Source organism: Ammospiza nelsoni, chromosome 2, assembly GCF_027579445.1.
Source record: "Ammospiza nelsoni isolate bAmmNel1 chromosome 2, bAmmNel1.pri, whole genome shotgun sequence".
Classification (NCBI taxonomy): Eukaryota; Metazoa; Chordata; class Aves; order Passeriformes; family Passerellidae; genus Ammospiza; species Ammospiza nelsoni.
In genome coordinates this window covers 5,528,457-5,663,355 of record NC_080634.1, presented here as the reverse complement: position 1 = coordinate 5,663,355, position 134,899 = coordinate 5,528,457, and the positions used below count along the sequence as shown (strand labels likewise).

Genomic DNA, 134,899 nt, shown 5'->3' with positions numbered 1-134,899 from the left:
ACATGGGTGCCCCATCCCTGGAAGTGTTTAAGGCCAGGTTGGGTGAAGCTCTGAACAACCTGGTCTAGTGGGTGATGTCCCTGTCCCTGACACTGGATGATCTTTAAGGTCTCTTAAAGACCCAAACAATTCTGTGATTCTGACATTTTACCACCACTGTGACTCCTCTGCAGGGCAGCAGAGACACCACAACTGCTCCTGGCCCATCTTCCCCCCAAGGGGAGATTGATCTGGAGCCCTCTCCATCCTCCCTCTGCACTGAGAACTGGGCTGTGGATGCCTTCAGCACTTGCAATTACAATATATCAAGGAATGGGGCCAGAAGGGAAGCAAAAGTGCAGACAGGGAATTTCCTGATGGCTATCAGTGTGAAATCCAATCCTTCATGTCACAGTCGTGTTCCCACTTGACCTTCATGGCGTCTGAATCTTTTTCTTTTTTTCCTCTTAAATACACACCTTGAGGAAATGGCCTCAAGTGGCACCGTTGGGGACATTTAGATTAGACATTGGTGGGGGGAAAAAATCACAGAAAAGATTGTAAATCATTGGAACAGACTGCACAGGGAAGTGGTGGAGTCACCATCCCTGGAAATGTTTGAAAAACATGGATATGGTGCTTGAGGACATGGTTTGAGGCTGGTGCTGGATTGGCAATTGGACTTGATGATCTTGGCGGCCTTTTCTGACTTTAATTATTCTGATTCTGTGATTCTAACCATTGCCACTCATAACTCTCTGTATTCAGAATAATAAACAGGAAGAGGAGAATCAAGTTATGAGTTTAACAAAGCACAGAGCCCCTGCTGACTGAAAATCAGGAAACTTTATTCACTACAACTCATTTCACTAAGAAAACAAATCTATGTTTGGTTGTGCCGAGACACCAGATTAGTCCCACAGTCTCTGATTGTTTGGCTTTCTGTCTTGCTCTCAGACTTCTTGGTTTGAAATTTGTCTCCTTGTCTGCAGTATTGCAAAGAGAACAACACATTCAGTTTTCATGGAGAAATGAACTGAGGGAGCAGGTTATTGTATCTGATCTGAGACCTCTTGCTTTACACCTTCTGGTATCACTGCCAGTTAATGCAGAGCTGAGATCAGGCCTTGCCTGTTCTTTCTTTCTGTAACTGCTACTTAAAAACTCTTGTTTCCTAAAGTGATGATATTCCTGAGTTTGGAGGGATCTGTGTTGGTAGGTTGTGGGGCAAGGTTAGCTGTTGGTTGCCTTTTAGAGAGCAAGTTTAACAGGAAATCCTTTAAAAATAAGTTCTAGAGAGCCAAATTCTGATCTTTTTTATGCCTTGGCAACTCAACTTCCACACAGGGGTAAAAAACAAGTCAGAGTTTGGTCATAGGTCTTAAACTTTCTTCTTTGCATGTGTTTGGAAACAGGCTTGAAACTGCTTAGCTGTGAATTACTGATCCCTGGGCCTTGGGAGAAACACGCAGGGAACAAGATAATTGCTACAGGGAAAACCCAGCCCTACACCCACCTCTCAGCCCCAGGGCTTCTCCTTCAGGGAAGACAAAAAGTGTGAAAAGAAAACGGGAAATTAATTTTGTGCTGCTCCTCCTCACACAGTCACTGATGTGCATGTGTGAGGAGAAGGGTCCATGGCCCTCCACAGGTACAAAGGAATCTTCTCAGTTGTAGTTATTCTTCCACATATTATAGTGCATTAGGCTATTTTGTGTTCAGTTTGTAGAGAGAACCAAAATGAAGCCTTTTAAGTAATGCAGGAAGGTGCAGAATACTGAATTAAATCATGGGGTTTGGCCAAGAGTATATTTAGAAATCACACAGGTTTCCAGAAGGTGCTACAGGGCATATTTATGACAAATAGCCTCAGCTGGCAGCCAGCCACCCATTTTCTTTTTTCTTCTCTCCTGAGGTTTTCATAAACAAGAACTCTGAAGCTGGAAGCATTCCCACATCGTTCTGATTTCTGCATTTCCTTTGAGTTTATTTGTGATGAGTTCAGGTGATGATGCTCACTGGCAATTCATGGATTCCTTTACAGGGTTACAGGGTTATCTGTGACTCTTTTGTGAACTAACATGTATGTATTGAAAAACTTACCTGAGCATTTTTGTATATAGCTTTTCCACCTTGGAAGCCAATAAATGCCTGGTTTGCTTTCACTGTACTAAGCTGGATCTAGCAAGGCAGAGGCCAACACTCTTTGTTTTTTTCAAAATGTTCTGTCAGTAGCTCTGTAATCACCATTTCCATTCAGTGCTGCTTCATCCCAGATCAGCAAGCTTTAAAACACACAGGTTTTTGTTGACAGAATGCTAAAATGCAGTCCTCTGCACTTTCAGATGGATTTAAAGGCACACTTGATGCTGAAATTAAAATATGGACAGACCTAAGCCGCTATGTTTCCATGATTTTATCTGTTGAAAAGCATACTCTCTTTTTTCTTTTTCTTTTTTTTTTTATTTTATTTTTAATGCTTTTTCCAAACCAGTTACACAACACGATTCTGGCCTCAAGCAGCTTTTGTAGCTACCAAATATCATTTCATAGAATCACAGAATCCTAAGAATAGTTTGGGTTGGAAGGGGCCTTGAAGATCATCCAGTTCCAAACCCCTCCCATGGGCAGAGACACTTTCCATCAGACCAGGCTGCTCAGAGCCCCATCCAGCCAGGCCTTGAGCACTTCACCAGCTGATTCTGTGTGTGCATCAACCTCTGCTGGTGCCTGGGGACGTGGTGTGGCCTTTGGGACAGCCCAAACCAGCTCCACTGCAGCACCCCTACAGTGTCACTCCACCATGCAGTGGCTTCCAGCATGGGATATCCCATGGGATAGACAGTTCAGGCTGGGAGGCATCACCTGGCCCAACCTCCAGCTCAGTACAGTCAGATTTGGATGCTCAGTGCTTTCCCCAGCCAAGCTTCATTCCCCAAGGACGAGGATCCCACCATGTCCATCCCACTGGACACCTGCTTTAGTGCTGAACCACTCTTGAATGCTCAGTGCTTTTCCCAGCCAAGCTTCATTCCCCAAGGATGAAGATCCCACCATGACCACTAGACACCTGAACCACTCTCCATCTCAACAATTTTTTTCCTTGTCAGAGTTTCTTTTAGGCAAAATTTTCCTTGGCTGCTCATTGTTGCCTCTGATCTTTTGCTGTGCAAATCTATCAAGAGTCTGCCTCCATCTTCCCTGGAATTCCTCTCCCTTAGGAACCTGAAGAATGCACTTAGGGCTCCCAATGCCCTCAGCCCCTTCCTCCCCAGGCTGAACAAACCTCCTGTGTCTCTTTGTGCAGCAGGCTGCTGAGAGGAAAGCTTGAATTGCTGACAGATAAGTCCTGCCTCTTCTACTGAAATAGGCTGGTGCCGAGCTAGTGGCAAGGAAAGGATTGTGTGCCAGGCTATGTCTTGGCAAAGCTGACACATATTCACTTGCCATGGTTACTGCTCAGCTGTGTGAGCGCATTTGGCGTTGGCAAAAAGCCTTTCCTGAGCCATGTTAAAAGGTACAGCACACACAGAGCCCAAGCAATGGCAATGTCATTCTGTTGGGGCAAAAAATAATTCCAATACTTGGAAAAGTCTCCTGATTTGATACATTTATCCAGCCCTGGCCCTCAGGAAATCTGGCACCATATACTGTTTTATCACAGCTGCCTTGGGCTTACAGGAAGGCTTTAGTGTAGTACTCATGGATGTTCCTGTCTTTACTAAACAAAACTAAGCCTAGGCTAGGATTACTTTTGGTTGTCAGCCTGAAAAGCCATTTTCTATACAAAACAGCAAACTGCCACTTTTTTTTTTCAGCACTGTGTGACACAGCTGCTCTTTAAATGTAAAACTGCACAGTCAGTGAGTTACTGAGCAGCAGGAGGGATAGGGCTTCCCCCACCATTAAGTAGATTTGATGCCCACACAGACCTAGAGAGCAGAGATCGCCCAAATCTCTTCTCTCCTGCAGGAGGAGGAACCTGCACCTCACTGTGTTTCAGCACTGAGAGGCTGTGGGTGTCAGTCTCTGTTGCTCTGAGTGGTTTAAAACAGAAGCCCAGCAATATTCTGTATGATCCAACCCTCTCCCACATGCCTTGCAAGCACCTCAAAAGTGTCAGAGCTCCACCAACCTGAACCAAGTGCTCCAGGAGCTGCCTTATTTCAGCACAAATGCTGCCCCAGAGTGGATGCTGGGGATGGAGAAGAGGGGTCCACATCACCACAGCTTCACACATGGCCTTGGCTAAGGTGGGACACATGGGTGAGGGAATCAATAAAGTCTTTCTTACCCATGGCAAACCCACATCCATGTTAATGTTGTCAGTGCAGTGCAGTGTTCACATTTCCAAACTACTGCCCTTCTGGTTGAGGAGTCATATATTACCCAAGTTAGCAGTTCTGCCAAGAAATAACAAGGATACCATGCATTTCAGCAGTGCTTTTCATCAGATCATTCCTACTTACTTTACAAACAGAGTTAAGGAAGCCTCACAACATCCCTGTGAGGTAGGTGGAAATTCTTACACCCATTTTAAAGGTGGAGAAAAAGGCACTGAGAGGTCAAGTGATTATCACAGCAAGTCAGAAGCAGAGCTGGAAATAAATCTAAGATTATTATCCTAGGTCCACTGCTCTAGACACTAGAGAACACCAACCCCCACATGCTATTGTAAGCTAAGAGACTACCTTGCTCTTCTACTTTCACTTCCTTTGGTGATTTTGACACTTGCATCTTATGCTCCTTGCAGAGAGCCACGTGATCAGTTAGGAATTTATTTGCACAGGGAGCCAAGGGGGTAAACACACCTTTAAATTATTCAGGCTCTGATTGTCCAGTGATTTCCCCCTTCTCAAGGAAAAAATATTCCTCATTCATCATATATATCTTTATGTTTTGCTAAGTTATTTTTTGAGTAGAATCATACAGTGCATCCACAGCTCTGAGGCTGTTATGCAACTTCACTAGGAATTTCTTTAATAAACTATTAAGTTTGTCTCATTGAGAGGGAATAAAGCACATTTATGTGCTATCATATCCATAAATAGCAACAATCCTTTGCTCATCTGTAGGGCTTTCCATCCAGGACCTCCCTTTCCATAACTAGCACATGTCAGGCCGCACATCATGATTGTCAGGTAGGAAATTATTCCCAATTGCACAAGAAGGAAGAATGGCTTGCTGACAGTCCCACAGAGATTTCCTTGCAGAGATGAGGCTGAGTGCCAGGAGACCAGACTGTTCCTGCCCCCTTTGCTGAGCAGCACTGTCCTGATGCCATGGCCCATGCTTGGTGGCTACAGATTCACTGCTAGCCAGGTAGAATACTTGAAAACTGACTTTTAAAATAAAAACATCAAGAAGCAGTTGAGCAGATGCAGGAGGAAAATGCCAGCTTCTTCTTGTGCTGTTGGGATCCAGAGGAAGAAAGGAGCATTCCTGTGGCAGCTGGGAGAGAACTACAGTGTCCGTGGAGCACACTGCACATGGTGCATTTTACTGAGGCTCTCCAGTGGAAAAGGACATCATTAAGATGTGGTAATTAAAGACTGCCCTGCCTGACAGCCACATTATGAGCCATGTACTCCTGATGAACAAGCACTCATCTTTAAGTAGCCCTGTAGTCTAATGAATGTATAATGTCAGAGATCAGCAGTGGAGTTGTCAAGTAACTACAAGTCAGCAGGGGTGGGTGTGATTGAACCAGTCCAGTACTTTGGTATCTGGAAGGGTCAGATGCTCTGATGCAGATACCTGGCATAAACTGTAACAAGGTTGTGGTTTCTACCTGCAGGAAAGTGTTTCCAACCCCCTTCAACAAGTGGGCTGGTCGATGCTTAGAATCATTCAAACTCTTGTCTCAGATTTCTATGGAGAAAATAAAATAGATCCTATCTAGTGTAAGTGTAGTGATGGTGTTTTTCATCTAAATCTTAGCCCTTTCTTCAGTTCTAGTATCTTGAACTGGGCACAGTGGACTCTTCCTGCTGAAAAACATTCTCTTCCCTCAGTTGTGATAACAGTTCTCCTATTTCTGTATTAAGAGAGTGGATAAATGGCAGCCTCCAGGCTCTCTCTCTGCATGTATTGCTTTGTCACATTCCTTCCCAAAACTGAGGAGGGACCTTCCAGTCTTCCTTCACAAGGAAGGACACCCAGCATTCTTTGTTTAAGGAAAAAAAAGGTTTTGACCTCAGGCTGCAAACCTTGGGAAAATACACAGACCCAAGAGGAGCAAAAGGATGAATAGTGTTAAATAAAAAGAAAAAAGGAAAAAACAATACACGGCACCTTTGTGGCACTGAAGAACCCCAATGCACCCTACAAACTTTCTACATATGTACAGCTTATCGTCACTCTGCAGTGAAGTCCGGCCAGGCAGGGAACTCCACCAAAGGGACGGGATCAGGGCTGACTGTTCTGGGTCTGGGACAGGGCCCAAGCCTGCCCACGGCTCTCACAGACTCCCATTTGCCTCTCCTGGGCTTTGAGTCAGGCCTGCCACAATGGGAGGCCGCAGGGGGGCTTTTCTAGCTGATGGCGGGATGAGTTTGATGCATTGTGCCAAAGACCTTTTTTTCCCTGACCTGGATTAGAGCCTGCCCTGGGAACAATGGGATGGGCTGCAGCCCAGCAGAAAGAATTTGCTGAGATGGCAGGGTCTGAGGTTTGCAGAGCAGAGTGCATACCTGCACTTTTTTGGCATGGGGCTCAGTTTTGGGGGGACATAGCTGTTAACCTGAAGCTTTTGAATGCATTGCTGCACTGTCCCAGCCAAGAGTTGCTGCTGTAGTCCTAAAATTAAAAATCTATATTAGACATCTAAACATTTGCAAGCACATCATTTTCTGCCTTCTGTAAAAAAAGATTTTTCTGAGTCTCTGAGAGTTCTGTACAGACCTGTTGGCACAAAAGGTCTAAGTCATCTTTTGAAAGGCATTGTCTTATTTGACTGAGACTTTGGCATTTCAGGGAGAAGTAGCCCACTGAATGGCTCCTGTCTGTCAAATTAAAAACAAAGGCTGTCAAAAGACTTCTACCATATCAGTCTTTTCAAACTTGACCAACCAGTTTTGTATTTAGAAGTTTAAAAAGTCACATAGTTACCCAGACCCCTGGTTTAGGTTCACAGGTGCCTTCAGGACTCTGTACCTGAGATTTGCTGAGTGCCTGGGAGCCTGGAAGCTCCAGGAACTGAACACTTGTCAGGATCATTCCTGAAGGCTTGTATTTGGTTTCATGCTCTGGGGGCTATAGCTGTCCCCTCCTTTCTCAGAAGATTTTTTTCCCTCTTGCTTGGCTAAATCTAGTTTCAAATCTTTAAGTCACAAGGCTACAAGTAAAAAATATCACTTGAATTTATTCTTTCCAGTGTTCTGAACTAGTCTCAGGGCTGGATGACCCTATTAGGAGCAAATAATCCATCTCTGGGCATGTACTAAGTCCCAGTAAAGACCTACTGTTAACCTCGCCCACTGTCAATATCATTTGCAGGGCAGAAATATTTTTGACCAGGGAAAATATATTTACCTAACTCAGATATGCATTCACAGAGAAATTTGGAACATTTTTGCCTTTATTTTCTGAATAAAGAAAGGAAGTTGGGCTTAGTATTTTAGTGTGTTGATGCCAAGCATAGAATTCACTCTGTGAATTAAATAACTGCAATTCCATGCCAGCAGCAAAGGGGAGATCTGCTCAGTGAGCCAAAGGAGGAAACAGGAAGACTAGATAGAGTTGTTGATGAGTCTTTCCCCTCACTGGCTGAAAGACAGATCTGCCCCACATTCCTAGAGAAATGTGGAACACAAGGCTTCCAATAAATGTGATCACAGTGGCAACATTTGGGTATCACTGCCGTGTTAGGCTTTAAAATACATCAGTTATGTGTACAGTGTAGATATTACTGTAAGGAGTGAGCTGGCATGTGGAAACAGGGAAATACAGGGACATATGGGGCAAATAAGGCACTGTTACCATGGTAGTACCTTTCCAGTTGAGAATCATAAAGGAAATAATATTCAAGTGGCCATTTTAGCACTTTGCTTAAAAATATCTTTTGATTCTTTCTCTATCTCTCCTTTTCTCTTCAACCTTTTCCTTTTCATGTGCTCCCCGCATCCTGCACCTTCATACAGTCAAATCATCTGACCTGGCCCGGCTGCTGGCTTTACTTAGCCTGCTCAGGGGTCTCATATCAGCAGCAAGCTCAGCAGGTGCTGAAGGCCCTTCCACTTCATCTCTCCCCGCCTCCTCTTCTGCTTTCTTCACCCCTGGCTCCTCCTGAGGCCCTGGATGCTCCTCCTCTCGTTCCTCCTCCTCTGCTCGTACCTTCTCCTCTTCTGGTTCCTTCGCTTGCGCGTACGACGGTAACCTCTCATCGAATGCCCTGGAGAGATCTTCCAGTGGTCCCATCCCAATCTTCTCCTCAAACTCGTTGTAGGCTGATGGAAGGGGGCTGGGCTCAACCCCTACTTCCGTGAGAGGGAAATAGTGGGACACTGGCTTCTCTTCTTCCAGCAGCTTGTAGCCTTTGGCCTTTGGGATGGAGGGGACTGCGATGGCGTGGAGGGGCTTCTCGGGGACCTCTCCAAGCTGCTCCTCTGCCGGCCTCCTCAGAGCCCTCCGGATCCTTTTCAAGATCAAATGACTGATTTCCACCAGGTTGAGGAAGAGGGACACAGAAGCCACCACCAGCATGAACATAATGAAGATGGTCTTCTCCGTGGGCCTGGAGACAAAACAGTCCACAAGATTGGGACAGGGCCACCGCCCGCAGCGGTAAAGGGGGAGAATTCGGAAGCCATACAGGAAGTACTGACCTACTATGAATCCCACCTCAAAGAGGGTTTTGAAAATGATGTGGAAGATGTAGGTTCTCAGGAGAGTACCTTCCAGGCGAAACTTCTTGGTTCCATCAGGGTTGTTGCCTTTGTTTTGGTTTGGAGCCAGGGGCAGCTTCTCTTCATCCACCTCAGCTTGCTGGCGCCTCTCAGCTTCCTCCCTCTCTTTCCTCTTCTCCTCCATGCGGACGTGGTGCACGGCATGCCCGAAGTACATCAGCGAAGGGGTAGATACAAAGATGATCTGCAGGACCCAGAGGCGGATGTGGGAGATGGGGAAGGCCTCATCGTAGCAGACGTTCTCACAACCAGGTTGCTGGGTGTTGCACACAAAGTCTGACTGCTCGTCCCCCCACACGAGCTCGGCGGCCGTGCCCAGGATCAGGATGCGGAAAATGAAGAGCACTGTGAGCCAAACTCTCCCGATGACAGTGGACTGCTCGTTCACCTGCTCTAAAATGTTCCCCAAGAAACTCCAGTCACCCATTTCTTACAGTCTAAGGGAAGAAAAAACAAAGAGAAAGACCACAAATTATGCTAAATTTTAAAGATTTCAGGTTTTCCCGCTGATGTCTTTTGTTGCTTTGAGAACAGAAAGGCGGGAGGTTGCTTGCTTGCTGATTTGCCTGTTCACAATGATTTATTAGTAGAAGAAGGGCTGGGAAGCCTGAGCAAGCTGCCTGCTAAATTCCTCCTTCCATGGCTCTAAATGGGCAATTACTTTTCAGCCAGGGAGTATATTTATCTCTTTTTGCAGGTGAGAGTCTTCTGTACACTCAGTTCTGCGAGTCTGCTTAGATTTTGTACACATACAACCACTCACCAGCAATACAGTGGAACAGATTTATCAGCAGGCAGCTGCAGTGGTTAGAAGAGAGGGTGAAGCTTTCAAGCACACAAATACTTCTGCACCAGAACCCTTCTCAGGTCGAACAGATCTCAAATCTGCACCCAAATTGCACCTAAACAAACCTAAATTCTCTCTAGGTTGCAAATGCCAATTCTACTTTACCAATCACTGTAGAAGTAAGGTAAGAACAGCAATTACAACACCGTTACTGTGGTAGTAATGCTGTATAAGCTTAACAACTACTATATTGATTAATTTTGCTGTATAGAATATGTTATGTGCAATATAATTTTTTGGTGCTATTCTTTGCATCTCCTTCTGAAGTCAGCTACCACATTGACAGTGGAACCAACCTGGGGAAAACACCAAGGTCTCTAACTGGGACCTAAAATGCCATTTGCTGTCTCTAAAATATCAGTGCCACTATCTCAGGCTAACACAGAGCTGGAAGCCAGCTGCAGATATACTATTGGAAAGCTAAGGCAGTCATCCATTTTCAAGTAATGCAAGTCAAACAATACATCTGTCATTACTTTTGCATGATAAGAAATTATTCCTAGGTCAGGGCTTCATTCTGCATGTCCTGAACTTCATACTATATAATTTCAGGCAAGGGAAAATTTATGAATGAGGAAAATAGAGATGAAAGTTGTTTTGTATGGGTTGATTTAACACATCACAGTAGTCTGAAGTCTCTGAGGAATGTGGAATATTACAGTGGCCCAGAAAGACCAACTTGTAGAGCATGACAAGTGAAACAGGGAACATTATTCATAAAATAGCTGTTCACAGGAATCTAGAATTTCATCTCTTAGATACTACCTTCATCTATAGTTCCCTAAATGCAGACACATACACAAGCACTTGGAAAAGGAAGGTACAGTCAACAGCATGAAAATCTGAGTATCTAAACTTCCCTCCTCCTTCAGATACCACTGGTATAGATTTGTGATGCCATATGTTATGACACACCAACGCATACCAGCCTGTTTCAACTACTCTGTGTACGTAGTCACACATAGACAAACACGCAAAGTATTGAGAATTCTATGGCTCGGGGGAATTTCACAAATTTTCAATTAAAAAAAAAACTCCATCAAAAAAAGCCCCACAAACTTATGATGGCACTTTTCTAAAGCAAGATGGACTCATATTCCTTGCCTTCAAACCTCACAATATTTTTACCCTGGACATCCACGTTAGAAAACGAAGAACAGAACACAGTTCCTTCAGCTTGCACAAACACCTCGCATACATAAGTGGCAAACATATAATTTAATCACCAAGGAAAATTGCTACTTTCTCAGTCATTAAAGTCGTGTAAAGAAGTGTGTTAATGTCAGCGCTTACATTAACAAGTCTAGCAGAAGATTATGCTGTTTACATACATTATCTAAACTGATTTAAACATCCTCTTTCTGCACATTCACAGAGCAAAGTACACCCCACAGTTACCAATCACGTGCAACTCTGTAAAAAACATGACTATACACAGTACAAGCTTCATTGTCCCCCAGGCACCTCGGTTACCTCCATCTCCTTCACTCCCTGTGAGTCACACTGATATCTATGCTACCATTTGAGCATTTCCACTGCAGCCCTCAAGAGCGACATTCTAGGTGTGATAGACCTCATCACAATGAAAAATCACTATGCAAGAGAAGAGAAAATAGAGAAAATGCTTCCTGTCTAACTCCATCACACGTCTTGCTAGCAGTTTGCTGTGTTTGGCTAAGCCCTCCCTGAGATCCCTTCCAACTGGGCACGTTCTTCACAGCTCTGCCATGCCCATCCCCTCTGGTTTCTGCAAGTGAAGTGGTTTGAGGTTGCTCACTCAGTTCAGCTGTGAGCAACAATATTGGGTGGAGGGATGAGGAGCAGCACAACCAGTTTGAATATCTGGGGTTCCACCTGCAAGCACTCAGTCCCTCCAGCCTCAAAACCAAAAAAGGGGTAAGCGAGGCATTTAGGTAGCCACTCTCCCCTGAAATTACTGTCACGAGGAAAAGAGCAGGACTCTGCCTGAGCCCCCTCAGAGCCAGCAGATGGGAGTTCTGGGCTCTCCCAGGCTGGCTGCAGACCCCCACCCTGCTCCCAGCCATCACCACCTGCGCACAGCGCCGGCCACAGAGGCCCAACAGGGTAAGGATGTTGAGCAAGCAACTTGCCGCTGTCAGAGGCTCCACCGAAGAAACGTGTCCCCCTCCTCTCTTGGCACTCTGCAGGGAAGAGTGAACTTTTGTCTCTCTTCTTCCCTACCCTAAAAGCCCCAATCTTGTCGCACGACTGAGCAGATATGACTGAATTGGCTCTGATGGTGGGTTTTAGTTGCCCTGCAATATTTAAGCTCCGAGCCAGACGGCTTTATGAAGTGAGTGACAGTCAGTGACGTGGGGAACAATAGGGAGAAAAAAAATAGAGAGAGAGAGGCAGAGACACAGAGAGGAGAGTCCACTGAACATGAAAAAGCAGAGGGGGGGAGAGGAACAGGCAGCAGGCAGTGAAAACCTAATACATGCATAAATGGGAGTTTGCTCAGTTAAGCAGGGACCAAAGCATCTCTGCAGTTCCACTGTGGTTCAGCACAGCTCTGTGTGTGTCCACACTTGCTGGTCTTTAGGTGTTGTGGTGTGGCAGGTGAAAATCTGCCACTTTCTCTGATAGTAGCAGCATTAATTGAATTAATTTGTTACCCTACACCCAAATCCAACAGACAACTTTCATTGCTGATTTTTAGGCAGATACCGAAGTATTTGGTTTATATTTGGCATTGTCAGATACTGTGGTCTGCTGTTTACCATCTTTTACCTTTAAGTATTTTCCCATTTAGCAGAATGGGAAAACAAGATAATCAGTCAATAGTAATCAAAGCTGAGAAAGACCAATTTTACAGCCTCACCTCTCAGTGTCTCAGCTCTGCTTAGTTTTTCCTCCAAATGCATCTTGCATGTGCACATGCATAAAGAATGTCTAAACCAAACTGTTTTGTTAAGGACCATAGCTGAATTCCAGCAGCCCAGCACACAGGAATGTTACCCCAGGCACACTTGCCTGCCACAGCCACCTGCAAAAATGCTGGAGAGGCTGGAGAAGAGAGGAACCACAGGCTCAGTAATGCATCCACAAGTACAACGAAATGCCCTGAGAGTTTTAATTACAAGTCAAAGGCTATAACCTTACTCTGTGGTATGGTTCTTGTAGTCTTTCAGGAGGCATTGCTCAGGATGTGCTCTTGGTGCTCAGCTCTGAAGAAAAAGAGGATTACTGGAAGCAAGATTTGATAAGCAGTGATACAGATGCCAGGCTCATAAAGTGATGAAGCAGCAAGCACCTCTCCTCTCTCTTTATGCAAACTCAACACCGAATTTAATTTCCCAGAATGGCACTGGGAGACACTCTGTCTCCAAAAATGCTGTCATTTGAATAAGATATTAAAACACAAGGGGACACAAAATTTTGTACCTTCAAACCAACAGTTTCAGGCCACTCTTCTGTGTTTCTGGGCATTTGTGTCCATGAAAGTTCAGAGCTTCATCTCAGGAGTTGTCTTCCCAAACAGCTTTTAGGCTGATTTGCAGAGCCCCAAGGTCCAAAGCACAACTGGAGGCAGAGATGATGATTTTCAAAGTGGATTTCAAAAGAGCTAAGGCATAAGTGAGAGATGGAAGAGTGTCATATTTTGCAAGAGGAACCAGTCTGGAGACACAAAAGAAAAATCCCCCTCAATGCACATAGTTGGACTGAAAGTCATATTCTGAACACCTTAAGAAATCACTCTCCTAAACAGAGAAGCAGTATTAGAACATTTTTTAGCTCAATGCTAAAAATGCTGTTAATAAAGCACGGGAACTGCCTTCCTGGAGAGAGGACACACAGTGGAGAACTCACAAGTCCCAAGAACACAAAGTGAATAAGAAAGGGCATGGTTGGATAAATGAGAGGAGCAAGAACAGTGAGGAGGAGGAGAAAAGAACACCTTTGTTGTTTTGTTTTGCTATATACTATTGAGATAAACTACTATCAGTGCATGATGAGTGGTCATCACTGCCACTCTCAACCCCTCTCTGGGAAGCAGTAGAAAGGGAGGACTAAGCAATACCATCAGCATCCAGCACTTTTAGAGAGTGTCTGCAGCCTGGTGCATCACAGAGGACAGGTGGTTCAGATGTTAAACTGCCCATTCCTTTTCAAACCAAAACTGTCTTTTTGGAAAGCTCAGCTCTAGCTGAATGTGCACATCCCTTTCTAGGCCTTTTTCTCTCTAATATAACCAGCCAAACCCCAAATCTGGTGTGCAACTAATGGCTGTAGTTATCTCTAAATTACATCCAGCTACTATTAGAGACCTTTCCCATTAACCTTCTCTCTGCCTTTTGCTAACACTATCCAAATATCAAACATTGTCTGACAATTGCAGAACAGCTTGCAATATGCAACTGATGCAGAAATTATACTCAAGCCTCTGATTATTTGGTCTGTGTTACCTTCATCCAAATGATCAGAGCTGACTTTCTTTGGTATCACAGAGTGCAGAGCCTTTAGGATGGGGCACACACAGTTTTGCAGGACATTTCTGGTTTGTGGAAAACCACAGAGTCTCTTCATCTAGAGGCTTCTTATGAAAGCACCACTGAGCTCTGGGTCAGGTTCTCCAGCTCACCAGGGCCTCCTCCCTCTGAAGAAAAGGGTCTAAATGAAAATGAAGGTGGGCAGTGAGGAATTAATGTTGTAATGGGGCTATGCAGAGGAGTTGTTTGAGATGGGCATGAAGAGGAGAAGGCAGAACACAAGAAGAGCAAGAAGGAGACTGGATTCTCTTAGGCACCAGGGTAATGCTGGAAGTCAGAGCTACCTTTGTAGCATGGAAGCAGTGGCTGTGGAAGAAAGGAGTAGAGCCCATAAAAGCAGAGGCTGAGAAGACTGAACCTCATGCGCAGCATGCGACAATCACTGAGACTGCAAAAGAACTGCAGCACTGACAGTGCCACACTGAGAAGGGCAAACACTTCCAACCTGTGTACCTTGGTATTTATGTTCTCATTAGGCGACTTGTAGATGTGCTGAGTACTTTCATCCCCAAAAACCAGTGCTAAAAATAGTACCAGCTAGTGAAAGCAACACTGTTAACTCACAGTGGCTTTTCCTTGCCTTTGGGACTTTTCTTGCCTTCAAAGAATCATGGGCATCTCCTGCACTTTTCAAACACTATTTTCTTTTGGAAAGAAGTTTGCTTCATTGCTGACTTCTCAACCTGTATCTGCTTTGAGGCTGGTGACTGAGCTTCTGTCCCTGGCACCACTGAGTCTGTGAAGTCTCCACTGCAACTCAGCCTTTTGCTCAGAGACTACGAGGTCACTTGGGGAATGTGGGGTTTTTCATTCCAAACGGATTTCCAACACAGACATGATGTCAGGACAAGGCAGGGCCATGCTATTGAACAGCTCTGTTCATGCATGATAGCAGATTGTGCAATTATATAGAGCACAACCCTGGCTAACGATACCCCTCCCTCAAACAAAGTTATCTTCTGGGGATCTGCTTAGCTAGGAAGTGGCACACGCTTCCTGTTCTTCTGCTGAGCTCACAAACCTCTCACCCGGGGCTGAGGCTGGGCACCGGGCACATTCAGCCTCCCTACAAGAAGCTGGGACCCCCACCCAGTGCCCTTCTCTGCCAGACACCCACCCAGCTCTCCAGTAATGTGTCCTTGTCCATCCCAGAGCCAGTGATCCATCCTCTCAGCACCAGGAGCAGTCTCCCACATTTTATCATCTCTCTGCCACCTACTGGTCTCAGAAATCATGGAGAGCATAGCCAGCCCTGGACAAATCTTTAAGCAGACCTTACCATGTCCCTGCAAGCCTGGCAAATGTCATTTTTAGGGCCAGCCTCCCAGATTTTTCCAGCACCAGGTGGATGTGAATTGCTGGGGAATACATTTTGCTAGGGAGGTGCAAGCAAAACATAAAGAAAAGAGAGGGAGGAAGATATAAAGCATCAAGGAGGAAGAAAATTGGGGAAGTATGTTACAGAAGGGCAGGAACACAAGAGAGGTGAAGATAGGGCTGGGTTGTGCTGAGCCTCTGGTGGAGGATGAATACTTATGGGAAACATGTTTTTAATTTAAGGGATGGAACCAAACTAGACAATTAATAAAGATAAGCAGGGCAAAAGCGGAATGCCTTTCAGTATCTGTTAAATGCAGTTCTTCTCTGAAAATTACTGTTCTAGGAGGACCTGGGGAATTGCAGGCCAGCCAGCCTAGCTGTGATACCTAGAGAGATATGGAACCAATTATGAAACAATCAATTTATAAGCAGCTAAAGAACAATAAGCTGATAAGAAACAACCAGCAGGGAATTTTGAAGAACAAATCATGTCAAACCAAGCTAATTTCCTTCTTTGACTAACAGGCCTGGTAGATGAGGAGGAAAGGGTAGGTATAAAATACTTTGATTTCAGTGAACATTTATAAAATATCTAGATTACAGGCTCCCAGGGCAGCAAGCAGAGTCACCATGCAGAAGTTACACAGGTTGAAGTGCCATAATCAAGGGTAATTACCAGGGCTTCACTTTTCCAGCTGGGAGAACCATGTCCCTGAAGTTCTGCCTCCAGGGCTGTTCGGTATTTGCTTGAGTGTCTTGGACAACAGATGGAGGACAAAAGGAAGAGGATGACAGCTGGGCTGGGGGTCAGCAGTCCCTCCTGAAGGCAGGAGGCTGAAGTGACTGGAATTTGAGAGGAATGTGAGACACTGGGGAGAGGTGACTGCACCAAGATGCAGCTCAGGAAAGGTGCACAAACACCAGGTGTGCTGCTCCAAACTCAATTATGACCAATCCAGCAGAGAGCTGGGGTGGGACCCAATGTGTGCCTGTCAAGTGAGAGCCTCACAGAAGAGGACAAATCTCATTCTGAGGTGCTTTAGTGCAGGTTTTGTGTATAAGGCAACGGAAGCAATTATGTTGTGCATTTACTTGATACTGCTGAGCTCCCAGCAGGAACAGTGTGTCCACTCCCAGGCACTACATTTCACAGGAGATGCAGACAAGTTGGAGAAAGTCCAAAACAGAGCAGCAAAATGATAAGAGAGGTGGAAAAAAAACCCCCATGACTTATAAGGAATGGATAAAATAATTGAGTTTGTTTTCTCTAGGAAAAGAACAACGGGGAGGGGAGGCATGATAACACTCTTCCAGCACATAAACATTTGTTATAATGGGTGGAGAGACTAAACAGTTGTCCCTTACATTCACCAAAAGTAGAAGAGGAAATAATCAGCTTAATTTGCAATAAAAATGATATAGCTAAACATTAGAAAAACACTTTGCAATGGCAAGAATAGCAAAGCACAGCAGCGCACTGCTTGGGGAGGCTGTAGAATCACAGGAGGCTTTTATGAAGAGGTAAACAAACATCTGTTAAGGATGAGCTTACCTCATAAGCAGAAAAACAAGCAGGGGGAGAGGGAGGCTTTCTGCAGCTCTGTGGTTTTGGGTAGGACCTGAAGAAACCTCAGAGAAATATTTTCAGTTGAAAAACACACACAAAAAAGAAAAAAAAAATAGGATGCAGTTGTGAAAACCCAGCCTGGGGGTACCCCAGGCTGGCTGTGCCAGCAAGGAATTCCATTGGAGTTAATTATCTAGAAGTGGGGTTAATGAGCTGGGGCGGTGAGGAGCACGGTGGTGCTGTCCTGCCCAGCCCAGCTGTCCCTGCGGGCAGGGCTGTCCCCAGGGCACCTTCGGGGCAGTCACCAACTGCGACAAACGCGTTCTTTGCCTCCAGGGCCGGCTCTGAGCGTGCTGCAGATTTAGAGGCGTTTTTTCACCATAACCCCATTCCCACCAATTCGCTGATTTTGTGTCCCATCCCAGCCCTCCCCAGCGGTGCTGGTCCCGCACTGGTCCCGGTGCCGGAGCAGCGGAGCCGCTCCCGCATCCCGGGCCGCCAGCGGGCGGTGTCCGCTCACCGAGGGATGCTCGGCGGCACCGACAGCGCCGCGGGCACGCCGAGCCTGCTCCTGCCTCTCCATTCCCTTCTTGAGCACGCCCTTCTTCGTTCCCTTCTTAAACACGCCCTTCTTCATCTTCGTCTGCAGGTACAAAACTAACCACAGCAAAAGCAGGAGAGCTCTGTGATAAGAGGTTGCATCAGAGGTGATGCTGTAATGATTATACTGAATATGTTTTTTTTTTACTTTTACAATGGTTAGACAGATGGAGCTAAACTGACATGAAGATCATTTTGATGCCTCCAATTTTGCCTTTTTTCACCTCTGTTGCCAAAGCACCTTATTTACTATTTTCACCTGCACCTGCATCCTTTTTCCAGCAAATATTTCATAGGTGCACCAGCTGACCTGCATGATTTTCCCTTTAACAATAACATGGTTAATCATAGAAACTTCACTGAAAGTATCTAACTAGTAAAATTCATTACAAGTACAACGTAAGGCAAAAAAGTTTAATTCTCACGTGTCAAAGTAGGTGCTGTGCAGCAGCAGCAGGAAGAGAAGAGTAGTCCTTTAGACACATTTCATGGATCAGCATAATTTCACCTAAAGCCTGACCAGACTATTTCTGGAAGCACAGACCTTGACAAGAGTGTGTTGGTTAGAAATTCTAAGTTCTTAGAGCATCTGCAGTGGCATTTCTGAAGAGCAGCACCAGGACAGGGCCCAGAGCTCACAGGTAAGTTGTTAAACATGCATTATGCAGCCATCATAAACAAAATGCCTTTCCCTAGGTCCCCATGTAACCTCCTCTTACCTGTCCCTTTGTCTGCCTCCTGCCCAAAACTTTCTCCCTGGTCACAGAGGTGGTGCACATCACGGAGAAGACACAAAAACACAGGCATGCTGCATAGTTAAGTGGTCCATGGACCCAAATTTCTCTCAGCATATATTCGAGGTGGTGGCTCTTCCAACAGTGCTGAGACCCTGAGGAGAGGAGCAGAGGAGCTGCTATCAGGAGCTGGGAGCTATCAGGCCAGCCAGGGAACATGTTGCTTACAGCCAATCTGGGCTATGTGAAGTGGATCCAGGGAAAGCAGTGACAAGTACCTGATAATACTTCTGGTAATTAATTGCTCCAGGCCTGCCAGTAACAGAGGAGCTAATAATATCTCCCAGCCTCTTGAGGGGATCTCCATATGTTTGTTTTATCAAGACTTTTTGTGCAATCTCTTAACATTCCCAGGCAGGAGGAGCTAGAAGGGACAAAGCTTCTGAAAGATGGGAACAAGTCTGTGTGCCTGGGAGCATCCCCTGTTACCTCACTGTCCATGGGGCTCCCAGTGTTTGATGGGGGCTCATTCCCTACTCCTTTCTCACTTCTTCTGGGCTCTCCTCACCCCACCAAGGCCTGCCTTGCTGAGTGGTAGGCTCAGGGCTCTCAGGAGCGTTGTCACCACCCTCTCTCTACCTTTATCTCCCTGCCTTCATTTCCACACCACAGAACCACACAGTGGAGGTGTGCTCTGCACACAGGCTGTGGAGGTGGCCCAGCAGAGCTCAGCAGCAGCCCAGGCAGGGATGGGGATGGCAGAGCAGCCCATTATCCCTTCTTCCCATCCCAAGAGATGCGCATACCTGCTGTGCACTCTGGCTGACCTCAGCTTCCCATTTCCCAGAGCAGAGCGTGTTCCCAGCCTCTCTGGGGAGGACATCCGTGGGGATGGTTCCTGTTTCCCTGCCCTTTCAGTCTTCCTGAGCCTGATACGATTGTTTCTCTGGGCACAGGGTGAGAGATGCCAGCAAGGAACGGAAGCCTCTCATGCCTCAGCAATTCATTAAGAAGCAAAGGAGGTTATTGAACTTGGAAGCTGTTGAGCCACTCATTCTCATTTCCTGATCAAGAAGAGAACCTGCCCATAGATACATCATTCATCCAGAGGTGTTCAGCATTCACTGAGACAATTTGGCTTCAAACTAATAAACAGCCAGATGGAGGGAGTCAAGGATTATCTACAGAGCTGCCAGAAAACAGAGGTGGGAAGAGCCAAAGGGCTTCTCCAGTTTGGAGAGGCCTGGAGATGTTTTTTCTTCATTATTTCCAGCAAGCTTCAATCCCTTGTAGTCCTGTTATTGCTCAGTGAACATGATATTCTTAGGAGGAATATGGTTTAAAGCATGTTGGGATCCTTTTAAAAGAAGCATTAGGACTCTCTGGGGATCCCCTGTCCTGTGTGAAACCTGGCAGAATTTTAAGGAGCTGATTCTATGGCAAACTTCTAAATCCCATCTTGGCACAGCAACTGTAGAATGCTCTTCCATGTGCCCTGAATTATGAGGCCTCATTCTTGTCTGATTGATAAACACCATCCCAGTGAAGGCAGCTATTACAGGTGGCTCCTCAGCAAAATGTAGGCATGTTCTTTAATGGGCTGTGTCTCTCCAGTCCCCAAAGCTCTGAAACAAGGACAGGAGCTCTGATATTTCTGTTTCCCCCCTGCTTTGGCCCAGGGTGCAGCAGGTTTGGTGGGTTTCTACTCCCCTGAGCAGTGCTGGGTTTATGCAGCTGCAGCCCTGACTCTGCCCTCCTTTACAGGAACACAATGCAGAAGTCAGCTCCATTCCAGTACATCCTCTTTAGCTGCACACAATTGTGGCATTCCTTTCCAGTTTATATTCATCAAGGCTTTGCCTGCCCAGGGGACTACAGCTGTAAGACACTGCAATAAAAGCTGGCATGGTTTGTAAGGCAATATTAAAATCAATAGGTATAGCCCTAAGACAGAGTGAGTGGGGCAAGAATAAAAGTACTTGCTAGCTTGTTTGTAACTTTGAATCACAATTTCCTAGTTATGAGTGTTCAATATTTGAGTTAGTGCTCCAGTAACAGGATGGATAATCAAGAAATACTGGAATATGGCACAGGTTACTCAAGCACCCACCAAATAAAAAACTTAAGTTCTGCTTAGCTTAACACATGATGATATTGCTGACTCAATAAACAGCCGTGGGGATTTTTAAATGTTCTTAACATCTTCCTCATTTGGCAAGCTTTCAAACCAAATTGAACAAAACTTGTCTTTGCTTATCAGGATAGATAAAATGATAGCAGAAATGACAGCTGGTAGCAAGTTCACTGATCCCCAGCTCACTCCACTCTTATGTGAAAGCAGGAGGTCCAAACTGGTAATGCAATGCTTTAAAAGACATATTGCTTTAAAAAGTTCTGTTTCCCAGCCCTGAAGAGCATTCTGGGCTAAATAAACACAAAGAAAGTACTTAAATACAAAAATATAAATAATCACTAGCAAATGCTTAAAAATCATTTACGAGGCACCAAAAATATACAACTCCCCAGTAAAGAAAGAATAATGCAACTGAAAAAACACAACCTGATGTAAAGTTGAAATGGGGCAGCTTAAAGTAAGGTATAAGTCATGTAACAAACAGTATGAGAGAAGCTGAATATAAATCAGAAGATAAGAATTATAAAAAATATGATGGAAGTGAAAGGGGGGGAAAAAGATGGACAAAGGTCTTCTTTTAAAAACTAAATTAAGACTAGAATGAGTCTGACTCATAGTATTGATCTGTTATCAGATGGAAATCTTAGATTATTCAATAACAATGCAGAGAACAACAAAAGAAATCAATAAATACTCCTATGCTGCTGCTGAGAGGAAAGAAAGTAGTTGATGAAGACCTTGGTAATGACATGTCTATTCCTGTAGTACCTCAGAGGAGTTAAATACCACCTACTCAATAATCAGGTGTTTTAAATCACCAGGACTAGGTACCTGGCATTGAAAACGTCTAACTTGTAGTTTTGGGGGTTTTTCTCATAAGCGGCATACATAATTCCATTATTATGTTGATCTTCTGTACTTCTTGGTGCAATGGGTAAGTCCTGGAGGAGGAGAACAAATCCCATAGTCTGGCATTTTGTAAAGACTATGTAGAAGGGCATAAATATGTTATAATTATCTCATAATTACTCACAGGTAACTACAGACCTGTGATAGCATCTTAGACCTGAACAAAATAATGAAGTGGCTAACAAAGAACACAGGGAATAAAAAGAGGGAAACATACCTAGGGGCAACCAACATGGATTTATAGAGAATTCACCCCCACTGAACTCTGTTCCTATTTTTCTCTGAGGAAATTGCATGTACAGTTGTTAAATATGACAAAGATGGTACAAAATACTTGAGATCCTGGAAGGCAGTTTCCCTTCTATCATGTGGCACAATGATTAAAGAACTTGCTTGGCATAAAAATAAGACAGCAGTCATGAAACAGACTATAAATGACCTATCAGACTGGCTCCAAAACACAATTGAGAACTAGAAGTGATTGGGGGTTTTTTTGTACTATGTTTGTACCAAGATCCCGGAGGGTGTTTGGCATCAGGATATTTTTTGTAATCAATAACCTGGAAGAAAACTCCAAACGTTTTACAAAAGTCACCAAGCCCTGGAGAGGGATCATGAAAAAGGGGACTGCTGATCTAGAGCCCACCTGATGGCTCAGAGGGCTGGACAAACAGACTGGGTTTGCTTTAGCTCAGGGAAGGGAAGGGCAGCTCCTGCCCTTGTGCAGGGAAAGCAGCTGGAGCTCTGCTGTGCAGAACTTTGTCCCAGGAAGCAGCGACTGCCTGGAGGGCTCTGAGCTCCAGGACACACCTCAGTCCTGCCTGGTTTATCCTCCAATTTGGAAGCCTTCTGCTAAAGCTCCCATTAAGTGTTCTCTATGAGCCTTAATTCATCAAATTAGAAAAATAGTGCTTATCTTCTGGTTCAAAAGCCAGCTTATTTTAATGACTACCTGCCAGCTTGAATGAAGAAAGTGTCAAGGTACCCCCCAGAAGTGCCTTCTTACCTTGTACTGATAACATGAGATTGCAGATGTACACGTGGGCTGATGGTATATAATTTCAAATCTGCTCATCTCCAGTCCACCTCCCAGAAATAATTTATGATCTGTGAGGTAGCCCAGAAAGCAGAGTCACAAGTGGTGAAGTGCTGCATCATCCTGAGGATTCTTCCACAGCATGAGGGTGCCAGCAGTCTCCTGTTTGCTACTGCACCATTTCACCTCCATTGGAGCACAAACACCAGTCCTGGAGAGCTGCTGATGAACCTGCAAAGACCTCTGAACAACCTGGAGACGGACACCTGCATGAACAAGTGTCTTGCATCTATCTCCCTGATGCCAAAGACCAGCCAGTGATGAATCTCAGATGTCAAAGGCTGGAACCACCACATTGTTCTATAAACTAATGCAGTGCTGTTGCATTCTTTGATTGTCAAAGCATGGAAAACATGGATGTCTTCAAAACATCAGTCCTGGGAAAACCAAAGTCTGCCAAAGAATTTGAGGCGAGGTTCTTTGTTTAAGGAAAGGATGCCTGAGTTAGTCTGGGCAGAAAGGCCTCATTCATGGAACAACAGAACAAAATAAACAATATAGGGTTTCTCCTAGTGCAGGGAAGAGGGCTAGCTGAGGCTGGGACTTCCAGAGGCAGCATTTAATCTACAATGTGTTCTTTGAGAGAAGCTAGAGCTTCTGTAGACTGCCATGAAAGGAGATCTGTGAAACTGCCAAGAGATTCTGACGGTCCAGGCCCGACTCTCCCTTTTAGGCAAGGTATTTAACAGTGACAAGAGTAAAGATGGTTGGAGGCAGACCACTCATCCCTGGCCCATGGAAACCACTGCCACAGGCTGGGCCTGAGCCCTGAAGGACTGCATTTACTTATCCAAGAGGTTTCAAGAGCTGTGTTTGCCACAGAAAGGGGAATGGGCTTCTTGGGAAGGATTTCCACCCAGGCAGCAAAGTCCCCATGAGCAGGGACAGAGTGTTCTTAATGACTCATTAACTTTCAGCACAGCAATAAGCCCTGGATAAAATAGAGCCCAGAACAGCCCTGATTGCCAGAGAGGGGTGGGGTAGAGCAGAGCTCCCCGCTCCAGGTCCTGACAAAACCTTTCATCTTCACTCCTCACCACCAGATCTCCCCTCGGTGGCACCAGGAGCACAGGCAGCTCTGGCACCACTGGGAACAAAACCAGGGATATTTCTGGCAGGAGCCACCAAGGCCAGGAGCTGCAGGGCCTGGAGAAGGTCTCCTGGGGCCCTGTGTGCAAGCAGAGCCGTGCTGGCCGTGCAGTGATAACATTGTGTGCCGGGGCTGGCACGCACTCCAGGTGAAGTCACAGGAGGAAAAGGCTTCCCACCCCTCACAGCCACATCCACAGATCCTCACACGCCCCACCCAGCCAGCCCTGCTGCCCTGCCTGGCTTTCCTCTGCTCCTGGGCTGGCTCTCAAGGGCCCATTGTGTTTCCCAGGAAGTTCTGTCACTGCTACAGCCTCTGCTGGCACCTCTTGCTGCTGTCCCAGCCTCCACCTGCACCAACACCCATCCTTCTCCTGCTCTGAGACCTCAATTCTAATGGCACATTGCACCTCTGGTGGTTCCACAGGCACAGGCTTGGCCTCTGACAAAGTTTAAGTCTGAGGGGAATTGTTACAGACATATTTTCTGAAAAACCCTTTCTTTAGGACTTTTTCTCCTGAGAAGCCTCAGAGGAAAAGAAAAACAATAGTTATCTGCTGCTGTTGAATGCAACAGGTGCATCTTTGATTGGTCCATGTGAGTTGTTTCTACTTGATGACAAATCACAGGTCCAGCTGTGTTGGGACTCGGGTCAGTCACAAGATTTTCCTATCATTCCTTTCCTTTGCTAGCCTTCTGATTAAATCCTCTTTCTTTAGTATAGCTTTAATATATTTTCTTTTACTATAATATATATCATAAAATAATAAATCAGACTTCTGAAACATGGAGTCAAGCTTCTCATCTCTTCCCTCATCCTGGGACCCCTGCAAACACCACCATAGGGAATAAGGTAAAAAATAAAGCAAAACCTGGCTTCATGAGAATATAGCTTTTCCACCAAAAAAAAAAAGACGTTCATTGAGGTAGCAGAAGGAAAAACTCATTCTAGTTTGGCTAACAAATACAAGAGAGTTACAAGGTTTAAAGTTTGAAATGGATGGCAGAGCCATAGATGATGGGATGTGAAAGAAATGCTTTGATTTGGCTAGAAGAGAATTAAAGCACCATTGATAAATGACAATTAGTCATCACTCCCCACTTAAATGCACACTAATGAAGCTTCATTTACTTTGGGATATCAGTGCAACACTATCCAGTAAAAAGGTGAAGCAAACACTGGTGAGTGTTTGCACGGGGCAGGGTGAACAGGAGCAATGCCTGGGCTGACAGGGGGAATGCCTTTACATCTGCCTTGAGGTCCCAGCTCTCAACCCTAGAGCTGCTCTGAGCCAACATCTGACTGTAATGCCAGAAAGAAGTGGCACAATCATCCAGATCCACATCTTCACAAATTTGCATAAGAAAACTTGGCAGAAACCCTTCCCACCTCTATAAGGGTCCCCTTTCTGACAAGAATCCAGCCAACTTTAAAGCCTCATGGGAAGGATCCTCCAAAAGCCTCACTGAGTTTTTCTAGTGGTCAATTGCAGATGATGTTTAAAAATTGTGGCTTTTCTCACAGCATTTTTTGGGATTTTTTAAAATCCAGTTTCACATTCCTGTTTTTGGGTCTTAGTGCCCCTCAGCCTGCTAGACCACAGGAAGTTTTTTCTCCTTGTAGGTATATATCTAGACACTGAAAAAAATTAGCCTTCAGCTTTCCCTTTTTGTCCCACCTCTGCAACCTCTTTTACTGGAAGGCACACTTCCAATTCTTGAACACCCTCAGGCATTGTCCCTGAAACCTCTTCCATGCAGGAATTACCAACAAAAGCACTGAACAGAGTACATGGGAAGTGACACGTTAGTGCTAAATCACACACACACACTCAGCCCTTCCTAGAAACATTCAGCTTGAGGTTATTTACTGAAATCTGCGTGAGCTCCCCCAGCTACAGCATCCTCCTGGAATTCTGTACTCAGCCAATGAGCTGCACCAGCCTCCACTCCTTCCCAAGGCAAACTTGCCAACTGATAAATGCAGCCTGTATTCCTTATTCTTTGACATGTGACTTACAGCAGCTCATGTTATGCTTGGCCCCATCCTTCTGAGTCATCCAGCCTATTGCAGTAATGTTTTTTTTGCTTTGTGGTTCAGATTTTTTTTTTTTTTTTTTTGCAGATCACTGATTTTTGAGTCATTCCCGCTGATCAGTACTATCATGCTGTCTTGCTCAACAGCATTGAGCCACAAATGACCAACTTTCCAATGTTTACTCCTCCTTACAACTACACATCTCCACCCATTTGGAGCACTGATGGGTTTCCTGTAAGGTCCCAACATCTGCACTGCAGCAAACAGCAACAACAAAGCTCTCTAGAAGCACTGCAGCAGCAGCACCTATTCTGCCTCAGCCCACCCCGTGTAATTTGACTCTCAGAGCTCTAAGTAAAGTCAACATTTGATGAGTGTATCTGTAGAGCCTACCACAAACAGGAGCCTAAAAAAGAAAGTTTTCCCTTCTCTGGCTGGGACAAAAACAAGTTTAAGCACCCTCTCAGCTCCATCCTGTGTCAGAAAAAACAGCCTCAATGCACACTGAAATACAGGATTTCCACAGGACTGGGCACCAGGGAGATGCTTGACCTGCCACAGGGGAGATGAATCAGGAGGTTAGACAGTCACAGCTCTCTTTATAATGTTGTACACCCAAACCTCTTCTCACGTCATCTTTTCAGTTGTTAAATACACAAATATGGGATTACATTTCCATGCCTGGTTGCCTCATGGGCAGTACACAAACTACAAATAAGCAAATATATCTATTCCTTGACTTCCAAGGGATTTTTTTGAGATTAACTACTTAAACCCTAATGACACCAACACTATCTGGCTAATGAATAAGATGAGGCTGGTAAGATTCACAATGGGAAAAAAGGAATTTCATCCCATGGGGGAAAAGGGCTCATGGATCTGGCAGTCTTACTGCGCAGATTTCCCATCTGGGAAAAAGGAATATCTGAAGTTTCACATTTCCCTGTAGGATCACTGTACAAGAAACCCCATGGTTTTGCTCTGTGTAAACAAAGGGTCCAGGTGAACAGGTCCTACCTGGACAGGCACTTTTCCCCCCACTCTCATAGCTGATGAACAACCGACCTCCCAGAAGATTTTAGTGTAGCTATAAGAGACACTTCTGTTCCTGCATCACCCAAGTGGATGATTGTTTAGTATTTTAGTAACCTCCACTTCAGTCTCCTGACTAGGACCAGGCAAAACAAAGCAATGCCTTACAAATAATTCCAAAGCACCGACATCCAGCATACTCTGCACCCCAAGGAATGCCTGTGGTGGCAGACCCGTGGAGATTTTATAATGCCAAAAGCCCATATGCCAAGAAGAGCTTCAGAGACTCAAGCTGCAGCACCACTGCCTTCAAGCTAGCAAGAAGGGTAAGGATAAACACAGCATCCATGACTCCTGCATGTGGCACTCGCCCTGTGATCCACAAAGTAAAATACCAAATGCATTCCCTTGCTCATATCAACCCTCACACTACTTTGGGGAATACAGGCTTACTCAGAAATCTGATACAGAGGAGCCAGACCATGCTGGAGCCACAGCAGCTCCCCCAGATGAATTCAGGATCATTCTATAGGTGATAAATTCTACTCTCATTGAGAGAGCAGCAGGGCTTGGGGACCCATCACTTTTGTACTTGCCCCCACAGAGGCCCTTTGGCTAGCTAGCAGAAAAATTACAGTGTTTATGGGGTGTATTTAATGGCTGAGCCACTTCTCCATTGTACAAAACAATGCTAATACTCTCCCACCTTGGCATAATAATTTTCTTCCTCTTTCCTGCTTTCTTTTTGTTTTGACTCCTTCCCCTTTCTGTCTCTGTCTGCTTCAGCTTGATGGGACTTTGATTTCCTCTGTCTTCAATGCCATCTTCTTGGATGAGCTACACCAGTAGCACTGGGCACTTCTGTCCCCACAAGTGACAGGCTTCCTCCTCCCCACAAAAGCACATCTCAGCAGTATTAGACCTGTTCAGAAAAGCAGACAGCTCCTGAGTACTGTTAGTACTTATTGTTTCACACAGGAAGAGCCTGTTTATAGCCTGGAGCCTGCAAGGAATTTGAAATGCCTTCTCCTTCCACTTGGAGGGCAAGGAAGCAGCTGAAGAGAGCAGGAATCCTGCCTCCCCTCACAAATATCTGGGCATTCCAGAGATCAGCCTTACCTTTAGATCCTGCAGCCCAGCAAATATGCTATCACATATCCCAGTGTTCACCCAGCCTGTGCCATCTGATAGGCCACCTATACTGAAGGGGGTGATTAACATCTAAGAAGGGATGGGAGGTGACCTTTCACACAGCCATGATATATTTTTGGGAAGGGCAAGGCAAAGTCAGAAGGTCTCACTAAACTCTTTGATCATTTAAGTTTCTGGTTACCAAATAACCACCAGTATCCTTTCCACAAACGCATTTATTCTTAGCTGCATGAATTCCCATCCCCACTTCTGCAACATTAGTGTCTGTTCCCAAGGCACATCTTTCCTCCCAGCTCCCCCATCATCTCTAATAACCCATTCCCCAAATACTCTCCCTTTCCTGACTGGAAACATACCCTGCATCTTGCCTGCTGCACCCTCTCTCACCTTCTACAACATCCCAGTCACTTCACATGAGCAGCCAGCAGGACACACTTTGAAAACTTCCACTTCTAAGACCTCCACATGAAGAAAGTAAGAGAATCTGCTTAATTCATGGAGTTCTCATAGCTTCTCTCATTTCCCTGACAGTTGTACAGCTGTTACATCTGCTGCTGCTAACTAGACTCGTTTTCAGCAAAGCACAGCAGGAGCTAAAGAAACCTAATTCTGGCAACATTATAATACCAGAAGCACTCCCCCACTTTCATTAACTTCATTTTCTGCTTTTTATCTTCCCCAGTCCCTTTTTCTTCTCCTCCTCCTACCTTTTTTTGCTGGCACTGTGAACTTTTTCACCAGGTCAGCAGCAAGCAGGAGCAGCTCAGCTGGCAGCTCACACCCCCTCACTGCTGCACAAAGAGTGGAGGGGGCTGGCTCTGGGTGCCTCAGAGGAGCACCAGCAAATACCAGCACTCCTGGGGGATGCCACATCAGATATCCATGGAAAAACAGCTGCTGAGGGCATGGTTTCATAAGGACATGGATATCACACATCCACCTGTAGCATATGGATCCATCTGAAAATGGGAGTCGCCACCTTGCTGTCTTTCCTGGTCTATGTACAAAATGGGTGTTGTAAAGCACTCAGGAAAAAAAATTTGATAAAATTATATTAAGTCAGGCTGGTGGTGATGTGATCCCATAGGTCACTAATTAGGATGCTTCATTAGAATATGGGGAAAAAAAAGAAAAAAGTCGAGATCAACACTTTGTCCATTTGACCTCAAGTGTCTTACACAAAAGGCTCTGCCCTTCAGGCTGGAGCACATTCTAAAATGAAACTGACTCAAATCTGAAGTGGAAGCTCCTTAAAATGTCAAAGAAAAACCTGACAGAGGGATCCCAGTGGAGAGAAGCAAGAACAAGATACCATCCTCAGGCTGTTACAAAATTCAGACTTCGAGGGCATTACTGGCAGAGACCAGAGACAAGGTGGCATCAGCAGCACTGGAAACCCAAATACTGCTCTCAAAGGGATAACAGTGGGTGCCAGGTGGCACACTGGCAACAAACACCTTATATTCCCTTGCCCAACTCCTAGCTGGGCAGACAATCAGTATCCCTGTCAAGAGGAATTAGTTATTCACTGTTTTCAAGGTGTTGTTTTCTCAATCCTGCCTAGTATGAACAGAGTCCAAAAAAAAAAAAAAACAAAAACAAAAAAGACCAACAATATTGACATGCAGTATAATAAATTTTGAAGGCTTGGAAAAGGGGCATAGAGGGGCTTTTCAATCAGACAGTATAGACAAAGTCAGGTGTCAGAGGAGAAAATGATGAGATTTCATTGGGCTTGGATGCAGTAACAGGTGTGGGGATCTGAGTGTCACTGTCAGGGAGAAGAGCAGAAGGGCTGGGGTGATGAGAGTGCTGCTGTTGGGAAAAGGCCCAGGTTTCCCACACACACTTCCAGATGTTGGTGCGGGATGACAGAAGACTGGAGAAATGGTGAGGTTCCAAAATAAAGAGATGCTAGCACAAGATGTTGGGCAGAAACAAAAGAAAGCAGAAGAGGAGAACACTTCAAAAGTCCAGAAAATATCAAAGTTGATGGGAAAAAAGTGAGAGACTCCTAAAGGTGACTGGGGCAACACTAGATATTCCTGTGAGAAGAGCTTTGGGACTATGATTTTGAAAATAAACTTTGAGGTATCCCAGCAAGTATTGGAGAACAAGAACTTGGCAAAGCTCATGTCAATACAGGGAATATGGAAGGAGTTTGCTCCACTCTGCAAGTTTGCAGCATGTGGAAGTGATTACAGGGATGATTCCAAGAGCAATGCTATATAAGAGATCTGGGTTAATAACATTCAATGAAAAACATAGTACAAAGTAGAGCTGTAGCCAAAGACAAAAAAAAATGCCAAGAGCTGCATAAGTCTATTTTCTGAATAAGACATAAAAGAAGAACAGCAAGTCAAATTGAAACCTTTCGTTGATCACACTGCAAGTTTCTGTTGTTAACTATAAATCCTTTCTCTAAAGTAGTTCCTTGTTTCACCTTTAATCACTCAGAATATTTAGACCAGTAAAGATGAAGACAAAACTGTAACCATGAAAAAAAGTAAAGGACTTTGACTCCATGTTCTGTGGTAAAAACTTCAGAGCAAGGAGCTCTGACATCATAGATTTCCTCTCCAGTTCAGGAAGAAGGACACTAAGTTTAAGACTCTTTAATTCTTATTAACAAAATAAAATTAAAATTAAGGAAAAGAATAAAGGAAAAAAGCATCTAAATTCCATACTCAGAAGGAAAATTTTTCTTCCCAGCCAGTCAGAGTTCATTGTTCTCCTGTAGTGGCAAGATACTGTTCACCAGTTTGGCAGTAGTTACAGGTTCCACAAATTACATACCTGCTCAGTAGATGCTCAGGGTTTTATATTCAGGGAGCCTCAGTTCAAATCATCAAGAGGACTCTCACAAGGGTATCACTGCAAGCTGCTCACCTGTAAAAAAAATTTAATTAATTAATTAAATCTACCTTTAAACTGCTGTGGGCCCACAGGTAAGCCTAGAGGTAAGGTAGCAGTAACATACGGGAAAATTATACCCATTTTAGTGATAAATAAAAAAGTACCAGAACTACTTAGGTGCTTAATATTAGACGAGAAAGAAATGTTATTACTGGAGAAGAAAGGAGAAAAAAACCAATACCACAATAACAACTAACCCTGGGCATTCCTTCCCAGCTCTATTGTTTATAGCTCAGAACTAACACCCTGCAATCACTTCACATGGCTCACACTTCCAGCTCTGCCAGGTGTGGCAAAGTCCCAGCAAGCCCAACTTTCACAAACCCCCATTCTGCCCCAAAATTCACTTTCTGCTGCACCCATCCCGTGGTGTTCCCCTTGGAGATCATCCCACCCTTGCCCTGCCCGGGTTGGGAGCGTTCCTTGGTTACCTGGCTGTGTCCTGGAGCCCCGGCTGGTCTCTGGCAGCTCAGGCTCCCATGCTCTGAGGTTTTCTCCCATGCTCTGCAGGGTTTCTGCAGGGTTTGCTGCTCACAGATCCCCCGGCAGGCCGTGGCGTTTTATCGGCGCGGCGCGAGGTGAGCACAGACACGATAAGGAAGCGCTAAAAGTCAACGAGGTGCCGCTGACAAGGCCTGGAGCTGGGCTCACGCTTCCCCAGGCCCACGTGTGTGCTGACACTGAGCAGCCCAGGCTCCTTCTCACCAGCTGCTGCCTTGGGAGGAGGCACCTCTCACCCTCTCCTCCATCCATCCATCCCATCTCCAGTGGAAGCTGTCACAACTCCAGCCCTGCACTGAACAAATTTTTTCTTATAAAATACCCAAAGATCCCTTGGTGAGCATTTAAGAGATTTTTCCTTGCTCAAACACGCTGATGGATGTGTCTCCTCTTTGCTTCATGCCTGCCCACCATTCCCTCCCAGGGAGGAAGGATTTGCTGCCTGAAGTGACTTGTTTCCCAGGAAAGCACTCCCATATGCCTGGAGCAGAGCCCCCGGCAGCATGCCTGGCATACACCCCACAGAGATCAATCCCTGCTCAGGCAAGCCCCAAGGCCTGGCAAACCTGCTGTGACTAGCAGCTTCATTAGGACCCAAGTCTTTTTCCACCACATTTTCAGGGGAAGGTGAACAAGCTCATGAGAAATTTATTTCTGTTGTGCACCCACAGTCCCTGATCCACAGTCCTGTGATCCACAAAGCAAAATACCAAATGCATTCCCCTGCTCATACCAACATACACTTTATTTTGGGGAATACAGGCTTACTCAGAAATCTGACACAGAGGAGCCAGACCATGCTGAGCCACAGCAGCTTCCCCCAGATGAATTCAGGATCATTATATAGGTGATAAATTCTGCTCTCATTGAGAGAGCAGCAGGGCTTGGGGCTCCATCATTTGTGTACTTGTCCCCACAGAGGCCCTTGGCCTCTGTACCACAAAAGAACAGGAGGTTTAACCAGCTCACAGGGCAACATATGCTGTTGGAGATAAAACATCCTGGCTCCATCCTTGCCACAGTGACCATTAACTCCACACAGCAAGAGCAGAGACAGCCCAATGGCCACAGACTGACTGGAGTGTTTCAAAACAGCCCAAAACTCAGGAATCTGGATCCAAACACATACCCAAGATGCCCCCGCTACCTGAGCAACCACAGTGGTTCACACAACACTACTTTGGAGAGCAACCAACTCACCACAGCACGGCCACCAGGCTCTGACACACAGCAAGCCCCCACACCCTCTGCAAGAGGCTAAAGGACTCCCTTTTATTCCCAGGGAGGGTGGGTGTGGTTGGCTCAGCAGCTCCCTTTCCCAGCTGGTGCCAATGAAGCAGCCTCAGCACAGACAGCCAGGTGTGAAAAGAAATGGTGAGTTCACCTCCAGGGAGTCCCCACCTGTGCAAGGTGAGCTGCACTGAGCGTTTAACCAGCCCACCTGTGAGATCCCCTGACACCTCAATTGACATTCATAGAGAGCAGAAAGAGTCACTTTTTCTTCACATGTCCTTTTTGGAAAACACTCCTGAGATATCCATACCTTCTGTTTCCTAGTTTCCATAAAGACATCATGGGCAAAGAGTCTTTCCCTGCTCCCTGAGATCCAAAACAAAGCACATCTCACCAATGCACCTCACAGGCAGTAACAGGACAGGCAGATCCTCCTGTTGCTCCTGGGACAGCAGGCACGTAGGGTTTGGGGTGAGAGCTTGCTGTTGGGCCAGGCCAGCCCTCCCCATGCCATACCATGCTTGTGTTGGCAGGCTCCACTTCCCGTGCTGTGAAAAACACATCCCAGGCTCCCAGGAGACCTAAACATGCAGGGATATCACTGAAGGGAGATGTTTCTTTCCCAGGAGAAACAGATTTCCTATGTGGGAACTCTGTCACACACTGAGATGTGGATGCTGACTTGTTTGTATTCACACAGGGGGAAGAGGCTGTGTCTATAATGCTTATTGCTGTAGGGATATCTTTGTGCAGCACTCAGAGACTACATGCAGGAAAGGCCCAGCTCAAACATCTTGGAGATGCTATTTCAGCTTAATTTGAAATAATTTCACCATTGTCTGTAGTTTCTGTTTCTCTCTCCACTGCTGCCCCTGTCTGGTTCCTGGCAGGAGCCAGTCCTTGAGCATTCTACTTGAGAGCCCAGCAAGCTCCTCATGGACCCCGTGGATAGCAGCTGAAGGTCTGCTCCCAGCCCCAGACAGGAGCAGCAGGTTTGCCAGTCTGGCAGGCTTCCCCCCAGCATTTTCACAAGCACTTGCTTACCTTGTTTGAGCTTGAGAGAGTTCAGTTTGGGGTGAAGGGTAGGTCAGCTCTTATCTCCTATCTACACGTGCGAATGCAACCCTTGCCGGTTCCCTCTGCAGCTCCAGCAGTTCCTGCCCGGCAGCACAGCCAGGACCACGCTCTCCCCCTCTGCTGAGGCCTTCCAGTGGGAGGCAAGCAGGGCCAAAGAGCCACAAAAATGTCCTAGGGACCCCCCACCAGCCCTGAGGAAAATCCTGAAGGTCTCTGAGCCTCCTCCTCCATAGCCTTTGGTGTGGGTGAAGCAGCAGAGCCAGTTTCCCCTGCCCCACTCCAGGCTGGTGAGAGGAGCTCTGGGGTGATGCTCAGGGATGGCAGGAGCTGGGTGAAACCCCCAAAGAGGATCCTGCAAGGTCCTGTGAGATTCAGAGATTTAAAAAAGCCTCACTGGCCCCCTTCTCCTTCTGGAAACTGTTTTTAGTGCATCTGAGGTGGATTCAAGAGCTTGAGCTACTGGATCTTGCAGTTTGTTTAAGCAAATATCACTTCTGTCAATTTTCCAAATGTCTGTTCACACACAGACTGCCTTAGCATCCTGCCAGGGCTCTAAACATTCATCTGTGGAGAAATTTTCTGGAAACCTGTGCCTGCATCCCTGCCTTGCCTTCCGACCATTTAAAAACCAAACACATAAACATGAGCCCGCATGGAAATGCGAAAGAGTGCATTATCTAAAGCCTTGCAGGTGTGTGTGACTCAGGGTGCCCTGCTCAGACCACAGTCACCTTGTCCTGACCACAGCACACTCAGCTCCAAGTCCAAATGGCAAATCCTACCCATATCCCTCACTGCTGGAGGCTCCACAGGACAAAGGCAGCAAAACTGACTGGGGGTGGTGTGGGAAGGGAATGGTGGAGCAGGCAGAGACACTCGGTCCTGTGTGTTTTCTTTCCTTAAAGATAAAACCTTACCCCCAGTCAAATGAGAAATCAAGAACAATGTAGGAATTTTAAAGAGGCCCGAGCTGCCACCTGACTCAGCGTCTGGGCAGGATATTGATTAGCAAGGCCATTCTTTATTCCTCTGCTATTGTTCCAGACCAGCCTCCCCCATGACAGCAACAGGCGTGGGAACACAGCAGTTTTGGTGTTAAAAAGTGTTTTTATCACTGAGCTGAGGACAGGGGTCTCTGGGAACCAGAGATGGTTGTGTCTGATAGCCAAGGGAACGCATTCACACCAAGAACCTTATTCTGGGATTTCTGAGGTCCTGGGGCACTCCAACACTGTGCAGCACATCCCCCATCCACCATTTCCACTGAGCTGTGTTCAGGTTCTGCTGAGTTCAGAGGAAGCACGTGTGCCTGCTAAAAATTCTTGGATTTCTCCTTGAGCTGCAGTGGCTGCTGTGATGGCTGTTCCTACCAGAACTTGTTTTTAAACAAGCCAGGTTGAGTTCTGTAACTCGTGTGGCACAGCACAGACAACAGGCCCACCACCAATGTCCTTATCCCTCCTCCTCAGCAGGTTTCTTGCCAGTTTTTTTGCAGGGATTTCTTTTCAGGATGGGCTCCAGCCTGCAGTAGCCACAGATGTCAGTAGGTGAGGGCATCTCCTCCTTGTCCAACAGACCAAACAACTGTGGGTGTTACACAGCACTGCCACTTCAATTTCCCAGCTGCCTGCAGCCCACCAACAAGCCAACACAAGTCCTGACCAAGTGAGCTGACAGACACTTACACAGCTTCCTGGGAGCTCCAGGCAGGAATAAAGAAAATCTTTGGTTCCTTGGGATTTCTCAGTGCATTAAAAAGCAACACTGTTCAGTACTTGAACATTTCTGATTTGGCTGAGCAGAGGACAAGCAGTGACCAAGAGCCAGGTTTTCAGTGAGCCAAAATATTTCTGGCTGTCCAGAGAGCCATACAGTTAGCTAATGATTTTATATTCTTTGTAGGCTTGTTCTTCATTTGCAAAAAAAATTTTCATCTGTAACCACCTTATATATACACATGGTGGTCCTTATTTTCACCCTTAAAATAAAATTAAAAAATGGAAGTCCTTCAGGTGCTGCCTGGACAAACATCAATATACAAATTCACTTCAAAGACAGCCCAACTGAAAGAGCACAGTGCAGCAGGGAGTGGATCTCCAGACACAGCGTGTGCTCTCTGCACACACAAGATATTAATTCCAGCATCTAGAAATACTCTGGAACATTGTCTGTGTAAGAATGCACACTTTGGTAATAGTGTGACTGCACCAACTTTTTCTGCAGCTTTTCATGCTCCAGTTTCATTCTTTCCACAAATTTTTCACCTTCCCAAAGTTGAAAAGCAGTCAGGAATCAGCCAAGATTCTCCTCCTCCAATCTGTGACAAATGGACAACCAAGCTAAACTTAGATGTTTAATAGCTGATGGTTCCCTTCTACAAAAAGCAGAGTTAGTGCACAAATTCTGTTTTTCAAAGCTGGTGGACATGGTGTCTCAGGACTGACTGCCTCCCTGCCAGCTTGTACCCAGGGCCCAGCACAGAGCAAGCTTGGGAGTTCTGGGCCCCAGAGCTTGGCTCACTCTGCTCATGGAGACACCACAGACACAAAAAGGCTGGAGCCACTTGGCTCTGCAAAAGCCAGCCCTGCTCCAGCACGGACCTGCACATCAGTCCAGAGCTACACAAAGTAGCCACTGCATCAGCTCATCAGTTTAGCAGAGGGGTTGATTGTGTCCTTATCCACTTATGTGGGCAGCCAGGAATTGAAGAATCCATCACCTTATCCACTACCAAAAAGCAGTCCAATAAATGCAGCAGGTTACAATTTAAAGGCTTTAATTTTTCCTCCCTCCCTGAGCTCAGTGGCACGGTGACACTTTCATTGTTTACTTTGTGACCTTCCTCCTCTTCCAAACCCAGTGTGCTCTCAGACAGTGAAGGTCCAGCTAAAACTCACAAACTAAAGGGACCAAGGCACAGGTTGCAGTCTGATCCCACTGTCACCAGTAGCGTTGAAGAGTCAGTGTGTTCCCTGACCATTTATTCACAGTCCAACTATGCTCTCCCTGGATGATTCAGGAGCTTGGCTGGATGAATAACAGCCCCCACAAGACAGCCTGGACAGAAACACCCAGCATGGTGTCTGAGGAAGAGAGGCAGAGGAAAGCCAAATGGACATGAGCTGTGCCACATCAGTTGCTCTCAAGATAAGCAGAGCAGGCTCTCATCAATATTAAGACACTGTTTATTCACCTCCAGCAATAAGCCCCATGTTTGGGCAACTGTGCCTCTCTTGTCATGGAGCTGCTCACAAGAATGCTTCCTACAACATTTTCTGTGAGGAGTTAAGGTTATCCTGGAGCCTGGAGTACTTAAAGATCATTACACTTCCTCTGCCAGATCAGCAGCTCATTTTCCTGCCAGGGGTTTCCACTGCCACCTCGCTGCTTTGTCTCCTGGCCATTTTAGGTTACCCCATCACAGGAGCCCAGGCCACAGCCCCACAGGACTCGTGCCATGGTGTCTCAGAGCAGGAGAGATGGCTCTTTGGGACAGCCTCAGAAACCCCCTGGCACATGAAAAGAAAGATGTCAATCTATGAGGCACTTCAGCAATTGTTCCCTGAATGGAACGGGAACTCGGAGGCAGGAATTGTCCCTGTGGAACATGGGGACAAAGCAGCCTCTGCCAAAGGAGCCTCAGCCACAGAACAATGCTCCAGGGAAAGCAAACAATTCCAGAATGTCTGTATCCGTTTTTCAGGACTCCTTCTTACTGAGAAAAGCCATCCATGAATAAAAGTTGATACATTTATTTCTAACCAGGAAAACCCAAGCAACCAAAACAAAAAAGGCTACTCTGACAGATATGCACCTAGAAAAGTAAATAAAATATGTGCTAAAAAATAGAAGAGACATCCTCAATGAGTAATTTAACCCCCCAAATAAGAAACGTTATTGATGCCATGGGATATATGTGCCTATGTATAACACTGCTTACCAGATACGTACATGGGTAGGTAAATACATTTGCACTAGTTGCAATTTTGGTCATGTTCTTGCTCCTTTTCAGGTCACTACCAAATATTTTAAACAGTATCTGTGCTTTGTCCCTTTATTAGGTTTTTTCCTCTGTTAACACTGGCAAACGACTTCATTAATTTCCTTCTTTTTACTTATTCATGACCTATAGCAAAGCTTCCTTCTCAAATCAAGGCCACTTAAAAGCCTAATCTGAGGATTAAAAAAAAAAAAAAAAAAAAAAAAAACACAAATAATTTCTCCTTTTCCAACTTTTCTTGAAATGATGAAGAAATTCTGTACATTGATAGAATTTACCAGTATAAGAGATGCTGCATTGACATTGACCAGACCATCTGCTCCCAACAATTTACAATCACAGCATCATTCAGGTGGGAAGGGACATCAAGAGACTTGAACTTCTTGTTCTTTAATTTTATCAGCCTCCCTTTTTGACAGCAGTTCTTCCAGCAGCTCATCTTTATTTTCAGGTAGATTAGGAGTCTAGCCTGAAGGTGGCAAAGCTCAGGAGGGACGTAGCTCAGAGCACAAACTGTTATCAGATGGAGCTGCTTGGAGGCTGCTCTGGGTCATACAAGAAGCCTCAGACAGGTCCAGAACTCTGAGGGCTTTGAGATGGCTCAAGGTACAGAAGTGATGGGTTTTCTCTGCTGTGCGTCCATTCTCCTTCACTGCACCTCACAACCCAGCCCAGAATGAATTTCTCCATGTTACCCACACTGACCATGTCACCACAGTCACCCCAGTTCTGCTCCAGACCTGGACGTGCTGCAGGGCGTTTCTGACCATCACCAGCCCAGTTCAGCCACTTGGACAGGAGGTGACAGCAGAAGACTAAAGGAAGCAGAAGGCCCAGAAATTTCCATCTTTGGAGAACTCTGACCATTACCAAGGCCAGATAATATTAATGTTGGCATCACGTGAAGTTTCTTCATCTCCATCATCTTTTTTTTCACAGCTGAACCATCCCAGAGCTTTGTTGTTCTTGGAAACCAAGTGTGAGTTCCCAAGCAGGCCAGCACAGAGCAGATTGCTGCACAAAGCAGGGCAGACACCAGTGCACAGATCACCACCACTGAGCTCTGCATGGATTCCTCTCAGGCTGGTCTGTTTGCTTACACAGCTGCAGGCTCCTAGTTCACATCACTTGGGTAGCTGAAAGATAATTTTGCATTGTTCCTGTGCTGGAGTTTTCACGTGGGCCCACTTTTCAGGGTGAGAATGATTCTTTTTAAGTATAGGAAGAAGTTTATCAAAGTAGCTTTTCTAATGCAAGAATAACCAGAGTTCTGAGAGGAGGAGGAGGAGAAATTGAAAGGATTGCTCAGGTGGAAGGAAAAGTTGTGTGACCTGGATTAGAAGGAATTTGACTGGAAGACTGGCTTGGATTTGTCCAGACCTACCAGATAGAAATGAGAGAAGAGCTTCTCTCACAAGTATTTGGGAGAGGGTTGTGGGGAGTTCTGGAGCTCATGGGCAGCCACAGGAGCTCCAGGAGAAACACTGAAGTCAGGTTTAGATTCACCCTAGACTGTGGTACTCTGAGAGCTCTCCAGCTCTGAGGAATCTGATGGCATTAAGGCATCAGCCTCTACTCTCCAGGCAGCATTTCTCGTGTTTTCCAAACAATTTGGGAACTGCAAATCGGCGCAGATTTCTCAGCTCAGTAATTGTGGTGTTGCCTCAGCATTTTTCTATCAAGATTCTTCAAAGCCCTTTAGATTCTCTCCCCAAATGCAGCCATCCATCCTCCTCCATGAAATCCCAGCCCTTACTGATTATTACCAATAAAGTTATTGATGTTGGAAATGCTGATGCAGGAAGATGAGGCTATTTAGGGACGTTTTGCCAGATGCTGGTTGAGCGATACTGCATCGTTTCGTGCAGCACATCACAAAACCTCTTTCTTCCCTGCTGTGTTAAATTGTTAGTTTCCCTGAGGGAGAAACATGGCTCTTCACAAATCTGGCCTGAGAGGAAAGTGGGGAATGAGTGTGGGAATAGCAGACAACATCAAGGATTCCCATTTCCCTGTTGTTTGCAGCCTTGCCTTTAACCACTGCCACTCATTTTCTGAAGTGCTCTTTCAGTGGCCACATCCTGTGCTGCTTCTGGTGTGGTGACAGCACTCCTAAATAGTGAGAGCACTGTCAGAAAAACCAGCCTTGGGTTCCTCTTGGGCTGAAAGAACCAATTTACTGCTCTCCTTCAACAGGCAGAAGATAATTATAGGGAGTCCCTATGCCACATCACATGGGTATCACATGCAAAACCCACATATCCTACTGATGTGCACTGCTTAGGCACCTCTGTTTCTCACACACAGAAAGATGATGAACACCCCCAACCAGGAAAAAAAATTACTTATTATTTTGATAGCTATTTTTTCATATCCCAATTGAACCTGAGGGGTAGTTTTTAAGGAAAATAAATTTCACACTTCTCACCAAGAAGCCAAACAGAACTGCAAGATTCAGAACAAAACCAATGAATTTATAGGTACTTCAGCTTGTTTCAATCAAGTTTAAATATTTCTTCCTTTTCCACCATTTCAAGGAAAGCAACAAACAACAGCAAGCAAACACAATCCTGTCTGACAACACTTACTGGTCAGATTTTATCCCCAGGTCTCTGCATGAGCTCATACAGGGGTTTTTCCACTGTGCAAGCCCATTTTAACAACATCTGTCAATGACTAAGTCAGAGAGATAAAACACATTAACCCACCAATGAAACATTTCTGTACAGGTAGCAATTTTGGGGATAGTTTTCTCTTAGGTGTCCGGTGGTCATACTTCATCTTTTACTTCACTTAGCATTAAAAACAAGAAGCTCCAGCATGCAAAGGGCCCAGTGAAAATGCAGTGCCTGGATTTATATGGAGCAGGGCATCACACTATGTATGAGCACCAAGAGAGAACTCAAATTAAAGTAAATGGGAAGCTAAGTGGGGAAAGCCCTGTGTTAGGCAGGACTTCAGTGCTCAGGGAACTCCCTAGCCTGCTCCCCACTCCTTGTAGCTTTGAACATGAGTTTGTGGCCACCTGGAGAGCCAGCAGGGCTCTGTGTGGCTGCGGGGAGAAGGCAGGCACCACTTCCTTGGCTTTGTGCTGCAGGTGATTCATACACACACACCTGTTTCCTCTGCAGCCCCTCACCTCTCTGCCAGACAGACAGACAGACAGACAGGGTTCCACCAGGAAACCCAGGTGTCCAGAAAAACAATTCAGGACATTTGAATCGACCAAATCCTTCACCCTTCCAGAAAGCAAAACTGGGTACAAACCTTTTCCATGCTTTCCTATCATCAATCCTCAGGACACCACGTGCCTGATGCATGCCTGTGAAAGGATTTGCCTTTATGCAGCCACACAGAAGTGTAGCATGAAGGAGCAGGGGTCCTGGCCCACTTGGGAAAGGAAAGCCCATTAAAAGCCATGTTCCCTGCCCCACATCACTGCTGGGCTTGTGAGCTTGTACACACATAGATATTTGGTCTTCTAGTACAAAATGCAGCCTTCTCATCTGCTTGGGCCAGCAGTGTCCTCCTGCCCCTTCCCCCCCATTTGCTGTGATTTACTTTACAGAAGGCTTCAGAATCCAGCCAACATACATCACGAAATTGGTGGGAAAAATCATGATTCATGAATTTTTTCAATTAATCAAGTTCTTAATTTTACCCAGGAGGTCATGCCTTGAGATTCTTTCAGACCATCACAAAAGAGAGCGAGCTGGCTGGGAGCAATAAGCACCATCTGAGGATCCTCCCATAGCTCAGGCTGTTTACTTTTCAGTTTCACTCACCATCAGCCAAGCACATGTCTCTTTTCCCCCAAATCCTTTCTTCCTCTGAAGCTGACTTCCAGGGAAAGCTCTGGAGATCTTTCAGAGCAGATTCTCATCCTGATTTCTCTTCCCTCTGTGGACAAAGAATGGAGCAGGCTGAGGTCCTTCTACCCCACACTTGCTTTAGCAAGAGACGTGTGCCTGTGATTCTTTCCACCTCTGCAAATTTTCCTAAAGCCCCAGGATTTGGAGCTGGGATCTTGCAGCAGCACAACTCCAGGATGGGAGAGCTGATCAGAGAGATAAAAGACATGAACTCACAAATGAAACATTTCTGTACAGGTAGCAATTCTGGGGATAGTTTTCTCTTTGGTGTCCTGTGATCATACTTTATATTTTCCCCAGCCTTTTTTTATACTATATATTTCACCCCAGGAACTTGGTGCACGCACTGGCACCACATGTCACAGCTTTCTGGGGTGAGAAGTTCCCCAGCAGCAGGCTAGGAGCTGCTGTCATTCCAGAAGTTTCTGAGAAACCCTGTTGGAAGAAAAAAACCCCAGGAGTTTCAACAATCTCCAGCATTTTCCAGTCTGTGACATTTGTACACGGAGGGACCTCACCCACAGAGCTGGCCCCAAGCTGTAACTATATCAAGCCACTCACGTGAGCAAGACTTTGCAGGATCTCAGCCTCAGGGGCTACCAAGAGTCCAGCAGGCCTGAGAGACTGACAAAAAGGCTCTCAGGATCAAAATACCACTCACAAAGCACGGATTAAGTGATACCAGCCAAATGAGACAGACACCAAATAAGTGCAAGTAAAATTTTTTCCTGCTGTCAGAACACCATCATGGGATCTGCACGTGGCATCTCTTCCTGCAGAGGCTATGGAGAAGTGATTCCACTATCTGCCGTGGAATTCCCCCAGGAAAGCTGGCCTGGCTGGCAGTGTGGGGTGCCTAACTTCCAGACAAATTACACTGCAATCAATGCAACTCAAGAATGTACTTAATTTTAAGTAAACACCTACAGACTGTGATGAACTAGGATGCTGCATTGCTCAGTGCACTTCTTTGGCTGATTTGTTCACCAAGGCAGTACCTCAGAGGGACAGAAATCACAGAAACCTTCTAAAAGCTGCAAGGATACCTTAAATAAAGGGAACACTGTTGTATTTAGATTAAAATTACCAAGTTTTTAAGACCCAGCTTCTTAGGGTCTTAAAAGAGATAAGGCACTCAGAGATAATGCACTCAAAGTGACTCTTTTATAAACACCTAACCTGGATGAATTAAAAGGAACATATAAACCAAGATCTTCTATCACTTGCCAATACAAGAGGCATTATTGCCTCAGGCCTCAGAGAGAACTGCAGCTTTGCATTCCCGCTTTTAGTTAGGCTAATGAGGAGGAGAAGGAAGAGAATTTTTGAGGTGGGCTCCTCTTTCTTTCATCTGAGAAGTGGTTACTGAGCTGTGCAAAGCTCTGTGAGCTCAGTACTGCAGCGCCTGGGTTCCCAGAGACTGCACTGCTGAAAGGAGAGGTGAGTTCTGCCTATATCCTCCCTGAAGCTGGTGAAACACTCACTTAGCAGAGGGCCCTCAGCAAGGGATGTGGCTTTGCACTGGGGAGAGCTGGCAAGTGCTTCTCAGGTACCTGTTTTATTCTCCTCTTGTTCCACTGCAAGCCATGAGGCTCCTCGGGAAGGCTCAGGCTCACAGACACTTTGTGCCTCTGATGGTTTGGCTGCCTGTTCTTCTCACCAGCCACATGCCAGCATGACTTCATGGTGTGGCTGCTTTGGGGAGCTGCATGGGGAAGCAGACTGCAGCTGCTTCTGGAGGATATAAATATTTTTTGCACTCGAGGGGCTCCAGCAGTCCAGCAGGGTCAGGGACACCTGGGCTCTATTCCTGGCTCTCCTGCAGACCTGCTGCATTGTTTCACTCCTTTCAGTGGCTCTAAATGAAGCCCTTTTCCTGCCAAATTTGTTTTCTTAGGTGTGAGGCTTCCACTTGAAAACTTGAGCCACATTAAGGAATTTGGGGTGATGGGACTGGCCTGTGAATCTGATCCATTCATTTGATAAAATCCCACAAAAGCCATCGCATCGGTGAGCACCACAAACGGCTCACAGGCCAGCCTTACTCACACCATTTACCAGTTAGCCATCTGCTCCCTTCAGATATTATTTTATGGCTTTCCTTTGTTTTCACTAAGGCCCAAACAGGAATGAAATTGTGGGTCCTGTAGCTAGCCCTTTTAAATAAATAGTCCTGCCATCACTCTAATAAGTTTGACAAGTTGGTCACAGGCCCTGGGCAGGAAGCTAATAAACTTCAAGTTGCTTTTCTATTGTTTTCCTAAAACAATTTGACTTCCTTTCTGATAGCCTCGAATTCCTTCAATAAAAATAGAGTAGCTGGGAGCCAGGGGAAGAGCTGAACCCGAGCCAAGCTGTGCTCACAATGCCGCCTGCGTAAGATCACATTTTATCCTGATCCACGAAGACCCTTTAAAAGAATAGCAGGCAGACAGCTGCCAGTGCATGTCAGGAACAGCTTGGGGTGAGTCTCCCCCAGCACTGGTCCCCTCCAGGCTGGAGGGATGTCCAGGCAGTGAGGCAGTGTCAGAGCACAGGCTGAGCTCCTGCCTGATCCCTCAGACCCTTCAGGATCTCTTCTGGGAGCCCAAGGCTGGCACAGAGCCCTGCTAAAGCTCACCCACCCCTCAGTCAACTTTACCTGCTCCTCTCTCTACCCGTGCGGGCTCAGCAACAAGAGGTAAAGGTCTGTTCTTTCTTTTCTTCTTTTGGAAACATATCTGTGAATATATGTGTACACACGTATTTCTGTCAGGCAGCAATTCATCCAGCTGGAAGTTTGCAGGACAAGATGAATGTCTGGTGGCTAGGTAGATGAGGACTCCTTGCTTTAAAATGACTTGCTGGTTCTTTGGACAAATCCTTTATGCTCTCCACGGTCTGGTTCCTCCACCTGTAAAACAAGGAGGGTGTTTATAGGAGCTGCAATTTCATTATCATCTGCAAAGCACTTCTCAACTACTCAGAGATGCTGCAGAGTTGAGAAGTGGAGGCAGGAGGGGTGAGAGGGCAGTACTTTGTTTCCAGTAACATAAACCTGACAGCTGAGCATTTACTTTGGGATAGATGGCAAATTCTCCTCACTGATATGAAAACCTCTTCCAGTTTTTCTTGCTGAAAACTTTACTGGAAAATGAGTCTGACACAGAGTGATATTTCACAACTGGCTGTTTCTTGTTTCCTCTTTTCTCACTCTGTGCTGCTTTGGTATTCTGGGTTGGGAAGATGGAAACATCCATCCATATGGAAGAATTTGGGATTTTTACTAAATGAGGAACTGTAACTATAAAACTCTTCTTATTCAGGGGCCTTTGCTACTCCTCTTCCCTTGGGCCCAGCCTGTCCTTGGGAATTTGCCTCCTGCTGGAGGATGCCTTCAAACTGTCTCCAGAGTAAAACAGAGAACTTCCCTCTCTGGCCTTCTCTCTCAATCATATCTGTGCATGGGGATTTGAGACAAAATGTTCCATCAGGAAGGCACCGTCCTTTGGTGCTTTGCAGAAGGTACCGAGGTGCTTTAGAGAGGTGCCTGCCCAGCATGGAACATTATGAGAAGCAGAATGAGTGCAGTGCTGTGGCCAGGCAGCAGAGATGAGCTCAGCCACTGTTGGGTGGTGTTTTTTTCTGAAATTTCCCAACGCAGTAAACCTGACATCCTCCTCAAGGACAGAAGGCCTTTGTAATGGCAGGAATGTACAAGACATTTTCCCTTCAGACAATCTCTTTCAGTTTTCACATCTCAAGAGCTGCATTTGAAACAAACAGCCTTCCAGCGAAGCCAGATGCTCTGGGAACACCTGTTTTTTGTGAAGAAACTCATATGTGAGCTCTTATCTGTACTACTGCATATCTGCAGACCTTCTCCATGCATCCTCTTGGCTTGCTCTTTTTGTTTGTTTAAATCTCAGGCACAGAGTGAATCCCTCCATTAAATATCCATGAGATCAGTGCTGAAAAACTCATCACACAAACTCTGCTCCAGATTTACCTGGCTTTTGTATGCAAGGGTGCAGATCTGCTAAGGCACAGAGGCCAGTACAGGAAATAGAATGAAAAAGGCACCTCTTGGCTTATCAGGTTCAATCCCTTTGAATAAGGGGCAAGTACAAACCAAATGGCCTTTTCTAAACTTACTAAACTCTGTCCTAAATCTCATTAGGTTCCCACCCTAACTTGTGCTGCTAAAATGCTGTTCCAGCACCTCCTTGCCTGCTCTGTTGCTTAGAAACCTTCTGATTTCCAACCTAAATTCATTCATGGCCAATTTATATCTATTTATTCTTGTGCCACATTGTCCTTTAGCTCATGTAGCTCTGCTCTCTCCTGAGCACTTACTTTCCCAACCCCCAGTCCCTAAAAGTATTTATAGGCAGCAAATCTCTCCTCTCTTAACCTTTGTTCTGCCAGACTAAGTAACTAAGCTCCCTTACAGTATTCACCCTGCAGGCACATCACACCGTGGTTTAATTACTTTGTGTAGCTGCACTAGCATGAAATTCAGTGCAAAATAATTAATGCTGAAAAGCTCAGACTGGTAGCACATCTATTTCCAAATCAGCTCAAATATCTCTGTGCAGTCCCTGCTGTGACTGATAAGTAAACACAGTGTTGGCTGAGACACCTTCCATCCCTCTGACCACCCCACTGCCTTCCTCTGCACCTGCTCCAGGCTGGATGTCCTCCCTGCATGTGGGGAAGCAGCACTGCAGACACTGTTTTGGAGAAGTCTCATCCTTTTGGGTGACACTGCTTCCACTCACTGCTGCCGCATCCTCAAAGTTTGCTTGCCTTTTTCACCCCCGTGTAGCATAGCTGGTTCCTCCTCCCTTGAACCATGAACCTTCTCCATCTTTCTCCATCTCTTTCTCCTGGGAGATGGAGATTGCTGTTACTCTTCAACCAAGTTCCTAGTGTGTGACTTCGCACTCTCCCACTTAACCTCACCTTGATCCCTCCAGTCACAAAGAGCCTTCAGCTCTGGCAGGGCTGGGATCCACCTCTGCCCTCCTGATACCTCCCAGCTTGGTCTCACCAGCAGATTTCATTAGTGTTTCTACATTCTGTGCCAAGGTAATTAACAAAAATATAAAAAAAAGATCAGTCCTAAGAGCAATCTTTTAGCAGCCTCGCAGATAATTTCCCTTCAACCTATTAAGGAACTGGTGTATCAATTCTGTCAGTGTCTTACTCACTTGAGGATTTATTTAATAATCCCTGTCTTCTTCATCTGAATCTTCTACACTAATTTGCTTCTTCTGGGACACCTTATCATACGGTTTGCTGAACTCCAGGTAGATAAGGGCTGCTCTGTTCCTTGTACCTAGGGGGTCGGGAATCCTAATCCAAGAAAGCTCTTAAGTTTTGATCAAAAGATAGCACATGTTTTTTTATTTTCCCTTTCCCTCCCAGTTTTATTTCTGCTTTCCTTCAAAATGCATTGCACAGCATCACAAACTGCTGTGATCTGCAGGCTGCACATGGCAAGCTGTCAGCTGTTCTCCTCATTCCCACTGTTGGGGACAGCATTCTCCTCCACTTGCTCTCCTCACTTAAGTCACACAAGTTTTGCATGACAGGGTCTTAGGGAGGGGAGTCAAAATCCTTTTTCCCTGCTAAAGATTGAGCAAACCAGCTATTTTTCTAGCTGATGGGCTGGAGAAGCTGCCAGGACTCCTCTGTTTCCCTTGAAGAGGGTGCAGTAGAGAAGGGATGACAGATTGAGGGACTGGCTGAAGTATCCATACAACATCTCTGCTCCTCTTTCTGTCTTTTGCCTCCCTGTCTGCCTTCTACCATTTCCTTTACATGCATCAAAATCCAAATAGTTACCACTAGCACCAAAACAGAAAGGGCTCTCAACAGGTACCTCCTGTGCATCATGCACGAGTTGGACAGAAACCTTCTCCCCTCCCTCTGACAATCAGCAGAACCAGACTGTATCTGCTTCAGGATTCAGGATTACCTCTGTGTGCCACTCAGGAACAGCCCTTGGGCAGGAAACACAGAGGAGTGAGCGGGGAGAACCAGACCTGATCACCCTGAGTGCACAGCAAAGTGTCAGCAGGGAGGTGAGTGCATTTCAGACAGCTCTCTCTCTCTCACAGGACCTGTCTCTCTACAGCATGTGAAAAACACTTGACAAGCCTTCTCCCTAGCCTATCCCAAAGCCATCTGTGAGCTGGACCTGTATTATTAACACCTTTTTTTTGGACACTTCTATGATGAGTTCCTTGACAATCTCACTGGCATGAAATCAACATGAGTTTACATAATAATGCTTCGTGGAAATTACTCTACAAAGACAAAAAGCTGGAATGATATTTTGCTTCCCATGAATTTCCATTGTAGATACAAAACTGCCACACAGGAGAGGGAGAAACAACTCCAGTAACATTTCCATTTTCTTAAAAGCCACAGAAGGGCTTTCAATAAAGTTAGAAATGAAGCAGCAGGTGACTCTACACATCTCCATACCAGGAGGTCACTGAGCTGCTGTAGGAATTTACTTGTCCTGCATCCTACACTAACCATCAGTGAGGATACAGCCCTTCTGGAAAAGAGTTGCACTCCTAACTTCATGCTTCCAGAGATAGCCTCTGCACACAACTGTCCCTTTGTAGACTGGCTTTCAATCAGGACTAAAGGAGGTGGTAAATTAGCAGGAGAAAAATTATTAGAAGAGTTGCCAGCATTGTGTCTTAGTCCCTGGACAGCTTTTCTTTCTTGATCTGCACTCACTGATGCATAGAGACCACCAGGCAATGCTGTGAGTGGGAGATATCTAGTCTGGGCAGGATTGCTGGAGGGATGACCACCAAAGCTTGTGTGCAGCAAGTTGGTTCTCAGGTCAGCAGAGCCTTCTGTGCAAATCTCACTCTCCTGCCACTGATTCTTTGAGACCTTTATCAAAGCCAGAAGGCAGCTCTGATTCTGCCTCCTCACTGGGCCATTCCTGTTGTGCAGGAATCAGAGGCTCAGCTTGACACACACATGAAATACAAGACCTTCAGACACTTGATATGTCAAAAACATTTTTAAGAGAGGCCCAAACGCTCGTGAGTCTGACTGTGTGTGCAGGGAGGTGGTGGTAGCGTGGAGTGACAAAAAACACCTCCCTTGACAGGCAGATTATTCTCTACTTATCAGCAATGGGGCATGTAAAAAGTCTCAGGGAGGCATTTGGTGCCCTTTAGGACAAGGCTGCAGCTGTGCTGGGCTCCTGGTCCAAGCCAGCAGAGCAAGTTCTGTGTGATTTGAAGAGGTGGAAGACCCCGTTCTGCTTTGCCAAATTAAGCTTGAACGAGTCAGAAATATGTCTTTAGTCGGTTGAAGTGTCTTTTGTCTTGTGTGGTAAAAGCTTTCCAGGGTCTGTCTGGTGTAACCGTGGGGCAAGGCTGTCTCTTTCCATTTGGGGAAGGCTGAGAGTTATCTGTGGGAAGATGTGCAAGGGAGCAGGAGCAGCAGCGGCTGGAAGGGACTGCGCGAAGCCAGCAGCGAGTGCATCCTGCCGGCACGAGGAGGGTGGCACTGGGAGAGGCTGAGAATGAGAGAGAGGAATGAGATCCATGGTCTTTAAAGGAAAAACAACAGGAAACCAGGTTTGAAAATAGAAAGATTAGTCTGGAGGGGGGGGGGGGGGGGGAAAGACAAGAAAAGTAGGTGAAGAAAGAAGAGGGGGAAAGGCGGACAGGCAGTGGGGAAGACAGAAAGTGACACAGAAAGGGGGTGGAGAAAAAGAGAGGAAGAGAGAGAGAGAGAGAGAGAGAACCATATTAAAGGAATAAAACGAAGCAACTGAGGAGAACAAGGAGTTCAACTTCACTACAAAAAGGGAAAGTGCTAAAGCAGGGAAAGGAGATTGAAGACAAGACACTGGAAATCAGGTAAGCAACCAAGAGGGGGAAATAATAGAACTGCAGAAGTGCCGATGGTAGATCAAGTTATTACAACAGCATGAGGGGGAAAAGGGATTTGGAGAGACAGGAAAAGAAGGGTGGCCAAAAAATAACTTTTAAAAAATTAACTTTTTTTTTCATTTTCTCTGTAAAACATTCCCGCAAGTAACATGGTGGGCTTGGGACATTTTAAAAATTACATTGTTTTACCACAGGCAGTTAGAGAATTAAGAAGTAACTTCGCTGCTAGGAACATAGATACCCATAGATTCCAATGTATAGGAAAGCACGATAAGAGCCCCAAACATCCTCCCTCAGACAGTATAAAGTGCAAATTGCCATTTCTGTCAGATCCCATTTCAACATGCTGCCAAGCTGCGTGGGGGACAGTGGTGAAGGGAACTCTTACCTAGGAGAGGCTCTCGGGGTGCAAACGCTTTATCAAGTGTCTGCATAAACTGCCTGTGTTCTGAAGTGCACAGGATGCTTTCAAAATATTGCAGTTTCTTTTCCCTGAGAGTTCTGTGTCCTGGCTGGTGTGTGACATGGAGCCTGGGAATGCAGCTCCAGAGCAGAGAAGTGCCCTGCTGCTATCTCGCAGTCACACGTTCTGTGCGCGCCGCCAGGGAATGAATGCCTTTCTCCTCCATCCTGCCCGTGGCAGCCTCAGCAAGGAGCCACACAGACCTGAAGGGACAAATGTCCTCTCCCACACCACCAGCTGCTGCTCTTTTTATTTGCCTTCCTAACTTTCCTCCCTGCTTTTTGCACTTGGAATACTTATGCCATTGTATTTCTGTACTTGAACACTGCTTTTCCAAAGAACAGCCGCCTTGGGAATATGGTACCCCTGGAATACACCCACCTGGAAAGAGGCAATTTCAGTTCAGTGTAAAGGTTGCTGACTAATTGCCACCTCAGATCTGTGGTGGCTCCTTTGATTTCCTGAAGGCTGCCCATTTGTCATGTCTAAGGAGTTTTGTGGCATTCTGGCTTTAACAACTTGGGTAAACTGAGGCAGAACCTCTGTCCCTCAAGTGCCATAACAACCTTTAGATGATCATATAAGTGTTTTTTTTCTAGACAAACCTCAGCTAAAAAAGTCCTGTGCTGAATGAGCCTTAAGCACTGAACTCTCCCTCCATTATAATAAACCTATCCAAATTCCTTGGTGAAGCAGTGTGGATGCATTTCTATTTCTTTCCCCTACTGCTGCCTATGTGTTCCTCTCTTTAAAGAGCTCCATGCATGTAACATGTGTGTTACATGTTACAATATGTGTGTGTGGCCAGGAGCAGCCTAATCTGTTATTCAGAAGCCTCACAGTACTCAGCATTTGTATCAGGAGCCAAAAAATTCTGCGTTTGCTGCTATTTTCAAAACCTACTCTGAGAAAAGCACACATTTCTAACTTTGTTCCCCTTTTCCTTGGGAGCAGAGCAATACTTTAGGAGAATTCCTGAGGCTTCAGGGTTTAAAATACTCGTCAGGCTCTTGTCGCTTGGGAAATATGTTAAGTATTCCTGTTACTATAAGTATTTGGGGATGGTTGTTGTTTTTTGGGGTTTTTTTTCCACTCAACAGTATATATTATCACAATATTTTTAGTATTATATGTGCATTAAAAAAATTAAGCTCTGACAGAAAATACTGAACTTCATACCTTAGCTTCTCTTCTCTTCTTGACCTTCAGACAGATTTCACACATTCTGCACACATTTGTCCAATTTCTGACTTATCTTGCAGCACTGAAATTAGACAAGGAGGAATGAGTGATTCAGCACTACCCCATGCCATTAGGGAGCACAGTTTGGAGACTGCTCCATGCTTTGGGTGCTGTTGTACGAGGCACAAGGACAAAGGCTTAAAATTAGAAATAATTCCCAGAAGACAAGAGAGAGACTTCAATATTGGGGGGGATCAATTTTATTGCTATTGATAAGCAACTGAGAGATCTCTGTGAGCAATACTCAGCATGGTAGCTGTTCCCTGAAACAAAGAAATATTCATGCCACACAGCAGGCAATGAGCAGAGAGATGCACGCTTTTAAGTCTCTCTAGTGTATCTTTGAAGAGGGGTCAGGGGGTTTTAGTGTAAGAATCACGGGGTTTACACTTCCATTTCTGCCTTTCTCCATTTTTTATGTCATTATGGACATGCTCTGAGAATGGCTGAGAATTTCCATATGAAACTGCTCTCCCTCAGAAGCAGAAAAGCTGACAGATGCCTCGGTCAGGGCTCAGGGTGGCTTGGGAAGTGAAGCAGCCTGGCAAAGGTGACCCCTGCAGAGCTCCAGGGTCTCCTGCTGCACTCAGCTGTCTGGTGAAGAAAGGAGGGAACAGTGGGATGGAGAAAAACTGCCTCCAGTTTGTAATCAGATAAAGCTAACCAAGAGGACTGGGGTTAATTCTTCCTTCTTAGTCCAATTTCCTCTGTCATGATGAGACAAATCACTTAAACTGCATTTCCCCACAAATGCCCATATCTTGTCTTTTCTCTGACTTCTACATGCAGTGCAACTGGTGGAAGTGATAAACTCTCCCACTCCAGCACAAACCAGACAGAGCTCTGCTCTGAATACACATTACACACTGCTAAGTACACTGGGGAAAAAAGCACCAACAGATTAACCACACCACCAAAGAGCTTCCAAAATTAATGAACAGTTTTTATCTTAGTCTCTCACTGCCTTAGTCCCTCAGCTGCACAGCTGATCTAACACCATCTCCTCACCTCTGGGTGGTAATGAAAGTAAGCAGATTTATAATTGTGAGGCGATCAGATACTGTTGTGATGAAAGCCATAGGAAAACCCACGAGGAAACTAATAATTCTGCCTTTAGAGCTGGACTTGAATAATGTACAGTAAATGAGGCACAGGCCACCCACTGAACAATGAGGAGAAAACAAAACGTTGAATAGCTGCTGTTGAAGAAAGCCCCCGCCAGGCTGGCACTGAACAAGGCAGGCATCCTGTGCAAAGAATGAGGTGACAATGTGAGGATGTGGTTAAGGACTCCAAGAGGCACAGGCACAAAGAGATTGAATTAAGATTACTGAGAACAGTAACCCCAGCATTTCCTAACTCCCTACTGCTGGGCTTTGCCAATTTGGTATTAGTTGGTTTCAAAGGGGGATGTATTTTTCTGCATATATATATATATATATATATATATGGTGCATACACTGAGTACAAAAAATAATCCACTCACACAGACTGAGGCAAGGATACAGCAATGAGGCTGGAGTCTGAAAATAATCCCACAGATTTTTGGAAAGAAGGAAGAAATGAGATTTGACAAGGTAGTAATAAGTGGGAAATAGATGGTGGCTGAAAATGTCCCCTTTCTAAGGCTGACAGAATTAGCAATTTGGGTGCTGTATAGAGTTAGCTGGCCAAAAACTGAGGCAATGCTCTCTGGGGGAGCTTGACTGTAGGGAAACCACAGGGAACTGGTAGGCAGGGAGATACTGGGGTGAGAGGAAGGAAAAAGGATGGGAAAAGTCTGAATGAGAGCTCTCTCCTACCCCCATTACCTCTCCATCCTGTTTTATTTCCACACTATAACCAGTTGCATCCCATGCAGCCTGTGAATGAGCCTAAAATCCCATGGGCAGGTTTAATTGCTGCTGTATTGTGCCCAGTGTGAGGCCTGCCATCCCTGCACACCTCCTTACACCAGCCTTCCCCACAGACTGAGCAGTGCTTGAGGTCAGCTTCTCTCAGCAGAGATTTTTCAAAGATTTTCATACTACGGCAGCCCCCCAGTTTCTCAGCTTGTTTTTGTTTTCCAGAGCTCCCTGTGCCCTCTCTGCCTGTCTCCTCACCTCTATTTTGCCCAATTTAGTGTCTTCTGCAAATTCAGAATCCCAAGAGAATTAGAAGATGCTCCCTGCTTTTTAAATGTAAGCCTGGATACCATTATCATGTAACTATTTGCTGCCAGCTTTTCAAAGATAGTGGGATAAACCCATCCCTCAGCTTGACTCGTCTGAGTTCAAGGTCTCTTTTCTTCGTCTCCTGAGGCTACATCATGCAGAGCTTGGCCCTAATATTTGGATATATGAAAGCACATGGGGAGGAAGAGCATTAGATGTTCTGGACAGGCAACTAATGAAAATTCAACTGACTGGGAGTCTGCACCTTCCATTATCACTTCAGATGAAAATATTCTACATATTATTATCATCTGTGTGTGTAACACATCCCTGATCACTCACACTTGAAGGTGCTGAGTGATTCCCCTCTGTCTGTGTCCCTGTGTGTGCAGGAGGTGACAGGTCATTCAGCTCCCTTATCTTCTCACCCACTCTCTTTTGCATGAACTCTGAGATTTTCCACATTTGGAGAGGAAGGAAAAGCACACCTCGTCAAGAATAACAAGCTGTCTGCAGCTACAAGTAGGGCCAGTGCTCTGGATACCAGTGTGACCCTTCCAGAATTCACAGTGAACTTGGGAGGAGCAGAAAGATAAGAAACATTGGATGTCTGTGTTGTAGGACAAGAGCTGTTAACACAGAGCTCTTCTTCTCCCATGAGATTTCAGCTCTAGAGTCAAAGTCACTCTGATACTGGCTCAACACAGGACTTTGAACCCAAGGAACTAGAATGGAACCTATGCAAACATGTCAATTATTTTTCTTTAAAAGCATAAGTACAAAGCTATTTATTCCAGGTTCATGTGCAGATCAGAGTTACAAATTTGGCTAAAGAACTGGCCTGGTTCAGGCAGAAACTTATCATAAGTACATGTGTGCATATATGAAGCCAGAGAGATGGTGTTTGGACAGAAATGCCTCACAGGTTGTTGCTTGGAAGGAGCCAATGCCAGTAAACTCTGAACAAAAAGATACCTGCTGAGGTGGGCTTTAGCATCACAAATCCTCTGTAATTCAAAGTACTGCATAGTGCATTTCTAACTCTGTTCATCATTTAATACTGTAATCCTCGTGTCCCCACCAAATGCAAAACAAAACAAAACACAAAAAACAAAACAAAAAAAAAAACCAAAATACCTCTGGTTCTGCCAGGTGTACCCACTATAGAAGGGCAGCAGGACAGGGTTTTCTTTCAGCTAGCCAAGTCAGTGTTGTCTGAGGGCACTGGAGAGAAGGGCTGTGGTCTGTAGAAACAGATGTGCAGTAGAAGCAGCGTTGTGTTGCTGTCATGAGGTTTCAAAGGCAGTGCTGCGTAGAAAAAAGGACACAATCTTGCAAGTCCCAACCTCTGAGCTCTGTCCCCAAACTGTCTCTGACACAGTGACCTCAAACAAGCAGTTTGTCCCCTCTGTACCCCAGTGATCACCATCTGCCAGAGAGAAGTGACAACATCTGCACTGCATGGGATGCTGAGGCTGCTAACAAGGGGCTGGAGCTCCTCGAGTAAAGCAGCATTAACCAACCTCCAGTGAAGAGCCTGAAGTATCCATCCCAAGTGCCTACAGCTGTGAGTGCACAGTTTGGCACTGTGGGCCCCACTTCTGTCTGGGTTCAGCCTAACAAGGGTCAGCACAGGGCAAAGATCTCTGCCCACTCACCCACCATGATCTGTTGTGCCACGTGCTGGCCTGGACCTGTATGAGATAACACAGCTGGAGGCAGGAAAGCCACGAGCATTTCCTAGGCACTGTCCATGCCCCAGCCAGCCTGGATGCCCCACTGCAATGTCACTGCTCACGTGCCCAGCACCCAGAGGGGACAGCTGCCTCCTCATCCAGCAGCTTGGAGGGGATGCACTTCTTGCATGACATCCACAAACAGCCACGTGTCTGGAATGTGAGCTTCTTAAAACATCCTGGGCCCTCCACCTCGTTGTGAAATCTCATTAATTCCCAGAGACACACATTTGTACCTGATTGAGCAAATCACAGGGACTGGGCAAAAATGCAATGGTTTTGAATCAGATCCTTTCCCCCTCCCTGGGAACTGTGCTTGCCTCACACAAAGGAGCCTTCCTTGGAGAGCCTCTCCTGGTGCCCCTGGGATCTGCCACGGGGAGAGGTGAGCCCAGCAAGGGAGAGCAGAAACAGTGTCATAATCAGACTCTCCACTTTATTTTAGAAACATCCCGCAGAGATGGCGACCTCCTGTCACCTCCCTTGTGGGAAAAGCTAGCTTGAAGTGTCGAGCTCAGCTATTTATATCCCTGCTGATAGTCTTGCCTGTCTCCTGAAGAGGGGAAAACTTTCTTCCTAGCCACCTCCAGGGAAATAAACTCATATAAAGTTGATTGCACAGAAACAGCCCTCCTGGCTCTCTGGTGTGGGTTTGCAGGCTGCTCATCAGAGCCCCAGTGATGTGAAATGCTCTCCTGTCCTTCAGAGCACGTGGCATCGCCAAGAGGATGGGCAAAGCTGCTCAGAGGGCAGCAGATACTTTCCCTCCTGCAGATAAAGGTGGTGCAAAAAAGGAATGGCAGAGAGCAGCCCGTGGCTGGGTGTGCTAGCAGGTGCCGTCCCCGCCGGGGTATTTTTATCGCGGAATTTGGCAGTCACAAGGCAGCCCGGAGCTGAGCAGACTCCATGCTCGGCCCGTGGGGTGATGCTCAGTTTTCCTCAGCTTCAGTGGGGCTGCAGGTGATGATTGAGCAGGGCTGGCCATGGTGCTGGGTCAGTGCCAAGCTGCCCTGCTCTGTGTCACACACGCCTCTCCCAGTGCCAGGGTCCCGTGACGGCGCCCAGCTCCCGTGGGGATCCAGCAAAAAGCATGGAAGGGCAGCGACACAGCCCACAACTGCTCCTGAATATGCATGACCCTGCTGCCAAGACTATCTGCTACCAGGTGCTGAGACCCCACAAAAATACCCAGAGGTGCTTTTTGCCCGGTCACACCAGAGTGAGACAAGATTTGTCCAACTGAGGCCAAACTAGGAATATAAAAGGCTGCGGATGCTCAGACGCTGAGAGGTCAAAGTATGTGAGGGCAACAGTAGTCTGGGACTGAGGAAAAAGAGCTATATGGAAAATTCCCAAGAATAGTAAAGCTATGAGGAGAAAGGCTAGGTCAGGGGCAGCTCTGCATAGCCAGGAAAAGCTGTCAGGAGGTGACAATCCTTCTTTTCTTGCTGGCAGCAGAGAACTAGATGCTCTCAAAGACCCTTGGTCTGGCGCTGCAAAAATAGCTCGCTCTGAGTATCAAATGTCTAAGCCAAAAATGCTGCTCTAGGAGGGAAACTCCTTCTCTTGGTTTCCCAAATCTGTTCCCCTGTGGCCACTTAGGCCCTTGCAGCAGCCACCTCAGCTCTCTACGGGGCTGTAGCAGGATGATCAGGAGGCACCTCTGGGCTGTCCCTTCTTTGGACAGTCTGTGCAGGGGAGGGCAGAGGAAATGTCCCTATTATCTAGCCTAAGCCTCATGATCCTTCTGATTTACAGCCTCTTGAAATATTCTGTGCATGTGTGACACAGGTAAATTGCTGTCCTTCTTGCATCCCTTAACATTTTTTATTTCTGGATTCCTCTTGCACTTCTGTTTGCTTTACTTTGTGTACTGCAAATCCTGATTTTTAAAATTTACAAGTGTCTAGGCTTAGTAGCCATCCCTGGGGAAAGCAAGCTGTTATAAAACCCCAAACAACCTGCACACAGTAGAATGGATGGGAAGAGGGGCTCAGTTTGTGATTGTACTTCCCTGTGGCAGTAAGTAAAAACAGCCTTTGCACAGCCAGGGAGAACTGTGTTCATATTTACACAGCCAAGCAAGGTGAAACAAGAAAAGGCATGTGCAAACAACATAAACTCACCTGGAAAAGTGCTGCCTTGTAAGGAATATTCCCCACATACAGCTGTGCTGCAGCACAGTGATGTTGGACACACGTAACACTGAGCTGTAGGCAGCTGGTTGCCTTCTCTGCACTCTGGGGGAAAAAAGCAAACACGCTGATCTCAGTGCCACAGTCTGTAAATATTTCCCATCACTGATTTATCTGCCTGTGTTTAATCCCCTGGTGCTCCTAGAATGAAGCCATATGCTAATCTCTCCAGAATGCAGGAACTGCACCAAAGCCATCTCAGAAGGTAAGACAGACCCACACATTGACCAGCTTCCACCAGTGCAGGCGAGAGGAGCCAGAAAGACCAGCTGATTTTCTGTGTGTCTGCTCCTCCAGCTCTGGGCTGGCAGCAGACCAAAGCTTCTGCATATGCCAAGCAGCCACCAGGATCTCCATCCATCAGCATGATTGCAGCATGCCTGCCAGGGCAGCAAAGAGCCAAGGCCCATCCTTTGCTTCCTGTGTGTCCCTTCTCCCTGCTCACATGGCTTCTGACAGGTAGTGGGACAGCAAGTGGCCACTGCCCTGTTTCCCCTCCTGAGCAATCCCCACCTTCCCCAGGGCAGCCCTCAGCAGCACCAGGAACTGGAAAATTCACCTTTGGCTTTTTGTCCCATCCATCCTTGCAGCTGGACACAGCACAGGAACAAAGGGTGGGATGAATTATGGCGTGTGCTGCTACATTAAATTATATCACTCACATAACTAGAGGAGGGGGTATTTTTCCCTCAACAAGTGTGTCTGTTCTCCAGCTTTTGCTCACAGGAAATCTACACAATATTGCTACAGTAAATTTTCAGCTTTTAACAGTGTCTGCTCTCCACAAATGTTCTTTGCACTATAAAAATAATTGGCTCCTAAAGACAGGACAAGGAACAATAAAGGAGAGTTAACAATTTGGTCCCTGTGGCTTTGGGATTTACCTTGACTAGTGCTTTTAATATTTCATTATGATGATTATTTTTACATTAACTTATTAAAGTGCTATTTTCCAAAAGAATGACTGTGGGAGGACATTAGCTCCGAGGTAATAGAGCACACTTTATAGCACCCAGCCCTTAACTCTCACCAGGGAGAGCTTTGCAGTGCCCTGGCAAGGTAAGTATGGTGAGCATAACTGGATCAAATGATTGCTCAAGCACTCCCACAGAGCCCCACAAAAGATGCACTAAACCCACTGCTCTCTTTTTATCCATCAGGTTAAGTGACCTGGCCAGAAACAATCTGTCAGAGTCAGGAACAAAAGTGAAACAGGCCCTCCTTCATTTCCACTTTGCAATCCTACTCCCAGTGCAGCAAACCTTTCCTGTCATCAGACCACCTACCATCAGCACTTCCCAGGAGTGCTGGTCCCTGGGAGGCACTTCAAAGGAGGCTTTTTTCTTTGTCTCTTTCATTTGAATGTGAAATTTTCCTCATAATTTAAGAAAAGCAGAAGGAGCAAGACCCACCATTTATATTTTGCAGCAGTTCCCTCTCAGAGGGATGCATGACAAGGTGGCAGCAGATTTGGTTTCCAGAACTGGCACAGCCCACCAAAGTCTTTACACTCCCCTAAACATTTGCAGCTTGTAAATGAAACACTTACAGCTGAAAACACTGCAAAACCAAAGCAAAACCTACAGACAGGGAGCAGGTGGGCAACAGAGGGGTTTTCTCTGTGCTTCAGTGGTGGCACTGAGCCCATAAAGGAAACCCAGAGCTGCACACACTTCACATTCCAGGTGTTGGTGCAGGTATTACACAAAGGCAACATCTGACAGTGCCACTGCTCAGGCCAGGCTGTAGATTCCACTCATGTCCCAGGGGTTCAGCCCACTAAGGACTTCCCAGAGTGCAGTCTACAGACAGATGAATGCTGCTTTATTCCATCCATTACTCCACAGAGGATGCAATACACAGATCACAGTGAAAGGACTTGCTCTATCAAAAATAAATCTGGCTCACCCTCAAGGTTTTGGGAACTCATTTAGCAGGCTGTGGATGAGTTATGTAAAAAAAAAAGATCACTTTTTGTTTCGGTAGCTGAATTTAAAAAGAATTCCCAAGAAACGCAAGGTTTCCAGCAAAACAGACCTCATTCATTTCAGGGCACATGAAAACATTTCCTCTGGCACCAAACAAAAAAAATCCATTTCACTCCATCCATTACCAGCTGAGCATTTCCTAACCCTCCTTAGAACCGCTCTCTGCTCTCTCCCAACAGAGGCTTGTGCTCAGCTCTCAAGACTCCTCACCCCTCCTGGTGAGCAGCAATGGGGGAGTGGAGTTTCCTGGGCGACTTCCTCGAGAAGGTGCACAAGCACTCCACGGTGGTGGGGAAGGTCTGGCTGACCGTGCTCTTCATCTTCCGCATGCTGGTGCTGGGGACGGCGGCGGAGTCGTCCTGGGGGGACGAGCAGTCCGACTTCATGTGTGACACGCAGCAGCCCGGCTGCGAGAACGTCTGCTACGACAAGGCCTTCCCCATCTCCCACGTGCGCTTCTGGGTCCTGCAGATCATCTTCGTCTCCACGCCGTCCCTGGTGTACATGGGCCACGCCATGCACACGGTGCGCATGGAGGAGAAGAGGAAGATGAAGGAGGCAGAAATTGAGGCCCGAGAGAATAAAAATGGTGGTGACACCTACTACCAGCAGAAGTGCTCCGTGGCAGAGAAGGAGACTAAGCTGTCTGGCTGGGATGAAGCAGGAGGCCAAATCATACTGAGGGGCAGCCTGCTGAACACCTACGTGTACAGCATTTTGATCCGGACCGCCATGGAGGTGGCCTTCATCGTGGGGCAGTACGTGCTGTACGGGATCTTCCTGGAGACCCTGTACATCTGCCAGCGGGCACCGTGCCCCCACCCTGTCAACTGCTACGTGTCCCGCCCCACCGAGAAGAACGTCTTCATCGTCTTCATGCTGGCCGTGGCAGTGCTCTCCCTCTTCCTCAGCCTGGCCGAGCTCTACCACCTGGGCTGGAAGAAAGCCAAGGAAAGGTGCTCCAGGTCTTACAAAGCCAGCCCCAGCACGGCCCCAGGCAGGCTGGAGTCTGCCCCGCAGGCGGACAGGCCACAGATGTACACCCCGCCCCCGGATTTTAACCAGTGCCTGTCCAGTCCCAACGGCAAGTTCATCAGCCCCTTCAGCAACAAGATGGCCTCCCAGCAGAACACCGCCAACTTCGCCACCGAGAGGGTCCACGGCCAGGAGGATGCTGCTGGGGAAGGGCCCTTCCTCAAGTCCAGCTACGTGGAGAGTCCGGAGGTGGCCAGTGAATGTGCAGCACCCGCCTTCCCCGAGAGCTACTTCAACGAGAAACGCCGGCTCAGCAAGGCCAGCCGTGCCAGCAGCAAGGCGAGGTCGGATGATTTGTCTGTGTGACCTGTCTCCAGCAGGGATAGGAGAAGGAGCTGTCCCAGCACTCAGTAAAACTTCTGCAAAGTGGGCTCCAAACTCTTACCCCTAAGCTCCCTGTTTTAATATCCTCTCTCTATCCTGTCCAAACAGCACCTCTCACAGCTCAAGGCAGGGGCAACCACAGGCACTGAAGAGAGACACCAGCCTTGTGCTATGAAGCCCTCAGCTGTATTTTCACCATGGAACCCACAGGGATTAGAAACTCCCCACCCTTAGCCTGGTAGAGCAGGGGCCAGCAGACTCCTGCCCAGTGGGTACCCACTGAGACACTGAACTCAACACACTGACTGGGCCTCTACATCTTTGTGCTCTCTATCCAACACTTGCAACATCAGCCTGGCAGTTACACTGAGCTGAAGCTTCTCTCACCTGCAGGGAGCAGAAACACACCAGTCGGCTTTCTGAAAGAGAGATTTTCTCACCTGCTTCATTTTGGCTCTTTCTAACCCTCCCTTTCTCTACCTGAGCCCAGGTATTTTATACCAGTTTACCTACACAATAAATCCTACTTGAATTTTTTGACACTGTGTATATAACAACTCTTCCCCATAAATAAGGACATCTGTGGTCCCCAGTGCACAGCTGCCTCATGTCTAACATTGGAATCCCTTCCTCATTCCTAAGTCAGCAGAGCAGACTGGCCCCAGGGAAATCACTTAGATGACCAGTTGATGAAGACTGGGTAATTTTCCCAAGATACTTAAGTCATCAATCCTAAGCAAGACATCCATCACCAGGAATAGAGACTCTCCTGTGAGAACAGATATCTCACAAGTATCATGTAGAAACAAAGTGGTTTTCCCCTTTTTGAAACTCATCTTTCAAGCAATCTGAATTCTGCTGAAAGGCTGCTGCCAGCTGCCCACTTGAGAAAACAGCTTCCTCTGTTTATCTGCAGAAGAGGTACGGCCTGTGTCTTCTCACCAACCCACCAAAACACTTCAGCATCCTCCGCAAGCAGAGAGTCCTGCTCAGGTCCTGCATATCATTCAGCTCCTGCCTGCTCTCTCAAGCTTGCCAGCCAGCACAGGTCAAGTTATTTGTCCCCACAGCAAGTGTCTGCTCTGCCCCCAGGCCATCCTCTCCACCCCATCCATCCCTGGCACACACAGTGCTAGAAATCACCCATGGACCAGGTCTTTCCACCTCTGCAGCCCCTCAGAGCAGCCCCTGGGGGCAAAGGCTGCACTGTGAGTCTGGTGGGTGAGGTCTGCAGGCAGCTCCCTCTCCAGAGACATTTCCTCAGTGCAGAACTGACATCCCTGTGCTAAAGATCTGCTGAACAGAGCCAGGCTGCTCCCTGTTGTTTACCCTGCACTGCCCTTTCAGACACAGGCCACAGCTTCCCAACACTGGACTGCACGAGCACATGGCCTGGGACCAGCTGATGAGGGGACTGAGCCATTCCCTCTCTCAGGGCCACTGAAAGTGAATCCCTGCTCCTGATACACAGCTTTGGTACAGCTCCCTGTACATTCAAATACACATTCACACTCGGATGGGGGAAACCATGTTTTTGTCTGTAAGTTTTTATATGTTTGTATTTTTTAATCCTGAAAAGACCGTGTGTGTTTTCCTTAACATGAGATCCTAGTCATGTCTAGGTTTCTCCTAATAAAGTTCTAACTGCATCTCTCCTTGTGGATGTCTCTCCTCTCACATGGCTGAGAATGAGCTGCTAGCAGGGCTCAGGCTGCCCGCCAGCCTTTGCCGCTCAGAGATGACAAAAATTCCCATTGCCCAGAGTGGCAGGAATGAGGGGAGGGTTTGCCAGGGGGATAAATAATAAACATCAGGAAATGATTGATTGACTGGCCAACAGGAACCCCCCAGCTCCCCTGCCTGCCTGTGCATTACCAAAGAAGGAGGAGCTGGTCAGGGAGCAGAGCTTCCATCCTCCTGCAAAGGCCTGCTCCCTGCATCTCCTTGCATATCCCAGCACACCGCTGTTCCCAGAGAGGACACCTGTGATGTGAAGCCAACTCAGCAGGAAGAGGGAAGCAAAACCTGTCCCCCCTGCATCTGATTGCTTGTCCATGCAGAGACCAAGCCCTGAAGTCTTTTTAAGAGGCCAGGCCTTGAGAAAACCCACTGCTAACCAACTCTGCAGCGACCCTTTGGGTATCAGATCTCTCAAGATGTATTTGCCCAGCCCAAAGGAATTCCTTTTCTTCCCTCAGTTATGTCCTTCCTCTGAAATTTATCCTTTGCTCTCCCACTTTCCAACTTTCACAGGCTCCCTCCTTCTGGCCTTGGATCCCCCTGTTCACTCAAAGGAAGTGCCCTTTCTCACTTTCTCCACACAACCTCCCATCCCATGGGACTCTGCAGGCTGGGAAGCTGCAGACCAGCAAAGTGCTGGGTCCCAGCAAGGAGCCTGAAAGGGGACACAAAGAATGAATCCAGAATTCAATGAGGACACTGGGACAAGGACCTCTAACTGCATTAGAAACTACAGGCACCCTTTAAGATTAAGGAGCTGTGGTTTGGGGGTTTTCAGCTCAGGGGTGAGGATGCCAGCTGAGCAGCCACAGTGCAGCAAGAAGGCAGGGTTGGTCCTGCAGAGCCTGGGTTTTTAGCTGGCATGGGTACAGCCCTGAGCATGCCTGTCCCCTAGGGTGGCACCTTGCTGCCAGAGACAGGCAGTGGGGAAGGCAGGAGCACTCACCCTGGAACACTTGGCTACTGAGTGACATTAAATTCAGTAAAGCCACTCAAGCATGAACACAGACCTTGTTTAATAAACTGTTTGTGGTTTAAAACAAACAATAGCCCAAACTTTAAAAACTCTGAGCTACAGTCTCTGCATGGAGGGCAAGGCAGAGCTGAAATAAAGAGGACAAGGATCTCTTCTGTGCTGTCTCAGACCCACGTTCACAGGTGGGGTTTTGGTGATCTTTGAGACCAGGGAAGTACAACCACCCCAGCTCTCTCTCATCTTAGAGATTGAATGTATCAAAGCAAATAATTTCCCTCTGCCAGCCAGTTCTTAATGCCTCCCAGTCCTATCTTCTAGGTATAACAAGTGGGGGATATTTGATGGATGGATGTTTGCACTAGCTGACAGACCATAAAGTTGTGATTCTTGGAACCCGCTGTCAAGGCTGGCCAGGCTGTCACACCATGGTAGGAGCACATTTACTACAGGCTGACCTGTCCTTTCAGACAGACTTAGTATATATTGCTTTGGACCAGATGGATGGATGGACAATCCTATAGTAGCAACTTGAATCAACATTACATATTAAATTCAGTCCTTGGATAGGTACTCAATCTTTAAATGGCAGCATTACATAGACAATGCTCTGAGAGGGAGAAAAGAGGAAACACAAGAGCTTTTCATTCTGTTCTTGCCCCTCTTTTCTCCAAATCTACCTGCTGGGACTGCTCAGACTCTCAGAACTGTGAATTCTCCAGCAACAGCTGGAACCAACATTTGACAGAAATGCCAACCCCAGTTACCTCCTTGGTCAGCACACCTCAAACCATTTCCTCCTCCAGCTGATGTCTGAAGGAGCCAGAAGTCAGTTCTGATCTACAGACTTGTGCTGATCAGCTGCTGAGCCTGAGATAGGAAGACAGAGGAACGTGTTTCAACTAGCCTTTAAAGCAGAAATACTTAATCCTATAAAAGGAAAACCTATATTTAAAAATACATAGAATGCCAAAACTAATAAAGTATTGAACTGAGACAAGGTCATGCCTTTGAGTTCTTCTCCATGAACAGCACAGTGAGACACCAGAGCAGGCTAAGGGAAATTTGAAGGAGAAATTGAGGGAGAGGAATAAAAGTAATGGCTGATCTAGAGGACATGGGTCAAGCAAGTTGTTTCCTCTTCCAGAATATGTGGGCAAGACAATACTCAAGCAAATTCAGTGCTGATAAGTTTCAGACTGTTAGAAGGGATAGGTAAGAACACGACAGCCTGCACAATCCCCCTTCCAACACTTTTCCATGAAACATCACTGAGGCCAAGGAATTAGGAAGACCCAAACCCCAAAGAACAAAAGCACTGTGTGTTCAGAGGAATGAGCCCATGCTTGACTGGACTGCAAATGGCCAAAGTACAAGGAAGGCAGAAATTCAGAGCTCAGGAAGGCAGCGTAGCATTGCAGGGAGCCTGGCACACAGCAATGGCAGGTTCTCCAGAGCAGCCTCCCTGCTGGCACCGCTGCCTCCTGGGAAGCCTGGGGCTAACACAGGCACAAGGCAATCTGCTGCTCCCTGGGGATGCTCTCAGCAGAGTGAGTGCCCCTGAGGGAATCCAGCAGCTCCTCCCTGATGGCAGGTTCTGCACACATTGGTGAATAAAGAACATTTCAGTGGTTCAGGTTAGCGGGGCACCAGAGGTATGGATAGACTGAGAATGAGGATGGAGAGTGGCAGCTCTATAAGATACACTTTGTGGGGGGAAAAGCTCTGACTTTGAAGTGCAAAATTAATAGCTTTGCTTTTGCCTGAAGTGTTCGTTGCTTATATGGTCTAGATGATTAAAGATCTTTCTGGGGAGCTCGGGAATTCTAATACCATGCATATATAACTTTGTCATGAAAATCTGATGACAGAAAAAGAAGGAGGATCAAATGAGCTTGTAAGACTCACTGCAGCCAAATAATGCAGAAATGCTTCATTTTTCCTGCAGTGAACATTGGTTCACATTTTTAAAAATGAATTTGCTGAGGCCACATTCACATACCACCACTGGTTTCCCACAGACCTTTGAGCAATTGAGTTTGACGGGCAACAGAGTTCTCAGAAAGTAAATGTCAGTCAAGGAAACCAAATTTTAAATTCATATGGGCCAATATCCACCCCAGAGGCAGCTCTGTGTTCCTTCAGCCCTCAGGAAGCACAAACAATATTGTGTAACCAATCCAGTGCTGTGCAGCCAATCACAAACCAAACAACACACTTCCACTGTAGACTTTATGCAATAAATACTCACCAAAAGACATTTTAAGGACAATTAAATGCATTTAGATTAGTAACAGCAAACACCTAAGAGAACTGTGACGTACTGCCTGGTGGAAATGGTGCTTACAACACCAAGCCAAGAGTTCAAGAAGTGTTTGGACAATGATGTGATTCTTTGGGTGTCCTGCTCAGGGCCAGGAGCTGGATTTGATGAGCCTGATGGGTCCCTAACAACCCAACATATTCTATGATTCCGTGGTTCTATGATTCCATGAACACACTGCAGCACCAGCAGAAAACCTCCTCCCCTGCCCTCTAACCTGCCAGGCTTCACAGCCAACCCATTAACACAAACCCGCTGCTCTCTGGGGAACAAAAGCAATCATTCCACACACATTGGAAGAAAGTATTCCCCCAGAGCAAGTCAGGAAGCAAAATGCAGAAAAGCTGCAATATTTACATATTCCTTTAAAATCATTCCCTGACTGAGGCCTGTAGGACTGCTACATTAAGCCACTCTCCTCCCTCGAGGTGGCTCCATTTTATTAGAAGATTAGGCAGTTGTTTCTCTTTTCATTTCTGTATTGCAAACTCTGTTTGGCTGCCACATGACAGGCAAGAAAAACAACCTCACTGCAGCGTTTGCAGGAGCCAGACCGAGTCTGCTGCAGACCCCTGCTATTTTTTGAGAGGACATCTCCACCTCTTGGGGCTGGATCACAGTGGGGAGATGCTCAGGGATTACTCAGAATCGTGGTTTGTGACTCACTATTCATTTGCAAGAGCTCCTCTTTATGCTAAAGTTGTTTTAGACAGGAAGGGGTAAAGCAGATGGGGCCAAAATGAACTGGTAGGGACCCATGAGAGAGTTAAATTTCATGCTCTTATTGGACATGAACATAATCTTAGGAAGGCATGTCAGTGATGGTCAGCCATATGACAATATAAAGAATGCAAAAGACACATTGGAAGATTTTCCTAGAAACTGGATATGGGTGTGTGGCCATGACATTTTTACCAACAGCCCCAGCAAAACCCAGCACTCTGATATTCAGCTGCAAGCAGGATTTCACTAGAAATCATGTTAACCACCAGCTACCCTTAAAAGGAATCAGATTAGCAGCAAGAGGCAAGCCTGAGGTCACAAACTTGCTGCTATTTGTTTGGGTTTTGGAGTAAATGCCGTGCCAGCTCTTCAGCCTGGGAACAAAGTTTGAGGTTGAAAAGTGCTTCTGACAAAACCAGTTCAATGTGTGCCAGGCTACAGGCAAGGCTTTTCAGAAACAAGTGTCCAAAATTAGACATTGCAAAATCATGTAGTCCAGTGAAGCCATGTTTTCTTTCCCACCTTGCTTTTCTTCCACTTCAGCCCAGACTCAAGAAAACACTTAGGCAGACATACATAGCACAAATTACCACAATCTTTGCTCCATATTCACAGAAAAATGCGTTTTTTCCAATTCACATTAGTTTTTCCCATTCAGTTCAATTCATTTTTTTTCCACCCTTGCAGATCATGAGAACTCTTTTCTCACCTGTTTTTTTTTTTCCTCTGAAATGAAGTTTTGGATTATTTTTTCCCTCTGTGGCCTTGTATTTTCTTAGGATATAATTACACTTTGCTCTCCCTATTTCTAGCTTCACGAGATTAATCTCTGACATTTCCAGAGAAATGCCAAATTTGAGGACTTTCTGAAAAGTTCATTAAAGTACTCAGTCCTAAATCAACAACAAAGGCATTCATTAAATGAAAGAGAACTTGGAATAATCCTCACTGATTCCTGATGGATATCTCTGACCACTCAAGCACGTCACAGTGAGGTACCTGAGAGCTCCAGATCATCAGAGGAAAAAACATGAGATACTTTATCCCTTTTCCTGCCCTAGTGCACACATGGCACACTCCAAAGCAAAAAGTAACAACATTTCTGATAGCTGACTGCTCTTCCAACAGAAGCACTCTTACAATGAGAAGTAATATTTTAATTAACAGTTGCAAAGCACAGTCTAGGGATGAGGTAATTTCTAATTATTGTGATGGGATTTGAAGAGGTGTGCAGTGGTACCAAGAAGTTACTGGCCCTGTTGTAAATTATTGGGTAAGGTCCTCTCCCCTACACTAAGCAAACAGCCAGAGCAGTCACCCCAGCATTAAAACCTACAAACCTGTGAAAAATTCACTGTGGTTGATACACTGCAGCTCATAATGACTATTTTTTGTCCACAGTGCTGCTGTTTGTTTCAAGCCATTTAGCAATATTCATTAGCTACCCACTTCAAATTAGGGTAATTGAGAGTAAGAGAACATGCAATCAAGGTTTTTACTGAGGGAGACATGCCCCTTTCCCTTCTCTGACTCAGGTGTTGACTCTGTTGACTTGCAGTCAGGTTTTACCAGGAATCTTTCTTCAAAAATGCCAAATGTATCATGAAAAATGTGGTGCTGCCTCTTTCTTAAAATCTCACCATCACTGGAAATTTTAAAACATGTTTCTCCTCCCATGTATTATATTATTTTACAAGAGAAGGATATTAAACTCCAACACCAAGGCTGTTGTGCCTCTGATCCCATTTTATGGCTGAAACCACAGACCCTGAAGGCCAAGAAAAACTCATGTGTGTCAACAATCCTTAAAATTAATACTAAAACATAATCTTACGACAAAAACTATGTCAGCCATACCATTGTCTGGGATAGTTCAAATTCTTCCTCTCCAGGAATGTCAGTCACCCACATTAAATGACTCCCAACTGAGACATGAGAACTGGCAGCAGCATAAATACCCACAGAGCACTGGCTGGTACAGCTGACAGACAGATGGGATCAGAACAGCAGCAAAAGATAACACTGAGCCTGGACAAGCAGCTCAGGCACCGGCCTGGAAATTTGGAGAGTGCCCTCAGGTTCCTACTCCAACAAGTTTTATGTCTGACAACAGGCCAGTCATCTTTGGCTTTGCCTGCCTGAAATTCCCATCTGAAAAAATATAGTGAACCCTGCCTCCCACTAAAGAGGTGGTGAGAGCCCACAGGAGTGCCGTGACCTGAGAGAGGCAATAAATGTACAGGGGAGCCAGAATAAAAAACCTTTGTGTCTTCAGAAAAATCAGTTGTTGGAGAAGACAAATCAGGATAAAAGAGTTTAAACTCTGTGTCTTCAGCAACACTGTGTGTGTACCCATGCAACATGCACAAAAGCAACACAACTATTTCCATTTTGTAATAGCAGTGTTTTCATAACCATCAGGGTCCAGAGCTGTCAGAAAAGACCTGAAGGAAAGGTTGTACCTGTCACTCAAACAGCTACTAATACAGTGTGAAAAAACAGCTGAGCTCTTGCACATACAAAGCCTTCTGCATGTACTTTTGCTACCTCACAGCCTTCCTGCAGAGACAGGGAATAAGTGCTATTCCCATCTGCCAAAAGATAATCTGAGTTTGAACGGCCTGCTGAATGCTGCATGAGAAATCAGCCTGACTTTGATTCAGCTCAAGTTCCCAGTGCTCCCTCCACGTTCCTCACCGTGTGTCAGGACCCATTTTCAAGTTCATTACCTTCGTGTTCTGAATTAGTGCCTACTGCCTGCATACAAATGTACTGTCTGCAGCCAACATTCCAACAGCTTTCCAAACCTGGGAAAATCCTCAGAAGAGATGCAGTTCACGTCTTCTAGCACTGTTGTACGACTCAGGTTCCTGTGTGCTGTTGCCTGTTCTGCCATGGGTTCTCAGCAGTACCAGGGCACTCTGTTAAATCCCCTCCCAACATCCTCTCTTCTGGGTGGGCACCAGGACTCATCAGGATGTGTGTAGGATTTCACCTGGGAATGGTGCAGATTAACAACTGCAACCTGCTGTGCGCTGCATGGATGGGAGACGCTTCCAAACTACGGACCATGAAATTAATAAGTGATAACTATGTATTTCTTAAAATTATCAACTGCTGCTTAGTGCTGGATTTCTCTGGCTGATTGCACAAAATAGCTAAATGCATGTCCTTTATTTATGAATGTAAAAAAACCACAGTATGTCTCATGTCTCTGCTAGTTCTTGATAAGAGGAACATTCACCCTGTGATTCTGCAACTGGTGTCACCCCAGATGTGGAGATTGCCCAAACTCTGCCATAATTCAGTTGGTTTTATGCTTCCTCAGAGCTGGTGGTGGGGAGCTAACCACTGTTGGCTCCCTGAAATTTTACACCATTCAGTGCCTGTATCAGCCTGATATGCAAAACAGCTTCTCCATTTGACCACATGAAACACATTAAAGAGACTTGCCACACATTTGCAATTAGGTGCTGAAAAATAAAGTGACAAGACTCAATGTCTGCTTTGAAAAAGCTCTTGGTTAAACCAACAAGTCTGATTTCCACAAACCTGCAGAGGAAAATGCTATTTTTAAAAAAGTTCCTTTTTTTTTTTGTTATTTTATTTTATTTTACTTTATTTTTTCCAGGGTATGAGAGCTGCAGGATCAAGAATAGATGATGAGTTATAAACCTTTCAAAGCAGAGATTTGGCATGGGAATTCTGACAACCATCAATGTGAGCAATGCTGCCAGGCACCATTCACAATCCACAGCATCTTTCAAACCTGTCAGGGGTTTTTAGAAAGGGCTAAAAATAAATGCAGAAATGCAGCAATATATATTTACACACACACACATATTATTGTTCAAAAAAAAGAACAGGTGGTCCTGCCAGCAGTGTAAACACAGATGACTCTTGAAAACAGCTAACAAACACCCAGCTGAGCAGCCTTTCCTAGCCATGCAAGCAGCACTTTGAGAACTCTCCTTGAGTTCTCCCGGCCAGAATCATCTGGGTTCCAGACTCTCTGTCATGACAAGGCCTGGGTGCTCCCAAGTGTCTTGATTTCCTCCACCCCATATATTCGCACAATTCCACCCTCTTGACCTCCTGTGGATTATTGCCCTTCTGAAAATAACACGCATGGAACAGCTGGTGGGGCCAGAAATGTCTTAAATGTAAATAGCACAAGTCCCTGTTTTCTAGCTCCCCACCACTTGATCTGACCCCTATCCTCATGTAATGAAGAGGAGAATTCCCTGAAGGGGAAAAAGGATCAGGGCACTATGGACAGCCCAGAAGGATTCAAACAGCAAACGTGAGTGGCTGCATGTTGAAACCCATGAAGTCCGCTACCTGCAGGGAAACTGAAGAAGAAAACATGAAACAGTCCTGCAGTCTCAAAACTTATTCTATACCTGCAGGAAAAACAAGGAAGAAAAAGAAAAAAAGAAGGAAAAAAACCCAAACCACCAACATTTCAACCCAGATTTCGGTTATGTCTCCTCTGCCCACCACAGGAAGAAGACTGATGTCACAGGCTGAATCACACATATAAATCCTCCTGCATTGTCACTTCTCTCTGAGTATGAAAGCATGACAAAACAACTTTGCTAGGAGTCTGTAAGGCTCAACATCATCTCTTGGCAGCCCTTCTCTCCTGGCTGTTTTGAAAAGCAGCAAATGTAATTTACACTTACACCATCTCCTTTTTAATTTCACCTCATCCCAAAACATTTGGTCTAATAGAAATACCCTTGGTTTGATATATATCCACGAAAAGTAAATGAGGTGATAAAGCTTAGAAGTGCCAAATGGTTAAGTGCTGCCACAGGGGAGTACATCTGCCACGGCATCAGAGCAGCGAGTCCCAGGATGCAGCATCTCGGGCACGGTGACAGACTGGCAGCTCTCCCACCACACCTGGACTGCACAGGCACGGAGAGTCCACCTGACATGGCTGGGAACAGCTTATCCAGCTTGCTTCTGGAGGCTCCTACTTCCCCCAGCCTTCCTGTGCAAGGGAAAAACACTCTCTCAAAGCTGAAGAGAAAACCAGCCCGCTGTTCTGCCAGAGCGGCGCATAATTGAGTCGGCGTGATGCCGCACACTACCAAATGCAGCAGATGGCTGCAGGCATCATCCAGTTTAGGATGACAAAGTGGGAACAAAAGAAAAACAGAAGGCAGGGAGTGCATCTTCTGCTCTGGGTTACTGGGCAGGGGCTGAACCTTGGCACAGTCGGGCCATCGCCAGCACACAGCCAGCTTCCAGCTCTGCCACTGCCACACGGACAATGACCAAATGCCCAAGCCTGGAAATGACAAAGAAAAGTGAGGGAAAGCCACATCTTCCCAGGTAAAAGAGGCAGGAAACTACCAACCACCAGCTGTCTGATGACCTGTTTCTAAAACACATAAAAGAAAATCTCCAAAAATCCCCTCACAATGCCAGCCCTAAATATGACAAGTCTGACTTCCAGGACTCTCCCACAAAACCTGCAGGAATTCAGAAATTGAATTATGACCTCTGTGTATCGACACACATCATTTCACTGCTGGAAGGTAAAGCACTGATGTGAAAGCATGCAGAAAATGAGACAAGATGCTTCAGATCTGTACAGTGTACCACGAATGGTGCCTTGCAGGGAGGGCTCGGTCTGTGGTGGCATTTAGGGGTTTATTTTTGCCAAATCCACCCCAAAGGATCACAGACTTTAGGAGTGGAAACATTCCTTCCATTTCCCCAGGCGCCTTGCTCACAAAGCAGCTGCCTACAAGGTTCACCACAACAGACAGACTGGAGGAGACAAGAGAGATACAGCTCCACAGGAAGCTGCACAGCACACTCAAACAATTTATTTATAATGTTCAGCCCTTTGTGAAGGCAATACAGCTTCCAAGCCCAGACTGACTGGTTTATAGTAGCCACTGTGGTCAGCAGTCCTTGCAGGACACAGAGACATCACCATTAGCTCCAGAGTTGGGAATGGAGAAAGCTCTTTTGGCTGCAGGATGCTGCAGCCTGTGATCCTGAACATGAATCCTGCACAAACTCCTGCCCATATTGCATTTGAGATTTCAGTGATCCCTTCAAGGGACCTGAGTGAAAGCACCTTCACTGCACTCAAAAAACCAGCCATGGGAACATTTTGGCGTGGAAGAAGCTTTTTGGAAGGGCAGGAAAACACTTTGTGCTACAGCAGAGCAGCCCGTCCTCCACCCAGAGGCGGAGCTGCCCCAAAACAAGGCTGGCACACAGAGATATCGAGCTTGGCAGGAGCTGCTTGTGGCCCACTTTGGGCACTCACACCAGGCTGGTTAAGCCACCTTTCTCCAGCAGGCAGGCTCCCAGCCCAGCTGCAGCCCGTGTGGTGAAGAGCTGTGGGAGAACATTTCCAGTTCACTTTCCTCGCTGAGCAAAATGCACTTGGGAAAGGAACCAAAGAAGTCAGGGCAACATGTCTATTTTCTGACCCCTATAAATCAGGGGGAAATAAACCCAACTCCCTAAAGGACATTCAAATGCTATTAGTGCCTCTACCATACAAACATTTTATGGTAAACCTCTGATTCACGCCATAAGGAGTTAAAGATCTCTCATAGAATGATAGAATGGTTTGAGTTGGAAGGGCACATTGAAAATCATCCATTTCCAAACCCCCCATGGGCAGGGACACCTCCAACTAGACCAGGTATCTCAGAGCCCCATCCAACCTGGCCATCCTTTACCTTTGTTCAGGGACAAGGTGTTCACTTAGTCTGAAAAACCATAAACCACACCAACTCATTAGGTAAATTATTTCTTTTTTTAAGCATTATTTAATTTCAATCCACATGTGGAACAAAAAAACCTAATCATACTAATTGGCCTCACACCTTATCAATTTATCAGCCACACAATGACTGTGTGACTTGGTCAAACTACAAAGCTCACTGTGACTCAGTTTCCTCTTCAAAAAAAGGAAGATGTAAATGCAAACCTATAAAACCAGAATGTTCTGAGGTGTGAAACATTTTTGCAGCACGGTAAAAGGCAAATGATAGCAATCTAATATTTCGCAATGACAGCAATCATTGCATTTTGGTTAAATTCCAACCAGGAGGAAATTTGCACTCTGCTTTCAGAGTGGAAAGTTTCCTGAAACTTGTTTGTTCATTAGAGCTCATTACTTTCCTTCAGTGAAAAAAATTTCACCCCTGGTGGCCATTGGATTAGCCTTCTGCTCCTCATCTGGTCACAAAAAGCAACAGAAGGGTAAAAATAACAGGTCCTTTGAAAATGTTTCTGTAAAGATGGTGCATCTTAGAATAAATTTCTACACAGTTGGACAAAGGAAAAAAATCAGGGCAACACCATTTGCTAAAAAATTGACAGCCGCCTGCTATTTTGGAGATCTCTCCTCTAATTGCAGGCACCTGCTGTGGCATGGTGTACTCTAAAATATATCTCACCAGTAATGCTGCTTGGCAGCAGCCAGGGCCACCCAGGAGAGACCCTGCAGTCCCAGGCTTCACAGCTTCACAGGAACTGGAGTTTTCTTCCTGGGTAACATTTGAGTGGAAATACAAATAAATTCAGTGTGAGCCTCTCTCCCTGCTCAACTCTATCACATCACCTCTATCTCTCTTCCACCCTCCCTCCCTCTGCCTCTTAACTAATTTTTCCTGTTCCCTCTCCCTTCAGCATTCCTGACCTCTCACCCTCTTGCAACACAAAATTCAGGCTTGATTCCTTCATTTGTTATTTCCTTGGCTTCTGAAATATTTTTTCCCCTTCTCTCTCTGCTTTTGTTGTGCCTCTGTGTTTCACGTACTCTCAAGCTCAGAAAACTCAGGCAACCCTTTCAGGACTGCAGGGCTTTGAGAGACACGAGATGACCAAAATCCCTGCTCTGCACGTCCTGGTGTCTGTGCCAGCCTCACACCACCTGCAGCAGCTCCTCCCTCTGGCCTTGGTGCAGGTCACCATCCTCTCCCTCCTCTTTCTCCTTCACCCTTGCCCTGCTCCCTGAAACACCTCCAGGGATTATGACTCCAGCACCTCCCTGGGCACCCCATTCCAATATCTAATTGTGACGGTGTTCACAGGGGTTTTTGGGTGAGGGAAGAGATGAGGATCTGACTCTATGTTTCAGAAGGCTTGATTTATTATTTTATGATATATATTACATTAAAACTATACTAAAAAGAGTAGAAGAAAGGATTTCATCAGAAGGCTAGCTAAGAATAGAAAAAGAAAGAATGATAACAAAGGGTCTGTCTCGGAATCTGTGTCCAAGCCAGCTCACTGTGATTGGCCATTAATTACAAACATCTAACACGGGCAATCACAGATCCACCTGTTCCATTCCACTGCAGCAGATAATCAATGTTTACATTTTGTTCTTGAAGCCTCTCAGCTTCTTAGGAGGAAAAATCCTAAAGAAAGGATTTTTCATAAAAGAAGTCTACAACATCTAATCACCTTTTGTGTGAAGAAATTCCTCTGAATGTCCAACCTGAACTCCCCGGCACAGCTCAAGGCAGAGGCCAAACCTCCCTGGGCACACCGTGCTTTCGGCTGGCTGTAGAGCAGGGAGGTCCCCCCTGAGCCTCCTTCTCTCCAGACTCAACACCCCCAGCTCCCTCAGCGCTTTCTCACAGCACTCGCGCTCCAGACCCTTCCCCTGACTCGCTCCAGCCCCTCAAGGCCTTTTCCGAAGTGAGAGCCCAGAACTGGACACAGCGTTCGTGTACAGAGGGACAATCCCTGCCCCGCTCCTTCTGGCCATGCTACTCCTGCTCCAGGCCAGGGTGCCATTGGTCTCCTTGGCCACCTGGGCACACCTGGTTCAGTTCAATCCCTCTGTGAAAAATGTGTGTATTTTATCATTGGCTTTTCACAAATATTAAAATGAATATTATATGTGTTGTGTTAGAAAGTAATGCTGTATTAATTCTCTTAAGTACTGTGTTAAATACAGTTTTAGGTTATAAAAATTGTTAAAATAGAAACTATGCTATGTAAGATGCTTTGTTTAAAAGAAAGGACTTGCAGCGAGATAGCAGCCACAGGACACCTAAATGTTTCAGAGAAAAGGAATTTGTTGCCCTCTTATCAGAAGAAACTAACTGAAGGCTCGAAGGCGCTGTTAGGATTCGGAGGAAGAAGTTGACGATGACCAGACAGAATCCTGTATTTGAATGGAATGTATGCATCATGTATGAAGTGTATGAATATGCAACAGGCTATTGCTTTTAAGGGTTAATCCTTTGTTAACATGTGTCCTTTTTCGGGCTCGTGATGCCCAGAAAAAGGTACCCGGACATCCTTAACTCTTTGTTTTTATTGTCTCATATTGTCCTGAATGAGTTTACCCAGATTGTTATTACTCTAATTGTGTTACTACTTTTTAACCATTTTATTACTATTAAACTTTTTTAAATTTTTGAAAACAAGTGACTGGCGTTTTTCACACCTGTGACCGGCGCCCCTGTAACAGCGGGCCACCTTCCAGCCACTGTTCCCCGCGCCTGGAACGCTACGCGGGGTTACTGGGCACACTGGCACCGCGCGAGTCCCCAGGGAAGGTAACGAAAAGCCGGCGGCGAGCGCAGGCACGCGAACACCGGCTGCCGCGGGCGACGGCCGTGCCGCCCAGCGCCGCAACGTTCCCCTGCGCGGCGCCCGCCGGGAGCCGCAGTCCCCGCCTGGTCCTCGTCCGCGGCCGTTTCCAGGCGGGGCTCGGCCGGGGACTGCCCTTCCCACTGTTCCCCGCGGTGCGGGCGGCCGGGCCGGCGGGGCCGCCATGGGCTGGGGGCTCCGGCTGTGCGTGCTGGGCGGCCTGGCTGCCTGGACGCAGCGGCGCCGGGCGGCGGCTGCCGCCGAGTGGAGCGACAGCGAGGCCGGGCGGCGGCGGTACCTGGAGCTGAGGCTGGTGCAGGTCCTGTTCCGGCACGGGGCGCGCACCCCGCTGCGGCCGATCCCGGGGATAGAGCCGGTGAGCTCGGGACGGGACGGGTCGGGGCACGGGCGGTGCGGAGGTGCCCCGAGCCCGAGCCGTGCCTGCTGCTGAGCCCCTGCCTCGCTGCCGGCAGCCTGCTGGTTTGCCGTTTATTCCCCTTCCGAAAGCGGTACCGAGAGTAATGTCCGAGGGGAAAGAATGGGAATTGGGAGCTTGCACCGCGTGCCGCGAGTGGCTGGACAGCTGCCCAGTGGAAAAAGGCCGGGGGGTGCTGCTTGACAGCGACTGAAGTGAGCCCGATGTGCCCAGGTGGCCGAGGAGGCCAGTGCCATCCTGGCCGGCAGCAGGAGCAGGGCAGGGATCGTCCCTGTCCAGTTCTGGGTGCCTCAGTTCAGGAAGGACAGTGAGGAGTGCTGGAGCGATGCCAGAGAAAGGCCACGGACCTGGGAAGGGTCTGGAGTACAAGTGTTAGGAGAAGCCACCGAGGGAGCTGGGGGTGCTTGGTCCGGAAAAGAGGAAGCTTAGGGGTGACCTTATCACTCTCTACAACTCCTTGAAAAGAAGTGGTAGCCAGTTATGGTCAGTCTTTTCTCCCAGCAGGATGAGAGGAGACAGTCTTTAATCTGTGCCCCAGGAGGTTCAGGTTGGACATTAGGAGGAATTTCTTTACCAAGAGGGGGATTAGACATTGGAATGGGCTGCCCAGGGAGCTGTAGGAGTTGCCTGTCCCTGGAGGTGTTTAAGGAAAGACTGGAAGTGGCACTGAGGCCTGGTTGACACAATGGTGTTCAGTCACAGGTTGGGCTTGATGATCTCAGAGGTCTCATCCAACCTAATTAATTCTGTGATTCTTTAAAGTGGAACAGCAATAGCACATTAGTGGGACAGATGACAGCAGAGGGAACAATTGCTGCAACTACAGGAAGCCCTCAGGGGCAGGATACAGGGATGGGCATCCCCGGACTTTACTCCAAGGCCAAGTTGTGCACCTCAGAACAGGTGCTCAGCAAAGGTGTGGCTCCTGCCTCAGTGCTAGCACAAGGGATCTGGCTTCCCCAGCTTCCACTGAGGTGGCCTGGGGAGGCAGCAGGGGTTAGCTCAGGTAGTTTCCTGTAGCAGCTTTCAGATGTGTAACAAAGAGCAGCAATTGTGATTTCCTACAGATTCTTCTCCTGTAAGGGAAGTAAAGCAAGTGCTGCATTTCCTGCACATCACATCTGCAAATCCAGAGAGTAGCACTGCTCTCATTTCTCTATGAGCTGTGTAAAGAGATCCCTTTGTCTCCGTGTTGTGTTGTTGGCAAGCCAGCACACTCCAGCTTTAGTTTAATGCTCTTAAAAGTCCTTGGTTTAATGCCCTTGTAACTTTTCCACTGAAGCAGTTTGTTTGTTTGTTTGTTTGTTTTGAAGCGGGTGGAATGGCAACCCACTCTTTTGGATGTACCTCCTAGGACTAAGTTTGAGTACATGGTGACAGACTTAAATGGAGGACCTCAACCTCCCTCGCTCTTAGATGAGGAATACTGTAAGACTGTTTTTAAGGTAAGAGTGTATTTGCTGGTGGATTCCTCTTTCCTCTGTAGACTTTTTTATTTCTATGGTCCACTGGAGCCTCTCCTTCTCTTGGCTCTTAGGGTGGTGCAGCCGCAGGACAGCTGACCTGTGTGGGGATGAAGCAGATGTACACCCTGGGGCAACGGCTGAGGAGAAACTATATGGAAGAAGTCCAGTTTCTTTCACCAATATTTAAGTCTGCTGAAGTCTTGTGAGTCTCTCAGTTCCCTCCTGGACCTTCCTATCTTCCTGCCTCTTAACCAGTAGCCTTGTGCTAGGGAACACTCGATAGCATATCCTTCTTCACCCCACAGCAAACTGTCTGGCCCCCCTGGGCCTTCATCTTTGCTTAGCCTGCAGAGCCTGGCACTAGAAATTACTCATGACACAAAGCATTCAATTGCCCAGCAGTCCTGAGAGTGATGCCAGGGACAGATTCATCTCACCTAGGCTGAGCCACTGGCAGTGCTGTTATGCACTTTCGTGGTGAGCATAACACCACAAAGAGAAACAGGCATTTCTGGAGCACTCTTTAACTCACTGCAAACAGCTGAAGTTCAGTGAGATGAAGCAACCCCTGCTGCTCACATCAGTAATGCTGAGAGCATCTGGCTTAGGATGAGATAAAAAAAAAAATCACACCAGAGAAGTGCCAGTTTATCTCCACTATCTCTGACAAGCAGTTAAAGGGCAGTTCAGATTATAGGTGTCTACCTAAGATATCCATAGTGACAAAAGATGAGTCCTACCACAGATTTCCAAAGCCATGGTGGAATCCTCAGTTCCAGCAAGACCTCCCCACTGCAGCCATGTTAACATGAAGGAGAAAGTGCTGCCTCACAAACTGCTTTCTCTCTTTCAGCATCCGTTCCACTAATATTGTCCGGAATCTGGAGTCCACACGCTGCGTGCTAGCTGGGCTGTACCAAGAGCAGAAAGAAGGTTGGGGAGACTTCTGAGTAGTGCCTCTTCTTGCTTAGTCTTCCCTAGATGCTCACACCTTCTGTATCCTAACTCTCTCTGGCTCCTAGTTGTTACTTCTTCCTCGGTTCTTTGCACTTGGCTCCCTTCCTCAGTTCTCCTGGTCCTGTAGTTCTTTACCACCTTGTCACTTTTCCCTCTCCTTGCGTATCTTTCTGCTGCTCTTTCAGACCTGCTGAGGAGGTTAGTGTTAACCCTCTTCAAAATCAAGAAGGCAAAAAGTTCACACATCAGAAAAAGGTTTCTCAGGGAAACCCAAGAGTCTTGGATACAAGTTCAGTATCTGGAGTAACTTTCACCTGTATCCTGCAGTTGGTAACTACTTGTTCTAAAAATACGCTCTGCATTTTAAAGATCTCACATCTGCTCCTTCCACATTCAGTTCCACTAACAAGTAGAAGTGACTTACCAGAGCTCCTTACACTTCATGACACAGACACTAATTTTTGGCATTAAGAAAAATGAACACAGAAGTGGGAAGCTTTGCAAGGTGCGCAGCAGGCATCCCTGTGGAAATAAATGCACAGCAACAAGTACAGTGGCTTGTGTTGCAGGTGATAGATAGCTCAAGGGAAATTGCTAGTTGATAACACTGGACTTGAGCACAAAGACTGCGGGAGTGATTATAAAGCAGTCTAAAGAAACACAGATGCACTACTGATCACAGAAACTTCCTTCTTGTTCCACAGATCCTTGTTCCAAAGTTACTCTTGAAGTTCCAGTCATTGTCACTGATGAAGCATGCACTGAAATACTCTACCCCAATTACCAGAACTGCCGGCGCCTGAAAGACATGACCAGGTAATTGCCAGCAATATCTCCCCATATGATTTCACTGCTGTTTTGTTTCACCAGTAGTCATTTACAACAGCACATTTTCTTCCCATTTCCCAATTTCTTCCCCTACCACTTACTGTTCTTTGGGAATGGTTAGCTAGTCATATAAAATACTTGGTAAGCGGAATTATACACCAGGCAGTGGCAGCAGAAGAAGATAAAATAGGGACTTTTCCTTGAAAGACCAGTTTAATTTAGTCTGTGTCTAGCAAACATTCATTACTAGCTAATGTACAGCTAGTCTGTAGCATTGCTGCAGGGCAGAATTAATGTCACCTACATGTCTTAACAAGCCTTTCAAGTGTGAACATATTGGGCCTCCTTTTTATATTCAGCTTCTGGTTTGGGGGTTATTTCAGCACTCCCATCACATTCATACCTTGAAGAAACTGAAATATACTCAGCCTTGACACATTTAATGAAGGCTAATGAAGTGAAATAAGGAAGATCCTACATAGAACACTCATGTTTGTGGACTCAAGTTCTCTGAAATGCCTGTGCCAGGGATGGGCACAGGGCAGAAAATGAAAAAGAGAGGCAGATATATTACACTTTGGCTGGATTGTACATTAGCATGTTTTTGCCCAAAATTCAAGAGCTGTCAGAATTCAGTTGCAAGAGCTCACTGTGCAGTGTTTGACTCTGCAGCAAAGGATTGGTCTAGACAGTGGTGAGGTGACAGTCCCTAGAAGCAGCATATTCAGCCTCCTTGAGTAAACCACCTGTCCTGTAAAAAAGGAGTCAAGTGCAGGGTCTGCTGCTCCCTGCCCCCCTCTGCCCACCAACTGCACCTTTTGTGACCATATCAAGGTAGATGTTTTGAGCTGCACTAAGCACTGCCTCAGCTTGCAAGCTACCTAAGGACTACAATGGCCAGCACGGATATTCTCAACTAAATTTTTTAAAATAGAATTTAAAGCAGCATAAAGATGCAAATGGCTTCCAACAAAGCAAAAGTTGGATTTAAGCTACAAGCGAGTATCTAGGTGTTTCCCATTTCCCACACCATACAGCAATCAGTTTAAAGCTGCTTCTTTCATGAGACAGTTAAAGGCCTCATGAAAGAAGACACAGACCTGTACTGTTGCAGTATGACCAGATCTGTTAGCTGATATACAGCCCTTGCTTATGGGGTGGCACTTCTGGGGTGTTCACATCTCATCTTAATTTTTCCTCCTGCCTTTGGGAGAGCAGAGAGCCAGCTCTGATCCTTGAAATCTGGATACAGCATCTGTCCTTTCTGCAGCTCAGAATCCCAACATCAGGAATCCCTCAATATGCTGCAGTGCTTCTCTTCTACCCCTCACTCATGTGGGAGAACTCCACTGGGCTGGGTGATGAGAAAAACAAAAGATAGAAAGCCTGGTGTGTGAAAAATTTTTGGTTTTCTTAATTCCTTTACAGGAATAAGTCAGAGAATGCTATGCACCAGCCAGGCATCTGTGATGACTTGGCAAAAATTAAGAAGAGTATGTGCATTAATGATGATGAGTCTCTGGATTTTTTTGTCCTCCTCGATAACATTTCTGCTGAGCAGGTGAGCTGAGCCTTTCTGTCGCACTATCACAGAAAGAAACATCCCCTTACCACGTACATGGAGGAAATCACAGTGCCAGCACCCACAGATACTAATGTGCACTCCAGCAGCTTTCTGTGCAACCCAGAATGCTTCTAGAAATAGCAAGGCCTTTAGAAAAAGGGGTTGTGGGGTCACCCTTGCTGTGGGATGGATGAAGACTTGTCTCCAGTATTTTTGTTCTTACCTTGAAATCCAGGGACAGCAAGCCTCCAGACCTCTTAAGTATTTCTTTCAAGTGTAATGTAGAGCTAATAGAGACGTTGGGCCTTGCTTCCCCATTATAAAGTGCTTTCCCTTTTCTGGCACTCAGCACCTAACAGTCATCTTAATGCCAGTTCCAGCACACTGCCTGTGAGCCAGACTGCTGCTGCTGCTGGAAGGAAGCTGGACACATTTCTACCCCTCCTTAGTGCCTCTTTTTTGCTGGAGCTAATGATAACTAGTCTGCCAGCTGAAATGGCTCAATGTGTTACACTCCCCATGGAATTGGATCCTAAAGAACAAACATCCGTCCTTTTGGTGCACAGAGCAAGTCTGTATGTTTAAAACCATCCTAAAAATCCTCATGAGTATCGTAGTACAATACTGTAGTACAAATGGTGTGACACAGGCAGCTGTTTTCTGTGGGCAGCCCTCCATGTGTCTTCAGGCTGGGTTCAGAAAGGGTCAAACCCTACCACTCTGCTGCATTCCTCCTTCCAGGCACACAATATGCCAAGCTTCCCTGCGCTGAAGAACTTCCAGCCGACGGTGGAACGCCGATGTGTTGACTCCATGCTTTTTGTTCTGGGAGACACTTGTTCCAGGTGATTGCCTGTGTCCATGCCTCTGGCCTCAGTGGCTGTCTTACCTAGGGTGGATGTGCTAAACCAGCTTACTTCAGCAGACAGAAATGCTTTCCCATCTGCTGCATTCCCCCACCAGAGCCCACCCATGAGTTTTGTGCCTCAGCCATCTCAAGGTAAAGTTCAGCACCTTGAGCCCTAGGAAAAAGGACTGCACGCTGAGGTAGGCAGTGAAGGCCTCAGTTGCCACCGAGGTTTAAGTGAACCAGTGGCAAAAGCAGAAGCAAAGAGGAGATGCTTCCAGCCCATGCCCTGAGGCTGCCCTTGCAGTTGCACAAGTACAGTCCAAATTCCAGCCTGGGAAGCTTTTCCCAGGGATGGCACCTGCACAGCTTGGCTGAGAAGCGCTGGCGCTAGCGGAAAAAGTGATGCCAGGCCCTGCACACATGTAACTACATGCAGAGAGAATCTGCTGCTACGTGCAGCTAATTACCTCCTCCACAGTTGTTTGTAAAGGCTGGCTGAGTTGCTAGCCTAGCAGTCATTTTCCTTTCAGATTCATTTGCAGCTGCCACATTCACTGGCTCTTCTCAGGTGGTAGTACAGGACTGTCTTTTCTTTACCATGTATTAGAGATCTCAGGTAATGAAAGACTGATTTACCCCATTGCCACAACACCCAGGAGAGTTAGTCACACACATCTTCCATTTCCACTGATGTATTCATTAGGTAGAGGGAGTTTCTTCCCACCAGATATTGTATAATCTCTTTTCTTTAATAAGAGGATAAAAACTACTTTTTAAATGTAACAGCCACTTTCTTGAATCCTGCCCCTCCTCAAAGACCCCAACCACTTCAGCTGCTGTTTTGCAGCAGTCATCTTCCCTAGATTACTCAAAAACCATACCAGGGAAACAAAACAGCCTAGAGAACAATCAAAGAGTTTCTAGATTGTCATTTACATGGCCACACCTCATGAGACTATTGTTAAGACATCTCTTCTCCCATTCTGCAGTCACATTAGAGTGGTGACTGCACAACAGATGAACTAAAAACTGGCCATATTAATTGCATTTAATAGTTCTCAGCTACACTCAGTGCAGGTGATCAAATCATAAGAGAAAAGCAGGTTCTCAAGTTTTCATGTGTAATTGTGTGAAAGTTTGAAAACTAGTAAATTTATTTCTGCTTCTTTTCTAGAGAAATGCTTCAGATGAGCATTGGCCTCCTGCTCAATACTTTGGAGAAGAACATTAAAGCAGCAGTAAATCCCTCAAATCCAGCTGAAAAGGCCAGGTACAGCACAGAACTCGTCCTCTAATCATTATAAATTCTAACTTGATGGCACTGTGAAAAACTGGTTCAGAAAGACATTGAATGTGTGGGATTAAAAGGAGTGCTCACCTGCTAAAAAAGCAGGAGTGCTACTGCCTATCCATGGAGGAACACAACTGACATTCCAGGTCTGTCTTTTCCTGTTTTTGTTTTTTTTCCAGAAAGCTCTTCCTCTACGCTTCTCATGACTCCACTCTTATTCCTCTCCTGCTGGCACTGGGCACCTTTGATAACAAGTGGCCACCTTATGCTGCTGATGTGGCCCTGGAACTGTACCAGCACCGGCGCACCAAGGAGTGGTTTGTGCGCATGACCTACCAGGGAGAGGTGAGATCCCATGGCACGTCCCTCCTGCAAATCTTGGGCTTGTGGTTCCACCGTGCAGCAAAAAAGGGCTTTGGCAGTGCACAACATCTGTGATTCTGTCTCTTTGCCTTGCAGGAGAAAGTGGTGAAAGGCTGTAAAACAGGTCTCTGCCCACTCGAAGAATTTTTGGAAGTTATTTCACGGTACTCACTCACTCCAGAGAAGTACAGCAGTCTGTGCTGCAAAGTGGACAGGAGTTGAAAAACTAACTCATAATTAGTTATAAATTAAAGTTAGTCACAATTTATTGTCACAATCTTCGACTATTTTTCTTTATGTCCTTGCTAGCCTTCTCTATTGCAAATGTATTTTAGATGAGGGGACATTTTCCTACCAGACACAGGGTGGCACAGTGTCACTTTACACTGTTAGCAGCAGGCTGAAAGAAGCCACGTGACAGAATGGCTCGAGTTTACTTCTGAGGTGACCACACAAAAGCAGGGAGAGGCTGAAAACAGCGAGGGTGAGAACAGACCATTTAAAATTGCCCATCTGTATCAGGAATATTGACAAAACATGCCTCTTCCTCATATGCTGGGACTGTGGGATGAAGCCCAGCTTGCTCTGTGCTACCAGCCTCGAAAGCTTTGACATAACATTGATTTTATGTTTGGTAAACTGCAGAAGCCATTGTGCCTTTCCCTTTCTTTTGGCATTTTGGAGGGTTGCTTTCTGCAGATAGATGAGCCTCCCTAATTGCACAGCATTTAGCTACCCCATCTTCTTGAGGGCATTTTCGTGCACAGGAAACATCTCCAAAGGGACAGCAAGCCTCCAAACAACCTCTTCCCTGCACTCCTCTAATTATGGAAATTCTGCCATGAACATGCAGAACAACCACAGTGGGCCAAGTACAAGAACACACAATCTTGGTGAACTCTGCTCAATGTGCTTTAAACAAGGAAGTCTGGGGAGCTGCTATCGACTTCAGCTTTGGGCAGCAGTGACCTATTTTGCCCTTGCTGAAATAGGAATACAGCACTAACCAACAGCACTACTTCTGGCTGAGATGACAGCTTTTCCTGTAAGAATCACAATGTTGCCAAAGTCATAAAACCAGAATGGTTTGGGTTGGAAGGGACCTTAAAGATCATATAGTCCCAACCCCCTGCCATGGGCAGGGATGCCATCCACTTGAGCAGCTCAAAGTTCCATCCTACCTGGTCTTAAACACTTTCAGGGATGGAGCATCCATAGCTTCTCTGAGCAATCTGTGCCAGTGCCTTACCACTCTCACAATAAAGAATTTAACCTAAATCTCTCCTCTTTAGTTTAAAACTGTTCTCCCTTTTCCTATCACTGTCTGCCCATGCAAAAAGTCACTCTCTATTTCTTGTAAGTCCCCCATTAGGCTGCTCTAAAGTCCTTCTGGAGCCTTCTCTTTTCCAGGCTTAGCAGCTCCAACTCTCTCAGCCTGTTTTCAAAACAGAAGTTATCTAGTTCTCTGATAATCTTTGTGGCCTCCTCTGAACTGATCTGTACAGGTCCAAATCTTTCTTGTGCTGGGTGCCCCAGAGCTGGATGCAGCACTGCAGTGGGGTCTCACCAGAGCAGAGGGGCAGAATCCCCTTCTTGACCTGCTATCCACAAGGCTTTGGATGCAGCCCAGAACATGGTTGGCTTTTTGGGGTGCAAGCACACAGTGCTGGCTCATGTCCAGCTTTTCATCCACCACAATTCCCAAGTGCTTCTCCACAGGGCTGCTCTCAATGACTTCTCCTAGGCTGGTCTCATGTGTGGGATTGCCCTGAGCCAGGTGCAGCACCATGTACTGGGACTTGTTGAACCTCACTAGGTTCTCACAGTCTCACTTCTCAAGTTTGTCCAGGTCCTTCTCTTGCGTCAACGGCACCACTTGACTTTGTGTCCTCTGCAAACCTGCTGAGGGCGCACTCCATCTCACTGACTATTTCATTGAAAAAGATCTCCGCTTTTACAGAAGTAAATAAAACGTGGTCCCTACATCCCTTGGGATTGGCAGAGGTTAAAACAGGGGGACCATTTATTAAAATGGCCCTGCAATTTAGGTTCTGTGTTACCTCTTCTCACTTAGTGAAAAAATCACTTAATGTAAGCCATTGACAGGTATGTGATGGAGGCACTAGAGCACCTTTTCCCTAAGAAGAATGGGCTGGATTTACCCCTACCCTTTCATTAGCCTGCCCCCACCACAATTGCATGTTGACACCACGCACAGCGAACAGAATAATTTGAATGCTAAATACATTGCTGGAGGTGTCACTGAACTGCTATTAGAGGCTGTCAAAAAAGCAAACACAACACTGTTATTTTCCATCAAGTTTTTGTACAGCCTGAAACCATAATGCCACTACATAAAAATCAATGCCTACCCCTTCTTAAGAACAGTGTGTTCTGCTCTAATCAAGCTCCCTCTTATACACAGTTTCAAGTATTTAGGGAACAGTGACGAAAATACTAGGTCTACAATTGCAAGTTATTTGTGAGGCATGAACTGCTTGGAAAAAGGCATCAGGAACTTTGGCCATACCAAAGGGGAATTCACATACCTATTCTTAAATAATAACTAGGAGCATCCCCAACAAAACTGACCAGCAGCAAGGTAAAAAGTTGCAACACAGCCACAAGCCAGAGCACTCAGAAGCACAAGTTGCTCAAGAGGGCACTGCTTTTACACAATTAAGATCCTCCTATCACTCTAGGCAGGGTAACACTAATTTCAGTAACAGCAGAAGACCTGAGAAAAGCAGGCCAGTGGCTTGGAGGAAGGCACCACTGGGAACAGCTTACTTCACTGTCTCTTGCAGGGTTTCTGCAGTGCCGCCTCTGCCCTGTTCTAGCCTTACCTTTGCCCTCAGTGTCAAAGTGGTTGGGCCAGGCAATGGTCCATCTCTTCCATGGTAGTTGTAGCCCACAGGATGAAGGAGGAGTTATTTCTGACCACAACTAGTGTAAATGATCATTTCAGAAGAGGATTGGTTGGACAGTGGAAAAGTTTTAATACCAAAAGACACAGCTAAGTGGGAGCTACTGTATTGCAAACACAGCATGGAAGAGCTGAGGCATTCCTGAGAATGTGGAATAAAAATTCTCAGAAATCAACAATTTCCCAGTATCCCAAACAAAACAGCATCACTTTTTTTCTGTGTCATTAACTATTTTAGGTTAAAAATTACTACCAACTAACAAAGTAAAGTACATTTTAGTAAATACAGGCCTATATCAAACATGGATCATTTTTCCTCCAGAAGTGTCACATTAGGGAACATGTTTCAGCCAGCAGCCTGGTAAGGCTGCACAAGGAAACCATTCACCATCATGACTGAAGAAGGACACCACTGTCAGACATTTTCTGAAAAATCCTTTCATTAGGATCTTTTCTCCTGAGAATCTGAGAAGCTTCAGCTTCTCCATGTTTTGCTACTTTGGAATGTGATTTGGAGAATTGTTTACCCAGCATGTGAAATTGTTTTTACCTGATGACCAGTGACAGCCACCTGTGTCGAGGCTGTGAGCAATCACAAGATTTTATTATTCTTTTTCCTTTCCTTCCTTTCTGATGAAATCCTTTCTTCTATTCTTTTAGTATAGTTTTAATATACAATTTTCTCTTAATATAATATATAATAAAATAATAAATCAGCCTTCTGAAACATGGAGTCAAGACTCCCATCTCTTCCCTCATCCTGGGATCCCTGTGAACACCACCACACACCACCAATAAAATGTAGCCTGTCCTGCCACCCGAGTGAAAACCAGCACAGCAGAGAGCACACAAAGCACCTCAAAATTAAGCCCTGCATATCCCCTATTTATAACAGTCCTGACACTGGGGGAACAAAAAATGGGGCATTTCAACTTACCCTCAGAAAGATTTGGGCACCCACATCTACTCTCAATCAGGACACATGTGTTGTACCAGAAGCACTGCCAGCATTCAAATCCCAACCAAGACTGATGCAGATCAGATCTCCACACATAGGTCTGTCTTCCAAAATGTGACCCATTAGACACCCCAAAGATGTCAGGACTAAACTTCTAAGGCTGGCTCCTTGCTGTCATCTTCTTTGGCAGATTGGCTGGTCCATGATACAGGTACGAATCTCCAGTTTATTTGGATGGCGCTTAAAACTGCCCGTGTACTTCACAGATGACCTGAGTGCAAGTCTACTAATTTAAAACAAACAGATTTCAAATATTTTAAACTTTTGATTTAGCAGGCACATTACTTGGCGTTTCAGAAGTTCACCATCTGCTGGGTTTACCTTTTAAGTCTCTCCACACTCCGGCTGCGCAGCCATCTGGGATGAGATAATTTGAACAGCAGACTGTTTCCTCCCATGTTACTAGAGAGGAAGAGCAGCCAAGCATGTATGAATAAAGTCTATTTCATTCTTTCAAACAAAGGTGGAGGAGGATGATTTGAAAGCTTAAAAAAAAAATGGGAGGGGGAGGGAAGAAAACTAAAAATGGCAACCCACTTTCCATCTTCAACTGTACCATGACTACCAAAGCTGAGTCACAGTTACTATTGATAAGCAGGAGAGAACAGATCCTGACTTAGAGATCCTCAGGTGAATCCACAAGGCTGACAGCTAGAAAGCTTTTCCATTTGCAAAGCAAAAAGGGAAGAAATGGAATCAGAGCAAAACAAAGTTCATCTACATACATCTACACAGTCATTTTCACAACTGGAGCCAGTTAAGACCTTAGCAACTCTTGTTCATCTGCTGGTGCAAACACTGAAGTCGAGTGCACCTATGTGGACTCAGGAGAATCCACATCTTCTGCACTTTCTGTAGGAAAAATCTTATTAAGATACCAAATGCCAGCATTATAAATTAGACACAGAAGGAACTTTAATTATACAGTATGTTTAAAATGTATCCTCTCACTGTTCAGTGGCTTTGAAACAGTGAATTTCCTTTGCTAATTTTCCTAGAATAAGTCACAGCCACCTCAAATCCTTTGCTATTCAAAACCTTAACAGGCATAGGAGGCCCTACGACAGTTTAAAAAAATCCCAAAACCTTCTGTTCATTTCTATGTCGATCAAGAACTTTGCTTTGTTCAACATGGTAAAAACAGTCAGGAGTGATGGCAGAAGTGGCAACACTTAAAAAGGTTGCATTGTAACAATTCCCATGCAAGGTCCTCAAAAGGGAGCTGTGCAACCGCTTAAAGAAGAGGTAATTCCACTCTACAGAAATAACACTTACTGTGTCATTGTCATCTCTTTCCAAAATCTTGACAAGCCCGTGCTTCACGCTGCCTGTCTTGTCAGAGGGAAGCACCACAACAGACATCCTACACTTTGTCAAAATAGTAATTCTCACCCAAAATCATCGTAAATTTGCATGACAGCACAAAGGTGAATTTGGAAGCAGACAACAGAAGGCTCTGAGGCTTGCGTGCCTCCAACATTGCATGGCTTCACTCATTTTATAACACCAGCAACAAAAGTTTAGTAAAACAGCCACCAAGAGGAATTCTTTTTCCACCTGTTAAGGATCAGTTAACTCTAAAAAATTCTCACACACAAGCATGTTAAAAATACTGATTCTCCACGTGAATATTCACACTAATGGCCAGCCCTCTGAAGAAACTACTCATTGAAATAGTTTTAAGTAGCAGTGTGTGGAAGGAAGAACAGATTACCCACTCCATATACAGTGCTGGGGGACCAGAGAATAGCCAGCCACAGAGCCCACACTCTGGCCTACAGATCCATATCTGGCTCATGCTGGTATTCTCCAGGAGCAGGGCTCAACTCCCAATCCATGTTTTGTCATCCATCCTTTCACTCCTCATAAGCAGGACCATAAAACCTCCTTGCTGAAATCCTCTCAAAAGGCAAGTTTGAAAAGACAGGGGATTAGGAAGCAATGAGAACTGTGGCAAAGCAACAATTTACTCAGCAGGGCTTTCTTGATAAAAATCTGCTCACTGACAATTTCTCTCTCACCTTTGTTATTAAAGTTCATCCTTCCCCAGCATCTCAGGCTCTCAGTGCTGGCAGTCAGAGACCTGACCCAACCCAGAGTGCCCAGAGAGGGACACAATCCCAGTGCCTGGGCAGACTGACACTGCTGCTCAGGGGGAGCTCAAACCCGTGCACCTTGCAGTGCTGCAAACACTCTCCAGGAGGAAGTGACGGAGACAAAGTTCCATCTGTTCCTTGACCCTCAACAAATTGAGCAAGTCTGTAAGTATAGTTCCTGGGGTGCTCTGAAATAAGACCTCACTCCAAGGGAAAACAAGCTCAGGTCAGGATTAAGTTAACAGAATTGCCTCAAAAGGAGAACACAGCTGCCTATTGACCAGACTTTTAGGAGCTGTCAAAATTTAGCCCACCTGGCCTCTAGACTGGCTGTGATCACAAGGAAGAGCATCTGGCCAGCTGATTGATCTAGACAGAAACAACTGGACTGGATAAAGGAGACAGTTCATTTTTGTAAGAAACAATATATTTTATTTTTCTGACACCACAGCCCTGGCGAGTGGTTTTGTACCAAATTTAATGGAGGTTACACAGAACGTTTTACGCTGGGGAGGAAAAAAAAATAACCACAAAAAAAAATCCTGGATAACTTTTAGTGTCTGTTCCACTCCCACATTAATAAAATCACTTGGGGTTTCTAAGAAAAGGAGAATAGGAAACAGTGAGAGAGACTACTGTAGGATGTAACAGTGTCCAAGTCCAGCCCCTTCCTAAAAGTGGGAAGAGTCCCCACGTGAGGAGAGGCTCTCCTAGATTTACTCCCCAAAATAACACAATGTATTGCAGCTGCCATAGGAGGAGACAGAAGGGGACGGAGAGAGAGAGAAGCCTATTTAATAAAGAGTGGGAGGGAGAGACAGAAGGTGCTGGACAGCACGCCATAATTTGAAAAATATGTCCTTAACTTATTATTTATTTCTTTTAAAAGATTCCCCTCACTGAACTTAAGTTCCTTTTTGTGCTTTTCATTAATACTCTGCTCTGAGGTCGTAGTTTGGTTTTTCTATACATTGGAGTTGAAGGAAAATAGTCCGAAGTTCTGAAGATGGATTCTCCACCTAAAGTAAACAGCCTAGAATCCCATTCTCCTCTCACCCCAAAGACTAAAGTCTCTGCTAAAATCCCTTTTACAATATAGTACAGTACACAAAAAACCCCAAAAATAACCGAGAGTCCTGGGAGAAGCCAGTCCGAAGGACGTAAACATACAGAGAATGGTGCAACTTGTGACAAATGGCAATTCTCAAAATACAGCTACAGATTCTCAAAGCAGGTGCCGTCACGGGATACCCAAGTCCACAAAAATAATTTTTAAAAAATAAATCTTAAAAAAAAAACAACCTGTTAAAATGAATTTTTTTTTTTTTTCAGGTAATTCCATACATTCGAGATTTCCCAAAGCATCCTCTGGTCTCTTTTCACCTATTGCATGGCCAAACTGTACTCCTGAAGCTCCCAAAAAAGCCCTCAGGACTTGGAATCTCATCTTGACAAGGATCAGAACATCCAGTCTTATGGTAGCAGCTTAAAACATCATGTTCCCTGGGTTTCCAGGGCCTTGGCTAAATCCTCCCATGCCAACATCAGCAGCCATACCTCGGGGCCTCATCTGGGGGGGAATCATGATGTTTTGTTGGGGTCCCATCATGCCCTGCATCGACATCATCATGCCGGGCGACCCCACGGGGCCCGGGTGGCTGTAGAGCCCGGCGGGGGCTCGGTCCTTGCCCGGGATCATGCCCACGGCGGCCACGGGGTTGCTCATGAGCGCGGGCTGGCCGGGCATGGCGGGCTGTGCTGGTGACATCATGCGGTGGTGCGGCCCCATCATGCCCTGCTGCAGGAAGGCCGGCGGCCTCATCGGGTTGTGACCGGGCATGGACGGAGCCGTGCCCAGGGGGATATCCGGAGTTCCCACCGGCCCGGGGCCCCCCATGCCGGGCAATGTTAGTCCCATCCTCGGGGTCTGCTCTCCTATCATCCCCTGCATGTGGGAGAAGCCAGGCCCGGGACCCTGCGGCTGCTTGCGGCCCGGCACCTCCCCGCGAGGGAAATACTGTAGTGTCTGGCTGGGCTTCTCGGACGGGATAATCCTGGACAGGTCAAACTCGGGTATTCCCGTGGCTCCGGGACGGATCACCTCCTGCAGCTCTGGATCGGTGAAAACCGAAGGCATGTTGTTTCCGAGAACAGTGAAGGATTCTGGACCGCCAGGGCCTCCAGTCTTGCAAAGTGCTGGATCTGTCGAACTTTGGGGCAGGTTGGTAGGACGCCCCAGAGGTCCTTCTCCGTGGAAGCCCATTCCTGCTGGGAAGTTGCCCTGTCCACCGCTGGGCCCGTTGTGTGGAAATGGCACCTGCTGTGGAGGGGACTGTACGGGAGCGAACCCCTGTGGGAAGCCCAGGCGTCCTTGAGGTACCATTGGAGACTCCTGGGAGCCATGCCCCATCATTGGGTTGTGTGACATCAGGCCAGGTCCCACGGGGACCCCGTGAGGAGGTATATTGGGTCCCATAGCATTTGGAGAGGGCATCTGGTTGTTATGGGAAAGAGGCTGGGTCATTCCCATTGGGCTAAGGGTTGGCATTGGACCCACTGGGTTTGGACCTGAAATTCGAGGATTCTGAGAATTAATGCCCATTCCTAGGGAAGAAACAAGGAATCACATTTAGACAACAACCAGCAATAATCAATAAAGCCGTCAGAGAGCTTTCTGCAAGGTTACCAAGTCTGCACACACACAAAAAAAACAGTGCTAGTGAAAAACCATCAGCAGTGGCTTTGAAAATTGTTAGTTTGACCAGAAATTCGATGCCACTCAAACAGCTACTTCCCTAAGCTTGTCACTGCCCTATCAGTGACAAAAGCCTGCTCCATAAGTAGGATTTCAATCCAAACCATACTTTTACTACCTCCCTGGCAGTCTGGATGACACAGGCAGTAGCAAACATGTCTGTGACCGATTATCAGCATATGGACACTTGTCCACTGGGAAGCGACCAGAACTCCTTTCAAAACTCAGCAGTGATAAGTCAGGTAACCTTCATAAGACTAAGAGGCACTGATCAATGAGGTTAATGAGTTACCATCATGAACTTATGCAATTAGCCAGATTTCCCCAGATATATTCTGCCATTACTGTGTGAAACACACTGCAAAGCTACAGGTAAACTCATCAAGAATTCATTACCAATTGCCACTCTCTTGAAACATCCACTCATCCCCTTTTTCAATATTAATTCAATAGGGTGGAGGTGCTACAGCCTACTTTTATGTTTTTGATGATTCAGTGTCCAAACAAGCCCCTCAAAAACAGTGAAGCTTCTATGGCACTGCCTCAAGACAGGAGAGGTAAAGTCTCCTCTGGATAACACATTGTAGGTCCGACCCTTAATCCCATGAGCAGCCTTCATTCACACAAACAATTCCAGTCTGCCTGAGGGACAATCTCTCCCACACACAAGTGCTTTCCATGTTAGACACCTTCTGAAGATGGCACACTTTCTGGACAGAAAAAAACAGTTGCAAGGAGAATTTCCATCTCAGAGAACTGTAAATGTTTCCTCAAAAACAACCCATGGCTACATATTCCTCAAGTTTTTTCCCATCTCACTGTCTTCATTTGATGAGATTTCCATGAAATCACCCTGATGCCTTGTGCTTATGTGCCTTTGATTTTCTTACCTGGTACACTGTTCATAGGTGGCAAGTTTGGGGAGCGCGCTGGAGGGGAGTCGTCATCCGAGCTGGCCACAGTTTTGATGGCATCATGATAGAGCGGCGTAGAGCTGGGCATGGCAAATTTGGACATCCTGGACATCATAATGGAGAGGGGATTCTGGGACAGGGTTGGCTCTGGAGGCATTGTGTAAGGACTGCTAGAGGGAAGATTTCCAGGGAGAGTCGCAGGAGCAGACTGGCTGACTGTGGAAGGAGGTGGACCACCTTAGGAAAAAAAAGAAAAGAAAAAGAGAATTATTTTAAATTTTTCTCCTTCTTACTGTTTTCCTTAAATCAAACTCTTTTCCCTTAGAAATCTCAAAACCTAGGAATCTTTCTTATTGCAAGACTTGACATGACTAATACAGTCAATGATTATGAAAGGTAACCAGAAAAATAAGCCTATTGGTCAAGTTGATTAATCTGTTATTCTACTGCATAACGTTTCTAACTAGAACTACCTTGAGCCTCCACAAATCCACATGAAGAATTACCAGTTTAGTCTGAAAATCTTACTATTCAATTTTCATACACTGAAGACAGACTTAGGTACCAGAGCTAACTATAAAAACCAAAACCTAAAATGAAAAAAGACACAGGCAGCACAAGGCAAGCTGTAGCAGATATTATGCTGAGACATGCAAGCACATTTGTGACAAGCTGCATCAGGAGCTACAAGTAAAACTCCCTGTTTACATTGCATTTCTTGTTTCATATATAGAGATATTAGCTGCTTATTCCAGTGAAAGAAAGATTCTCTGCACCTATTAGCTTAATGTCATCCTTTCCTCTCACAAAACTAGAAATAACTTAACTATACTTCCAATCTCCTTTGTTCTTCACTGATGAATTTTACACCACCCAGACCAATGTGCAGACGCTAAACTGAAGCTGCACTCTCACTGAAAATTCACTGCACGTTCCTCAGCCCCTCCCAACCAAAAGAGGAAATGAGAATAGAGAATACAAAAAAACTGCAATGCCAAAAGATCCATGGTTTGGAAGAGCTGCATGTCAAAGCATTCATTAAGCACTAAGTAAGGCACAGACTGAAGCACTTTGGTGCCCTCCCGAGCCGCCGACCCCACAGGCACGTCCCGGTCCCGGTCCCCGCCGTTACCCGCGGCAGCACTAGAGGGCAACGTGGGCAAAGGGCTCCACTTTCCCAGCCAGGAGAATTTCCCGGGCGGGAAGGCTGCCCAGCCCAGGCTGCTCTGGAAGCCTGGACTGAAGGGCGGGTGAGCTTTGAGAAGGTGAGTGCAGAGGTGTGCTAGCAGCGGGACCCCGAAGTCCCGGGCACAGCACGGCTCAGCATGTAACCAAATGTTATGTACAGCAGTGGTTAGATCACTCCAAAAAGCTTGAAGTCTGAGTAACTGAATCACAACTTCCTGTCTGCAATGTAAACCTACCAATGACCAACCATTCCTGACTGTGTCTAGATACACAGCTGGTTAAGTGCTCTGCATGTTTTTGTAGGAACCTTTTATACCACAGTGCTTTAATAACATCAAGAGGATCTTCTCCATTGAGATACAATGACTATGAGCTATGGAAGAACATCACAAGACCCTTCCAAGGAGAGATTTCCCCCATCAATTCTCCATATCTTTTCACACCTCTTAACCCCATCCTTTTGCTTTTACATCCTCAGAGTGATCAGCCCTGAGCTCAACACATGGGAGGCAGGGTGCAAACCCACAAATACAACAGGAAGAGGAGAAGCCCTCACCCACCAAACCCTCAGCACAGCCCCCCTCAAATAGGGAAAGGGCCATCCAGCTCTTAACCTGCTGCAGGAGCCCTCCTCCCTCCCTTTGCTGCACATCTTGGATGACCCAACACGAACCAAAGCACCAAGTCTGGCTAGCAGAGGCAGCACTCACCCGACTCCACGTTCCCCAGCATGGCTGGAGAAGACATGGTTAGAGACGCCTTGTGGTTCGGGGGAATGCCAGGGCTCTGCAAAGGAGGCTTTGGAGATGAAGTCCATCCAGGAGAAGGTGCGGGGAGAGACGGAGACTTGAGGTGGACAGGAGAGGCAGCAGCAGACCCCAAGACAGGGGGGGATTTAATGGAGGCAGCAGCAGCTACGGCAGTGGGGCCCGCGAGCATTCCTGCCAGCTGGGAGGGCGTCTGAGGGGACTTGAGGTTCCCCGAGGGAGACCCCATCATGGGAGACTGGACCTGGCGCATGGTGGGGGACTTGAGGGGGTTGATTCCCGGCGAGTGCACCTGGCCAGCCGCAGAGATATCCAAGGGCTTGCGGCCGAGGCTGCGCTGTGCAGGGGGAGCAGTGTTGAGGCTATTCGGGTTACTGGTGGGATTGAGAGGTAGTGGCGGCATGTGGCTGAGCCGGTTGTTAGTCCTTTGGTCAGGCCCCATCTGTTCTCTGAGATTCCGCAGGCCGACTCCCGGGCCCTGAGACATGGGAAGGAAAGGCCTGGGACCCATGCCATACTCCTGCTGCGGGTGCTCCCCAAACGGCAGCGGCACCATCTTCTGCTGAGAGGAGAGCATCTCCGACACGCCGGGGCGCAGCTTCATCATCTCTTCCGGCCCGACTCCTGCCTCCCTCAGCTTCTGAGGGACCAGGGGTGGGTTGGAGCCCATGCTGACATTCATGCCCATGTCCCCCTTCATGCTGCCAGGGCCCATCCCAAACTCCAGCTCCCTGCTAGAAGCCATTTGTGGGGGCATTCCTTTTGGGAAGTCCCCCCTCGACGGGCTCATCGGTCCTTCTACCGGCATGCGAGGGAAGATGGGGTTGTTCCCAGGCTCCATGTGTCTCTGGGAGGGCATCATTCTGTTGATCTCCATGCCGGGCCTGATGCCTTCCATGTTCAGACCAGGAGGAAGGCCCATCTGTTTCTCAGCCAGCTGCTGCTGATAGAGCTCTTCAGGCAGGCCCTGCGGATTGGGGAACCGTTCCCCTCGGCCAGGGCCACTGAAGACACCCTGACCAGGAGGGAAGTTTCGCCCATCTGGGATTTTTGGCACATCATCTGGCCAACTAACTCCTGAAAGCCCGGGCCGTGAGGCGGGATTTGGGACATTGGGGCCTTCCATGTCAGGATTCATCATTCCTGCAAAACCAGGCAGGCGCATCTGGCTCCCGGGCACGTTGGGATGAGGGGCCATGCCCCTGGGGGGCAGAGAGTGGGACATGTTCATGCCTTCAGGGAAGGGCTCTGGACCCCCAGGTCCCCAGCCCTCACCAGGGGTCATCTGGTAGGGAGGGGGAGGACCTCGGACCACCCCACGAGGCCCGTGCTGGTGGACCATCATGTCCTGCAGGGAACACTGCTGCACAACCACCTGCTCTTGCTTCCTTCTCTTCTCCTCATAAAACTCCTGCTGCAGCTTGAGCCAGGCCACCTGCTCAGGAGTCATGTGGTCCAGGTGGTCTGGGCCTATGGCTCCTGACTGGGAGTTCATTGGTGGTGGCCCCATTTCATCTGGGGAAAAAGGCATGTCCCTGTGTCCTTGAGGGCCAAACGGAGCCCCTCCATCTGTCCGAGACCCCGACCCTTTGCCTAAACTTTGGGATTGAGCCATCATAGCCTGTATCGGCCCTTCAGGTTTCTTTTGGGGACCATCTAGCACCCCAGCATTTGGGGGTGGCCCCCCACTCTGCCCTCCTGCAAACTCCTTCTCATCAGGGAAGAGCATGCGCTGGATGTCCCTCAGGGTCTGCAACGAGCGTTCCCGGTGCTCCAGCTGCTCCTGGGACAGTCCATCGGGGTTCTCACCCAAACTGGATGGGTCCCCACCAGACCCCTGCTGGGGAGGGCCTTTGGGGTCTGCAGCAGAGCTATTGCTACCTTGGGAAACTGGGCTAACCGCTCGATTATTGGGGGTTGAACTCTGCCCAAATCCTTCTGTCTGCAACGGGGTAGAGTTGGCAGGGCTGCCCACAGACATCACTTTGCTTTCCACACTGGGACTGTCCTGATCTATGGGACATGGGGGGCCGGTGGGTTTGGATACTGGCGCTGACACGGGCGGAGTCGGCTGCATTTTGGCGTTCTGGGGAGGGTTCTGGTCCTGGGCAGCGGGGGGCTGGGGCTGTGGCAGGGCCTTGGGTTCAGTCCGAAGTGCAGTGATCTGAGGATTCTGCAAGAGAAAGCCACACTCAGTCACTTGCTCTTCTTCCAGCCATGCCACATAATCAGCAGTGCAAACAAAACACCCAATCTCAATCTCACCAGCCCAGAATTTGCCTTCATGCAGCAATTACACAGCAGCCTCTTGGCAATGCACAAACCTACTTTGCTCAAGGCATTACTGCAGGGACCCCTTTTGTCTGTGCTAGTTCTGCATGACCTACAGGTTGGAAATACACTACCAAAATATTGCAAGACTCTAACTCTTCTTTGGATGACCCAAGACATTTATTTGCAGACAGTCTGAATGACAACTGTCTGTCTTGCTAAAACTTATTTCAGAGTGTAAATAATCATCCATCTCTCTGAACCACACACAGGCACATTTAGAATTTCCCCTCCTCACCCCCATGCAGGTATTCCCTACCAAGGGTACAGTGTTTCGTTCCGCCTTGCTGTTTGAGATGTTCTGGATATGAAAGGACACGATGGTTTCCACCTGTCCCTTCAGCACAGCTTCTGCAGCCCTGCAAAGACAGACAGGCAGATGCACACATCCAGTTGAAACCAAGAATCAATTTTTCTTAACTGGCCTCCTTTCTATCTTTCAGCTAGCAAAAGGGAGAAAGATTTAGCCACATATATTTCACTCTAGATGAGTAGCAAAAGAAAAATGCTTACGTCTACAAACTTATCAGCATTCAGGGTTCATGTCTCAGTTTAAGCCATCCTGGCTTCTATTCATTGCATGGATTGCAAAACAATATCCACCACTATTTGCCAAAAAAAATTATATACCCATACCTCAGAGAATGAAACAATTACTTCTCAGAGCAAAGAAGGCAGGGATATGGTCCACTCCAACCTCTTCAGCATCCCCAAAACAAGTAAGGACTTTTTGCTACTTGATGCAGAAAGTGCCCTTGATAATCTCTTAAAAGATGAGCACAAATGCAATTCCTGCTCTCAGAAGACATTCAAGCAGCTACCTACTTACTTGTTGGCCATCTCAGTAGAAAAGACGTAAACCACTTTGGATGGAGTCTTCTGCCCACTTGCTGGCTCCAAAGTGGCAGTCAGACCATGGGAAGGTGTGGAAGACCTTGGGGCTGAAGCATTTGAAGGAGTCATGGAGTGTGGTGTGTGCTGAGACTCCTGGGACTTCACATGATCAGCAGAATTGCAGTCTGGAAAGGGACAAAGGGGAAAAGAAGGGAATCACTATTTTGGGATCTCTTTGCAAATCAATTCTGGAAAATGATCAGAGCTTTTTCTCTGCTGAAATTTCCTGCTTCTTCCTCAAGCATCACTGAAGGCAATTCTTCTATTACACCACATGTGTTTCCTCTAAAGCCTTGGTGTACTTCAAGCAACACTGGGAGAAAGCTCCTCTTGTGTTCCTTTCCAACGAAAGTGGCAGTTCTCACAATCGATCTCTTTGAATTCTCTAATGACCACATAAAAAAGCAGGAAAACTACACTTTTATGTAGGAACAAACATAAATATATCTGCCTCAGGAAAACACTCCTGCAAAACCTGAATTTTTCTTTTGCTCATCCACCTTAGCTAGGTGACCTAGCAAAGATGGACAAGTGAACATGTGGTCAGGTTTTGCACTGCCTCACAGAGGCAATGCTGGAGCCAGGAACAGAAATCCCAGCTCTCTGGCTTGTGTTACCAGTCAGGGTGCTATGGGTTATGTATCTATGCTGACAAAACAGACCTGCATATTGTTAAAAGCCCAGTTACAACAGAACAGTTCCTGAAAGGCCAAAGGCCAGAAGGAGACCAACAGGTTGCATTTGTACTTATAAATCCTCTGGGGGAGTTTAAGAGTTACAAAGGAACTTTCCCACCAGAGTCAGTTCTGGGCTCTAACCGAGCGTGAACAAGACATTTACCAATGCCAGCTATGACAACCTCTCCTCTTTGCCTGCTTTCAAGACCTTTAGATTTCACTGGCTGGAACTTTGAGAACCCCAGACAAACAAAATGTCTCACTAATACTTGCAGAGCAATTCTCCATCTCATAGAGGACTCAGATTGATTGTCTGCACTTGCACATGAACCCTAGCACACGTACCTTTGATTTCTGGGTCATCATTAGGAGTCCCAGCTTCCCTCTGTTCAAAGGAGTCTGCTGAAATGCTCCTCTCTCTCTTCCCCTTCCCCTTGGCACCATTTCCAGCCCCATTCTTCAGCCCCATACTCCCACCCGGGCCCGGGAGCACTTTGGGGGTGTGACCTCCACTTTTGGGGTCACAGGGAGAGGGCTGGGATTGGCTGGTGGAGCCCCCTTGTTTGCCTTGGTTGGAAAATTTGGAATCCAGCTGAGGGTTGCCAGACGGGGACATCACTGTAGGGGGACGGACCATCACCTCCTGCTTTGATTTGGGGCTACTGGGGAGAGAGAAAAAAAAAAGAAAGAAAAGGAAAAAGTGACAAATCACACCATTGATTCATTCAGCCCTGTAGGAACAGATTAGAGTGAAGCAGAAACAACCACTGTCGCCTTTACAAGCTAAGACAATTGCTGACAAATAAAAAATGCCTGCAAGCTTAGAGTCATGCAGGTGCTTTTTTGAACATGCCCTGAAAGGGTTATTATCCAAGATGGAATCTCATTGCTCAAGAAGGCACCAGGGCAAACCACAGACCTGCCAGATCCCAGAAACTGCTGTCACATGAGGACCCACCTCTGGCACTTCTGTCAATAAAGACAACGGTTTCTATGTGCACAGAGAAGCACCTCACACCAAGACCAGCTCAGAGTAAACAAACAAGGCACTATAAAGTTGCCCTCACCATTCTCCTGGACCCCAACTACACTGCAGCTCTCATCAGCAGACCCCCCCCAACCCATCCCTTGCACCTCCCTATCCAGTTCTACAGGGAGCACAAGGAAAACCCAGCATTGCTGCAGCATTCGTCATCCACCGGGGCGAGCTGCCAGAGAAACACAAACCTCTGACCGTGAAAACAATTAAACCAGCTACAACCTGCCCCTGAATCAGGAAAGTGAAGGATACCATCTCCAAGCACACTCCTGCAAAATGGGGCAGATGAATCCTCCTCAGTTTGCCAAAGGAGACTCAGAGTCTTTCATTCCTCTTCCATCCAGCAAATTGCATCCTAAAACTCTTTTGCTCCTCTGCAGGTATTAGGCACCCCTTCCCTCCTCACCCTCCATTGCTACTGGATCTTCTGCATTGTGTTTTAGCATCATCACTATCACTTCCAACAGGCATCCTCCTCCTAGCATCCTCACTGTGGGACTCACACAAGCTGTTCCCTCCTCTGGACAGACATCTGACTCAGAAGCATTCCCTCTGAAACACTGTTAAGCTACAGATGACCTCTAGGAGTAAAAACTCAAACTCGAGAATGCTGTCAATCAGAACCATTCTAAGTCCCTGGACACTGCTTTGCTTTCAGATTTTTCCCTTTCCAAATTAGTGGAGAAGAAATGCTGCCCAGCTGCACTGGCAGACGACTAATGCAGAGGATCTCAGTGCTCAGCTGATCAGTTCTCCAGGCTGTTCAAGCCAATAATATGGAGAAAGCATTTTGTGTGAAAGTACAGAGAGACCTTCTGATGTCCGGCTGTCTCTCAGGAAACAGATAATTAGAAGAGGAGGAAAGGGAAAAAAAAACCAAGGTAGAAACAGCAGGTTTATTCTCCTGCTGCCTATCCAGGCACCTGGTAGAAGGGAGGAGAGCACAAGGAACAGAAAACCCATGCCTCCTGGGTTTACAGCTTTCAGCTCATCCTGAGCCTTGCAAACATGGAGACCACCAGCACTGTGCAGCCACTGCTCAGGTACTCAGCAGGCTGATGGGAGCACAGAGGGACCAGGAAGCCACACTGCCACAGTCCCTGGGCTAATCCAGCAGCAGAGCAGGGACGGCAACGTGCACCAACCCACAGCAGCTGACTGCAGGCTCTTCTCCTTACCTCTGTGTGTTGCCTGACGGGGAGTTCCTCACTTTGGGGTTACTGGAATGCATTGACAGAAATCCTGAGCTCACAGTCTCACACACACGCAGATGGGCTCTCGTCAAGTTCCTCTGGGGAGCGTGTGCCGCCAGAGGCAGCGTCGAAGCGCTTCCTGCCACCCGCTCCTCTCAGTGCTGGCTGCCTGCTTGCCTTTTTCCTCTTTGCTCCTCGCTGCTTTTGCACTGGGCACTTCCCTCCTGCAGCTCCAGCATTCTCTAGATGCGTGCCTCCTGCTGCCCAGGGGAAGTCTCGCATCTCCAGGGCACACTGCAAAGCACCCCACAAGGAGAGAACAGAAAACCAATGAGGAACTTCCTAAGCAGATGTGTCTGCTGTGAAGTTATGCATGGCACTTCTTCCCCCATTCCCAAGAAGACAGATGTGTATTTCAGACCAGAGGCAGCCCAGGCTGGCCATTGAGTTTACAGGCAGTGAGGCCATCTTCCCTTTGTCCAAAGCAAATCATTCTGGAGTCAACAAAACAGGGAAGCACCTTGGATCTGAACACTACATTAAAGACACTTCAAAAGTCAGCAGGAAGCCAAAAGTACAAATCCCCAACATGACTAAGCTATCCAAAATTCCCCTGTGAATGGCCATAATCTGATATTTCTTAAGAACATAAACTCTGCTTAAATCTTTTGTCTCTTTGGTCCAATATACCCAGACACATGTTCAATGATGTGTGCTAAGCGTTACACAAAGGGAGAAAAATAAAATAAAATGCCTTCCTGACCACCTGTAAGTTACTGCTCTGTAAGATTACTCTGAAAGCATGAGGGGTTAGTCACTCATCATATCTATTAGAAAGGTCAAAAAAGCACTGGAGTAGTACCCAGCTAAATTTGCTCAGCAACACACCACACATTATTGAGGCTTTAAAAAAATGGGCACAAAAAAAGCAGCTGCTTTTTCAGCTTCTTTCTAAGAAACAATACGCATGACGTAGGCAGTAAGGCACATAAAGCTGTTTCTGGAGGTGGAAACTATTGAACATTACTATTTACATGCTCTGGGCTAAATTATTTTGGAACAAATTTCTGTCTTGTTTATGTTTCAACAAAATCTCTCCTGTTCATCTCACCTACTCAGATGCAAATCCACTTAATTTAGAATCTAACCAAGATTTATTGTTTATGTATTAAGCACTGCTAGTTAAATATTATTCAAATGTAAATATTCCCAATATTCCTTCTCAGCACCAAAGAAGTAGTTTCTTCCCACATATACCAAATGAAACAATATAAATCTTATTAGGATGGGAGTGTCTTGAATTTTATGAAGAAACTACTGTTCAAACTGCATTTCAAAACAAAAAATTGGCTCATGTGCTGATGACACCAGAGGATTAAAAGACATGGGCACTCTATGATCACCTCTGGCCAAACAGAGTTACCAGCAACTGGTAGTACTAAGCACCACGGTTTTTCAGTTCCCCAGATTGGTACAGTTGTGAAGTTGTGCTGTTGCACACGTTAGTGACTTTGTGCTGCTCTACTTTATCATGATCCACACTGCAGTAGCTGTGTGAAGTTCTGCATCACCTACAAAAATTCTCCTCCCTATCCCACATCTCCTTAATGAGTCAGAGAAGTCATCCTACTGCCTGTTCTCACCTCCACTGTGCTGCATGAACCTATTAATGTGGGGAACGTTTCTGCAGCAAATGTCTCATTTTAAAGGCCTCTTATCAGGCATAATCAGATGAACTCCAGCCTGAGCCACACACTCCAGAGCACCCACATGCCTCTCTGGGGCTATTGGCTGGTTATACCACTGATTTTGGCAACAATGTTGGAGTTACCCTATCCCTATTGCTCCTACTATCATGTTGCAATTACAGCTGGTTCTATACAGATACAGTAAAGAGGAGACAGAATCTCTTCACACATATCTAAATTGTATCATCTTTGCACGCAAATTTGGCTCCTATGTCTGTTTCATTAAAGAAAACTGTAACATTATCAACAGCACCCAACTCTGCTTTCCAAGAGATTGACACATCTGTAAAAGCCAGTGGAACTCTGTGAAACTTCTGCACCCTCACTAAAGGTGAAGGTGTGACTGAAAATACAGTGAATTCCAGGTTAAAAGAAATGAGAACAGGAGTAACAGCACAATAGTGAGCAGAGCTTGATGCTTACAGCAGGACGTAGATGCCTGCATGATGAACTTAAGTACTCTGGTTGCTTAATCCTCAGATTTTCCATTTGGATATTTATGCATTATGTTACCTTTTATTACAAGATTATCTCAAGGGTCCCAGTCTTGCACAGTGCAATGAGAAAACATGAAGAATCACAATCAACTGGCTACATGGGATCATGGGATTCCTGACATCACCAAACTTTCAAGTACTTCACCCGGGGGGGGGGGGAAGGAGAACCCTCCAATTTTTTAACGTTATTATTCTATATACACATCTTCCATATATATTAAAGTGATGTGCTGTGCAAGGGAACAGTGTTTTCCAATCTCAGTTTAAATTTATTCTTACCAGAGAGAGCTATAAAGGATACATCAATATATTCATTGGAGGAACAACAGCAACTCAACTTCCTCAGCTTCTTATTTCTGCACACGGGGAATGTACCATCTTTTATAATGTGAAATGGAATGTCTCATGATTTTTCTCAATGCACTTCTAACACACATATGCCTGGGAATCTAGGGTTCAATAATGGAAAAGCTCTAGAGAAATGTATTTCTGCAGCTGGAGTCTGCCTACCATAGCAAAGCCTGTATCATTGCTTTAAAATTAGAGGTAGGGTCAGTGACAGTGAATGGTCAAACCACTTTTCAAGACATTTTGCAAAGCTACATCCAAGGCTGTATTTTCAGGATGGCTTTAAGGTATGGTAGGCAAAGGTTGCAGAGAAATGGGATGGTTCAGCTAGCTACTCATTTTCACCATATCGGGCAAAGATCTGAATGGGAACTAACCCAAGGAGAACAACCGAAATTTCTATTCAGCTGGATTTTCCCCCTGATGTGGTTGATCATGTAACTGCATCACTATCATTACAAGCTCAGAAGAGGAGGTGAGAACAGGTGAAAATGTAGCCCCACCCCACTTGTTTGCAGCCTACAATTTGGATGGCTTTAAATTAACTCAAACTTTAACTGCATAGACAAAAGAGATGGATCTGCATTCGTGGAGATATTGTAGATGTTTGTTTTTCCAACAAGCAGCTTACCAAGACCCCTGGTGTCACGACACTGCAGTACTCATCGTGGAGGCCATGAGTTGCAAACCACTTGTCTCACAAAAAACAGTCACCTGGAAAAAGGAGAGAAAGGGTTTCACCAAAAAGAACTCACAGATAAGCTGTACACCCCTTCCATGCATTCAGCCACAGAAGCACGGAAATCAAAAGCTGCTCTGAACCACCAAGGGGAAGCCTCTGCTCAGCCTGGAAAGATTTATCAGCACCCAAGAAGCCACCATCAGACTGGAAGACTCTGAAGATCCATGCTGCCCATGGAGGGGAAATAGGGAAATAAACTCCCAAGTTTAGCCAGCTGGATTCCCATGAGCTCATCTGTGCTTAGAGAAGCTGGCACAAAGCTTGGGCATGTCATGTTCCCTTCTCTGCACCCACCTCTCTTCAAAGGCTCACCTTCCCCTCACAATGTGCCCAGCAACTCCTGCCAAACCCTTGTGCTTCATATATGCAACCTCCTCCACAGCCAGCCAATGTATAAACAGAAACATCAAATATCAGGAAAAGCCAGGCAATCATATCTAGGGGAAAACCAGGCAGGTTTTAGAAGGAGGAAGCACTATCTACTGCTCTGGCAGCTCCTACTTCACATCACTGCATACCCTCCAGGAGGAAGGGAATCCAAAGCAAGTTTAAGTGCCTGAACGTTCAGCAATACAAGGAAACACAGGCTCTGAAGAGCAGCTTACTGCTAAATTTGAGGTTAGCAAAAAAACCAGCAGTGACCTGCCAGCTTCTCCCTCACCCGCTGTGAAAACTGTAGAGGCTGCAAGACAGTGTGAATCCAGACAGCACTCACACTGTCAGGGCCAGCGTGCTACCTCAGAGCACTCTCAGCTATTTACACAGCATAGACAGCCTTGCAGTTAAAGTACAACTGCAAACTGCAATCACTACCAAAATTCTTCTGTGTAATCCCAATGCATTCTGCTGACCAGATCTCCTGACAGAAACCCAGGAGCTGGAGGCTCAACTAGTTATGCATTGTGAAAGCCTGTGCAGATTCTCTTCCCTCCAACATTCTCCAACTATTATCTCCTGCAGCTTCACCTTAATAATGTAGCAATGTGCTGCCATGCAATGCACTTCACAAAACCAACCTACAAAGCTAGTCCCAAACAATGCAGCTACATTCTCCACCCAGTCCAGCCAAATCAAACAATGAAATCATCAAGGTGATAGACCATCCTTATCTAGCCAAGTCACACCTGCAGACAGCAGCTGAAACAAACACCTATCGCAACAAGCTGCTTCATCCAGTAAAACTCACCACAGCAGCACAATCGTCCCTGAATCCAATTACCCTGTTTTATCTCCTCTCCCCTTTCCCCCACCCCACCCAGCGAAACAATACAGGCTAAGCCATGCCAGTGCCAATACTGACACACCTCTACCAGAGCAGGGACAGGAATCACATTTCCCTTGAAGAGGAAAGCCTGTGAACACCAGCACACACCAGGATGGAGGGAATCTATCACAGACATTGCTCAGAGCTCTGTTCCTTGAAACATTCAATCCCAGCCTTGCAGACCATAGCTCAGGACTGCAAGAGGGGCACCATCCATCTTTTAGCTACCCAGTTACTGCACTGTAATTCCATTCCCTTGTGTCCCATCTCTGCTGCTGACCTGCACAGCCTTAGCCCTGTCAGCACAAGGCAGTTTGCTTCACAGTGAATTTAAGGGCAAAAGGCTGACAGCACGCACACAAAGCAGCTACCACACAGTAACTAATGAGATGCAAATGCACATCTCAGTTTACCTTTCAGTAAATATTTTGACCACCCCTGTACTTCTACAAACCAGCCACCATATTACTGCACTGCAAACAGAAGGCTTAAAAAAATTCAAACTAGCTAATTCCTATTTTATGGCCTTAAGCTGAAGAAGCTTGATAGTGACAAGTGGTCAAGTACTTGGAGGTATATAGCATTATGGCTGTTCCAGCAGGAACAGCTGCAGTTATCACTGATTCACTTCAGTCTTTTCTCCCTCTTTGAGGAGGAGAATGTGGAGAGATGAAATAAAAGCATACCAAGTAGATAAAAGTATCAGACTTGTGGCCTGACTGTGACATGAAGCATTAAAGGCAAGAAACCTTTCTCTGCATACAAGAAAGAGCACACTGCTATTTTCCCCGTGGCCTTTCTGAGACTGTCAGTCTGTGCTGGACTGAGGGTGGTGAGTGCTCAAAATCAGCATGGAAAAAGAAAAGAGGCTGGAGACCTGCTGCTGCAGAAAACAAATGATAACTCTGAATGCAAGCTGAGCCTGCACCCTGAATTGTATCTGTGACAGTGGAGTGAGTAAAGAAGGAGAAAGAGTAGGATAAGGGAATGCTCAGGGAAGAACAGAAGCTTTAGAAGGAACCAAGAATAGCAGCAGCAGGAGGAATTTGAGCAACCAGTGATCCTGAGAGCCACCAGGAAGCAAACTTGTGCAAGTGCATCCACCAGTGGATTCCCTGTGTGACCTGAGAGGTGGGGCAAGGCAGTGAATCAGCCAACGCGCTCCTTCAGCACATTTCCACTGGGAAGGGCACCTCCAATTCCTCCGACCCTCATTCAACCACATGAGAGGGAGAAGAGCTGCACTGGCAAGAGGTGACTCCACTACACCCAAGAGCTACCACTGGTGTTCAGCACGTGCTGCACTTAGCAGTTTTGTTCAGCATTTGCTTATTTCACACACTTGCAGCTGAGCTGCACATTACTTTTTAATAAGCTGCTGTTTAATAAAGTGCTTGATTACACACCTCATTGAAAAGGAGAGCGACTGGCAAACAAGGAGGACATGGGCAGTGTTATTCAAAGCTTTTATTGAGCTGTCTGACTTCCTTAAGATCATGTAAAAGCAAACCAGTAAAATGACATGAATGTTCTACACCCCATACATCTCCCTCTGACACTTGAGGATAGAGGGACACAGGACAATTCAATCCCTTGAAGCAGTCCAAATTTTTAGACAGGGGCTATTAAATACACCTTTAAATCTATCTCTGCCTCCTAGCAAAAGCTGTCTTCCTCATCCTTTCCCACGAATGGATAAAGCACATGCCTGTCACACTACTGGGATTGAACCCATCATCATTCAAACCCACCATCATAGGTCTGTCAAAAATGCAACCTTGCCTTCTGCACACCAGCTCTGTACTGGAGCCAGGAAAGCAACCTCAACCAGCCTGAGCCAATCCAACTCTATCCCATCCAGCACTTGTGAAGTTATAAATAATATTTAGGAGACAAATTTCCTATTTCATCCCACAAGGTGTCCATGCGCTCACTGGCACAAAGGAGGCAGTGCTGACTGATGGCAAAGGCATGGATAAACTTATGCTTATTGAAATGCCTTTGTGCCCATCTTCTGCCAGGTCCCTCTGCCCCTTTTCATCAACAAGGGCAGAAAATACCTCAGGTACCTTCAGACAGATAACCTGGATACCTAAGGGTAGGTAGAGATAAGTTGTTCATCTAAGGTGATTAGATAGCAACTCACAGCCAGTCATCAGTTTCTAGATGGTCCTCACTTACCCCAAAACAGTGTGGACTTTGCTATGCTCATGTCATAACAATAAAAATGATACACAAAATTCTCACAGTCTCCCAGAGGATTCCATCTTAACCCCATCAGAGAAATCACTGCTATTCCAAAGTCTGCACAGGATTCTCTCTACGTTCACCGTTTTATAGCAGAAATTACTCTATCAATAAACAGAATAATCAAGAACTTGTATTAAAATAAGCTGAGGTGACACAATTGTGGGGGCTACACAATCTCCACCAGGCAGCACTGCAACCTCCACAGGGACAATACCTTCTCCTGTGGTGGTGTGTAAGCATCTCTAAATGAGTGGGTTATTGCCCACAGCTAGATCCAGCCCTGAAGCAGAGAAACACAGATTCACCTAAAATTAGCACCTTGAAGACCAATAGACACAGACAGGAAAAGGGCATGCAAGAATCTATGCCATTACATGGAGAGAAGTTCCCTTGAGGTGTTTCATTTGGTGTAAGAATTTAGGACCACAGGATAAGCATCCCAGAAACTCTAAGAATATTTAACCAGGCCCATGCAAATGCAGTACAGTGTGGTCACACAGTGCAGCTCTGCTGAGCCTACCTGTGCCTGCCCATCCACACCTCTCAAATAAGACAGCACAGACACCCTTCCTCCCATACTGCCTCCCAGCCCCTGTCACCACAGATGGGGACCTTTCCCAAAGAACAAATCTCTCCTGAAGTCCATTCAAAACAAAGGCCACAGAAAATCCAACGTTTTGCTCTACATCCTTAAAACATGCAGTGAAGACAATCACTGACAGAGCACAGTACAAACTCAGAGGCTCAGAGAATTAAGTGTTTTATGAGTTTCTCATGTCACTATCCCCTTTTCTGAGAAAATGGTATCTCTAGCAACTATTCTCTTCCTTCTGAGAAGTACATGGATAACCAACAGTAGCCATGATATAAAGGCTGTATAAGTAATCACTCTTTTTAGGTACTTTTAAAAAATCATTCTAAAACAGTCTTTTGCAACAGACATGTTGCCCGCTACTCTCACAAGCGCAACTTTCAAGAGTTGTGAATAACACTAACACTTCTTGTCAAACAGACAACTCCATGTCCGTTAAACTTTATTTTTAATGTATTTAACAACATTTCAGTGCATTATTAATCAACAGGGATGCATGGCTGTCCTAGACAGCTTCTGACTCTGTAAAACTCCTTCTCCAAGGACACTAAGGGATGCTGGTGATCAAATTCAAGGTGTACACAGATAAACACTGAGAGCTTTTCAATTTCCCATCTGCTATTATGTAAAAAAAACTTGAACTACTTGGTTCACTTGGGACTGGAACAAGCTCTTGGCAGATTCTGACACAGTTCCAGAAATCAGTCTGGGGAAAAAGCCAAAAGAAAAATTCTTTAAAAAAACCCCTCCAAGCCTAAGCTCCAGCTATCTGCTTCTGCAGAGGAACATGATGAGCACTTCCCCTCAGTGTTCCTGCCATTTCAGCAGCAGCAGTGGCACTGGCAGGTGCGGGCCGGCCGGGGCGTCGCGGCCGCCGTCGCGCTCCCCGTCACGACATGGCGCTGACCTCAGCTCAGCCTGGCACAGCTGCCAACATCACTGCAGCTCCACCTCTGTTAGCAGGGCAGGGAGCAGCCAATGTGCTTTACAAGTGCAGTTTGGAGCAGCCCATGTGCTTTACAAGTGCAGTTTGGAGCAGCCCATGTGCTTTACAAGTGCAGTTTGGAGCTCCCTGCGTGCCGGGCTGCCATGGAGTGCCAGCTATTGTACACACCGATAAAGATCAAAAGCTCCAGCAATAAGGGATCTTTCAAGAAACATTTTAACAGTGTTTCCCTAATATATGACAGGCTTCTGCAGCTTTCCATGTCATGTTAGCAGTTAACAGCACTGCATGCAGGAGTCCAGTGGGTAATGAGAGTTCTCTATGGCCTGCTTTCATAGCTTTGGCTTCTGTCAAAACTTCATTTACTTTTCAGGAGTTAGGAGAAGCTACAAGCAATCTCCTTCCTCTTACTTCTGAGTTTATTTTTTGAAAAATTTAAATAAGGACATCAGCATGAACAACCACAGGTAAAAGACACCTGTGTCAAACTTGCCAGCAAGACATTCTCTAGAAACTAATCTGTTGAAAGGGGCTGGGGGAAAATATGCTGAAATACTGGATGGGGAGACAGGACAAAGGATACAACACTTTGCTCTTCTACAAGTATTAACACCACACTGCTTAAACAAAAGGCTCGGGAGAAACAAGTCACTAATCAGCTCAGCACAGAAAAAACCCAAGTGTTTTTCCTTCCCTTTCAGCATCCCTTCAACAGGCTCCCAGAATGAAAGATAAGAAGCAATCCTCAGGCGTAGCTCCCTGGGCTGCAATCTTGTCAGTTCTCATAAGCTAAGTGGGGCTGGGATGGGTCAGTACAGGACAGAGCTCCTGTGAGAAAAGCCCAGGGCTACAGCAAGCAGTAATTCCCCACTGTGCTGCAAGGGGACATGACACAGACACCAGCTGGAATTGCTGGGGGTGAGCCATACACCTACCTTCCTTCATGGGAACCTTCACCTTTACAGCTCTGCTCTCTCTCCTCCCAAATGAGCTCTTGGCCAAGGCCCCCCTGAGCATCACCACCTCGCAGCAGTGCCTGCCAGACCAGTTTTCGCTCAGGACTGTCACCAGCAGCTCAGCTCCTCTGCACGAGCCCTCCTGCTGCTCCCAGGCACCTGGGGAGCTCAACACCACGAACCCGGCGTGCCCATGGGAGCAGCGCTGAAGAGCTACTACACCCCTGCAGCTCACTGCTGGGTGAAATGTGTGCCAGGGTGTGCTTGTTGTCCCTGGAGCACTGAACCCCTCATTCTCTTGCTTTTAGACCCACATTAGGCATGTGAGAGGCTGCATGACCCTCAGTGACACGGTGCAGTGATTCCACACTGGCTTCCCTGCTATTAAATGCAGGATCCTCCACACAGCAATGACTCTTCTAAGGAGTAAGGCACTTCAAAGAACTCCAGCAAGCAAAAACTGCATGTACACAGTACTCCACGATGCTACATGATTATATCAAAGCTGCTGGGATGAAAAACTGACATTTGATAAATAACATGAGGTCACCTCAAAGATCTCAGAACACTGCATGTAAAAATGTTATTTTGACAAGAAATTAAGCAATTGTATAATCAGGTCTATTATCAAATCTACTGCTTTGACACGATCTTCTAAAAGTACGAGGAGCATGCAACTCCAATTGCTGCAGGATCCTCCCTCACTCAACACAAGATGTAGGCATTTAATATTCCTCTAGTTAGCCACGCATGTACAGCACAGCCTAACGCACTTCAAAGTATTTACTGTGCTCTGTAAACACAGCGCTACTTTCAAAGCCTCATGGCTGTCAAATCAAAGCTGCCTTTCACTAAAGCATTCAGAAGCATTTCTGCTGGATGGTGGCTATTTGCCTGACAGTTTCAACCTTCTATCCCCCAACCACAAGAAGGTTAAATATTTTTTTATATATGCATATATATATAAAATTATTATTTTCAAGAGGCAGAAGAAAGTGTTTTCTTGCTAACGAGCTGTCAAATCATTTTGACCTGAAGTTTACTTTTTTTTCCCTCATACATACATATAAAATGCGGTGGAAAGCTTCCACCATCATAAGTTCTGAAAAGAATTTCTCCATACATACTGTCCATTGTACCAGCTGTCTCTGCTGAGGCTGGGGCTGCTCACCTCAACAGGCTACAACTTGGTTTTATATTACACTGCAAATACATTTCTAATCAATCCTCAAACAAATCCAGATTGGTACATAGATAGAACATTGCCATTTCTCAGGCAGTGGAACAGTGATATCACGACACCTGAAGAAGTCAGTTTAGTAAAATGCAGAAAGCAGAGCTCTGAGCAACCTAAAAAATGCTCTGCACTGCTTGATCTTACCCAGTGTTTTTATCAGTGAGCCACTAAACCAGAATTTTTGTTCAGGTCTTCACAACTCTGTACACACTGCAAAGGTGGCAAAGATAGCTTGACACAACATACACAGGCAGACTCAGAGACTTAAAGCAATTTGTAGAGCGTAAGTAACGTGGTCGAGTAGATAAATCACAGGCACGTTCAGAGCCGAGCTCTGTTATCAAGTTTGCCACCAAATCCAGGCAATCCTGGCTTTAAAAGAGCCCATGGGCCCCAGCCACCCCACTGATAAGGTAAAACAGATTCTGCACCCTTTGTTCAGAAGGCACAGGGGACAACCACAGGCACTCTGAGACCATCAGTGACAAGGTGGGTCAGAGACTTAAAGCTCTCTTGCTCTGCTACTATGCAGACAGAGCCTCACCAGGAGGAAAAACACAGCAGCACTGCTTTCTTTAGAGGCCAAACAGCCATGAAAACAAGACAGCTCAGAGTAATTGCCAGTGCTAGGAGCTCACCAGGCAGCTGTGTGGCTATCTGTGCCTGAACAACTGCTCTGGAACCCAATACAGAAAACAGCAAGCTCTCCCTCCATTCCATATGCAGCTGAATTGTTGTGTGTGTCATCCACTCTTTATGCCACTGACTGTACCACTAAGGAGCACCTAAAACCAGCACTGTTTTCAAGACTGCAGCACCCAATTTTCAGTGAAACCTCAGAGGACATTGCTCCATCCTTCTTTGTTGAAAGAAATCATGTCAGTGGTAAAAGGCACTTCTTCCTTCCTTCAAAAGGATTTCATTGATTCTGCCTAGGCTTTATAAAACAAACCTTCTAGCTCCCCTGCTCACTTCCCCTCCCTATTCCACAAGCATCTTCTTGGAGGCCAAACAAGGAAAACCCCACTTCTGCTTTCAAGTCTGTCTGAAAAGAAAGGGATCTCTCTAAAGAGAGAACATTCATTCTTCGGATATAGGTAACTGCAATTTCATAACAGTATTTAAAATAAATTCAATTAGTGTTGTCGAAGTAGATCAAACCAGAGTGCTCAGATTCAAACTCTGCAAAAGAATATGTAAGAACAACCCACAGAAGTAGGAATAAATAAAATGTAAAAAGTTGTGAGGCAGCAGTTCACTTCAGAATAGCCACAGTTTACCAGATTTCAGGGTGGTTCACCAGGATCCAACCAAAGCCTATGGCACATCTCATATGCTGGTTCTCAATCAAGTTTGCAGAGAAGGGTGAGAACCCTGCTGCAAACCCAGGCACAACAAGCTACTCCATCCCTCCCTTTCCCAATATAGAAGCACAACTGCTAGAGCAGAATAAAAGAGAAGGCTTAGACCACAGGCTTAATACCTCTTCCAAAATTTCTACTGCCACTGATTATGATAATTGAATATTCTTCATATTCTTAAAGACATCTGATGCTTTTTAACTCTTGTTGAATTCTTGCTCCTCAGCAAGATTGTCACAGCATGAGTTTCACTGCTTAATTGCAACCATACTAAACAGTGTATGTCAATTTACAGTACATGTTCTGGATCAACAGAAAGTCTTGAGGCAGCAGAAACTCTTCCACAGCAAAGCCCCAACACTCTTCTGCTGGCCCTGCTTAAAGCTCCTTCAAGAGGGCTCCTCTTTTGATACCTCGCATGTACGTTCAGAGATGATTTTTGGCAAAAAGAACAAGGTAAGCTGGAGGAGCTGTTCTCAGGCAAGGGAAGCTGTAACAAACAGGTGTAAAAAACATTTAGCAAGTTTAGCAGACTCTTAGCAATGTAGTTAGATGAGCATTCCTTTTGGCAGAGAGCTGCTGGTACCAATATTTACTGCCACCCCTGCACCACACTGTCTGATGTGCCCGTGGCAAACCAGCCTGGCAAAGTGATGCAGGCTGAGCATCATCATTTCTCTGCCAGGCTACTTCTGATCCAGATCAGCTCCCTGATCCCTTCCAGCATCCAGCTGCTCCAAAACAGCAGCACCAGCACACACATGGCAGGGTGGTGCAGTCAGAACAGATGAGCACCAAGGACTCCTCAAATCCCAGCTCCAGCACTGAGGGAAGAGCTCACAGGAACAGAGGGCAGCTCAGCCCACAGGTAAGGGTGCACTCACAAAGCACAGCCCTGCTTCTTCAAAAATGTAAATCAGAAGTGAACACTGGAACAGTTCACTTGGATTCAGCACATTAAATGTCACCTATTGTTGCTAACCAGCGTTTATGAGCCTGCATGTTCTTAAAGGCAACCCTTTGGAAATTTCCCAACAGATTGATTTTTTTTTTTTTTTTGTTCAAGTTCTTCAAGATTATCTGGGATTCCTAATTATGAATAAAGTTCATGTTCTTCTGGACTTGTGTAGTCCCCACTACAAAGGAGGTCAAGCTCCAAAACAATTAAACTTTTAAAGCAGTAAAACAAAAAACCTAACAGACAAGTAAGGGTACATAGGGGAAGGCTCTTTTAAATTCAATAGGCAGAGCAGTGCTTGAACAAAAATTCGGCAATGAAATCTCCTTCCATTCACAAATTGCTCTGAAAAACTGAGTTAACACCTTTATTTTGCCAGCAGGAAGACTAGAGGGACTCCAGCAGAGCTTGTAAGCAGGAAATCCAAGCCCACAGCAAAACTTGCTGGGTTAAAGGACTTCATATCTGTGTAAACAGACCACAGACCTTAGGGAGGCACAGAGACTTCGGTGAAGTCCAAGGCCACACAAACGAGTTAGAAGGATTTTATGAAGGCTGCCTGCATTGCTATGAAGAAATTCTGACAAACTTCTACAAAGCAGAAGAGAAAAAGCCCTGCAAGGTAGCACAGCTCACATTTAAGATAAAATTAGTTTGAATACTCACTTGAGTGTAATTGCTTCACAGGATAAAGTTGTTGTTGCTGTTTGGGGTTGGGGTTTTTTTCCTATTGAATTTATAAAAGACCAGCAAAATTCCTAAGCCATAGGCACAGTTTGTGAGGCAAGAGAATTGACACAGCACGTTAAGAATTCAGAGGAATAAACAACATCTAGGAAGAAACACGTAGAAATAGGTATGGGAAGTGAATGTGCTGCAGAGTAGCAAGCCTTTGAATAGCTGGGAAATATGGATCAAAGGTACCCCATTCTTATCCACATCAAACATACAAACTGCTCAGAAAAGCTGTAGTAGATGAATATTTTAGCCTTGTGGCTTGCAGTCGCCTCAGTTTCTATATTTGGGTATTTGGTGACAAATGCAGTTTGGCTGTGGACTAACCCTGACTGAAAACAATCCAAGCACATGAACTGTAAAGATGAAATGTAAGCTGGGGAGGAAGGAGGGGGAAAGCACAGGGAAGAAAGAGTCCACACCCTTTGTATCCATAATACCCAAAAGAGATCTACAAAGTTTCTGGTTGTATGACCAGAAACCTATTTATTTTCTTTCACATTAAAATTCAGGTCCTGCCTAGCTTAGAAGATTGTGTTGACCAATAAACAAATTAACTCATCACAAGAGAGAAAAGCAAAATAACTCCCCAAAACAAACAAGGGGAAAAAAAAACCTCGTGTACAAAAAGATGGTCACAACACTGCTATCATAGTCCAGCTACTCCCCCACACCAGAGCAAATCACAATTTTTCCCAGAACCTCTTTAGACATCTAGGAGCTAAATAATCTGTACTAGGAAAACTACACTGGGAAGTCATAAACAGAACTTTTACTAAACACTGCAAAAATCAAGTGCACGGGCAGAATCCATTCCCAAAAGAATTTATCACGTTAACCTGACCAAAGATGAGCAGCTGAATGGGAGGGGGCCTTACACAAAAACTTGTTTAGGGTGGGGGCTTTTTTTGCTTGGTTTTGTTCACACTTATTTAACGTCAATGATTGATTAACATTTTGGATAAAGGAGGTCTTTGTTAGTGATTCAGCATCTCCACCCCTTCAATTAAGGTGTTAAGAGTTCACACAAGTGCAGTGAGACCCAAGATCCCCAGACCCCACTCCACAATAAAATCCCGACCCAAAAAAAACAGATTAAAAAAACAAAACAAAACAAAAACGCACTTGCCCCACTGAGAAAATTCCAAAATCCCAAAACTAACATCGTTGCTAATTCCAAGTCAAAAAAAGAAAGATGCCTTTCTTTTGTTGTTTGAGGAGAGGCCAGCAAGGGAAACAGGCAAAGAATATGAGCCCTTGAGCCATTTTTATGCCCTGAGTAAGAAAAAAAAGGACACATTCATTAAAAATAATCTCTTTGGAGATCACTGTTAAAAGAAAAAAAAAAAAACCCACACCGCGTAACAGAGCCATCATGCCAGCCTGTCCAAAATGGCTCTAAAAGCTGGGGAAAACAAGCCCTGTAGTTCAGGCAGGAAAGCAGATCCCTGTGCCAGGGGATGCAGGCTGTGCTCTCCTGCAAGCACAGCTCCTGTGCCCAGGATGGACACAAAACCACTCTGTGTGTGTGCCCTGATCAGCTTCCCACACCTGCAACACCCCACTTCAGCCAGACCGGCCAGGACACACCTCAGAGAAAGCAGCAGAGAGGGAAACGAAAATAAATGAGGATAAAACTGTCCAAGTGTGTTAATTCTTCAATTTTACTTCGTATGCTGCCTTGCCTAGCTTTCCAATGGTTGTTATTGTAATGTCTTGAGCAATCGCTGATCAAATAATCCAACAAAAGAGAAAAAAAATCTGCATCACTTTTTTTCCTCATGCTTTTAAAGATTGATGATACATTTAAGGATCCCTCAGAGCATCCAATGTCTGTGTGGGCTTTTCACAGAGAAACCAAGGACAAAATACTTTCAAGGAAAATAAAAATGTTACTGGAACCCCTAAAAACAGAGAGAGCTGTCTCCCCCGCTTCCTCCAACTGTGTTTTGACAGAAAATCATCCAGTCACCAACAAGGAGGCTTAAGGAGACAAACTTCACTTGGCACAGCCTTTCTTCTGTGCCCAGACCAAGGAGAAGGTGTTACTTTACCAGGTAAGGGCTACCAGACTTGATGTTTCTGTCCCAAAAGTGAGTTTGTGGTTATTTCCAGACCAGCCTCAGAGTCCATGTTAGGTCTGACATCTGAAGAATAAAATAATCTTTCCTTTCACCCTGGTGGGCTTTGAATCACTCCACAACCAGCTCCCATCTGACACTTACTTCATTCTTTCTTTGCTGCATGACAATCTTCTGATTTCTCATGTAGTTTACTATTAAAGCACTAATCATGTAATCATCCCACCTTAATATTTTACACCCAAATAGCAACCCACCAATGGCTGTCACATCAGATCCTTCCCATCTGTCTCCTCATGCTTTGTCTATCCTCCCTGAGTAAAATCCACCTTCCATATCCCAGACATTCCGTCTTCAGAGGCTTTTTAGACCCAGAGAACCTGGGGACAGGGAGCTGGACAACACAGAAATACAGGCTTCTCTCTCATCCTACAAGTGGAGCCTTGCTGCCTGCATGCATCCACCCGTCCCACCATTTCCCTAAGCATTTGGGGTCTCTACTATTCATTTTTTGACTCATCATCTAACCCTTAACCTCATGAAACTTCAGATTTAGCCTCTCTTCCCCCTTTGCAGCCAGCCAGAGCACAGACTCCCTCTCAGGCATAAACACACAGAGCCTCTCCTCTACCTAGTAGGAATCCTTCCAAACAGACACATTTCCCCTGCCTTGACAGATACTGCTCTTCCCCACAACCCCCATACACAAGATCCCCTCCCACACTTAATATCCCACCTACTAGTTTGATACTACAGGCTCAGCTTCCCTGGATTCCTGCTCCCCTGATCTATCTACACTGCTCCCCAGCTCTGGAGCCCCACAATTTCCCTCAAGACCATGTGCACTACCTCTCTCCTGCTGAAAGCGCTTCCTACCTCATATTCCTGCACCCAGTGCTGCCCCAATCCCACTCCCATATCTCTTTCTTACCATGACTCAAGTCCCAACTCCTCACATGCTTCCCCACTCTCCCCAGCCAACCTCATACTCATTTCTTCACCCAGCTCTCCACATTTTTCCTGCAGACGCCCATAGTTCAGTACTTCTGCCCTCCTCGGGCACCTCCCAGGTGATCTAATGCCCCACACACCATCTCCCACCCTCTCACTGTGTGTTTCACCTTGTGTCCCACTCCCCACACCCCTGTGCCCCAGCCCCTCACTCCAGCCCAACCACAGAGCTCACACACACACAAGGTGGTGTAAAAGTGGGGCGGGAGCTTTCCCCTAGGACAATCTTCACTCCCAATCCAACAGCCCCTCCCATACCATGTCCCAGCCCCTCACTGACATTGGAATCTCACAGCCACCTCTCTGGTCCACCCAACACTGTCCTGGCACTTCCACACACCTCGGGGCAGCACCCACAGCCCCACAGAGCACAGCCCCTGTGCCCCACACACCTCGGGGCAGCACGGAACACCCCAATGCTGCACCCACAGCCCCACAGAGCACAGCCCCTGTGCCCCACACACCTCGGGGCAGCACGGAACACCCCAATGCTGCACCCACAGCCCCACACACCTCAGAGCAGCACAGCACATATCACCCCAATGCTGCACCCACAGCCTCACACACCTCAGAGCAGCACAGCACATATCACCCCAATGCTGCACCCACAGAGCACACCCAGAGCTCCCCACACACCTCGGGGCAGCACGGAACACCCCAATACTGCACCCACAGCCCCTGTGCCCCACACACCTCAGAGCAGCACATATCACCCCAATGCTGCACCCACAGCCCCACAGAGCACAGCCCCTGTGCCCCACACACCTCAGAGCAGCACATACCACCCCAATGCTGCACCCACAGCCCCACAGAGCACAGCCCCAGCGTCCCACACACCTCTCCACACAGCAGAGAGCCCCAGCGCATCCCCCGCACCACCGAGCATCCCACACATCCCTCAGCTCTTGGAGCATCCCATGCACCACACCGCGACCCGGGACAGCCCACACATGCCTCCTCCCAGCACATCCCCTATGGCATCCCATACATTCCTCCATATACCACAGCCCCCGGGGCATCCCCTGCAGCACGACGCCGGGCACAGCATTCCATGTGCCGCTCCACACAGCACAACCTCCAGGGCTCCCAGTGCACCCCAAAGCACCCCACACATCCCAAAGAGCCCTTATGCCCCCTGCACCTCCTTCCATGGAGCACAGCTCCTGGAGCATCCCCTGCTCCCAACACGTCCCTCCATGGAGTACATCCTCCAGGCATCCCCTGCTCCCCACGGAGCATGGCTTCCAGAATATACCCCATGCCCCACACACCCCTCCACGGAGCACGGCTCCCGCAGCATCCCCTGCTCCCCACACATCCCTCCACGGAGCACATCGCCCAGGTATCCCCTGCTCCCCACACATCCCTCCACGGATCACAGCCCCTCAGGCACCCCATGCAACCCCTGGGCTCCCCCTCGCCGCCTCCTTTGGGGCACCCCCGGGACCCCCCCGAACTCCCGAACTTGGTGCGGCTGCCGGTGCCCGGTGCCCGCCCCGCACTCACCGCGCTCAGCCCGGGGCCGGCGGGGGCGGCGCGGCGGCTCCGTCCCCCTCCCGCACACACACACAGGCTCCATTGTCCGCCGGCGCCTCCCCCCCCCGCTCCCCGCGCACATGGTACCGCCCAGCGCAGCCCCTCGCGCTCGCTCCCCCCGCCCGCTCCCCCCCCCCCCCCCCCGCTTCCCCCCACACCGGTTCTATCCCCCCCCCACCCCGCGCCCCCCTCCCGCCGCGTCCCGCAACCCGCGGAGAGAGGAATGGTACCGCCCGTCGCGCGCGCCCCGCCCCGGCAATGGTACCGTCCGCTACTCACTCGGCCGGCGGCGGGACCGCCTCTCGCTCCCCGCGCCGCGTAATGGTCTCGCCCGACCCCCCCGCCCCGCCTCTCCCCGGCCAGAGGGCGGGGACTGCGGCCCTTCCCCCTTCTCCGCACGGTGGTACCAGCCGGGCTCTTAAAGACACAGGCTCCCCTCGGCCCTGCGGCCACGCCCCTTCATTAACATAGTCCGGCCCCCGCCCCGCGGCGGCCACGCCCCCTCCTCCCCTTTTTAAAGAGACCGCGCGCCCGGGGCTCTTCTTAAAGGAGCCGCTTCCCCCGCCACTCCCCCGCTTCCCCCTCCACCCCAAACTCCCCTCGGCCGAGTCGGGCGCTGAGAGTCGCCCTCAGCGCCCCGGTTCCCCGGGCGGCGGGAAGGGCGCTCCCCGCGCTCCCGGTGCCCGCCAGGTACCGCAGGGGAGGCGCCCCCGGTGGGGCCGGGGAGGGGCCCTGGCGCTCCCCCTGGGGCGGCGCGCTCGGGGGTCCCGCCCTCACCCTGCGACCCCCCCCCCCCATACAGCGGCACCCCCTTAACGGAAACGGCGCGCGGGGCCCCTGAGGGGATGCGGGATCGGGGATGCGGGATAGGGCATGGCGCCGCCCGGCCCCAAGCTGGTGCCCCGCCCGCCCTTCTCGGCACCGGCCCGCCCAGGCCCACGCCGCTGCCGTGGTACCCCCGCCTCAGCCTCGCTGCCCCCCACCCCAGCCCTGGGGAGCCGAGGCGGCCCCCGGGAATCGCCGCCAGCCCGGCGGTGGCACGGCCGGGGGAGCCGCCGGACCGTCGTGTAGCGGCCCGGGCGCTGGCACATGTGCCTGCCTTCCGCACGTTTCTGAGGAACGCGGCGTGAGAGCGGGAGGGGGGAATCAGCGGAGGAGAAGCGCGTCCCTCCTCCTCCCCGGGGCTGAGCACCCCGAGTGCCCACCCGCCGAGAGAGCCGAGGGCTTTCTTCTGAGCAGAGAAAGCGCCAGGATAAGCAGCAGCTTGGAACCGAACAGGGAGGGACCAGGCGGTAATGGCAAACAGACACAACCTATCAACTCCTAAAAATGCTCAAGGGCCCCATCCTGGACAAATGCTCCGTGTTTGGGGGATTAGACATCAATGTAGTTTGGTTTCAAACTGGCAGTGAAGAGTTTTGAAGATTTGTAGCAATCCCCCGCCCTTTTCAGTCTGAGACTTACTCTGTGAAAAGACGGCTTTCAACATCCACTAATCCTTCTCCTTCACCTCCACAAAATGTTCTTAAAATGGGCGATCTCGTGGCTGTAAGGAAGAGCTTTCCAAGCCACCGGTGGCACACCGATGCAGCCGAACAGAGAAAGTCAGCGGATCAGTTTTGCTTATCCGCGCTGCCTGAATAACCTGTTTAGCCAATACAACATCAGTGAACAGAAATGCAGTGTCCTCCCTCCCCCTTTATCCTCAAACGACCCATTCTTTGTCCAACTCCCACTTTTAAGTAACTCAAGTCTTTGGAAGAAGACCCTTTTAGCGCAACATTCACGCTGGGCGTTGCTCTTGGCAGATAAAACCACCTCCTCTCTTTGCTCAGCCCTCAATCCCTTTTTCTCTTTTTGTCCCTCTCTTCTCCACCCCTTGTCCTTGCTCACTTGCAAACACTGTTAAAGAACTCTTTACAGCTTCCTGAACACTGCAACAGTTGCTAATTATCACCTCTTACCCCAGATAGATACTCTTCCTTCAGGGACACACTTCTTAACAGTGGGGTTTCACTCCCGCCCGGTTTGCAGACCAGAGACCTGAAGCATTTCCCGCTGGACAGACTTCCAGCCCACTGACACCTTTTCTAGACAAGTCCCTGGGGCTACAAGTTCCCAGGAACCACGACCCGAAGGTGGAAATCTGGTCTCTGACAAGTCTTTCCACCCACTGACGCCAGCCCCACCTGCATCTTTCCAGCGATCGCGGCCAGCACCTTCCACAGCTGAAGTGGCGGTGAAACTGGAACCACCACCTCTGCTGCCATCGGTTCCACACTCTCCTCTACATGATGCTTAATCCTTGCCCATTTTTATAATGATACGGGTCTCTTTTAATGCAACACCTGCAATTCCTCCTGCCCTTCACCATCCCACCAGGATGGTGCAAGGAAGAGAATGTACCTCACAGTGCTTTCCACAGGAGATCCAGTCCCACTCTCACCGACACCAGGAACCCATCGTGGTTTGCTCAAAAGGAAGTTGTTTGCCCTGGGCAGTAGAGGCTGGGATTTTTCTAAGGAGCCTAAGGAGGCCAGGCACCCAGGTTCCGTTTTCCAAAGGCACCTTTGAAAATCCTACTCTGTGCCTCAATCCCGATACATGGAACAGCAGTGATAAAATACATGGAGTTAGCAAACTGCCTTTTTTGTTCTCCTCCCTCCTCCGACCCAGTACTTCGCTGCCTGGTCCCTTTAGGAGTTAGACCGGGGAAAACGAGCACAAAATGCTACTAGTTTGCAGATGCTGTGGTTCCTCCGACTCCCCTCCCATCCCCCCGACCCCATCCCCCCACATTTCAAACAGTTATAAATGACTGTGCAACTCGGCAGGCAGCGGTCTCAAATAACCACACCAAGCCTCTCCCCTCCAACGGCTTTAAGTCTCTTCCTTCCTCTCTTTGGGGCTCCGGAGAGCAGCGATCAAGGTGCTCTGCTTCACTCTCAAGAGTTAAGTTGCTGCTTCACCCACCACCTTTGGGAATCCGCCACAGCAGTGAATTCCCAAGGCTGTCCTTGAAGGGTTTTACCATGGGAACTGACAAAAACAGGCTCCAAAACGATCCTAACTGGTTGTAAGCCGGGATTTCAGGTAGCAGAGCCCCAGATGTTGGGACTGTCCCCAACAGCCTCGAGAGCAGCCCCCTGTACTGAGGCCTTGCCCTCCCTTGGCCAAGCTCTAAAAGCTGCCCCGGAGAAAGCAGCTGTCCCGACTCTTTAGAGCGCTCCGGCAAATCCAAGAACATCTTGGAAGCATTACAGCTCTCACCACACTGTGTATGCTCTCCTCACAACTCCCGGTCTGCAGCGAGGGCAGGAGATCAGCCTGTCTATTCAAAAGCACGGCCCTCTTCCATCAGAGCAATCCAAGCCTAAGGAAAGTTGCCACAGGAGCCCTGGTTCTTGGGAGCAGACAGATCAGACAAGATAGCCCAGCCAGCAAAATAGATTTGCATGACACTTTCTGTACATGGTTCAGAGCATGGCACACCCCAATCGTGGCTTTTATTCTCTTCAAGGGCCTGGCCCTGCAAACACTTAATTTTACATGTGTAAGTAGAGTCCCACTGAAGCACAATGGAGCTACTCATGCAAATAACATTGAGAGCGTGTAGGGCTGTGGCTCTGTTTCACTGTTCCATCTGCAGCAGACCCAGTTTTAGAGGATCCTGCCATGCTCTCTCAGTTATTGCCGCTCGCTTGTGCCAGTTAAACTATTTATGTAGCTACATGCATAGGTGAGCTGTTTAAATGATCCAACTTTTTATTTTAAAAGCCCTACTAACAAGAACAAAACCTTAACACCAGAGCAGCCCTGATGTAGATTTCATCCCCACAAGCAGCTGAACTGGCACAACTGGAGGAGGTGGAAACATCTGAGAAACAGGAACTTGTGAAGATGGGACTGAGGGAAGGTGAAATGGAGACATGGATCCTCAGCGTGTGACGGCTGGAGACATTACCCTTTTCTGAAGTCACACCCTGCTCCTGACCATTGACTGTCTGAAATGGAGCCTTCTCCAACCACACACACAATCATTCCAGTGAAACACTTCCACCTCAAATACAACAGTAGATTGGGCCTTTTCAATCAATAATATTTAAAAATCCTTGCCTCAAGGAAAGCTGTCAGCAATAAGAATTTGCCAACAGTCCCTATACCCAGGATCATGGACAGGCAGTTCTCCTTGCAGGTAAAGGATGTCAACACCACACACCACATAGCCAGTACATTCCTGCTTCTGCACTCATGGGATCCCTCGCTATTAGCCTCGACGTGGCACATTTGGGCCATGAAAAGTGTTCCCTACAATTTATTTTTTTTAGTTCATGGACTATTCTATCTCTAGCAACTCTGTGCTGAAATTGCATCACATATTTCCTGTCTGCCGAGGCAAGATTTCCCTCTTTCAGTGCGATTATAACCTTCCAGCAGGGAAGCTCCACTAACTCCTTAAGAGCTTTGCTCTCTACACTGCTTCCCGACCCGCATTCGTGTAGACCTGCACAAAGTGGGTGTAAAACACCATCACTGCTGGAAATTAAGAGCACACACCATTAGGAGGATGTTTTGCTTTGTTTGTTTGCTTTAGGTTCGGCGGTTTTTTGCCCTCTTTTGTGCTCCCGTGTAAATGATCAGAGGAGCTGTGGGACAAGAGAGATCAGTCTCTATGAAACCATTTTCTTACAAGCTTTCAGGTTTACCCGGCTGCATGCTCTAATGAGCCTTCTCGAAAGGAAACAACCCATTTCTGTAAGGAATCCAGGTGATTATGGTTTGCATACCGCCGTGATCTCTCTGCATGGGCACAGGGGAGTTGCCTTCATGAATCCTGCTGCAGGATGAAGTCTAAAGCTGGACAGTGCGAAAGAAATGGGAAAGGACCACAGGGAGGGGTACTTTAACATCTATTGTTAACTTGGAAAAAAACCCTTCTTTCAGAAAATCTTTTATTTATTGTAAATCATTCCTAAAAGATTAGGAAATCAGGCCTGGGGGAGGGGGAGAGATTGTTGTGGCTTTCTTTCTTGTTCAGTTTCTTTTAGTATTAGACATTAACCCAAGTCTCCTCAGTTTTGCTGAGCCTCCATCCTGCAAATCACACATTTTGTGTGAACAGTCCCTCTGCATCCCATCGTGGGTGGGACTTCACAGGCTCCCAGAGGAGGGAATGCCTCTCTACTCACACCAATGTCAATTTCTACATATAGTCACACACATCCCCCCAAAACACACACATACACAAACCCCACTTCTGTCTCACTGCCGGTGAATAAACTCCCTGTAAGTCACCTACAGCAATGACTACTCTCCAGCTGCATGGAGCTGTGCTGGGAATGAGATTGGCTGATGGATCTGACCAGCACTGGCTGCACATCACCCCAAGGCAACCCCAAAGTGTGCACATGATGGCAAATTCACCTGGGCAAGAAAGGCCCTGCTCTCGCTTCCCTGTCTGCACTGAAAGGAGAGAAACATTGATGTCGTGTTTTCCTGTTCACAGGAGCACCCAAACAATCTGAGCCTTAATCAGGTTTGGGCTGGAACATGGGACTGCCTGTGGTTAAAATATTATTCTGGACATCCACAGAGACTTATAGTTGATCTGGCCATTTGAAGACATTATCTCCCATCAAAAACTCTGCTGTGATAAACAAATCCCATGTATTAAAAGATTCCAGTTGCAGGATGCTCTTGCCCTATTTAGAAAGTCTTTTCTCAAGTCAATAAGCAGGTATGAGGCAAGTATCATGCAGCCATAGAGATAAATGCTCAGCTCTATCTCCTATGATTTAGAAAAAAACAGGGAGGAGAAAAAGAGGGAGAGAACAGATACTGATTCAGAAGGGAAATCAGGTAAACAGAATCTGGGGAAGCATATGCTCATGCAACACATGAAAAATATGAATTCGTACCAAACAAAGGTGGGAAACTTTGGCACAGAGAAGACTTCAGAACCAATGACTGCACAGGAATACTGCTTCCACCACACAGTCCCCATTTACAGGGAACTGCTAACATACACTGAGTGCTGTGGTCCTACCAGGAGAATTTGTCTTTGGAATTGTCTGACCCTTGAGCCTTTCAAGATTGCCAGCCATGTCTTTACACTCCCTTTGTGTGTGTACGGCCATCTTTGACATCAAGGAGAACAGACATGGCAGCAGCTCACAAAATTGCCAAACTCACCTCCTGCTTCCTTTCAGCCACCTGCTGAGCCTGGTACAAGCCACCAAGCCCCCTTACAGAGCCACACAGCCACATTCTCTGTGCTGCCTGCCCACAGCGCCGGGGCACACATGTGCACCTCCACGGTGTAAAACCGAGCAAACAAAATTTCATTCCCAAAGCAACATTTCTGAGAAAGCCACGACCAGATGAAGAAAGCGCCTCTCACTAGAAGCATCCTCCTCACAGGATAAATAGGAGGCTAAGTCTGCCCTCAGACAGACAGAAGAAGTCATCTGTCGCCAACACATACAGCAGCTCTCCTGACATAACAGGCTTTTTGTGCCTCCCAGCACTGCTCCTCCAGCATCCAGCTGCTCAGGGTACCCGCCTGCTGCACTACAGGCCAGCAACACAGACAGATTCCACTCATGCTGCCCTTACAGGCACCATGGAGTTGTTTGAGGGTCTCTCCTTCAAGGCTACGAAAAAATAAAAACAACTACAGCATGAATTCCCCTCTAGACTGTGCACAAAGAAACCAAGCCCCCACTGTACCGCAGACTGGCCTATTAAAGCAAATGGTTAAATTCTTGCTATGAAAAAGTAGGCGTTGTTGTCTGTTTTGCGAGGCAGAAATCAATATTCCCGCCTCCTCTCCTTCTGCTATTTCACCTTGAGATACTCATGCTCAGTTAGATGAGATCTGAGTCTTACTCACTGTTACTGCAACTTTTCTCTCTCCAGCATTTCACAGGGTCACGGGTGTTCTTGGAGTCCTAACCTGCCTGTAATTTACCACTCAGCTCCCTAAACTGATCACCACTGGTGACTGAAGTAGTGACTGATTTTCCTTCCAAATCACACCACTGCAGCCATTTCTAACTATTTATCTACACCCTCTATCTCCATCATTTTCCTCCCTGTGTCCTCCAATAACAACCCTCTTTCTGCCACAGCCTGTCTCTTCTCCGGACCCCTATAATTCACTCCCTGGTGCTAGCCTCTCCTGTACTGTGGCCATCTTGTAGAAATGAAGTTTTATTGTGAAATGCCCCTTCTGCTCTCACTCTCCTTCTAATCTAACTGTGGGGGGTAGCTTGGTTTAGTCTATGTATGTGGGGAGTGGGGAGGTGGGCAAGGGGGGAAGGACCTGGGGGGTGATGCTCAGCCAGGCAAGCCTGCAGCAAGGCTGGCTGGGCAGAGACAGGCAGGGGAAGATAAGCCAGTACTGTACCTCAACAGCTGCTCCTTCAACCAGGATTCCCTGCGGCAGCTCAGACCCAGGGCCTGGACCGATTCCCACAGAGCAGGTAGCAATAATGCCAGGCTGACTGGGCTGTTCTGATGAGCCCTCTTGGATGCAGCTCTGCCTACAATCATGCCTGCCTCTGTCACCTAAGGATTAGACAACTGCAATATGGTCTGTTTGGCACCATGCTTTAAACCCATTCATAAACTGAAGGCAGCGCAGAATTCAGCGCTCAGTTAGATAAGCCATGTCTCTCACCCACGATCATTCTCACATTTGTGCTCCATTTTAATGCCATCTGACCGCTGGCTCCCAGACAGATTTTAACATGTTCCTGTTGACCTCTAATGCCTCACAACACAGAACCCTCCCCAGGAGACATATCACCTCTTATATTTTCTACAAGCTGAAAAGACACCAGGTACTCTAGCACAGGTACCTGGGAGAGTAGAGTTGAGGGTTGTTCAGTCTTTAGTTTGCCATTGTTTGCTGGTGACAGTCTGATGAAATTGCTTGAGTTATAATGAAGACAGTTTTCATTATCTGTCATTTAAAAATGTCAAGGGAGCTTAGACTGAATGGATAGGTGCAACCTGTTGTTTCAAACAGCTTTTGATGAAAGAAATACATTTCAGAAGTACCAGCCACTGATTCTCAGGTATTGTACCAAAATTACATAAAACACAGAGATGCCTCCAAAGAAAACACACAGATTTCCCCCCTTGCTCTTTAGATTAGACATTGGCTTATCATCAGTATGATGCTGACTTTCTCCTGCAGTAATCACCAGCTTTCAGATCTGCAAGGTCTTAGATGATAGAGGACAACACCAACAAACCCAGGACTCTTCATTATTAGAGGGCACTCAAGAGTTTTGGCCTAGCTATATAAACACCTCGCTCTTCTTTTCCATTTTTACTTATGCACTTTTATGGTGCAAACTGTGGACCACTTTAGCAACAGATGTCATGACTGGACATACTTCTGCCCAAACATTTTGCTAGTCCCTCTCTGTTAGTGGTGCTGGCCTCTCACAGCTGAATGGCAATAACAGACTGCATGAATGTTCCCAGTCCATCTGAGCACAAAATCTGCCAGCTTATTTTAAATCATACCGGGCTATTCCCCAGCAGGAATACATCTGCTGACAATACCTGCCTTGCAGGTCCTCAGAAACACCTAGGACTGCATGCTTCTTTCCATCTATACCCTTTTATTTCAGAGCATCCATTTAACAAGTGAGCTGGTGCTGCACAAGGGACCAGCCTGGGTAATGGAACTCTGATGGGACGCTCCCTGTGCCTTCATTTGCTTACAACATGGGCTGTTCCTACACACAACCTGCATCTTCTGCCTGCCTTCTCTGTCAAAGCAAGGCAAAATTAATGCCAGCAGGTCACCCAGCATGCAAGAAATGCAGGTAATACTGCATGCACTGTCCTTAGAAATCACTTGTATTTTTGGTAATTGCTTTTATTTGAGCATCCAGCATCAAGGAGTGTAGCAAGAACCTCCTGTAAACATTTAAATGCTGAGGCACAGACACCTTCCTCTTTAGAATCCTCTAACAGATTGCTGCTGCTCTGTCCAGTGACACAACTTCCCCCTGCCTGGATCCCTTCCTCTTCCAAGGCCTTATTTCCCCCATGTGCAGAGACTGAAGTGTCCCCTGAGTGCTCCTGCTCTTGGTGGTGTACATGATGTTCAAAACTAGGATGATAATGAGGAAGGAGAAAAGAACTGAGCCTTAGGATGGTGGCTTCTGAAAGATGTGAGGAAGAAATAAGTTGTTCTGAGACCTGATCACTCCAATGTCTTGTTTCCATTAGGACAATGTTTCCCAGGCATTTACTTGAGTCATCCTTACAAAGCATCTCCCAAAGAAAAGGGTTTATGTTCCTGGCAACATGTTCCAAAAAACCATGTCCCCAGCTCCCTGCTGCCATAAGCAAGCACAACTCCAATGACTTCAATAAAGCTGCACTTTCTGTGGCCCTAAGGCTATAACACTACAGTAAACAAAGCCAAATTCCATAAGCCAGATGCTTTAAGGTCTGAATCCAAGTCTTCAACATCTTACAGATATGATCCACCAAAAGATGGCTGAACCCACACGATCAGCTGGCTGTCACTGAGATGTTTCAGCCACCAGCAGAACACAGACCCCAGGGCCCATCCTGGGGCATGGAAATGGCTGGTGCACACCAGTACACTCCTTGAAAGGGCAGTGGTACCTCACTCCTCTAGGATCTGTGCTGGGCCAGCACTCTCAGCCTTCCTGCTGAGTCCTCTGCCCTCTCCAAAAATAAATCCCTGTTCCCCACTCTAGTGGCCACAAGGATGAGTTTGAGAAATGAAATGCTGACACCAAAACCAAACGACCTTACAATATCAGCTGCTTATCACTCCGATCTCCTCATCTCCCCATCACACAGCTTGTTTTCCCTTTACATCTAAAACATCCCAACAAACACCGCTCAGTCCAAGGAAGGGCCAGCTCAAGGCTGGTGCCAGATGAGGTGTGGGATCCACTGGCACATCCTGGAGTAATGAGGATGTGATGCAGGGTAGTTGTGCAGGACTGAGTGAACACAGCAAATGAATGGTCTTTCCAGCTTCAGAAGTGGTCCCTGAAGAGCAGCAGTAAGGGACTCTGGCTTGATAGGACAGTCTGGGGAATGTACTGCACACAGCTCCAGTGAGTAATGCTGAAAATCCATAGGCAAAGGAAACGTTTTAAAACAGAGGAGGAAAATCTACTTGAAATCAATACTGTGATGGTCTCTAAAAGGAAACACTCTGCAAAAAAGGACACATTTGCCACTTATAAATCTTTAATGCTATCTTGTAGTTTTAACAAAGCATTAAAAACCCAAACAAACAAAAAAAAAAAAAAAAAAAAAAAGAAAAAGAAACCCCAGTTGCTGTAATACACCTGAGAGAGCAAACATCCTCACATGGCAAAATATGATTTTCACACCTGGTAAATGAAATAACTCTGCTGCATCCCAAGGCCAGGGTTAGGGTCTAAGGCAAGCTGTTAATGGAAGGTTAGAGCCCACAAAATGGCCCTTCAGGGAGCACCTTTCAGATGCTCTTTTCATGTACAGCAGTGCACAGTAATCAGAAGGCAGCGGCACCACACACTGAAGTCACTGTCACTGACAGTGGCTCTAAGTGTGCAGTCACCAGTTGATAGCTGGGATTAAGATAGCCAGCTCACGTGCCCATGCTCCTCTGACTCAGGAGAAGGCTCATGCTCTCATCAGAGCAATCCTGGATTCTTTCATCTCCCTCCTGGCATGCCTTCTGCAGCACACCAGGGTTAAGCACTCACCCTCTTCTCTCAGATGAAGAGTGAAGCTGCAGAGCTGAGACAACAAACTTTGCAACCGCATACAGCTAAAGCCTCTGCACCGTCAAAAGAAAAGCAAGCACAGAAAATCAAGGAAAATCCTGATCACAGGCCATGCTGGTAGGAACCCAATGACATTCAGAATCTGTCCTGTATCAGCATGCTAGACTGCTGGATCCAGGCAGGATGGAGACACAATTTGCCAATCATTCAGGAACATGAGAAGTGAGGCCTGTGGGGAGCCAACAAGCCCCAGAGGTACATACAGATATTTACAACAAAAAATCCAAGTGGAATCAGCAAGAGGAAGAAGCACATAGAAAAATACTACATGAACTAGCACCAACCAAGACACATGGCCTAACAAGACGCTTTAGAATATCTGGCTCCATAAATTAGACTGTGATTCCCAGATCTTTAGCTCCCAGCTCCTGCTGATTTCTCAGTATAAAGGGGATGTTTGTCACTCCCAAGATCAGACGCCAGCTTGAATGCCTTTCAAGAAGTACACAGATGAGCATGTTCCTAGGGAAGAACGAGCTACAGCTAAGCCTTCAAACGAGCACAAGGAGAACCTCCTGCCCACAGACAGGAAAGTGGTAACCTCCTTCACTTCCTTTGTGGCTTTAACCTAAACCACAACTCCTCCCTTTGGGTTAGAAGTCTCTTCCACTCATTCAGATGTTTGTCAGCTTGTCTCTCTAATACCCAGCGTTCGTCACTGCCGCATAAGGGGAAAAAAACCCCAGCTCTCTTCTTTTTTTCTCTCTCCCACACCCCTTTTACAGTTTCTTCCCTAAACAAGAATGGCTTCAATGCATGGGAAAGCAAGTCTAAACTACAGCTCTTCAGGCACAGGCACAGAAATTAGCAATTGCAACATGAGGGGGCAGGGAGAAAGGAGACGTTGGCATACAGGCTACACCAACATTTGGGAATGCTGGCAGTGAAGAAACATTGCTGCCAGCAGGAAGAGCGATGCCAAAATAACTCACAGGGCTTTTCCATGAGTGCAAGCACTCTTTCCCAGCCCAGGGTGCAACATCCCTCCTGCTACCCAGGAGAGCTTCAGAGCATGGATGAGGCGCTGGAAGCGAAGGGCACGGAGGGATGAGCACAGGGAAGAGCTGCGGTGACACTGGGGAGGCCTCTCTTTGTCCATGCATAGGGAGGTGAGAAGAGGCCCCACGACCCCCAGTGCGGGCAGGGAGAGGAGGCAGCCCCCTCTCAGAGATCCCAGCATCTGCTGAATCCAGGTTTAACGACGTGACAAACAGTGGCTCCCACCCAAAACACTCCCGGTCCAGAGGCTCAACCTTATGATATCCAGGTGATGCCGCGGTTTTTAGAGACAGCTGAGCTGTGTGAAAGATTTGAGCGGATTTTGGAGCAGGCGTTTTTTGCTACGTGCCTTTACCAGGTAGTTAGAGAGGTATTCAGTGGGAAACCTCTCCCACAGCTCCCATTGCAACACACAACCGGGCAGGCACACATGCTGCTGGGTGATGCAGTCACTCCCTTGCCACCTGCCACTCCCAGGACAGTTCAGGACTATGTGGCGAGAAAGAACAAGCTTTTTATTCCTTCCAGATTTTCAGAAATTTCAAATAACTGTTCTACATCTGATAAGGGTTAAAAAAAAAAAAAAAAAAAAAACCATGAAAAAGTGGTTTTCCAAATTTCTACCTAGAAACTGACTAAATGAATTAAATGCAAGGTTTCATTTTACCTTCTTGAAATGTTTCATTTTGACAGCTTAAAAATGTTTCTAATGTTTCCCCATTTTTTTTTCCAAGATGAAACACAAAACTGGAGTCAACTTTTCCTGAAAATAGCAACAATTCTGGCAAATCAGCAATTTTCTAAGAAAAATTATCTCTGGAGAAAAATCCCAGCAAAACCTAGTTCTGTTATTTCCTCCCAACACCACACAAGAATATGCCTCCATGGTGTAATTCTCCCTTAAGTTTCATAGCAACTCTGATTCAGACATATTGCACACACAGATATTAGAATATGCCTTTGACATCACCAGCACAATGCAAAACAGCGTATATACAATATGGCCAAGCAACGCTGCTATGGAAACCCCTGCTTTGAATTCCCGTGCATGGGGTGTTTAAATTCTTATCCCTAATATTGCTTTAACAGAATTCTGTGTACTTTATTTGCTCAAGTCATCTCCTTCCTTCTGGGAGGACTCTCCCTCCTGGAAAAGAAAAATGTTTTTGTGGGTGAAGCAGGAGGTGATGAGACCTACACTGCCACATACAGCAGCTCCATGAGCTGCAGCAAGAGAAGTAAGTGATCTGTGCCTCAGTTTCTGCAGCTGTAGAATGGAAACAAGATGACGTGTTACTTCAGATGTGACTCGACTGTGCTTAGAAATCCTTTGTGACAGCCAGAGGATACATGCATTCCTATTTGTTACTTTCTGTAGGCGAGGAGTTACTGTCCTCTACAGACCTATGCTGATGATCTCTCTATGTTGGAGAACCAAATCAGGAAGTACAGTCGCCCACTCATGTAGCGAACAGATAAGTAATAAAGCAGCACACTTGCCAACTCCTAAGGAGGTGGTTTCTTAAAAAGACATAGGAAGCTTTCGTGTTTTGATGCTGACTAATTTCAGAAAGTTCCCATTATCACTCTCTTCATTTTAAACTTCTTCAAAAAACATGTTTACCCGATACCCTGAAGGGTCTTCCGCTAGGGAAGATCAGACCAGCCAGACTGAAGGCAGCACTGCTGGAAGAGGACTCTGTCTGTCCATCGCCTCCAGTTGCCAGGTGCTCCTGGTGGCCCTAGCAGTACCTTCCAGGTCCCACCTCACCAAGGAGAGGACACTGCAGCCAGCAGAGGCCATCTGAAACTGTGCCAGCTGCATCCTGGGATGTACAGCACCACCTCCCACAAAATCTGAGCAGAATGTGCAACCTAATAACCATCACCCAGCAGCCAAACTCACCCCTGCAATCCAGTGATCGCAAATGCAGATTAACTCACATTTGTCTGATGGTGTAATTGCCAGACTGCACATTCAAATGAGTATTTGTTTAACTGTGTGATACACAGATAGAGCTGATACACTTGAGGCCAAATTTACCCCTGTTGTAATTTCGCTAACTCCAGTAGCAATTACTCAAAGGACTAATTTGGCCCACAGTGTTTCCTAGTACATGTGATTCATCATTTCTTTCCTATAACAAAGAATAATACAGTGTTTCAATCAGTGGTGATGTCCTGGCCTCCTTGAGGCTGCCGGACTCCCTGCTTAATCAGACATAAAACAAATCACTTGCAGAGGCAGAGGCGTACAAGCATGCTTTAATTACAATATTGTAACACCAATTAGAGATCTATCTAATCGAGGACTCAGTACTTCCTACTTGAGTATTACTCCCATGTTGGGATAATTACTGCTAATTAAGCTTGGAACTAATTAGGCCAAATGATCTCATTTATACCAACATAGATGACTTCTAGGAGTTCACACACACACAAAAAAAGTCCAAGGGTGATTTCATCATTCCTGGACCCATCAGCACTTCACTTTCAAAATGGACTGTCCTTTCCCAATGGATAATCCCTGCTAGAACTCAAGTCCCAGATCTCAGATGATAACACATTCTCCCAAGGTGGAGAAACACTCTGAAGGCATTTCAGCTGGTTGGCCCAAGTCACCTTCTATTCTAAACGACACAGTGGATTAACGCAATCATGTCCCATCATGGCCTGGTTAATTCCAAACCTCCAGGCCACTCTCACAGAGTTATTGTTACAGTCCTCAGTGCACTTAGCACTACCCATACTCCCAGGATAGCTGCACACAACAAGGAGGTTTGCTGTAGGGTGTAGTGCAGTTTTAAAACAATAACTGAAAAATAAAACCCAAAACAACTCTTAAACACGTCAACAGTCACAGGTACTTGTTGAATGACTTGCATCAATCCTGGCTAAAAATAAATAAAAATACCACTCAGTAATGGTAGCTCAGCTGTGCTGTACATGATGGCTGAGGGCAGGGGCTGGCTCTGGCTAATCGAGTTACTGTTTGTGCTACAGGACTTCCATCCACCAAAGTAGGCTTCATACTGCAGTCAGAAAAATAAAGGACATCCCATGAAGCTGTGTTTACGTTGCAGTTTCTCCTCCTCCCCTCCAGCCCCACAATTCTGCACCAGCTCAGCACCAAGATTCTCAGGTTGAAGTGTCACCAAGGCAACTTCCATTTAGACCTGCTCCTGGCTCATGGAAACAAGTCACAAGCAGCAAGGAGGGTGTTCCCCGCCCAACAGTTGAACGTGGTGGGGTAAAACAAACCTTAAAAATAAAACCTTTACATTTTTCTGGTTATTTTGGTGACTATGAGTTAGCTTCTCACCTAAAGA

The 134,899-nt window shown here is 46.7% G+C and overlaps 4 protein-coding genes across 7 annotated transcripts; 2 read left to right on the top strand and 2 right to left on the bottom strand.

The window, feature by feature from the left end:
• Window positions 1-4,411: 4,411 nt before the first annotated feature.
• GJA8 (gap junction protein alpha 8) lies at window positions 4,412-31,584 on the bottom strand. Of its 2 annotated transcripts, XM_059466645.1 has the most exons (5): window positions 31,262-31,584; window positions 30,711-30,803; window positions 18,450-18,619; window positions 13,138-13,318; window positions 4,412-9,322 (listed from the first exon to the last, which is right to left on the bottom strand). In XM_059466645.1, the coding sequence occupies exon 5, from the start codon at window positions 9,310-9,312 to the stop codon at window positions 8,113-8,115; it is 1,200 nt and encodes a 399-aa protein (XP_059322628.1). In that variant the 5' UTR covers window positions 9,313-9,322; window positions 13,138-13,318; window positions 18,450-18,619; window positions 30,711-30,803; window positions 31,262-31,584; the 3' UTR covers window positions 4,412-8,112. The 2 variants fall into 2 exon arrangements, with proteins under 2 accessions (XP_059322628.1, XP_059322629.1); XM_059466646.1 differs by lacking the exons at window positions 18,450-18,619; window positions 30,711-30,803; window positions 31,262-31,584 and adding an exon at window positions 14,160-14,311.
• A 12,402-nt stretch (window positions 31,585-43,986) lies between these two features.
• GJA5 (gap junction protein alpha 5) lies at window positions 43,987-62,214 on the top strand. 3 transcript variants are annotated; one of them, XM_059494023.1, is made up of 2 exons: window positions 43,987-44,193; window positions 59,386-62,214. In XM_059494023.1, exon 2 carries the CDS (start codon window positions 59,435-59,437, stop codon window positions 60,545-60,547), a length of 1,113 nt encoding a protein of 370 aa, XP_059350006.1. In that variant the 5' UTR covers window positions 43,987-44,193; window positions 59,386-59,434; the 3' UTR covers window positions 60,548-62,214. The 3 variants fall into 3 exon arrangements, with proteins under 3 accessions (XP_059350006.1, XP_059350004.1, XP_059350003.1); XM_059494021.1 differs by having other exon boundaries at window positions 43,987-44,199; XM_059494020.1 differs by lacking the exon at window positions 43,987-44,193 and adding an exon at window positions 49,254-49,396.
• Window positions 62,215-76,057: 13,843 nt separating this feature from the next.
• ACP6 (acid phosphatase 6, lysophosphatidic) lies at window positions 76,058-83,947 on the top strand. Its single transcript, XM_059466056.1, has 10 exons — window positions 76,058-76,291; window positions 77,665-77,796; window positions 77,889-78,019; window positions 78,671-78,750; window positions 79,479-79,590; window positions 81,031-81,163; window positions 81,908-82,011; window positions 83,191-83,286; window positions 83,487-83,652; window positions 83,767-83,947. The coding sequence occupies exons 1-10, from the start codon at window positions 76,100-76,102 to the stop codon at window positions 83,890-83,892; spliced, it is 1,272 nt and encodes a 423-aa protein (XP_059322039.1). The 5' UTR covers window positions 76,058-76,099; the 3' UTR covers window positions 83,893-83,947.
• Window positions 83,948-90,119: 6,172 nt separating this feature from the next.
• BCL9 (BCL9 transcription coactivator) lies at window positions 90,120-121,370 on the bottom strand. Its single transcript, XM_059466951.1, has 9 exons — window positions 121,195-121,370; window positions 104,693-104,775; window positions 101,454-101,762; window positions 99,582-99,898; window positions 98,495-98,684; window positions 97,925-98,024; window positions 95,278-97,507; window positions 93,356-93,616; window positions 90,120-92,314 (listed from the first exon to the last, which is right to left on the bottom strand). The coding sequence occupies exons 3-9, from the start codon at window positions 101,504-101,506 to the stop codon at window positions 91,197-91,199; spliced, it is 4,269 nt and encodes a 1,422-aa protein (XP_059322934.1). The 5' UTR covers window positions 101,507-101,762; window positions 104,693-104,775; window positions 121,195-121,370; the 3' UTR covers window positions 90,120-91,196.
• Between the last annotated feature and the right edge of the window lie 13,529 nt (window positions 121,371-134,899).

Bases quoted from the DNA above. Each gene is read 5' to 3' on its own strand.
- ACP6 (XM_059466056.1), top strand. From the start codon at position 76,100: ATGGGCTGGGGGCTCCGGCTGTGCGTGCTGGGCGGCCTGGCTGCCTGG. The intron at 78,751-79,478 runs GTTGGGGAGACT...CTTGTTCCACAG, and splicing joins GTACCAAGAGCAGAAAGAAG to ATCCTTGTTCCAAAGTTACT. The intron at 83,287-83,486 runs GTACAGCACAGA...TTTTTTTTCCAG, and splicing joins AATCCAGCTGAAAAGGCCAG to AAAGCTCTTCCTCTACGCTT.
- BCL9 (XM_059466951.1), bottom strand. From the start codon at position 101,506: ATGCATTCCAGTAACCCCAAAGTGAGGAACTCCCCGTCAGGCAACACA. The intron at 97,508-97,924 runs GTAGGGAATACC...TTTCTCTTGCAG, and splicing joins AACGAAACACTGTACCCTTG to AATCCTCAGATCACTGCACT. The intron at 93,617-95,277 runs GTGAGTGCTGCC...TTTTTTCCTAAG, and splicing joins GCTGGGGAACGTGGAGTCGG to GTGGTCCACCTCCTTCCACA.
- GJA5 (XM_059494023.1), top strand. From the start codon at position 59,435: ATGGGGGAGTGGAGTTTCCTGGGCGACTTCCTCGAGAAGGTGCACAAG.
- GJA8 (XM_059466645.1), bottom strand. From the start codon at position 9,312: ATGGGTGACTGGAGTTTCTTGGGGAACATTTTAGAGCAGGTGAACGAG.